This window comes from Chlamydotis macqueenii, chromosome 9 (genome assembly GCF_036417535.1).
Source record: "Chlamydotis macqueenii isolate bChlMac1 chromosome 9, bChlMac1.mat, whole genome shotgun sequence".
NCBI classification, from domain to species: domain Eukaryota; kingdom Metazoa; phylum Chordata; class Aves; order Otidiformes; family Otididae; genus Chlamydotis; species Chlamydotis macqueenii.
In genome coordinates, this window is record NC_141564.1 from 12,507,812 (window position 1) to 12,651,990 (window position 144,179).

Here is a 144,179-nt window from a genome sequence, read left to right on the forward strand (position 1 = left end):
TTTTGGGCTCTCACATCTCCAGCTCAGAGTCAGAGCAGGAGAACACAAAGCACTGGAGGAAGGGAAATCCACTGCCCAGGGGTCCTGCAGGACTGTGAGCAGTTCTTACACACCACTCCTCCACAGAGTGTCAGACAGCCCCCAAAGAGGGGGAGAGGCTTATACGTATGCTCAAAGAGGTCCACGAGCACCACAAGCTTGGTTTCAGGTGGTTTGGGTCTTGTCCTTGGGAAGAGAAGATGGTGCCTGGCAGCTGCAGCACCGCCTGGGGCTGGGTGTGGGCTCTGTGCTGCGGTGCAGAGTTTGGAGCCCCAGAAAAGTCCCTCCCCATCTCACATCAGACAATACACAAATCATGAGAAAGAATGGAGGGATCAGGTTAGAGCAGTGCTAAAAGCAGCATAATCCTTGTGTGCTTAGGAAGCCAGGCTAAAAGAAAAAAAAATAATAATAAATCTCTGGCAGATTAACTTCCCTGTCTGTCCTCATGCCATTGAGCTGAGATGTGTGAGCAGGAGATGTAAGTGATGTTAAACTTTACCTTGGAGGACAACATTACCTGGCTATCACTTTCAGAAACATCTTTCTAAAAGATGAGCCTAAACTCAAAGGCATTTTAACCCGTGACTTCAAAAATTGAAAGGAATTATTCCTCAAAGGAAACCACCCATGTAGTTAATTAGCAGTGAGCCCTACCAGGACTGAGTGCTTTTTCATAGTTTTACTTTCACTGAACTCAAATGAATTGTGTATTAGCTTTTAAAAATGCTTTGAAATGAAGATTTTTGGACTTAATATAAGCAGGCATAAGAGAATGTAAAGGGGGTTAAAAGTTCAGGAAGATACTTGAGACAAATAATTGCATAAAATGTGTCAGTACATTCTTGAGGAGAAGAAAGAAAAAGCAATGGTCTTTTATGAATGTTTAATGATTTTTCTCCAGGATGAGTGAAGTCTTAATCAAAGTGGGATGCATACTTAGCCTGATCAAATAACGCATGAAGATTCAAACATTCTTTCTGAATATTAATGTGGCATTATACTTGGACTTTTAAGTAACCAAGATTTGAAAAATGTCAGAAGACCTCCAGAGCACATGGAAAAAATACATGATTCCATTAAACATTTTGAATTTCATGTCTTAAACATGGATATTATCCTAATTACTGAAATTAAAGTGTCTACTAAACTTTTTTTTTCAAGCAGACTCAGGAATGCTGAATGTCATTTGGCAGAAAGGTATCTGAGTATTCTCTTTAGTGTCTGAAGCTCTTTTGCTTTTTCTTCTCTTCACCAAAGAGTACAGCAGGAAAGAGTAACACATGCATGGAAAAGTTAGGAAACTCCACCCTTCTGTGTTATGGTAAGATTGCTATATTTACCCTACATCCAGCTCTTATCCCCTTAAAATGTTCCTTCAGTTGGAGTGGTTTCTATTTTATTTTTATATGGAATCTGTAATATTTACATATACATACATGTGTAGAGATCTATAGAACAAGTGACAAAACAGGCCCACTAAATCAGATACGTGCCTTTAGGTGTCCATAATATCACAAAACACTGTTTTTTTTCTGTTGAAAAATCCTTCTATCTGAAATTTTGTCTGTTATATTCTGAATAATTGTAATCTGAATTGACACCCCAGGTTTCTCTACTGACACATGCTGTTAAAGCAAAACAATATTTTCAGATGTTGGCTGGTTGGTTTGTTTGTTTTAAGGGGGAGGAAATTTAATATTAAATTTAAAGTTTTCAAAGTTTTGCCATATTGTTTCCCCCAAATGTACATGTGTACAGTATGCAAGTCTGTCCCTTTCCCCTATTCATGCCACAAGGGATGGGGGACACTGAGGCTCCCCTGAGATTTGCCTGTCTCCAACACTATAAGCCTGTATGCAGGCACAGAATAAATGCTAGTAGCTTGTGCTAGCACAAGGATATTGTTTGCTCCAAAAAGGTATGAAAATGGTTAAGTATTTCCTGGGAACAAAAGGAACTGACAGGAGATGTATGCTGCTGTTCTGGTTAGTAAGACTTTAAAAAAAAAATACTTAGTTTACTTTGCTTTCTAATCAATGCTATTTCATCTAACTTCAAATATGACCTAAGAGTTTACTAGGTTTTGTAGTGAGTTCAGGCTACAGCTACAATAAACAAGATTTTGACTTATCTCTGCTAAATTGTTCATTCTCCAAAGATACCTTGCTGTGCGTACTTCTGCACTCCTGGGCTTTGCTTTTATTATTTTCACTGTTATTGCATACTTACATATGTTATCTGAACCTGAAATAGGGATGATCACGAAATCACAGCTAGTAGTAACATCACTCACCCACGATTTGCCAAGCTCCCTGTAGTAGCTCTTCATGTCAGGAGACGGCTTAACAGTGATGGTCAGTGATCACACGTCGAACTTTCTTCCTGTCAAGACACAAGGTCTATACAGAGATTTAACAGCAGGCAATACAGACTACCCAACATATGCATTTGTCTTAATGAGAGAACACCATAGAATGGTTTGAGTTGGAAAGGACCTTAAAGGATCAACTTCTCTGGCCAACCTGTTCCAGTGCCTCACCAGCCTCACAGTAAAGAATTTCTTCCTTATGTCTGATCTAAATCTACCCTCTTCCAGTTTAAAGCCATTACCCTTGTGCTATCACTACGTGCCCTTGTCAAAAGTCAAAAGAAGGGATCGCTCTTAAGCTACGCAATGCAGAAATACTTTTACATATGTACATAATGTACATTTCCCACAAAAGCATTTTTAATATCTATCTAAATTATATATGCAGGAAAAAGCCTAGCATCCCATTATAAAAGAAATAATTGATTGAGCTATGTAATTCTTTTTAATGAGTCGGGCTTGTGCAGTTAACTCTTAGTTGCTGAAGAGCTGGGCGGATAAATTCCTTATGAAAGAGCATAGTGCTCACATGGAAAAGGTAGCAAGCAGAGAGAAAACTCAGTAAAAATATGAAGCCCAACAAGATGCACAGGACAAAAATGTTAATTCTTAAACTTTGGGAAACTGATGTTCATGCCTTGTTTAATTTAATAAAGACTCGGGATTAGTGGTTCCTTCTTGTATACACACTTGTCTTTTAGAAACTTGTCTTTTTGTATACACATAACTTGTCCTTTTAGCAAGAAAATCACTAGGTTCCTGCCACTAACTAAAACTAACATGCAGTACTTTTTGCTGTCTAGTACTACTATGAATTAGGGTTTTTGCCTACATCCAAATATGTGTCATCAGAATTTTAAAATGAATTCTTCTAATGTGCATGTAGAACTCCTAGTAATCCACATACTTTGCTTGTCCTTTTCTAAGGTCTTTTAAAGTGTTCACTGGAAATAATTCCACTGTTACGACAGCCAAAATACCTCTCTGTAACCATTATAGCTGTGAGGTAAAAATCATAAAGTAGCCATACCCAAGAAGAGCTGGATATTCTGACAGTTATGTCGGTGGTATTTCCTTCTACAGTTTGATGGAATTAGTCTTGAAAGTATAAAAATCATCAGCACTCACAGCAAACTCTGGAAAATAGAATATGAGCTGTGTTGTTGCACTCCTGGAGGTGGCCCTTTCAAAACACAGCTGAGCAGCTTTGCCAGTGCTCGGTGCTAGTGCTGGTGTTGCTCATTCTGTGAGCTCATAGTTTCCACAACTGCTGCCATTTGGCAGAATTTTATTTTTAGGAAGAAATGAGAGAGAAATCCTTATTAAGATGGACTATCTGAAAGAGCAGCTTTTCAAACAACAACAACAAAAAAATCTAGCCCAGCTTTCTAATGTCAGATGCTTCTGTTTACAGAGTTCCTAAGGGAAAACAGTCCAGTCCAGTTCAAATCAACAGCATCTGGCCCTTACCAGGTTTTCAAGGATGCTGGGTTTGTGGGTTAGTGGTATTCATTGTATCTAGCCAAAAAGAATAGTACAACTCACAGCCTAATGGATCCCTTATTCAATAAAGGAGTTTGGCACCAAATATTTGGTCCTCCAGTCAAGAACTGATTTCTGGTCACTGCTCCCAGTGGTTGGAGGAATACCCGGGGAGACACAAACACCAGCTCTGAGGCTCAGCTCTTCAAGACAGCATTCGAGTGTCGCTGGATCTAATGGTTCCTGACTCCAGCTTGACAACCCAGAGCACAGATTTCTCTGTACTTGCTGAGCAGATAATTGTTTCTGTCAATTAGATTAACAAATCCTCAAATAATTTAGATAATCTGAAACTATTAAAACAGTAGTTGTTTTACTCTATGGTATTTATTATTTTAAAATCATTGTTTTCCCCCCTAACAATGCGAATATTTTGAACTAATGAAGTAAAGCAAACATATAGGGTCATCTATACGACTGCTTCCTGAAAATAGGAACGTCACATACTCCTTGTAGTTACTGTTTCCAGATAAATTGGCTCCTTGACGGTTCACACTGAAATGTTTTTCTAAGTTGTTTTTTTTTCTCCAGAAGTGACATTTTCAAAATATCAGTAGAAACAGCATAAGAAAAGGTTGGTTTATTATCTATGGCTCTCTATTGGGGGTTTTATTTTCTGTTACTGCACAAATGCTAAGTGGTTAGATTTTAGTATAGGTATCAATTATTAACAAAGGCGATGGAGAAAGAAAGCACAGTTTTTCGTGACAAATTATAACATAAGCAGGGTTCCATAATCCAGCATGCTGCATTTTTATTCTTCAGAGGACAAAGAGAAGAATGACTAATACATCAATTTCAGTTTTGTTCCCTTGCCTTTTTTGAAAAGCACCTTGCTATCTAAGACCACCTTTAATTTACCATCTTTTGAAGACAGAAAATGTAATGAAAACATCCGTCTCTGAGTTCTGCTACCCTGTAATATTAAACATCAAAATAATAGTTATTCTCCGCCCACTCATTAATCACATCCCTACTCCATGCATACTCCTCTGCTCTTCCGACACATTATATAAACTACCTAAAGCAGACACTTCTTCCTCTGCTGAAAGAAATTCCGACTACTGCAGAAGGGAATGAAAATGCTGAACTCTATGCAGTTAAGACATACAGTGCTTCCTCTACACTGATGGCCCAGGGCTTTGGATTTTAATTCCTTAGTGCTGTTAAGGATTTTGGAATACTTGGACCTCAGCTCATCACAACATGCCGAGTACCAAAATCTCACAGCAAGGGATTTGTAGGAAGTACATAGCCTGCCACTTGAGGGAAATCAGGGTGTTTATACCCACCTGAGAGCTTCCCATCCTTTTCTCAGTCAGATAACCAAATTGTCTTTTACCTACCTGAGATGCTCGGAGCCAGCTCAGATTCACTCTGCCTGTGCCCCGGAATGGCAGGACACAAGCCAGCCCTGATCTGAAAGCCATCTGACAGCACGAGCGTGGCACGGAGCCCACGCTAATACACTTGTTTCTCTGCAGGACTTGCTAACTCACAAGCGGTGCCGCAGCTCTCGGCTGGCTCAGAGCACTAGCAGGGTGGGCTGCTTCTGCCACATACCATGTCACACCATCGCCATCCAAGGAGCAGGCTCACTGGTCTGTGAAGCACAGCTGGGTCATGGAAAGATTTATGAGACATAGCTCAACAACGCCTGTCTCTGTGTTGTCAAAAAACAATGGCAATTTCCTTTTCGTTTCGGTAGTAGGGTCTGTGCTTTTCAGCTGCACAAACTCTGCTGGTTAAGCTCACTGCTGCCACAAGGTTCTCTGTGGCCATGATGTGCAGCCTCCTACCAACTAATCTATTGTCCCAAGGCTCCCACAGCCCTGCTTTACAAAGCTCTCTTTGTTTTCCCAGCCCTTCAAAGGTATAGCTGAGGGTTTTGCCTGTAGTCACTCAGCACTGGTCCCAGAACATTTTGTAGAGTCCTTGACTATTCCTCTGCCACAGGAAGTCGCTGCTGGGGCATAAATTTCAGATCACTTATGAATGTTCAAGGGCTAGGAAGTTGGATGACTAAGGGATTACATGTGGAGGGTGCAGTGCATGCTGAGCCCTTAATTTTTATGGAGGACAATTTGTGTATGTGCGTGCGAGTGCAGGTGCGTCTTGAACAAGTTTTCCTGTGAAAGAATTTGGAAACATCTGTTCTTATCTTTTCATCTACTTCATTGACCTAGGCATAGACTCTGCATATCCTGAATAAGACAATCACTACAGCTGTATGGACTTCTGCCACTTCCTTAGTTACTCTTGAAGGTCTCAACAGCAGTGAATCATAGCCTAGTCCTGGCATACATACCAAGGGCCCAGAGGCCAAGGAACTAATTGAAATCAGTGAGTTTATACCCAAACACGCATACATGCATGAAAAAACACATGCTTCACTTTGAAATGCATTACTTTTCAATTGAAAAATCAAACCAAGCCAGAAAGCACTCAAAAGTAGTTGCTAGCTGCCAACTACTGGACTGGATACCATCCTAACTTGTAACTTTGCTGTGTGCAGCTTTGTCCAAGAGGTTGTCATCATTGTTCAATGTTTAAAAAGATGTTATCTGAAGCTATTGATTTATCAAGGCTATGGATTAAGGAACAGAAGTCCTTCATGTTTATGTTGAAACAACACTAACTGGTGTTAAAATGCCCTAGGTTTTGCCATTTAACACTTCTTCGTATAGAAATTTAGGCTATAGCTGGATCTAGTCCAAATACTTCATGTTCTTTGGAGGTAGAAGGGGAGAAAAGGGGTTTTGTTTTGATGGGCAGTGTTTTTACAAATATCTTATTTCCATACTATGTCATCTCACTTGCTATAAAACCAACTGTCAATGAGAATTTAACACTCCAGCTTGACAGGCATCTCTTGCAGCAGCAGTGATGCCTTTAAGATGCTCCTCATCCCACCCCACACACAGCTTCTGCAACTCCTCAGCAGCAAAGGCTCATCTGGCATGGACACAGCAATGCAGCAGTGCAGGGGCATGGTCGCTGACACCAGAAACAGCTTGTGAAATTACTCATTGTCAGGAGGAGTTTGTAGAGTGCTTCAGGAGGAGAAAAGGCAGTTGGAGAACACTAAGGGTGAGGTAACATGGGATTTTCTAGATGGAGAAAGAAATTGAGCAGATTTGTGGAACCTCAGTTTACAGCAAGCAGATTGGATTCATCTGAAATAATGTCTTACCTACTCTTCTTACACTAACCTAGGGTTTCTAGCTGTAAAACAAGGAGTGAAAGGGAAAGATTTGGTAGATCTGGATTGCTGCATCCGTTGTGCAAGCCCTTCGCTGTGATTGCAGACGCAGCTGGCTGAGCACTAGTGGCTTCCCCTGCTGCAGGGACTCCTATGACCAGAGAAGCTGCTATGTTGTGCACAAACCTGAGCCGTTCTTCTCCCCATCCACAGCATCACCACACCTGCATACTTCCATATGTTCACCTGTGTGTGCTTCTTTTATCCCTCTTCTCCCTCTCCTTTTTTTTTTTTTTTTTTTTAAATTTTATATACCTGACTGCTCTTATCTTTATTAGGCAGTTTCTCCCCTGTAAAGGTGCATGGAGCACTTCCTCCCATTGGATTTTGACAAAGCAGTAGGAGGAGGTAAAATGTGAGTGGGACAAACTCCCTGCAACCCGTCCACATAAGCCACCAAAATAAGTCAAATGCACACGTAGAAACTACCATTACTTTTAACAAACTTTCTCTGCTAACCAGCTGGGTTTATTTGTCTGCTTTTTCTTTTAAGTTATTTTATTAGCATAACTGAACTTCACAGAAAAGCACTAAATGTTTTTATTACTCACCTTGAAACAGACCATTCTGATTAATCTCATAGTATCTGTACTTACTCTTTGTTGACAATGAATCGAATAAATGCATCTGAAAACCTACATTTCTAACAGGACAAACAAACAAAACCTTTGTTACAGAGTCCAACAATACAGGACCAACACAGTAGGTTTGAAGGTCAGATCATTTCCAGCCTGTTTTCTTTTTTTTTTTCTTCATTAAACCATAATGCTTTGGAATGGTTTTCAAATGTAAGTTTGACCCGAAAAGGGCATTTGCTGATAAAGAAAGAGTGACACAGACAAGGGTCTGTTGTTCTTCTTTTTTGAGTCTTTGCAAGATTGCTAGTTTCCCAAAATGTCAATCCACAGAGAGTTAATCTTACTGGCTATATGAAACTATATGTCTGCCTCTGGCTAAACTAGAAGTGATACACATCCAAAGAATTACTTTTCTAATAAAATACTAGAAGGTATCCTTTGCACACCAATCCATCATCCATAATGTCCTGTTCAAGCTGTTTCAGTCTATGCCAATATACTCTGGGAGCCCTAGAAAAAAAGGGAAACTAGAAGGGGGCGGAGGGCAGGCCTAGTTCCTTCTTTTCTGCTTTGAACATTAAAAAAGGACTTCAGGTATTCTCCACTTGCAGAACCACGGAACTTGGCACAAAATCCGTGCCTTGTTACAGACTCCTGGCTTTCACTTTCAAAAATACTTTTAGGTTATATGGCTGGCGGGGAGCTTTCAAACTGTAACTTTTGTTTGAATTGGCAACGTGTCTCTATAAAACCGCAAAGAACCTGAATGAAGATATCTTAACAATACCATTAACATCCATGGAATATGGGCATAAAACTTGAAAGCTCCCTCAGCCTGACTGTGGGTCAGTTAGTATAATGAAAGACAGCATTTTACTAAAAAACTTTGCCTTGTTTATCTCTCCAGATCATTCTGGTTAGTAACACTAATGTTATTTGTGCCTGGTACACCACAACCTCCACCTGGGTCTCTCTCCTCCCTTGCAGAGAAGTCACAGATAGCTCCCCTGGGAAAAATAGCTTTGCCAGCCAAACGGATAGAACAGAGGTGAGATTTGAAGAAAGGTTTGTGATGTCCCTGTTGCAATCATGGGCCCTCTCTCTCCCTTCCTTATCTCTGACCACCAGCTCAGTCATCACCCCAAGCTCAGCATCCTCCAGTGGAAACGGGTACCAGACTGTAGAGTAAGCCCCACATATTGTGCCACCTTAGGCATCTCCTTACTAAGTCTTTAGCCATTTATTCTTTACTACTTTTCTCCATTTCATCTACACAAATGGTTTGTGGCAATAATGAGAAAGAGGTTTCTACATGCCCATAAGAAAAAAAAAAGCAAAACCCACCAGTCCTGCTCTCTTCGTCCAGCCTAAGGCCACAGCTCACAGGTTCTGTGCTTGCAGCAGCCTGATTGCCTTGCCCTCCTGAAGGTCTCCACACCCTTTTGTGTATGAGCATGATGCTCAGAGCTCTCATCCCACTTGGTTAGCTCAGGGCTTTGAGACAGGCAAGGTGCTGCACGTGCTGCTTGGGTACTCTGCCGTGCTCCAGCTCTGAGCCTGCTCACCCCTGTGCAGTAACAAAGGCAAAGGTACCAAACACCCGCTTTCACTCCTGCCCTGACATGCCTTTGCTCCTGCTGACTATTTCTAGCATATTCCACTTTATTTTAGTAACTGACTGCAACCTGAAGACATCACATGCCCAGAGTCTCAGAAAGCATGAGTGCCAAACTCCCTCTGATCCAAACTCCCTCTGATTTGACTTCTCAGCTTCTTTGGATCCAGCATATCTACCTCATTTCTCAGCTCCTCCAGGGTCAGACTTCTCAGTCTCCCAAAGCATCCAGCTCCAGACTGTGATCAGAATTCGTGGAGGCAATAGGTTCTTACAAAACAGGAACCCTTTGTGCAGCCACATTTGCTATACTGCTATGACTACTGAAAACCACCTGCATCAAACACTATAGCTGATACATTGCCCAAATAACTGAACTTACCCAAATCATCAGTACCATGCAATTCTCAGCCTGCAACCCTTGTAGCAGAGTACTTAACACACATCTATTCTTCAATAATTCCACAAATCAAAATCATAATCCTCATAGTCCATTTTCCTCAACACAACACTTTACTATGCAATACAGTTTGGGAAGAGAAGCATGAAGAAAAAACAAAACAAACAAACAAAAAAAAACAACACCAGAGCTACCATCTAAGAAACAACTTTACCTTATTTTTCACAACTCGTTCTTGTTCGCCACAGATGGCAAAAGCACTTTAGGACAGTTACAGATTAACCACAAATACAACCAAACACAAAGTCAGAGTGGATGCAGACTGACACACCACTAAATAGCCGTAGTCTATAAGTTAATTAATGACTTGAAGCGAATTAGCTCTTAAATTAGTAAACTGTACACCTGCTTTGGCAAAGCCCGCTAGTTTCAGCTGCAGCTCGCTGTTGCCCTCCTGTGGGCCGAAAAAAGGGATATCTGCTGTGTTCCTTCATGCCTGCGCCGTACGGAGAGAAAACTGGGCACGGCCCGCCCTTCCCGGCTGAGACCAAGCAAGATGAGCCGAGTCCCTCTGAATCATCTAAATATAACATTGTTTTCCAGATTTAATCACTTAATTTAATCACAATAGGGTCTCCAAGTCTTGAGGGTCCCAGGCATAAACCATTTTTTCCTTCCAATTTGATGAATGCCGCTCCCTTACCTAGGCTGCGGTGGATTTGTCTGCAACAGCCTTGTTATAACACAGTTAAGTGTCTGTCACTTGTGTGACACATCCCACATTTTTGTCACCTGCAAACTGTAGGTCCCCATTTCTGTGACAGACTGAATCGGGGACTCATCTGAATTCTGAACTGGGGCTGAATCCATGTGGGGATAGCACACAGTTAGGCTGGCCTCCAGTTAGTTTTCTGCTTTCTAAGGACAGGATAAAGGGGCAAATTCCCTACCAGAAGGAGATAGGAAATGCTCAAAAAAAACAGGAACTTGTGAAATACAGACAGCACTTAAGGACTGGGAAGCTAATAATTCATCTCTTCATGCCTGAAGCAACAGCCAGGAGACAGGATGGGAGTACTGGGGCTATGTAAGAACGGGCCATACTTCTTTTCTTGGGAATGATGCACGAGTAGTGAGAGCTGTGAGGAACACAGGGTAGTAGGGCTATATTTTGTTATTTAAATTGGTAATGAATAATTCCTTCCTGCATCAAAGCCCTTAGAGAATTATTCAGAGCTCTCACAGCTGTCACTCCAGCAAGGTTGACTCCTCAGACTCCTCCCATACCCGCACAGTGCTAATGGAAGGAAAAGGTGTTTGAGGCAGCCACAGGCAGAAACTGAGCTTCAATTCCTCTTATCAGAGCAGCACAGCTCAGGCCTGTGCCATGGTCACTGCAAACCTTAGTGAGAGATGGTCTCACTTACAGCCTGCAAAGTGAGACCATCTTCCTTCCTGAGATGATATTTATGGCACTCTGGAGCAAAAATCAATCAAGCTCAGATTTCCAGGTCATTTATTTTCACTGAAGATGCAAGCTGCCCATAGCATTGTTTCCAATAAAAAAAAAAAAAAAGTTACACTGTTAGCAACAGAGTTTGACTCTACATGTAGTCAACATGAAGCAGTGAGTTGTGTAGTCTTTGATCATTGGTAAAATCCATCTCTGAATTCAGAAATTAACTTTGTGGCTGGGTTTGGCTGTTGCTATAGGCCAAACCAACATCTCAAATCCAAACATAACCTCAAACTGAGGAAGTTGAGGTCAGACAATTGCGGCTTGGGTCCATGTCTAGTTGCTACCAAGTCAAAGGCTTCCCTCTCGAAAACAGACTGCTAATGTTCAAGTGATGATTCAAATGCAAACAAGAACGAAGCACCAAGAAAACATCTGGAAGTAATACTGGTAGGAAAAGAACATGGAGACGTGGCCAAATGCTTCACTGCCAAAGAGGGGGAAAAAAAAAAAAAATGACAAGGGGCTTTTCCCTGCCTGCGTTCAAAGATCATCAACAGAGCATCTGTGTAGAATAAAGGACTAGGAGAGAAAGTACATACGTGGCTAGGGAATAACGAAAGAAGAAACTGCTAGGAAAGCAACACCAGAGTAATTAAGAAAAAGGCAGCTAATTAGCATGCAGTCAGTCAAGATCCACAGAATAAGTAGCATAATCAACATTCATATACATCTGTCCAATAAAGATAGTAAAAGCCACCATTTTCCTTAACAATCACCAAGTTTATATAGGAAATTACCACAGGCTTGCAAACAAAGACAAATTTCAGAAATCTTTCTTGCCACAATCAATCTGTTGATTAAGCATCAGGATAATACAAGTCAAATTAATGAAAGCCACTGGAAACTTTCACATTAATGTTTCAGCTACAGTGGCTGCTGACACAATGAATTTAAATGAATTCCACAGAATAGCTGGCAAAGAAAATATGTTGAAACAGGGTAATTTTTAAAGCAAATCTGTACATTTCCTGAAAAGGTAATTTTGCTGGGGCTTGTTTCTGGGTTTAAAAAAAACAAAAAACAAAACAAAACAAAACAAAAAAAAACAAACAAAAAAAAAAGAAAAAGCAGCTACTTTTCTACAGCAGCTTGAACTTCAACAGAAACATTGCTCCTTATTCCCCAGCCAATTCTTACATATGCATCCCTTCAGGGTAGACTTCCAAATATTACAAGATGGACAGAGATGCAGCATAAATATTTACTCTGTTCTGTGGGGTAGAAAGTGAGAGGCAGCAAAATGCAGGTTTTATGAAAAGAGAGACAGAAATGAACGTTGCCAAGAGCACACATCGCTTGGTTTTCATTCCCAACCTCTGGTAGCACCTCTCTGCAGGAGGCTGAGGCTCGCATCGGGGCAAGGAGAGCCCAGTGCCTGGCTGCAGGCAGGGCTGCTGGTCTGTGTCCTCGGGAAAAGCTTTTCCACATGGCTTCGAGCTGAGCTTCTTTCTCACAGGCTGCAAATGCAGGAGCCAACACCCCTCACAGAGTCAGGACACAGGAAAACCTGCTGTCCGTACAAACTGCTTTTAAAAGAGCTGGCTCTGCAGCTGAAAGCACTTTTAACCTACTATCAAATTATATAATGGAGCAGGGGACAAATTACTGCCTCTTTCGAGCCCTGCTCGAAGAGAGTTTCACAGGCTTTATTCTTCCTCTGAATCACTTCAGCCCTAGCACAGCCTTCCAGGTAAAAAGCCATTTCTGAAAGTGCCTTCATCCAAATGACAATTCAAGTAGAATATACTACATGGAGACATTTATTTGTCCTTAATAGCACCTTCCTTGATGGATATATACCTTCTATACGTCTAGGAAATGAAACCTGACCAGAGATGCGAAGAACACGAGGAGGCGAGATCCGATGAGCAAGCAGCTGCTCTATTAGCAGCCGTACAGCTCGTGATTTAGAGGTTTCATTCACTCCGAGCTGAGGAACATCTCCTGTGTCTGATGCTATAAATGTCAGTCAGGACTGAAAATGGCAACAGGACATTTTAGTTGTTGCTTCCCAGCCATGTCACCCGAGTCCAGGGAAGCTGAACATGTAATATAGAAAGCAGATCCTCTGGCAGCAGCACAGCAGTCCCATCCCTTGCATCTGTGCCTCCTCCTTCACTCCCACAGCATGGACAGCTGTCGAGAGAAAGTAGAACCATGAAAATAAACAGGTCACCCAGCTGCCCCGCACACGCATTGAGCCCACTCTGCATCTCTAAACTTTCCACTGATGTGATGAAAGCCTGATCTCTCCAGAACAGCTTACTTTCAGAAGTCTGGATTGTCAGACCTGTATTCAATCCTGGCCAAGAATGACCTCTTCAGATAAACACAGCATGACTTACCCAGCTGACAGCCCAGCTGTGGTCAGACAGTGCCATGGGATAACCAGGGCGTCTAGTGCAACGCTGGAGAAGACCAGCACCGTAGTATTTGTGAAACAGTGCTGACACGTGGCACAACAGCATCAAAACGTTCTTTAATTTTTCCAGCAATCTGCTTTCTTCTTAAGGAAAGCTGTTCTCCCTGCCTTGCTCCAGAAGTCTGCTTTAACCTGACTCAGTACAAGCAACCACAGAAGTCCCTGGGCAATTAAACAGATACTTGCTACATTTTCTGTTCTTATAGGAAAGAAGGTTCTTAACCCTTTATGGTCCTTTGGTTTTTCAGTGCATTTAGAAGGAGCTGAACCTTAATTAACCACCAAACAAGATAAGATTAATGCAGAAAAAAAAAAATCCTTAAGGCTAGTTTAGGAATTTCTTTATTTTCCAGTTAGTATTTTAAAAACGCTATTCCCATCCAGCTCATCTATAAAGGAAACGCACAGCATGAAAACACTCTATGTGGTTCAAAATTCAACTTTTCAGCTCACACAGAAGAGGGAGGTAATAACCTGATCTAGTTGGGGATGTCCCTGCTCCTTGCAGGGGGGTTGGACTAGATGACCTTTGAAGGTCCCTTCCAACCCTAACCATTCTATGATTCTATGATTCTAATAAGAAAACAATTCTGCAGTTGTATTCTCTGATCTGACACACTCATAAATTCAAACACCAATCCAAAAAACTCAGACTGCCTTTACTCGCTAAGAAATTGCCTCTTCTTCTGGTAATGACTTCCTTTGACAACAAGATTACATTGAAACAACTGAACTTTGCCAACACAGAATTTATGAAATAGAAAGTGAAATCTTTGTGCTATCAGAGCCAGCAGCTCAAGATCTAGTCCAGCGCAGTTAGAGGAAATGGCATTATTATTAGCAATGAATATTCATAAAGCATAATAGCCCAAGCATTTTAGTTTTAAGGTGTAAAATGTAAATAATTTTTTTCCATTTTGTCTTTTCCTCTGCAGCCACAGATGAAAAGACACAAAACCAGTTAATATACTCATTGAAGTATACAGTTTCCATTTAACTTTTTACTTTACTAAAATGAGTATGCAAACCCATCAAATTAGAGCTGATAAAAATGGCTCTATCCATCTACCTCTGTTAAAAGACTTTGAGAAATGGTTCTGTGCAAATATATTTTTTTTAATATTGTTTTAAGTTCTGTATTCTTTTTTTGACCTGGCTTCAACAAGGTACAACCAAAATAAATGTCAGCGGTCACTTGAAATATCTGATGGTGGTTTGGTAAGGACTGGAGATATCAAAACAAAAAAGAAACCAAATAAAAATAAAATCAGCTTCGATCTTTGAAATAGTAAGTGATTTCAAAGAAGTAAGATGAAATTTTACTTCTAATTCTGGAAGATAATGGTTATTTTGTGTTGTCCAAATAGTTAGCACAAAGGCTTCAAAAGGGGTCCCATCTCTCCAAGTACTTCATGCTTACCACGTGCACCATACCAAAACTGCAGATCCAACAAATATCTAGGAAAATAATAAACAAGCTATTTGTTCCACTATGTATTAACACAGCCCCTATATATTAATATTCAAACAACAGCATAAGAGTCTAAATAACATTTCATTAGAATGTAAAATGAGTGCATAAGTGGCAGGTGCAGGAGAGATTGTGTGGAGTGTATGGAGGCAGAGGGCTCCCTGCAGACAAGACGAGGGAAGGGAAGAGATGCTCCCACAGCACTGCATTGGTTGGCGTCGCTCTTGGCTCCTACAGTCCAGGAGATTGTGGTTTCATACCAAAAGACATTTTTAGAAAGGCACAGAATAGAACCAGGGAAGAGGTCCCACACTAGACATCAGCTTCCTGAGAAAGTTTCGTCTTCTTGCTCTGCACATTGAGATGGAAGAGAGCTCTGTCTGGTATTTGAAGCATGTTCCCCCTCGCAGCCCCTCCCATCCTGCTGCCCCCAGACTTGAGTGGGCTGCCAGAAAGGCCGTCAGAGGAATTGTGGATGGTCACCCTGGCTACTGAGTCACTCAGTTGGAAGTCAAAGCCAAGACTGGAAACTGAGACTCTGCAGGCTCTTCCCAGATCTGTTGCCAAACAGTATGAACAAATCAGTTTGTCTGAGCCTCAATTTTCCCATCTACTTACAAAAATACTTTGACACATTTAGATGAAAGGCTATACAAGTACTGCTCTGTTACTACACACTATTACATCCTTTCTCAGGTTATAAATTGCAACTACATACCCAAATACTTGGGTATGCAAGTATTTTTCATGGGGTTTTTTAGGTATACATGTACAACAAATGCACACTACCCAAATGTGAACATATTACTAGACTTGAATTCTAAAACTGTATCTTAAGATTATTACGTTTAAGTATTCTTGCAGTTATTATGTCTATCCTGATTTCTATTATCCAGACTCTATCCTGTCTTTAATAAGCACCTGTAAAATTCGATCTTGGCCACAGGATGGCAGACAGTATAAAGGCACTATTTTATCTTCAACTTCTACTCACCAGGGAAAAAGTATATACTTAAGGCAAAGCATTTTTTTTTTCCCCACTATCTCTGCTCATACTTTTATTAATTAGGTTAAATACCTTGACCTTCCCAGCAAATTATAGAAGAGAGTTTATAGAACAGACACATCATTAAATTAAATTGAGAAATGTAATTTCCAAGAAGCAGCTTAAGTCAGATGTGCACAAATTCAGCAATTTGCAGGCATGGCCCTAAAACAGATTTTACTATTTTATTTTTCATACGTAGTGCTATTTTAATTGTGTTAAAATTACTATTATTTCCTTTTTAGTTAACAGTTTTTAAGATTATTCTTGCAAGCAGCCTTAAGTAACTACCAAGTGAATTGGATTATGTTGTTGTGGTGTATTTACTCAATACAGACCCAAGACAGCAGAATAAATTACCAGAAGCTGAGAAGACAGAAAGTTATTGTGAGACTACACAAGTTTCACTTCTAAATTATGAGCGTTTTCTCTTGCTGTTATTATTCTTGGTTTAAGTTCAGTGCATTCGAGATTTTTTTAATATCCTTCTGCCCCAACTTCTAAAGAAAATGAGCACAGAAAGTACCCTTAAATGTTGCAGAGGGCTTTCTTTGAGCTTCATGTGTTATGATTTAACCAAAGCACAATGCACTGCAGTTTGTTCAGTTCAAATAGTTATAATGCTTCTTCAAATAACTTCCTGAGCAATAAATAAATACAAGACTGACACTGAAGCAAAGCTGTTAGTCTCGTATCTATGCAAGTCTTCACACAGTCCTGATCCAACTGCTATTCTAAAAAGGAAAGGAAAGGAAAGTTTTTCTTTGGCATTTGGTTTGAATATATTTGTTTCTGAACTGAAAGAGGGATGGAGACAAAGAGAGGAACTGAAGCCTGGAGAAGCATACCATGAAGAAACCATGCTCCACATTTAAGTAGCACTTATATTGCCAGTGGTGTTGGCTGTGTTGTTGGAGTGTCTTCTCCTTTCCCACAACACTCTACTACAAAGAAAAACATTCATAAGTCAAAACTTAGGAGACTGGAAAGCTAGCTGAAAGGAATGAATATTCTCTTTATCAAGGTTCATTTTATACAGAGGGCTACCAACATGCTGAACAAAAGCCAGGTGGGAACACAGAGAAGCTCTGTATCTACAACCAATTTCCAGGAATTCGAGAGGAGAAGTGAAATGTTTAATAAAGTGGAAGGAAGGACTGCAGGCATCTCTGTAATTGCTTTACCAGTGGACCACAGGTATTCAGGAAAATAGTAGATCCAAGAAAGAATTTGGCATGAAGTATGGAGAAATGCTATGTCTTAGTACTCTGCTTGTACCATGAGAGATTCCACCAAGCAGTGCACACAGAAGGCAGCACAGTGAAGTCAAGAATAATGACTAAAAGCTGAGGACAAGGCAACAAAGAATAAACCCTGTAAGTTGGGGGTGCAGGGAACCTAAAAGTTCCTATGAGTTGCCTCATGAATAATCCTCAGTGTTTCAGCTAACAAAACGTGACAAATGAGATGTTTGTTTGCAGAGATGTTTGTTTCCCTTAGAGAAGAAAGTAAAAGACAGCTGAGGATTCACTAATTTGTTATACCATCAATGTATTTCACTGTCCATTACAGCTTGGCAACTGGATTAAGAGAAGACACTACACTTAATGCAATTTTTCCTCATGAATGGTAGACCACGATATGCAACATTGTCAATAGCTTACTCAATTTCACTGCCTTGCACTTTTTCCAAACTCATTTCCTATTCATGAAGATTCATAACTTCACTTCGTATACAATCACTTGGCTCCATTATAAAAAAAAAAAATTAAACTAATTCCTTTCCTTCTGAAGAACAGAGCTGAATCCCAAATCAGTTTTCTTCAGCATTTTCTGGATCTGCAAGCTTCATAAGTAAAAGGAAAACATTCTTATGACTAATAAGAATATGACTAATAAACACTCATCTCTTTTTAGATATTTAAAAGAGAAAAGATAAAAACCCAGTGAAGTTTGCTGTAAGTTTTTATAATGAAAAAATACTCTGTGGAAGACACTCAGTCCAAAAAAGCTTCCTTGGCTGTCACTGAAGAAAAGAAGCAGCACTACAATACAGCATGCCGCACATAAAATCTTCAGCTTGAAGATAAGCACATCAAAAACAAAAGAGCAGAAGCAGTATTTATACATATAAGAAAGGTAAAAACCAACCTACATTTATAAAATAAAAGTAACTGTACGGTAGCAGTATTTATGTAGGAGTTACTTACAATAAACGTGAGGGTACCCTTCTCTAAAGTTTCTTTGTGAAGTAAGGAAACATTTTTCAGCTTTATGAGACCAATTCCTTCCACGTCAGAAAATAGCTGCTGTTTTACTTTGTGCATATTTAACTCCACTATCTAAAGAAATCAAATAACTCTGTAGGTCATTTCCAGCAAAAAGAGTAAGCTTTGCTTACTGCAGACATCCTATACTTTGTCAACAGGTTTTTTTTTTATATTTGAACACTCAGATGATGTATTTTATTTACTTCCCTGAAAGAAAGAAGTGTTCACTTCTCACGTGTTAAGACATTTCTATAGTTCATAGAATCATAGAGTCTGCAACTACGAGCTCTTCTCATTTTTTTTAGTATTATTTTTAAAGAAAGTTAAATTTGTATAAAAATAAAAATAGGTCTTCAGGCTGCGGTATTTTGACGACGTTCCTCAAGTGCCTCGTCAGGGTTCTGGTCATAAAGTACTCCATGTAGGGAGTAGTTTTGTTGTCTTAATGGCTGCAAAGTTCTCTCCTCTGCAATACAATCTCAATTTATTTTTATTTTTTTACGAGCTTCTGATTGCCAGCTTTTGAATGGTGCTATAGCTTTATAATGTGCTTTTGTTCCCTTTAGACTAAAGGTAAATAAGAAGAGGAACAACTTGCCAAGAACAGATCCATTTATTTGCTCAAACAACATTTCAAAAACACCTGCACAGCTATTTTGGAAACATACTGGTATGTCCATTCAGCCTTTCATGTCTGTGTTATCCAACTTCAACTAGATTATGTCTAATGCCGAACAACACACAGCATTTCCCATGCCTCTGTGTTCAGCCAAAGAACATCTCATTCTCCTGCTTTTGCTATTTGAACAACTAGTATGAGTTAATTAATTCATGGAAAGTTCATATTCCCTTTGTGTCAGTGATATTTAGAGAAAAATCAAGCCTTGCCTGTGTACTCTTCTGCATGCCATAATTTTCAGAATAAGGTAAACACTTTTTTCAAGTCTAAGCAGCACAATTAAAAAAAAAAATCCTTTTTGTAGAACAAGGCCAAGATACAGCCAAGCTATGGAAAAAGATCAAGCACGGGCTTATGTTTGTACATATACAGGCATACACTGATGGATAACGAGATGAAGACTAAAAAAACCTCACCAAACACACATCATCACAGTGGAACATCACAGTGGTCACCTGCTCCAACAGTCACCAGCAATGCCGCAGGCTGGGATGAAAGGCTTGCCTGTGGGATCTGAGAAACTACACTTGCAGGGGCCCTCTGCATCCAGCTCCTCCCACTGGCTGTATAAAATACAAGAAAAAAGTACGATCGGGAAATATCATCTATGCTTTTCTACAGAGCATATCTCAGTTATACCCTTGATACATAAGACCTCACTAGTTCTGATCCTAAGGCATCTTTCATGACCACAGAAGCAGCAGTTCTAAATTTACACTTCAAGAACACATTAAAATAAAGATCCCTTGTCTCTGCCCTTGTTGCTTCCTGCATTTATGCAAGTCACCAGCCATCCATGCTTTTTTTTTTTTTCCTTTGGTCCCTGCTGGATAGCTGGCATATGGCAAACACATGAGAAGGGCATAATCTGGATGGAAAGTGATGTGCACCTCTCCTATGAGCACAGGCTGAGAGAGTTGGGGCTTTTCAGCCTGGAGAAGAGAAGGCTCCAGGAAGACCTTATAGCAGCCTTCCAGTACCTAAAGGAGGCCTTCAGGAAAGACAGGGAGAAACTCTTCAGCAGTGCCTATTGCGATAGAACAAGGGGTAATGGTTTTAAAATAGAGGGAAGTAAATTCAGATTGGACATAAGGAAAAAAATTTTGAAACACTGGCACAAGGTTGCCCGGAGAGGTGGTAGATGCCCCATCCCTGGAAATATTCAAGGCCAGGTTGGATGGGGCTCTGAGCAACCTGATCTGGTTGGAGACGTCCCTGCTCCTTGCAGGGAGGTTGGACTAGATGGCCTTTAAAGGTCCCTTCCAACCCAAACCATTCTATGATTCTATGTCTGAGCGATGGAGGCATGGGCAAGGTGTCTAAGAGAACAAAAAGTTCATACCTCATATGGGCAAAATGCTCTCACATAGATTAATGCACATGACTGAATTACAAGAACTGAGAATTTTGTCTTTTTGCAAGTAACCTATCAAGATCTCCACTCCACAATTCATGATGGCACAGCGAAGACAAGCTTTAGACAGTCAGATCTGAGGATTTTAAGGCAAAACACTATCTTATATACCAGGACCTGGTACATGTTTTAAAAAATGACCAAACGCTTGAAATAGCTCACTGGTGAATCAGTTTGCAAAAGTGATTCAGTTTCTCTAAATGTGGCTGTGCCAGAAGTTCATTGTTGCATTGTGCATCTGCCCACCTCTTACATTCACCCAATACTTCCAAAGATAAAAACTAGCTTTTAGTAGCTTATACTTAATACTTTCTACCTCAACTCCTCATGCATTGTGTTTACTTCATGCTGGAGAAGTGGCCTTGTGCTTTTGAGACTTGAAACCCATTAAGGGACATCACTTCTTACAGAAATGCCTTCAGTTACCACCATGCTCAATTTAGAAGTCTCTGGGGAAAAAACCAAGTTAAACATCCCAAAATTTTCATCCCCTCTAAGCTCAGAGACTTGCTAGAATTTGGGAGCTAAAATGCCAGAGGAGTTCATCGTTACAAAGCATTCTCTGTTTTCTCCACGCTATTCATACACATCCTAGAGGCAACTAAGTTGGATCCATCTGTAGCAGCAAAACCCAAATTTCTGCATAATCAGTGTACTGAGTGCAACCAGGAACTGGAGCAGGATACAGCTGCCTTTCTCAGGTACCCTCACCAACTCCATCTCCATCCTCACTGCTACCACAGGAGTATGGAGAAAGACCTGTCATTCAAACACTAACAATAGCAGTTGGACACTCCTTCGCCTTGCAGAGGGGTAACAATTGCTATCAGTCACCAAGTTACTTTAAGGAACAAAGACCCGAGCAGCTATTCAGCTAGTTCTGCTGCTATACTACATGGAGAAGATAATTTACTTTATATGCTTGGAAGAATATGGTTTAATTTAACACTGAAAATTACTACTTTCAAAACAAAGTGGAAAACAGTAAGGTTGCAAACCTCCTCTTCAGGCACCACCAGTGAATGAGTGTACACTGTGAGAGATTAGCAAACCAAGTCTGAGAAAGCTTAAAGCCTGAAGTGTTAGTCAAGCCCAGTTTGAAGGGTAGGTCCTGATGTCTTAAGGTATTAAGTATTGTAAATGGGCTCATGTGCTTAAAGTATTGCTCACATTAACTGCCATTCCAACTGAAACTGAAAATACAATGTTTTCATGTCCCATCTGTACTACAGACATTGTAAAGAAGTAGCTTATGCTAAATTTTCTCTACTACCTTCCTCCTCTCTCTGCTCCCCACTCCCAAAAAGCGCAGAAACAAAATGATACAAAGCCGTTAGTAGTTGAGCAACTTCTTTCACAACTATGCAAAATTCTTGGAAGTAGAAGAACTCTGGTTCCAAGCCAAAAGACTAGTTCCTGAATAAGTTTATTTCTATGTGACTATGCACCTCCATTGCTAACTTCAGGCACTCTAAGATATTCAATAACTGTAAACCAGTAAAAAGTGGAGAGGTAAGTGCAGAGGGAACAATATTCAGGACCCAAAGCACAAGCGAGCTTTTTCAAGAAAACAGTTTTCTCAACTACCTAGGTGGCACAGCATCACCCTGCAGCGCTGCCTGCCATATGGCCAATATCCCCCATGCTGGCCAGGCTCTCAGCTCTGCTACTTCTGAAGTTGCATCGATGCCAATAAAGGCTGTAACCACGCTGAGCGAATCCTACTTTTGAACTGTTGCCTTACTCTACTAAATATCTTAAGACGAATATGCTTTTATCAGATATCTCACATTTGATTCTTGTGCAAAATAATCCCAAGGGGCATTGCTTTAAGTGCAGCCAAAAGAGCTTTTCTGAAGTGAAGCTCAATCCATAAAAGTAACTTTCCAAAAAGCAATAAATTACAAGTGAAAAATTATTATCTCTCCATTTAGCAGCCTTAGTATCGCATCAGAATATCAACTGCTTCCCAGACCTCCTCCTGTCAGTTTAGGATCAAGGTGCCCCTGGAACACAGTGCGCGGCTCTGTGCCAAGAGCTGCAGAAGGAAGCAACTCTGTGAGGTGAATTTTGAGCTTTCCTGAGCTTTGGACTCACCCTCTTCATTTCAATCCCCCTGCCCCAAAATGCACTAAAGGATAGCTGTCATCCCATAAGTGGGATATATTTATACAGATCTTAAAAGCTATGTCAAATGGGAAGATAATTGCCAGGGGAGGGGGGAGATACAACTAGCATATAAAATGTTTCACTGAAAATAACAGAAGCATCTCTTTCCAGTTCTTTTTAACTTTTGATTTGTATAGAAGAACAAGGTTCTTCAGTACTGTTGAGCAGGACTATCTGCTTCATCAGATTCCAAGTAACTTGTTCTATTAAGATACAGGAACACTCTGGGAAACCACGTTGGAAAGCCATTTGAAGCGACACTTCCACCTTTTGGGTACAACAAAATCCTGCACCATCAATTCTCATTTCAGGCTTAGTGTTGGCTGGAAACTAACTTTCTGTCAGAGAGTGTCTTTCTTGGCAGTAGCTAGAGGGAAGAAACAGAAGAACTGGGACTTCCTGGCAGTCATAAATTAATTACTTATCCCTAAACTCTACAGTTAACTCTACTATTGCAAATCTCACCTCTAAGAACTGTCAACATCCATTCTACAAATGCACTTTATAAAGGTTCTGCCTTCTAATTCATGCTGTGCTCTGGAATAAAAATATACCATAATTTAAAAAAATTATAAAGTAATTTATCAGACACCTTAATCACAGGGGTCTGCTGAGACAGGTATTGTGTTCCCTTACGCTCACAAAAATAGCAGAGAAATCTACTCTGTCATGCAAGAAGTGAGGATTCAGGGAAGTGAAGATTCAAAAAATACTTATTTCAGAATTGATTCCACTGAAGACCATATCAAATAAATCAGAAGGAAACCGAAATGCATATATTCTTTAAAAGCTCATTGCAGTGGCTGAAAAAAAAAAAATAATCTGAACAAATTATTTCAAGCAGAAAAACAAAAGCAAAACTAGTATGTGCACACGGGAGGAAGGAATGACCAGGGTCTTTTCTAGACTTTTCCATCTCTTTAAATGTCTGTCTCCTTATTCCTTACATGCTACAAAAGAGGAGCTGTTGTGGAAGCCCTGCACTGAATTAACATTCATTCCATGAATACAGCAGATGTGGGGGAAAGATATTACAAAAGAAAAAAGCACAGTCAAATTGATTTCATTATTATCGCCTCACTGAAAATCTATCTTCTTTTGCAGCTTGTCATAGTCTTATTTCTATCAGCTCACAGTAAGAGTGGAACAGCAATCCTTTGGGGGGAAGAAAAAAAAAAAAAAATGAAGTGACAAATACATATTGGAATTACTTGTTGCACGGTGATGTTAAAGAAGATCAAATGTGTAAAACACTACTGAACAACCTGAACATTTTTTAGGAGTATCACAGTCAGAATTTTTTATGAATACAAAATAAAATCAAGCTATACAGTCTCCTTTGAATTAAAAATATTAAGAAATTCTCTTGCCTTTATACTGCTTCCCACCTCTTACCCACACCATAGTCTCAAGTACTTAACAGTGAAAAACAGAGCTAGATGAAAGCAGAATAAATCAAATACTTCACAAATATCTCATCTGTTGCAGAGCACCTTTCTGTCCCTGTACTCCCGAGGTTTCTCATACACCGCTGGAATTAAAGGTTGCTGCTTTCCTCCTGATGCATATTTTCTGTGCCCCAAAACCAAACTCTGTTAGGAGACAAAAGAGTCCGAGTGCTTTTAAAAGTAATCAGAATTAAAAATAATTTCTGTTTAGCCTGTGTGAACTCATGTACACACACACTAACAGTACAGCAAAGCTTTCAGAACTAATTCAGGTGAACTGTTAAGAGCACACTTTTTTCTGGTATCTGTCAGTTCCTAAGAAATTAATGAGGACGCTTCCATATATGTTGCCATCCACCTGAAAGGTGGCAGTTAGCCTTTGCAAATACTTCATAAAAAAAAAAAAAAAAAAAGAAGAATTTTAGCAATGTGAGCACGGTAAACACATTTTTCCTTTCCAACAACTGTACAGCAGAGTAAACATAGCATTAGACGTCACCACATGACAGTAAATTAATAGTTGTAAACACAGAAATTTAGTTGTAAACAGAAATTTAACAGTAAGTAAAGCCCTCATATATGTTAAGGTAAAAATACACATTAAAAAATTCAAACGTCACTGAGAACTAAAAAAAATACATAATTAAAATATAAGTTATGCAAAAAAATTCTGCAAAAGAACTTCCCCTGTGTGTTACAGGCTTGTGGTTTTTTTTTCTCCAAGAAAGCTCCGCATAACAGCAAACTGTCTGTAACTGATCCAGTGGTAAAAATATTATTCTGAGTTAGCCTAAGAGACCACAGGCAAATGCTCAGGCAAAGGTAATTAACAAAGGCTGCTTTCATTTTGAAGGCCTGAAGATTTTCTGATCTGTAAAATTTGCCTAAGCACAGGCTACATATACAGAGAGGCTCTCTAAGGCAGAGGTGTTCCATGTCTGGAAACAATGTCAGGGGATAACAACCTCCAAATACCATCCTGCAATGGAGAAAAGTTGACAGTGAAAATGAAATGAAAAGAAAACAAAAAACTTCCTGTCAAAAACCATTCCTTTTGAAGCCAGTCCACTTTAGTACATTATTGAAGTTACCACATTCTGATATATCTGCTTCAGCATAACTTTATGTACAGTTACAACCCACTCCTCAAAACAGCAGAACAGGGAAATTAGCAGACATGCTCTTTTTCAGTAACAGAATAATCTTCGACTTCCTCTCCCCATCCTTTCAGCTCCAAATATAGCTTCTGTTTAGGAAACGTGAGATAAAGTTTCTTCAAATATCAGCAGGTAAAAAGTGCACTACTGTTTAGAGCATCAAAAAGTCTCTACATACAAAAGGAAGGCTGGTACAGAAAACAAGAAACATCATCCTGCTGGGGTCATTCTGAAAGTGTAATGCACTTTCTGTAATGTAAACAGGCACCAACTCACATGAGAAATATTTTCAATAGTAACAGAGTAAATAAGCTGAAACTGACACTTAAAGAAACCTCCAATCTAAATATATCTACAATTCCTTTAAAAATATTAATAAATAAATAGAATTTCTGTAAGAACAATGGCAACATGCAAAAAAAACCTACCTAATACAGTCAAGCAAAAGTTGTTACATTAATTTAAAGTTACCCTTTATTTTTCACAAGTTTTTCCAACACGTTGTGCATTTTGGCATGGTAGACTTTGAGATAGTTTGCTTCAAGTTTCTTTAAGTTACAAACAGTAGATACAGTAGGAATATTTTAAAATAAACGGCAAGTTAAGACCCTTAGCTTTAAAAGAGAGACTGCCACAATTTCATTTTCCTGATACAAAATTCAAGTAATTTTAAGTAAGAGTAGAAAACTATCTTTATAAAACACCCTATTATTAAAATTTACCAGCATTCTGAAAATAAACATCAACTTTCCAGTATCCATTGGGTGCAATTACACATTTAGAAAAATAACTCATTTTAAATGAAGGTCACTTGGTGAAGAAAAGCAAATTTTCAACAGGATTATCTTTTTTAAAACAAATTATAAACCATTTTTTCTTAGCTAACTTATTTAATCCTTGCTCCACCTCTGCAATTAATTTATTTTTTCTTCAAAATGGATACATTTCAGTATTGAAAATTAACTAAGAAAACAGGCTACTGAGATGTTTTCCCTTCAGCATATACCAGCATATGGAATCATTGCTTATCCCCAACAACTGTATATAAGATTCACTTGATTTTGTTTTTATGCTGTGGTTTTTAGTTCGTTGGTAACAAATATACACATCACAAGAACTTCAGTTGTGTCACTTTACTGAATGAAAACCACAATAAATTTTTCAGATAATTTTGTTTTAGAGTTGTTTGGGTTTTTTCAACAAAGATTCATTATAAAATGCTTTTCCATTTTCCCTCCTTACCTATTCTTTAAGATAGCAGAATGGAAAAGTAAGCAGGACATGTTTACTTTGCAACTCAAGGCTCAGAGCAGATATTGAGAAATCTTCAATAGTTTTAGACCATTTTCTTTTTTTCATTCTTTTAGCCCAAAGGAACTTTGCTGTCTAGGAACAGTAACTTAAAGTTTCTTTTATCACATCTTCCAGAAGAAATCTATAAATAAATGTTTATGTAAAGAATCAAACACTGTTGAAGAAGGGAAAAAAATAAAATTAAGGATCAATAAACGATACTGCAATGTATCTTGTGCCATTCAAGATAGGAAGTCCTTCATGTAAATGAGTAAGTCTTCCTGGGTGCATGAAACTCCATCCTTTCCTGGGAGACTCAATGGAGCAGTTGTACCTAAGAAACTTACATCCACCTCCCTGCAGCAAAAACACAAACAAAACAAAACCCCAGATGTTTACCTTCTGTTTTAATTGAGTAAGTTCCTTTTTATTTATACAAAACTTAAAGTATTTTGCTATTATTACTGGGCTGACACCATATTCAGAGCCATACATAACAGACATGCATTTGCAGTCAGAGATTTCCCCTTGCTTTGCTTTAGAATTCCTTGGATAACAACTCATTCAAGCAGCAAGTCTGACAAACAAATCTTCAGTACTTTTACTGTAGATGATTCCATGATGATAATCATGTTCAGAGGACTGCATCCCTATCCAGGATAGCATTTAAACAAATCTTAAATAAATTAATCAGGCTGCTGCTTTCAAACTAAAGGTGTGTTTTCTAAAGTAATAAGTTTGAGAAACACATATATGGGTGTTAAGTAGGACTGCGAATAATATAGGTTTATAAACAAAACAAGTTAAGTTCCTCTACTAGCCAAAGCTGGATATTATTGCCACAGCCCTGCCTATCTCCATACTCTGGGAACTGTTATTTGATTCAATATCAGAGTACAAAATAATTTAGCGGGGGGGGGGGTGAGGTGGACCCCCCCCCAAAAAAAAAAAAACAACCCCCAAAAACATGACCACAAAAACGGGAACAATAGTTTAAAGTTTTTATTCTATGGCTGATCTAAAAAAGAATCATTAAAAAAGTTGTAAAGAAAAAAAAGCCGTTTGAGTCATCTTGAGACTGAAGTATTTTGAAAAAGTGGTTTTCACTGTAAAGAAATGAAGCATTTCAGAAATGTTAAAAATGAAATGGCTAACATCTCCAAAGCTTTTCTTTAAACTCCTTCTCCCTCACCATCTGAAATCATTTTGACCAATTTCGCCTGACTGCATCAACAGTTCTAGGTCCTGTAATCAAGCAAATTTAGGACTTGTCAAAAAACACCAAGGAATAACATATCTCAATTTGTGAAACACAACTTTTCCTTTTCAACATTGTCTTTTAAGAATATCCCTTTAGGGTCTAGTTTGGAAACAATATTAGACACTCAAAGGACATTTTTTTAAGTCAGTAAGTTGTCAACTTACTTGAAAGTCCTCTCCTACTTTGTTGAGAGCGATGTTGATTGTGAATGTAGAGGAGTCATGATGAGGTCTGAGCGACCGTTGTCTGTCAGGGCTGTATTTTACAACAAAATTCAATAAAGCAAACCCCTGAAACAAAATATACAGTCAGACTTCAACATGTGAATTTCCATGTCACACATAGGGTTCCTGGGAATTTTTTTGTTTAAAGTTGAGTTAATAACAACATTAATCTATAACTACTGCTATATCATGCATAAGCTCCCTAACCAAACCAAATAGGGTATATTAAATAAAATGCTTAGAATTACTCATACCACGCAGTAATTATCTGAAAAAAAAATTAAACACATACCTTGGTATAATAGCCAGCAAACACTTTTAGAGTTACTGGTGCAATGAACTCTCTTATGAAATGCAGCCATTCATTATCCAGCCCAATTTGCTTCATATGAATATCATCCGTTGGGACATTTTCATAACCTCCAGAAATACGGCTGTCCTAACAAAAACACCATAAATAGCCTTGAAATATGGACATGAAACAGTTCTGGCACTTCTACAAATACTTAGTAGAAAATCTGCAGAATCACAAAACTGCAAAAAAGCAATGTTTTAGTGGGCATAAGCAAGTTTGCTGTACAGTAATCTCACAGCTAACTGCTGTGGAAAACTGCTGAGCTATCAGTGAGAAAAAAATGAGAAATTTTTAAAAGACAGTAGGCTAAACTAAGCATTGTATATCGCAAAGCAGATGTCTTGGGTCACTGGCAATTGTTGGAATGTTTGTTTGTTGCAGTACACTGAGTTATTATTATAAAGGTACTTGCTCATTAAGGCCATGTTTATATAGGCTGACACTTACTTGGTGTTTTCCGCCAGACCATTGTCCAAAATGTTCCATTTCTTCTACCAATTCATCACAGGCAGTCTCAGAAAATATGGGAAACCAAAAGACATCTGGACATGGCTACAAAAGAAAAAATAAAACTAAAAAATTAAAGCTTAACTCCCCTGAAGATGAATGTAGTTCTTTAATAGCCATCTTTTATTTTCAATAGATAAAAAGGACATCTTTAATTTTCTTGGTCACTAAAGAATATCAGCCGTTCCAATCTGAGCCGTAATTTAGACACATGTAAAGTTTTGTCTTGATCCACAAGCACGTTCTCACAGAATGAAGCAAAAATTAAGAGCTACCTTGCAAGCCACGACCCAGCATTAACAGCTGTGTCAATGTACCCACGTATTCTGTACCTTCATTGCTCTAAATAGCAACCTTAATCTTCTACATTACAAGCTATTAAGAAAAACAATTTAAAAAACTTATCGTTGTTTGAAACACAAAAACAATTTATCCCAGCTTCTTAAGGAAGCCAAGTTCATCAAATTACCGTCCCTAATTGTTATAGAACTCATCATCTAATACTGGTACAACAATCATCATCTTAGAAGTGCTCTGTCCAGATCAGTTGGATTCATGGCTGTCAGATCTTAGAGAATCCATCGGGAAAGGCATACCTCAAGGAAAGTGTTTAGAAGAGCTTGCCTTTAGTAGATACCAGAAAACAGCAATCGGCAACAGAAATTTTATTAGGCTTTCTGCTAACGTTACTAGCTGGTTCAAATAAATAAGCTAAATACACCTGTATTTTGAAGATGACAATTACTTGGACAACTACAGCATTCTGAGCAATCTAGCAATTATTTTTTGGACTCCTCTCATCTAGCATTCAAAATGGCACAAATTCAATTCTGATCCAAAACATCAAAAAGCTGTTCAGTCACAGAACAAAACAGCCTTTGCATGGAAATAGTTACTATATGCCAACCTCTTATTAGTCACACACACAAATTAGGAAAACTACTTATACCCACCTGCTCTACTATATTATCAGTGAAGATCTTTGAGTAGTTGGGATTTATATAGGTTTCCTTCCAGTCCTAATAAAAAAAAAATGAAACATTAAACTAGAACAAATTAATTTATAAGTGACAAATTAATTTATATCCTATTAATTCACTCGCACTGGAAACAATTAAGCAATTTCTTATACCCATAAACGAAGTGGTTCTCTTCATGTCAAAAATCATTAAACATATTACATCAGGGCCATATCTCCAACTCCTTACTCTGGTCATCAGGTGGCTTGTTGATATGATATAATGTCATTTGCTTAAATGGGTAGTAAACAAGCAATATTTAGTGCACAATAAACAAATGTCCTCCATGTAAAGTCTTTAAATCTCAAGTCCTTTATAACACAAACTTTATAGCTTTTTCAAATAACTGTTTCATCAGTAATTAGATGCATACCACAGGATTTTCAAATATCTGCCAGAGGTCGTTGTTGTAGTGGGAGGTATTGTAATTGGCTGTAGAAAGAAGTCTTCCAAATTCATGTCTGTTGGTAATGTACATGAAAACACCCTATACCAAGCAGAGAAAACCTTATTAGCAGAACTGTCCATCTTAGCAAAAGTGATGTTTTTTAAAAAGTCTGCTTGTCTATGCGAGCACTTTCATAAAATATATTCCACACTTGTACATACATACTATACACGTGCTGTTCATTTAGCAGCTTTAAATTTTGAATGGTTGATTCTAGTGTTCACAGTTTCTTCTCTACAAGCATTTGGTTGAATTTATTTTCTAAATACATTAAATCAAAACACATATTGCTCATAACATAAGCCCACATACAGTTACAGAAAGGAAAAAAACAAAGAAGTGGTTGGTTGATTCTTTTCCAGAAAGCTTAAAGCAGACACACTGGAAGCACCTGTTCTCGAACTGAAAACACTCATACAAGAAAACCAACATCTAGGGTTTAGTTTCTGATTAAAAACTAAAAGAATAAACTAACAATAAAAGGGCTAATGGAAGTCAGAACAAGAAACTTATTTCAGAGTATTCACTACATGATCCTCTGATGAACTGGCCTGAAATAAAAAGATATTGGCAAACACAGCATAAAAGAATATTCAGATCAGGGTACAAAACAGCTGAGCACTGTGAAGTATGTTCACCTAAGCAAATATTGCTAAATATGTGCAAGATATCAAGTGTGGCAAGATACAATTTTATTATCAAGCTATTAACAGAAGATATTAAAAAAACCTCTTGATTAGAAATAGTAGGAGAAAATAGTTCTTTTTACAGAAATTTAGGTTTTCTGGGGTTTTGATCTTAGTTTACTGTTTTTCAGACTAAAACCTCATTTCAGAAGTGTTTGTGACTTTTCAATTTTCAGCAGAGGAAGACATTCTTATTTAGGTATTTTGGTGTTTCTGTCTGAAAAAGAGTTAAACTGTGAGAAAGATAATAATTATGTTAAACGCGTGCCCAGTTTTGGGCACTTACCAAGTCATAAAATAGGTGCAGCAGGAAGAATAAGGAGGGTCTGGGTCAAGAAAAACAGCTTAAAATGACACCAATTTCAAGACCGCCCTGGGTGCTCACCAAGGTGGCCTTGATTGACCTACTAGTGATTTGAGCTTTAGTCCTTCTAGGGGCTGCTAAAACAATTTCAGCTACGGAAGTACAGCTTCAGCACATCTTGACCTCAGAAGCAGTGAGAAACCACCCTGAGGAAACAGCGGGCCTAAGAAGTTTTGAGCTGGTCATGAAGAGCTTGTCCCTGGCAAAAACGTGAACCTTAGAAGACTGAAGAGAAAGCTAGAGCAGTATTTCATGAGAGTAAGTGGACAGAAGAAAAGTGCCTTCCTGTGGCAGAATAATACTGCATGTAATAACAACTAATGAATAAAAAAAATAAAGCAACACCTTTGGGGGTCTGAGCATATGGAATGTTTCCGAAGAAGGGGAGTCTTTTTCCCTTTGTAAAGTCTAAAATGAAGGAGAATCATCACATCAGTTTTCCGATACATAATATCTTTCTCTTTTTTCCAACTACAACTAGGATTCGGGATTCCACAGTTACATTAGGGAAAAAGCAGCCTTTGATCAAAAGCTGATATGCCTTTACAGACAACATGCATCTCCAAGCAAAGCTCGTAATACACATGTCAAAGCTGTTTCCACCAGCCCCTTCTTATCTGCTGCAATACAAAAACAAGCACGTACCAGACCATCTTACAGCACAGACTGAGAAAGAGGAAAAGGGAAAGCAATTTTCTGATGAGCCAGTCAGATTAGTTTAACGAGCGCACGGGCAGCACAGGTTTGCAATAACTGATGCTGAGAAAGTTTGAATACAACAGAATTGGATGGAGATGTTCTGAAGAATCAGTACAAACAAAGGAGATCATGCCTTGTTATGAGGGAATAAAAAAAAATTAATACTTGCCAACTTTTCTTGTTCAATTCAGCAAAATTATTTTTCAATGCTATAGTGTCTGGAAATAGGTCTGGTTTAGGTCTTATTTGTTTCTGTGCTGAAACTAGTGTAAATATCAGTAGAAATGTGGATTTACATATTCATATTTTTACAGTACAAATAAGTTCTCTCTCATTAGTTACAGCTTAATGCAAGTAAAAAATTTCTGATACAAAATTCTGGAAAAATTAATGAGCAATTCATGCTCCTTAAGAAGATTCGTACAATTTCATAAATCCCTTAGGCTTTTTATATCAACACTGCCCATCACTACTTCAAATATGTATCATAAAATACAAAATTGCAAACTATTCCAACTTCGTCTGCTAGAAGTTTCACATTGTATAAAAACATGCATAATAGAGATGCTCTAAATGCATTGATGAGTTTGAAGTCATACACAGCAAAGAAGTTGAGCCCTCTATCACCCTGTTGAGGTTGTGCCAGTGAGAAGGGTATTTTAACCTCAATAGGAATTTTCAGTGCATTTAAATAAAAAATCTCTGTTCTCAAGAATTTAAAGAAATACACCTGAAACCTCCTATGTCACAAAAATTGGCCAGTACTTTGAATTAGAAGTAAAAATATAATATCCAAGACCAATCAAGTGAAGCAGTCAAGTGTAGCAGGACACAAAGAAGTCTGTATGTACTTAAAAGCAAGCTGTTATAGATACACCTTACCATTTCCCTGGCATTCCTGCAGAGAGCCATATCAGGATCCAACTTATCACGCATAAAGTAGTTCTTTTCCTTCATCTCTGATCTGAGAGTTTGTCCCTTAATTAAGTATATATTAGCCATATAAGGAATATTCCATACTCCTCTGTAAAACAAAAAAGCACACATATAGTTTAAAGCCACAAAAACTAATTTGTTGCCTATTCTATCAAATCAGTATCTCTGTATTTGCTGACAAGACTAAGCCAGTTCCAAGGAAACACAGCTGAAAGGTTCCCAAGACATTTGAAAAACTACAGCTGGACATTGTGGACATCTCAAGTGTAGGCGTAGGCAATAATTCAGCTTTTATGAAGTATTGTTATAAAAAAATAGAAAGGTCAAATTCCCTAAAGAGTTTTAACTATAAATGTACTTCATGTTTCCATAGTTAAGGCAATCAGTCAAACTCTTATAATATTTTTCTACACTATCAGATGAAGAAAGTAACTCTAAAAAAGATTTTTAAGTAAGTTTAAAGACTTCACTGGAGCTTCACACAGCTGGTCTGACCTCCTCACACAAATACCCACGGACCACAGCAGGCCATGTATTTATGTCAGTTGAGCCAATATCAACAAAGCAGCATTGCTGTCACAATGCTCGCTCTGCAGATTTCCTCCCTCCCAGTGCCACGAGCACATCTTACAGTGTGATTGAAAACAAGCCAGTCCTATACAAGCAGTCAATCTGTTTCAGGCCTTTTTTTTTTGTTCTTTCAGGGCAATGGAAAAGGCATCATCAAATGGGAAAGTCAAGTTTAGAACAGCTTGCATCACACTTATTTAGAGAAGGACAACCCCAAAAGGCTATGTGACAAAAGTATTTCTAAAGAGCTCCTTAAGATATCTCTGAGATAATATACAGGGAGAAGCACATTAAGATATTATAGTTGTTCAGTTCACTAAACATTTGCCCCAGAGACATGATGAAGAGGCAATTTTATTAATGGAATGATCATTTATTTTGACCGAGGTTCCTGGGATACATAGCTCCGGGCTGGATCTGTGTCTTACCATTTTCTGTATTATGCACTGCTAGAGTAACCAGACACAATCAGACAGGTACTAGTAAAGATTATGGCCCTTACCAATACCAGCTTATCGTGTTAAACACTTTGCTTTTTTAATTCAAGCTGTGAATGGGAAAAAAACAAACAGGAAAACAAATGCATTCCTATTAAACAAAGAAAGCTAAACAATAAAACTAAACTAAGCTCTTCAGGAATACCAGATTGCATGAAAATCTAAGAATGTGTTGCTAATAACCATACTGGGTGCCTTGACTTTAAAAATTAGCTTACAATTACTTACACTCTGTTCCCTTGGACAATATCAACATAATCTTCCGATCGAGCGTAATAGCCATCTGGGCTCAAAGCACCCCAGAAATTGGACCAAAGCTTCCCATGACGAGTTACGAGTGGAGCAATTATCTTTCTGTGAAGTGACATATTAAAGAAAAAAAAAAAACATTAACTGTTATATGTAGACTATATGTCAAAATATACAAGCTTTCCTCAGTTTGGAGTGTAGTGTAGTTGAAACACCAGTGACAGCCAAATCTCAGAACAGCTATTCTGAACTTAAGCTGGAAGTTAACAGCATCCAAGTATCCACTGTCCAGAAAAAACACCAGTGTAATAGAAGCAAAGATTCCTATAAATCAGGGGTGGCTTGTTTTTCAGTCAAGTAAAAAAAAAAAAAATACTGTCCATAGGCATAATGACAAAAAGCATGACAAAGTCAAAAGATAAGAGGGGAAAAAAAAAAAAAAAAAAAAAAAAAGAAAAGAAAAAACCCGACAGTGAAACTTAGCTTACCCAAAATTTAAGAGTCAAAAAGTGAAAATCTAAGTTGACCAGAATAAAAATAATAAAATGGCACTTGGTTTCAGAGGGTACCTACTGGTAGATATATTTTGCAAAGCTTCTATTTCTTCCACCTAGTGTATCTGGCTTTCAGTCTCTTTCTACAACAATTAACATTACAAGGAAAATAATGCAAAGGACCAACAGCCACATCTTTATTTAAGCTCCATCCCCGCTCTCTAGTAGGTCAAACCAGACATGGATAATTTCTCTTTTTATAATACATCAGAGATCCCCAGATTTGTTAGGAAGACACAAACACCACCTAACTAGCTAACATGGGAAGTTACAAATTGGCAGGAGTGAAATGCACAGCATTCACAGCGGGTCCAGTCTGCTGAAAGCTGCTGCTGCTAAAGTCACAGCTTTGTGACTTTATATCATACTAATACAAGGAGAAACTGGTCATTACAGCCACTTCATCTCCAATACCTTTCCACTATTCTATTGCATCTATGATTCTAAAACAAAGTAGTAATACTGCAATATTAGACTAATAAACTCTAGGGATGCTCTGTTTTGGGGGAGGAGGGGCGGATGTTCTTGTTTGTGGTTGGTTGTTTTCTTAAAAAAATTTTGTGTGTGACCAACTTTTAAATCATTAGTCAGTGAAATCTTAATTCCATTTTATAAAATCTGCTTACACCATACCATTCTCTTCAAACAAGCTTCAAAACATTTGAAATTTACACCAGAAATTGTTGCTTGACAGCAACAAAATGCTATGTGAATTGTTGGCCTCCAAGCCTATTATGTATGAACTATGGCAATCAAATACTACAGGTAAACAAAGAGGATCTAACTGTGCAAGAAGAGACAGGATCTTATTTTCTCTGGAATAGAATCCCTTCAAGTTGGAGAAAATTCTGTAAAATCAAGAGATATACTGCACCTGTTCTGTTCTATTAGTATTCTTAAAGTTTTTGGGTTTGTCAGCACAACATCTGCATCTATGCTGAAGTAATAGTCACATGCTTTATCCTGGCGACAAAGGTCCCTAAAAAGATGAAAAGCAATGGTTAGCTCACACATGTCCAGAAAAGATTCACAAACAACATCGCAAAAAAACCCAAACTACAACCAAGTGGTCTACCTATACATTGCATTAAAAGCCCTCTGCAGTGTAATATAGTAAAAGAAAGGTATCTTTATATTACAGTAGTGTAATCAACTAAAAGGAGATTTTAAAACCTGGATCAGATGCCTTATGTTGGATCAGATGCCTTATATTTTTCTTAAAAAAAAAAAAAAAAAACCACCACCAAAAAAAACCCCACACCTAAGTGATCTCTATCCTTTACCAAGTTCAGTAAGAGCTACTATGCAGTGTCCTAATGGAAAATGAGGGGCAAGGAACAAGACATTAATTTATATAGCTGGATATCAATACAGTCACTTAATAGTGAAGTATGAGCTTATTAGCCAAGTTTCTCTTGTAAGTAACTGCATATGGCTGCAACACTGTCTTCAGACAAAGATAATACAGATGGAATCTGCTGATCTGAATAGTAATCAAAACCTTACGGAGAGTGTAAGACAAAAAGTATAAAGAAATATGTATTTAAAGACCTTTTCTTAGTCTTCTTGGGAACTACAAGAATAACAGCTGGTAAAGAGAAATACAAAACAATTGCACAGGCAGTGAATAGAAACTAGAAAAAGGAATTTAATTTGTCCCATAGACTATTTTTATCAGAATAAGTTATTGGCATAGGATTCTCACACCTTCAAGAGAAAGCTTCAACCAAGAAGATGACACATTCTACTATAAAGTAAAATACACAGGCTACATTTCTGTGTTTCTGGCAAGGTACACTGGCTAGGCTAAGATCTGATATAGTGAATACAGCTTTCCTATGCTAAGAGAATAGTAGGAGATTACAATAAATGAAATACACTTTTAGAGGAAGTGAAACAAGCAGTAGCTTTCTATCATGCAGGTGGTGGCATTGATTTTGTCTATTTCCCCCATTATTACCAACAGAAGTTGCATTAATTCCATTGTAATAGCTTGAAACACTAAAGTTATTTTTCTTGCTTGCTTTAAGATGTCTATAAACATTGTTTTAGTCTAGGTTCCACGTGATTTGATTGTTTGCGACTGCTTTCTGCAAAGGACTAGATCTCTGTCACTTCAGAAGATCTGATAAATGGAAGATGTGACAGGCCACATACAAGTCAAGGCAACTGCTGACATGGCTTCCTGCCCACTCCTCCTCTGGTCCCCTCCACTGCCTAATGCAGCACTTCACTCAGCATTTAGTCTGTCTCCCATAAGGATTACTGCTTATCAACACCTTTTGGGTCTTTTTGTTCAAACTTTCTTCTGCTCAAAGGACTTCAGAGGTATGACTTTGTTGGAGTCACAGCAGAAGGTAGACCTTTTTTATTCCATAAATTTAAGCAATCCTTCCTCTTCAAACTTGACCACTAAAGATGTAGTAATGGTTTGAGTCAAATTTTCAAAATACCAAAATGACAGAAGTGGTCTTCTACTACTACTACTGCTGCTGACGTCACTGTGTTTGGACACACACCCATAGTTTAAACCTTTGGTCAGTCGCTGGTCTTGCTTTAACTGGCTGCTCCTTCACTCACAATTTGCTGTCTTATGTATACATGTTTTTATGGCAGCAATTCCTTAATCAGGACTTTCTCACATAATTGTCCCAATTGAAACCAGCAGGTTTTATTTTGGCCATAACAGCTCAGCAATTAAGTCTTTATGGCACTTCCCATTAGTAGTCTATTCTGTTCAAAGCTTTACAGCCGCTGAACACAATTCACATGTAGCTTTATCATTAGCATAGTTACAATTATTAACAGTTACTTGACTTTTCTATTGCACTTGACATTAGATGTTAATTTTTTCTTTTGAAAATATTCAGCTCCTTTATCCTCATTCTACTAATGAGGAAGCTACACCTGAGACCAACAGACTCTATGTCACCCAAAAGCAGCTAAACCTTTTGCTGCTAATAAAAAATATGAATTGAATTAATATTTTTAATTATGAAAATGTGAAAAATCAAATGGAACAGATTTACAGTTAGTTGCAGAAAAACAACTGGAAAATTGATGACATCATTTCAAAACGTATGGTCCTTCAACTTTTGCCTTGTTTTTTTCCCCCTCCCTTTAAATCCAGAGCCAGAGAATTCTATTAAATCTGGTCCAATGTGTTTAGTGTTGAAAATCCTTCTGTTCTTCATCCAAATAGTAATCCAAAACACAAAACAGTAAATTAAAAGTTTTCATATAAGTCAGCCAGCCATTCAGTAATCTATGGAGAACTCTTTGAAAGCATTACTGCCTTAAATAGTCCATAAATTCAGCTGTAGCACCAACACCTACAACGTGAAACTTCTAACTTCAACCACTGTAACCAAGAATATTTAATATGTGTATTTATATTACATATATTTATGTGTGTGTGTGTGTATACATATATATTAAAAGGCTCAAAATCAAGCTCACTATTCTGATCATACTTCGACTCATTTCCCCTCTATTTCTTTCTATAGGGTACTGAAGACTGGATCATCAAATGTCAAAACTTCATGTTCAAAGCATAATTCACCTTGCATTTCCAGATACAAGTCATCATATCAAACATGAAGTATAAGTTTTGCCTTTGCACTTCAAAGTCACTAACAAAAATATCCATAAAACACTTCCAGCTTCTGATACACAGAAAAAGGGCTGTAAAAGTTTCTGTCAAAATTAATAAAGTAAGCCTACTCTTAAGAAATTTAATACATCTTCTCTTTAGGCTTTCAATATTGCCAAGTAGCTTTCCCAAGGAAATTAAAGTAATCCTAGATATTCTCACGCTTTAAAGCATTACCTTCTTACAGTGACTGCTAACCTCTCCAGCTGTAGAAATCCCAGATTATAGGTGAAACCATTTATTATGTATGTCCAGGTTGCAACAAGCGCTTTCTAGCAATACTCATATGCATAATAATATATTTCCTAATCCAAATTCCATGGCTAAAACCTTTAATCTGCTTGCTTTACACTCCACATGCTTATAAACTAAGACCAAATATTGAAAAGGAAGCTATATTTTTGTACATAACTTAAAGCCTACTTCAGTGTAATGATTAAGAAATGTAGAAGGTCAAGATTTTTTTTTTTTGTTGGAAGTGTGAAGTGAAGCTCAGTAGATCAGTACAGTATTTTGCAATCAGAGCAATGTTTAACTTTGCTTATAAACCGCGAGCCCATCTGGAACAGTGACCTCATCTGAAAAGGGAAAGTGTCACTGCTCTTCTCTTCATCAAACTTTCCACTGTGATATTCCAAGACTCAATTACTTTACCATTAAGTTAGTCACTTACATATTTTTTTTTAGGCATAGTTTTAATGTGCATTTAATCAATATATCATTTTTATATGCCTCACAGTTTGGAAATACAATTCCAAATGTGGGCGTAAGCCTAAAGGGAGAGTACTTAAACCGTTACAGACCTCTGAAAGAGAAGTCTGCAATACTCACTGAAAGACTGGGTGACATTGCCTGCCATTCAGGATTACATTTTGCATCTCTCCAGATAGCCACAACAGTATAAAGAAACTCTTTATCACCCACCACTAAAAAACAAACAAATGTGGTCACAAAACAGATACAGCACTAATGTTTAGTTTTGCACCTCAGGCTTAAGTACTGTTTCCACAGTTATCACACCTGGAAGATACTGAAATCAGATATCGGTGCGAAAGTTGTTTTTTCTTCTGCAACACTCTAAGTTCAAAATGTTTCCCACTCCATCTGAGGCTGAAACCCAAAACTGTCATAGTGTACAGGAGAAGCAGCTCCAGAAAATCCAAGTCCCCAAAAGACATCACTTGACATCTGGGAGACACGGATTTAATCCCTGCTCTTCCTTTAACCACAAGCCCTACTTGCAGGACTGACAGGGAGTCCTCCTGCATCCGTGTCACCATTTATCAATACCCACGGGAGTTCAGAGACAGATGACTTATCTTCTGACTTTCAAGAAGCACATGTCAACAAGAAGCAAGAAAGTAAATGCTTCAATTATTCTTTATTATGTGAATGAGAAAAGTAGAGAGGTTTGTTGCACGGCTAGGGGGAGGAACTAAAAAAAAAAAAAAGTTATTTTCTCACAATTTACATTGACATAAGAGCCTCATTTACTGAGAACATCACTGTGATTTATGAGTACTTTTTACTGAGCCAAAAAGTGGAAAAGAAGAGAGATAAGGAGAAAACTGACCCACCACATTATATACTAAAAAGTATTCTACTGAAAAAAAAGACCTTCAAAGCTTAAGTTTGCTCTTTTTTTTTTTTTTTGTTATTCTACTGCTAGGCACTAAACTGTATTAATTGAAGTATGTTCTGCTGCTTCAGATAAATAGGCTTTTTGTGTGAAATGTGCAAGTGAGGAGACCAAATTAATTCTAAATCTACTGGAAATTAACAGAGCGATACTAAAACTATCTAATTTGGAAAAGAAAAAAAGAGAGAAAGCAAGTGTTTAAGGCAGATGGAACAAAACTATCCATCAATAATGCAGACAGAGGCAGAAGAAATTTAATTAGAAGACTCAATATATCAATCTTTAAGTCAAGCCATTAAAAAGGTTTAAAGAATCACTCTTTTCAAATTATTCCCATTGCAGTTCCAGTGAGAAACAAGTGAAGGTTGAAAGCAAATAATTTTTATAGTATCTGCTTTTGCCATAAACATCCTGTACTTCCAAACTATATTTTTTGAGGGAAAGTAAAATGCAGCTGTTCCAGAGAAGTTGGTGATGTTCACAAGGGCAGCAAAGACGACCAGGGGTGCAAAGGAAGCAGCAGATGAACAGAACCTGCTTCAGTCAAACTGAAAGGACCCAACAAATTATACCTACATTGTTCACATAAAAGATCCTACTACTAGCACTCATACTTTCTGGGTGATTCAGTATTTTGGCATGGTCACATTCCACAGGCATTATAAATCATGTTTTCTCTATATGTTATGTATCTCTTAAGGACAGAATCTTTACTAAAGATGCCTTTTTTAAAAGCAGGAGCAACATGGGTCAAATTAGACAACAAATAACACACCACAGGGTAGCATACCCAGGGATATAAATCACAAGCATGATTATCTTCCTGCCTCACATAACAGAATTTGAGGTGATTTTGTGCAAATATACATCCAAATTACTATTTTTTATTCACAGATCAAGCAAAGATCATATATTATATTAAAACCTCTGTCATATTATGTTAATAGGTTCTATCAAAAGATTTCAAGTTTAAAGATCTCTGGGTGAGATTCAGTAACAGTGTAGAAACTGTTTACACTAAAGATTCTGCCTCGTGGTGTCTATAAAACATCAAAGAGGAAAAGGCAACTCCAGAAATTCCACCTCAGCTACACCTAACACATACTACTTCAAGAAGTCTGCAAACACAGTACATTTGCTATAGAGATTATTGGAAATAAAGAAAGGATGATTTAGAAACATGAACATGGCTGCTCACACTGCCACTGGCCATCTGTAGTGTTTCCTAGAAAGGCTACAGGAGCAGCTGGGACCTCAGCCAAAACTCAGTTTCCAAGTGGCTTCAGCCCATAAATAAATAAATAAAGAGGAGGAAGGACTAGGACACCAGAAGTGCAATTGTTAAACGCATATACCATGCAAGAGGTACTTCTATTCTGTTAAATCTCTCTGTAATAAATTAGCTTGAAAAGGTTTTGGATAAAAAAATAAAACCAAATACACAATCAGAATTTCTACTTACATTTGTACGTGCTTCCAGCTTTTTTTTTAAATTACTGCTACATACAATTTTCTGCACAAACTTTAATAAAAGGTTTGTTGTATTGCATAATCTACTTTACTCCAGTAGCACTCTTTTTAAAAACAAATTTAAACTTCACAGTTTATGTGCATTATGTTTTAATATATACCCGTTTGAGACAACCATAACATAAACACAATTTGACACCTCTTATTTCTTTGAGGTCTACTATTGTCTATGCCTTCATTAGGCATAGAAATTGAAGTAGTCCAGACCACAGAGATGTTTTCAGAATGACCAATAGCTTTTTCAATTAGATAGAAACCATAAAGTACTCAACAGTTCATATCTATATCTAGATCTTGTTCTACCACAAAAGCTCCCACTTTTGTATCTTAAGATGTAAAGTTGTTAGTCTCTAAGATGCAAAATAATATACATAAAATACTTTAAAAATGTTAGCATATGCATCATTATAATAGATTTATAAATTAGAATTTACATTCCCATGTTCCGGGCTTCTGCTTGACTCAGATTTTCTTCAGGTCCAACAATTTTTATATTTCTGATAATGTTCTTGGCTTTTTCCCAGAATTTCTTGATGTGCTTTTCATGGTAAACCTCCTGTAATCATGTTAACATTGTTTATAGTGAATGAAAAGTACAAGCTGCTGTGAAATCATAAACAGTGTCCAAGAACACATTGTATTCTATCCTAAACAAACAGATGGCAAACAGTATTTGAAGATATTCCAGTATATTTGTCATTAAAAAATTTCTGTCCAAAATTTTAGCGTAAGAATCCAATACATCAGCAATATAAATCAAAAACGTACCTCCATACCAATGATGCAAGATTCACAAACTATTCATGCAATATTTTTTTCAGGATATTTATTTTACAATCTTCAAAACCCATCCTACAGCCTTACTGGCACACAGGAGTTTTCAATCTCACTCCAGAATGGCTTTAGAGAGGGAGCTGCCACCTGTACCCAGCTGGACAGTCACAGTCATTATTTCTTTAAAATGTAATCACAGTGATTGTTTCTACATTTTCTAATTACTCTACCTCTAATTTAAGAGAGGTCAGCTCCATGCAATGCTTCCACCCCAGTGCCCTCATTTGTAGCTTTTGCGTATTATGGCTAATGCAAGAAAAATTAAAAGGCTGGGTAGGGTTTTCCCCCACTCTATGACAAAAGAAAAGCTATTCAGTCTTTTACATTAATTTCAAATACCATATGACTTCTGGCTGAAGCAATGAAACCTAGCACAGCCTACAACTCCTATGTGCATATCACATTTATACCCTTAACATCCCCTTAGAAAAGTATACTGAAGACTCTAAAGATAAGCTCTACTCAGGCCTTTTGTGCTACAATATCAACACTAATGCACACCAAGTAAAAAAAGGTAGAATTGTATTTTCCTCCCATTTGTCTTCCAGCCCAGCTTTTTCCAAAGACTTACACACACATCACCTCCCTCATGAAAATAGCAATACTGAAGTCACTGGTGAAGTATCAGCAAGACTAAATCATCAGATAATTAGAAAAAAAAAATTAAAAAAAAAAAAAAAAACAATCAAAAAAGCAACTTATCTGAACTGCCATTCAAAATACACCAGTCTTCCCAAGGCACCCAGCAGGAGCACCAAGAGAAACAGAAATGCACAGGGATATCAATACGACGAAAAGCAAATCCAATGTCAACCATTGGATAATAGTTAGTAATAACATGCTTTGACTTTTGGTCAGTCCTGAAGCGGTCAGGCACTTGGCCTAGATGATTGGTGTAGGTCCCTTCCAACTGGAACTATTCTATTCTTATTCTACGCTATTGCTTTATGTCAACCAGTACTTCCCCCAGAAGCATACACTTTAAAATACAATCTTTTTCATTACTAAAAGAGAAAGAATCTAAGCAGTTTCTTTAAATAGACCTCAGTAAACACTGCCACAATTTCATTTGTGTATTTTTTTTCACTTCTGCATACTAAATTCTGAAAGATCATCTCTTCCTATGCAGTTTCACTATGTACATACATAGAACCCATATACTCTTTCACACGCTTTCATTCATATCATTCCCAAAACTGAAACTTTGCACAATAGTAACATCATACTCACATTATTATGAATGAAGATACTGAGTGCCTCCTTTGGGTAGTCCAGAGTCAACAGTCTGTCTAAAAATCTAGGTAGGAAAGGAGTGGGTTGTTCAATGAAAACACCAATTTTTACTCCTGGATATTCCTAAAAGAAAAGAAAAAAAAAAGAAAAAAAGTTAAATTTACAAGAAAATACAAGGAAGACCACTTTTTTTTGAAGTGGTTAAAGAATAAATACCACAAAATATTGTACTCATCTGTACTTTAAGCCAAAGACTACAATACCCTTCCATAGACTAATACGCACCATTTCCTCCGACCATTGTAAGTGGGCTCTGCATTACTTCCCTACTCATTGATTTTATCGAGACCTTTGATGAAATAACTAGAATTTTTCTGCTTGCATCCAAGGACATTGAAGTTTTATCCACTTTATTTAATGCGGATTTGAACAGTGGTATTTAGTACCAATTTCTATGTGCTTGATACAGAGATCATGACCAGTAAAATATCCTAGACAGCATTTCTGCGTACTCCTAAAATATATTAGTACATTATGAAAGAAAATATATTAGTACCTTATGAAAGAAATTTAACCTTCAAAGGCCTTGACTCCTACACAAAGGAACGCACTCATTAAACAAAAATTTTTTCCACCTCTAAAACAGACGGACAGTATAAATGTCTAACCCCCTACAAGGCTCAGAGAGAAACTTTATACAAGTACAGAAAAGGCTGCTAGTTAGCTTTTGTTAAGCAAGCCAACACCCACTTGAAAAGTGTCTGGACAAGCCATCAGCACATGTTGAGATTTCAGTATCACTGTGTACATCGGAAATCCAGAAACATACTGGCAAGCACACCAGATTGGAAATATTAGGCACCAATGCTTACCTCGACTACGTCCTACTCACAGCTTCATCTGCAAACCTAAGACATACTCATGCAGACATCCTAACAGCTTCTAAACAGCTGACGAAGACAAGTACATTGATGTGTCTTGACAAAAGCAACTGTAATATTCTCTGGCAACCACTCCACTGAGGTTGGTGTGATGGCAACGGGTACAATCGATTGCGAGTGATGAGGAAAGCAGTACGTGCCATCGGGCTTGCTAAGCTGAACATGCACATGTGCTACCAATAACAAAACTGCTACAGTAATTTATTTTCCATATTTCTCTAATTCTAAAGGCATTTTCCTCTTGTTCTCCAGGACAAAGACAAGCAGGATCAGGCTGGAACTGCAAAGGTTGTAGGGACAACCAGGAACTACTAACAATCCTTCAATACATCGAAACGTGAACTGGTTTGCTCCTGCGTCAACAGTAAAATCTCAGAAGTGTGACCTAAGCAAAACAGTGTTTAAAAAACTAAGAATAAGAATTCCTGCAAACTGCATCTCCTCAAAGCAGAGAGTTCATCGATTCAGACCCCAGATCACTGTACTGTAAAAAGTTGTCACTGCATAATCTGAGACTAGGTCAGAATTAACAATTTTAATACCCAGCATTTTGAGTGTATCAAGTCTGAAATTTTTGTTCTTCTCAACTACGCCTCAGCAAAAACACTGTGGGAATACTCGGTCTGCACTAGGATGTTAGGTTATCTCTGTCAGATTTTCTCATTTTCACTAAGGTCATCCATTTGCCTTTTAAAGTTTACTTTTTCACAACCAGTAGGTAAGTGTATGACAATTTTTGGAAGAAAATACAGGACAGTGCTCTGTGTAGTCATACTGAGACAAAGTCCAGGATCCCTTGCCACAAGAGGCATCAGTGAAGCAAGAGGATCAGCAAGGTCATCCTTTCCAGTCGCACTGGGAAGTCTCCATGCCAGCAACAAACTTTAGGATTTAAGACATAGCTCTAGGGTGAATAAGATTATTGTCCAATTTAACTTAGGTTTTAGCAAAAAAAAAAAAAATCCACCCCTTAAGAAAAGCAGCAAAAATTTAAACTCATTGAGCTGAGGTGTGTTCTTCAACTTATTTACCAATACATGCTTTGACCTGGGCAGGTAACTTGAGAGTGGCATGGGCTGCTGACATTAACAGAGAAGAAAGCAGTTACTGAGTTTTTCCACACCTCAGCTGTAGTCAGAGCATGGGAGGTCTTGCTCTTGTGAACAGGACAAGGACTGAGAAAAGACTCTGTTTGTGGCTCTCAGCTCCTTCACAAGGAACCCTGAAGCTCAGCTTTTCACAGGCCACACTCCCAACACCTGCTCACACGGACTCAGTATCTTAGGCTCTTCTGCTCATCCATCGCAGAACAACCTGCACAGCTCATTGCAATTCTTCCACCCACCTCCGCCCATGATGGAAAGCAATGTTATTTCAACTCCTTGTTCTACACTGGAGCTTATCTGTTTTGTACTGCTAAAGTCAAGGTCTGTAGGCAAGCCCAATCCGAAACATTGAAACCACAACACCTAAGCACATTGAGTCAAGGACTAGAACTCATCATGTCATCCCAGAATTCATCTAAAGGAACTCAAAGCTCAAAACACAGTTGGTAACTCATTCTCTACTTGATTATGAGAAGAACAAGAAAAATCCTCAGAAGACATGAGTGCATCAATGCAGAAAGTAAAATAAAACAATATGAGAAGAATTATTAGAGGCACAGAGTTGGTATTGCTCTTTGCACTGAAGATTTCTTGCTAAGTAGCAACTGGCGAGGCCAGAACAGAAAGCGTGTTCAGAAAATCAAATACTGCTTATAGTCAGAAATGCCCGAAGTAAACACTTCCACTGAGGCCAAGGAAAAGTCTTGTTATTTCTGCTGGCAGAGTGAGTGAGGTACGAGGTCCAAAGAAAGAATTACTGTAAGGAAGACATGTTCCAAGTAGACATTCATAAACTATAGGAAACTATCCAGTAAATTATTGAAAGTTACTCCCCATTACTGACTTTAAGATTTAACTGCTCTGTAACCACGTTTTAATTGCCAACACCATTAGGAAAAAATTTACACAACTTCTTTTCTTCAGGTAAACTTTAAGTTGAGAGTGCAAACACTATTTCAGTAGAATATCATTCAAATGTTGTATTTTCAAAACAAAATTAAAAGATATTAAAAGAATTTGAAAGTTATTACAATTCCAGCAATGGCTTTTAAAATTTCTATTCTAGTCCATAGGCTACTTATCGTCCAGAAATTCTTTCACTTTCATTACAAATATAACAAGCCTATATACCTCTTTCATTCTACCCTCAACATGACCCTCTAAGAGCTGTTCTCACTCAAATCTTCAATACAGAACAGAAACGAAATAACTGCTGGAAACATCCTGTTAAGAATAATCAGAATGTTCTTTTAAGTACAAGCCTTATATTTCCACATGGTAAAACTTACTATTTATCTGAAGTTTAGTAAGTACAAGCTGAAATAATTGTAAAGATAGGAAAGATGCCATGCTTAGAGCCAAAGAGCCAAAATAAGTTCCCAAATATTTGATACACACACACGTACACGTGTTTGTCCTACAAGAATTCTGAAGACTGAACTGATATCCGATCTCAGTTACATCAGATTTATTCTACAGATACATATTTGCATGTACAATACATACACCTGTATCATCCTTTACAACGTGAAGCAGTTTTGACTATTTCTCTCTCTCAGAAAATAGTAACAGTAACTATGTTACAGTTAACTGTTAACCTCTATTTGTAACAGAAGTTATTAAACTGATGCATATTCAAGTTTTTTGTAGGTCTGCACCTACAAATTTGAAATACCTGAAGAGTTTTTCTACCTCCCCAAAATTCTAATTATTCATTTGAATCTTGCATGATTCAAAAATCATTCATTCACCCTCAGTGAACAGAGGTAAGGATCTAGAGGCTTTGGGGGATGGGATAGTCTTCAGTAATATTGGGGAAATCTATATTAAGACGCATGCGTAAAAACATTTCTAAAAGTATTGATATTTCCAGTAAATTAAAATTCTATCTTTACAGTTTCATATATGAGGAAAAAAAAAAAAAAAAAGAAACCCTGAAGTCTCTACAGAACATAATATGGCATACTGAGCCACTTTGCCTCAGAAATTACTATAGACCTATCAAATACATTCAAAAGGGTTTTGTTCTTCTGAAAAGTATTCTTACCGTTACCGTTGACAGGTCTAATAAGTCTAAATCACAAATACTGCAACCGGTTTCCCGTGTCCAAGCATTGGGGATATAGTTTCCCAAATAATTCAAGTGAATCTGGTAAACAAATGAACAAGTCAGATGAATGAAACATGCATGTAAATGGTGATGTGTACCTTTTAAAGAATTTAAGCTTACTCCTTGAATCCCTTACATCTAAAGGCAATTGACTATTTCTTTTTTATTTAAGATTTAAAAAACCACAAACCCAAGCATACAAAAATAGCTTGCAAAAGCCTTTTCTTCTTTTCATTTACAAACCAGAGATTATGTCCTCCTAGCATCTACATTTATTGCTTCAGTTAAACCAAAAAGTTGTTGCAAGCATAACAACTATTAACTAAATGCTTGTATGACTTCCAAGACACAGACTACAGATCATTCAGCTCTCAAAAGCTGCTAGGCTTTATATTATTATAGTTTCATTCTTTTCCCAAATTTGAGAATCATCAACATTTTACACAAAACACAGAGTAACCATATGAAAAACACACAGAAAATGTAGAAGGTAGGTGCCCAGACAATGTATCTTTGACAATCTATGCCAAGATTCAGAAGCCAGCCAGTGGAATATGTTTTAAAGCAGCATCTAGCTTTTTAACACATTTTGAATTGGCACTTAACAAAACACGTATTTTTTCTATCAATGGGCTGCCTGGGCTGCCCTGTCCTCCTGAATTCCATGGGAAGTTTGTGCAGAACATCACTCCTCTCTACTGCCATTTGCAACGGTTAAATGATCTCTTATGGCAGCGAAAGTCTGCCTGAGAGAAGGCTACGATTCATTCCTGCTCTGCTGCCCTCATCAAAAACTGGAAGGACAGAATATAATTTTGCATAGCAAAGGCACTCCAGCCCAATACTCAATCTGCACTTTATCATATTTTGGACGTTTGTTTATGTATATTGACAATCATTCCAGACAGATTATAAATAGAATTGATTGAACTTAATCTCAGAGATACACAATAAAGTCCACAAAAATTGGTATTTCACAAAAAAAAAACCAAACCATTGCACTTGAGCAAAAAAATAAAAATCACATGTTAGGATGTCAGGATAATTTAGTATCCATTTCAAAGAACTGTCTCTCACTGATGCTATTTACTAAACTAAAAATTTAAGAGATTAAATACAAAACAGGATGTTCTTATAAACAAAAATCTCTTACTATTTGGAGTTAATTCTGGGAATTACTTTCATGACAGTTTATTTACTAACAGCGAAAACTTTTTCCAATCCCATTATATTATTGTTCTCCTGTATTCTATGTTTAAAACACAAGAATCATTGACAAAGTGATATAGAGCAAGAGTTTCCTCTTTTTTTTAAAACTACATGACTACATACAGAGATTGAGTTTTGTTTAACGTAGCATAACTTGTGAACTAGTATAAGGAATTCCAACCTAAAAGTGCTTGCCCGACTGTGAAATGAAGTACCTTTCTTTTCATTGGCACAGTGTTAGCAAAGCCATCGATGGTAGATAGCTTGAGGATTTAATTGAGGCAAAAATAGCTGTAGCAACATTAAGAAATGAGTCATATATTTCACCACTACTGAGTAGTTATAAGCCAAACAGGTAACAGCATCACTATATTCACTAACTCCAAAGATGAAATACAGTGCAAAAACTAAGAAGCAGCAGTCACTGGGATATTAATGAGTTTCAAGCTTTATTACATTCTTTCAGGAGGCTTTTCTGAAAATAAGGAGCTACAGTAAGGAACATATATTGAGGAGAACTTAAAAAGTAGCCATGCCCAATCCTTCAGTCAACAGAGGCTATTAGAAATTATACACCTTCAGGTTTCTTTGCCACGTAGCAAAAAAAAAAATGCAACTGCCATATGATCAAAACAGCCATTTGTGCCAGGTCCTCTGGACCACTGAATCCTTACACATGGAAAAAAAGCTGCCAAAACAGCTACTTCACAGGGCAGACAGTGTTCTACTATGAACCCAAAGCTCATGAGCCATGTGTACGTTGCAGGCAGTGATCAATGACACTGAAGACACAACAACAAAAGCCAGCTGCATGTGTGTATATACGCATCCTTCCACACACACACATATGTATTTTTGCCTATATACATTTTTTTTATTTATATGTGTATACAAACACATACCAAGTTCTGCAGTAGGATCAGATGTGTTACTGTTTTGTAGCCCAGCCTGTGACTCAGACTTTTCTCCCCCTGAAAACCTTTTCTTATGATTACTGTTTAATAACCAGACACTCTTCACTAGCTTCAAGAATTGTTTTGTGATAGTGAACAAATTAACATAAGCTTACTCGCTTCTAATATCCCGTGCTGCAATGAATTCGGGAGCAGAATGAGTTGCTTCAGCAGCAGTATCAAGTTACAGTGATAGCACAGTAACACAGAGAGAGCTATTAGAATGGATTTTTTTACCCTTGCAATTCTTATTAATTGGTAAGGAGCAGTCATGGTGTGCTATGACTGTTTCAGACTCTTCCACTATTGTTTTTGCCTCTATTAAAATTGTAATCTCTGCACAAAAATAAAAACAGCCACTCACTTTAGTTGGACCATTTCCATGAATAGTGACAGGTAATGTGTCATACACTGAATTTCTTGCTCTTACTTTTCCTTCTTCAAATTTCAAAAGGACTTCATCTGAAAATTAACAAAGATCATATAGTAATAACAGTTTATAAATAAAAGCTAAAATTTCATAGTTCTTTAATTTCTTGCTGATACAATATAGCCTACTGTTGCTATCATTGTCAACGTTACTTATTTGGAAGTTTTTGTTCATTTTTTTTTAACTAGTTCTTGAATTTAAGCTCTTCAGACCCCATAAGGTTACATCAAACTTCAGAATTTGCCACCAGCAGCCTTGAATATTTGAATAAAATCTGCTTTAAAAATGAAACTAATTTTGTGCAAATGCTATTTATAGAGAAATCACAGTTAGATACTATCTGAATATAAAAAGTTGCTACATAACTGGAGTGTCTAAGAAAGGGAGTCTGCATTATTTTTCAATTTAAATTCATTTTAATTAAAGGAAATTCCACATTATTCCATATTCCATTTCATTAGGTATAGCCATTTGCTTAAGAACATCTAAAATTCTATTTTAATTACCAATCTTACCCCTGTAACTAATTTTGTGAAAGGCAGATGGAAAAATTCTTAAATTTGTATCTATTGCTAACTTCATTTATTCAAAACTAGTTTTTCTATTTAAAATCAAATATTTTATCAATGGGAGAAATTAATTAATATTAAACCCAAAAGACCTGTAACTAATTTGGTAATCATGTCTACTCATCCAAATATTTCTTCAAAACAAGTGTGTGTTTAGGAAATGATAGTCACAGTCAAGCAAAGAAAGTGTTAATAACAGTTAATAAAACACATAATGTGCAAATCATACACTTACCAACAGCTCCATTTAGAGTCTGGAAAATTGTACATTTGTGGTCCAAAGTAATGTTAATGCGTTCCTGAAACAAAAGTAGCAAAGATGTTGAGGCATTCTAAGAGCCAATGTTTTCACAGTAATGTTACAGTTACACTGCCATGGCAGCAAGTAATCAGCCAAAACTACTCTATGCATTCAGCTCTTAGATATAATTCTTAATTTTATACTGTTCAGTCTTTCTATATTGCTAAGTTGTGCAGCTGTATAGTAATCATTTTCATATATGCAAAAACTTTTTTTTAAACTTGAAGGATAAAGGTCATAACTTGCCAAAGAAACTTCAATTTGGCAGTATAAGCCAAAGAAAATTTGCGTCTTATCTTAAAAAAAAAAAAAAAAAAAAAACCAAAACAAAAACAAAACCCAAAAAAGACTAACAACTCTTGGCCAAGCAACAAAACATATTGTGTTTCACAATCTTGAAAATACAAAAGCCACATCTAAGTATCATACTAGAATAGAAAGTATTGGTTTTAATACTTTCTAGTTTTAAAACATGTTCTTAATACTGTATTACTAATTCTACTTAGATTCTTATTTAAAGTGCTTTGTTTTGAAGTTTTAACATATTGATCGAAGTATATAACCTTCAAAACACACTGAAAAATTCTTACACAGATAACATACTCTGTTTTAGTCTTCCAAGATTTTTTTACATATTCTACAGTATTGGACACCACCATACAGAAGATGAATGCTAATGTATAGTACAGTATCCCCTGCTAAGCGCCACAGAGGCATTCTGAATCACAGTGCAGTAGAGTGCAGCGCAGAGGTACACATTTTTTTTTTGTCTAGAACACAGTCTAAGACAGCTAATTATATTACTTCTGACTTTGGTGCAGACTCAGCCTTAGTATCTCTACACCCCATCCTCTCAATTGCTTATCTAGCATCTGACTTCACTTCCATAAAATCCATTCAAACATTAAGGGCTTGAAGAGATGTCCCATGAGGAGCAGCTAAGGACTCTGGGTTTGTCTGGTTTGGAGCAAAGGAGGCTGAGGGGCAACCTCATTGCTCTCGACAACTTCCTGAAGAGGGGAACTGCTGAGGGACGTGCTGATCTCTTCTCCCTGGGATTCTGTGATAAAATGTGTGGGAATGGTTCAAAGTTGCACCAGTTTAGACTGGACATTAGGAAGCATTTCTTTACTGACAGGCCAGTCAAACACTGGAACAGGCTTCCGGGAGAGACAGTCGATGCCCCAAGTCTGCCAAATGCTTAGAGGTATTTGGACAATGCCCTTAATACCATGCTTTAAATTTTGGTCACCCTGTATTGGTCAGGCGGTTGGACTAGATTATCATTGTAGGTTCCTTCCAACTGAAATATCCTATTCTATTCTATTTCTGTATCTGTATCTAAACATGCCTGACGTTTCAGGCATAACTTAATAGCAAAACATTATGTATTTCAGAAACTTCACATCTGTCTTAAGCACACAAATGCTCAAAATCAACCTCAAAATTCTGCAATATCAGCTTCTAAAAGTCTTCTTGCATCAGTACACTGTTAACTTCACTTAGCTCTCTTTTTCCAGCTCAGGGCTATGCTTCTGACATCTATCATGCTTTAATGCTACTCAGCAGAGAACTTTGTTAAGCTAGGGCACAGAGAGGTCTTCACCAAAAATTTACGATGCAGCTTTATTGAACGTATCTGCACAAAAAGCTGAAGAGTAAGAGGCAGCTGCAGGCAGGATCTGAAATGGCAGCATGCCAAAATATAAAACACTGGATCAGCAAGTACTTCAGTGACACTGGAAAAATGCCACATTCTCTGGCCGTCAAACTGCCAAATACATGGGATCCTTACAGAGATGAATGTGTCCAATCATATATCTCAGAGCTATTATTTCTAACAATGAAGCACAACCTGCCTGGATCTGCAGACAGCCTGAAATGATATATCAAGTCATGACCCTTTGGAAGCCTGTTCATCACTCCAACAGCAGGAACCTCCAGAGAACAAACACAACCATCAACATGGCACTCAAGAATAAAGAGACAGCATTCCTTTTATTTTTATCTCCTCATGTTTTATGAGGAGCAGCATGCTATTTCAAGCAGAAAAAAATGAGAAAGCCAGTCACTACCTACCCTTGCCAATGGGTCAACATAGATTTTGGTGTAAAACAGCTGGTCATCATCATTATCCTGCAGATTCCATTGCTGCACAATACGATTTATATATGGAGCATAACCAATAAATCCTGCAACATCACACACACGTAAGTTATTTCCATAAAAAAGCACTACTCTGCCACTGCTGTCCACCAGTCACGGACTTCATTCTAACTGTTCGGTGCCAGCAAAGGAAGAGCATGAAATTCATACAACATGGCACAAAATCCAGTTTTCTTCCTGTGATACGTACCAGCTGTATTTTAAGGAGTTCATAGTTAAGGGCTATTTTTATACTAATGCAACTTTAAGGGAAAAAAAAATAGGAAACAGATCTATTTAGGATGGTCCTGAGAACTCCAAAGTATGATGTTGGACTATTACTGTTCCCAAGACGACCATCTGTGGAATAAGTTTCATTTTCATCAATCACTTTTTGCTGGCAGACAAGTCTGAATCTAATACTGCCAGAACTACAAAGAGAATTCAACTCAAAACCAACATACGTTATGTTTAAGCCAAAACAAAAGAGATGAGGCAGACAGGTGAGGTAAAAAAGGGAGGGAAAGGAATGGGGACATTCCCAGATCTACATACTGCCCACCACCACGTACCCAGGAGAAGTGACAGCAGCAGTGCATGTATTAATCAACTGCAAAATTATTACCAAAGCTGTCGCTTAAAGGAGGACTCCAGAATTAACACGTTATGAATATTAACAGGAGTAACCCGCACTTCTCTTGGAATGAGCTGTCTAAGCCATACTGATGGGCCAAGGCACAGCTACCAGCACATCTACACTGTATGCAGAGATCCCCAAAAACAAGGTACCCAAGTCGGGAAATTCTGTCACTCTGTGTGAGTGACATTCCTTTGCTCTGTGCAAAGGAATTGTGCCTATAAACAGCATGTGCAGCTTTGACTGGGCTTGTACATTAGATTGAATCTACTTCAGAAATAATCTGTGGCAACCAGGTCATCCTTGCACAGCCTTTCACTGCAAGGCAGAGTTGCTTGCTAGGCTGTTTCTTTACTTACCTGCTTTTTACATGTTATTGCCAACAAATACTACATAAGTTCGAATGAAAACTATTCTCGAGCAGAGAAGAGAAGCTATTCAAGTAGGGAGGGAGAGGGGAAGAGGAGGAGTGCAAATCCAGCCCTTGATTTTATACTTAGGGAATTCAGGAACAGTTCCACGTACAAATAGATAAAACAGATAACAGAAGTGAGTCACGTTCAAGTTCGAGTTTAATATGTTCAAGAATCACACTTGCCTCCTGAGTTCAGAAATCGTTTTCCACTCCGAACAACGGGATACCTGTCAGCTAGCCTTTTATCTGGCCAAATTAGTCCATCAGCTGCAAACACCACTTTATGATTAGTTTCCTGAAATTTCTCTAGCAGTTCTTCAGGGCCCCCGGCAAAGATGACATCATAGCTAAAAATAAAGAGGAGTTATCCATTAGACTAGTTTAATTTTAATGCTTCTGTGTTCAAACCAACAAGTGTTTGGACTATTCAAATTTTAAAAATCACACAGAGTCCTTTTATTCTGAAAAATGACTCATTAAATCATGTTCTACCACCATGTAAAAATCCTATACCACTCTAGAAGAAAAACTTCAATTAATACTATTTATCCAATAGTTTTTCCTTTCTATTTACATTAGTTTTTTTTTTTTTAACTTTCCACGTTTTGGACATTCCTTTTCCTTCAGATTTTTTCTACCTGAAATTGATTTTCACATGTCACATATTTTGAATAAGAAAATATATTTTTCCCCTTTAGAAAACTGTATGTGTTTAAGAACAACAAAAATCAAAACTTAGCAGATGAAAGAGCAGGACTGAAAGATTACTTAGGTGACTCTTACTGGGAAACTCTAGATGATCTTGCTCCAAAACACAACAGCACTGACTTTCTTCTGAGAAGTCTTACCAAGAATGTACTTTGATATTTCTCAATAAAGTCTAGTTGCCCATAAACTTAAACTGTGTTTTATCCTGACAATATAAAGAGGTTGATGGGGGAATCCATAATGTGCTAAAGACTTCAGAAGGCTCTAAACTTCACAATTTCCATTTACCAAAAACTCCACCTGTCTTTATGCAGTCATCAGATTTGACTCCTAACTCCTATTGAGGACAAAGACCTAAAGGTGGAGGGTTGACCCCTAAAAACAGCAGTTACCCTCAGTTGCAAGTCAGCACTACCCCAAAACAGAAAGAAATACGCATGGATTCGGCAGAGGTCATCTAAGAATATAACATCACCAGCCTGGTGGTTTCTTGTTGAACCATAACTAAATCAATGCCTCTGGGGAAACAAAACAACAACAACAAAAAACCCCAGCAAACAAAAAAAAACAAAAACAAAAAAAAAACCACAAACATACCACCACCAACCAAACCCCCAAATTATGTATTAATGATTAAATTATTCAGAGTATACGGTTTCTTTGTTTGCACTTGAGATCTACATATAAAAGCATTAATGTGCAAACCACTTCAAGGTTCAATTTACACAGCACGAAACCATGACACAGTAATATCGGAATCATGTCATAAATTAATCTCTGGCCAAAGAAGCAGAATATTTGGATTTAATGGCAGCATCTCAACCTCATATTTCAACGCAGGTATATTCTTATTCCATACATCTGCCTTAGTAACTGAAAATCATCAGCCCTGACATAGAGCAAAGGAACAGTACAGCTACCAAAAATCAAAAGGTCTAACCTTGACCAAGATTTTGTTCTTGCAAAGTCTTTTAGCTGGGCTAAGAAGAACAGCAGTACCTATAGTACACAGAACTTTTTGCATTGCCATGTGTTACTCAGCAATAATGCCAACAGATCAACCATTACTGACTTCCGGTACTTCTTTATTACAGTTCTGAAATTATTTTAAATGTCCTTTCTTCAAAGGGGATTTCATGCAATTGGCTTAAGAGAACTGAAAAACAGCTGGCTTACAAATGCAAACGAGACAAAGATTTCCACCGCAGAGCAAAGTATGAACCCTGGAAAGGAAGTGTGTTATGTAGTCTATATAAAGTAAGTGGGTTTCCGAAAACTCTCACTGTTTTGTTTTTCTGTAGCTTTGGCAGGAGAATGTATGAAAAATAAATATTGTACATTTTGGAGCTTCCCCAGTTTTTCAAAAATTGCCTGTTTCTGCCCAAATATATAGGAATACGCTTCCCTCCCGTTTCCATTCAATTGGTGCAGCCCGATTCAAAGCCAGAAGGAGCCTGAAGAACAAGCAAGAAACAGGAGACAAGTAGAAGACAGACAAAACCAGAGATTTGTCTGAGGCTTTAACTTAATAGCTTATGGCAGGCTATGCTTCTCCTCTTTGATCAGGTTAGTGCTGCTGCTGCAATGACTTACAGCTGCAGGAAGGAACCAAACACCCTTGGAACACTGCTTCCAAGGACTGTCATTCTGGAAAAGAAAGCCAAAGTTAAGCAACATGCTGGGCTAGCCACAGGCTCTGCTTGTGAAAGGGATATGCTACTTAATACAGCACAGTTTGTAATACAAAGCACAGTATAGAGCTGCTAAACTGCATTACCAGTTATTGTAAGCTTCACGCACTAACGGATATTATGCAGGAGTACGAATCTAGGACGTACTCACATTTTCCACTAATATTCATGGCCCTCTTTTGTCAACAGGTGAGTTACTACCACCATACCTCATCCCTGGCAGGATCTCCACCAGCCTTCCACTCCTTTCTGCCAGTCTCCCCATCAGGGAGGCTCCTGCTCTTCTCTCCAGGCAACAGGAAAACTTCTGGAGTCAAACTAAAACCTAAAAATCCATCACTCACCTTGCTTACCTGCTACGTCAGATTACGTTCAGCCTATCTAACACACAACTCCTGCTGTAAGGGAGGATTCACCTCAGGTCCACACCGCTAGGACCATCACAAAACAAGTCTCAGGACCACACTTGAGAGTTTATACTGTTATGGGTGATGCACAAGACTTACTTTAAACAGGGCTTCAAAATTTGACAAGGGAGAAAAAGTGTGGATATATCCAGGAAAAAGCAGGCTGCCCTGGCAAGCTGGAAAAGCTAAGATTCTCTTTTATTCATTCTTCATAAATCCTTCTGATTAAGTAGACAGTAAGAAGAAAAAAAATACACAAAAAAAAACACCCCAAAAAGTTTCCACAACTCCAATCCCATTTCCTGAAGCTCCACATGGCAGATGCCTGGGGCTGGAATCCACCCATCCCTCCTCCTCTTTTGCTGCAGCAAAGCACCCCGGCTGTGCATCCAGTGCTCCCAGCAACACAGGGAAACTGTGACAGTGGCTCGGGTCCCCTAGAATTGAACAGGCAACTTCTTTGTCCACGATTTTTGTCATAACAAGAACATCTTAATATTTGAGCTGCAGATTAAAAGCTCAAAATACAAACAAGGGAGGGTTTACTAGCAATCAGCATCTCAGGGCCCAAATTTCTGCCTATTTAAGTTACGGTTCAGCCCCACAGCCATTTTGTCGTTTACACTGCGTCCCCACCAGGATCACACTACAACTACTTCGAGATATGTAAAAAAATGTAATTATCCCCCAATTTCTGACCAACGTTTTATTAAGAAAACAAAAACAAACAAAAAAAAAACCAAAAAACCAAAATACCACAACAACAAACTGAAAGGTTTCAAAAGTCTTCCATGATACAAATAGATGTCTGTGGGAGTTCTGCATGAGCAGTCACAGCATCAACCATTTTATCCAGTCTACACTGGCCATTAGCCAGTTCAATCTGAAACGGTCCAAAGTAAACCAGAGGTTAGCTCTCACAAAAACAAGCCCAATTTAAACAGTGTTCCGTCTGCAAGCAAAGCATTTGCTATCTGCACCTAGACACAAGCTGTCCACAGAAGTTGTTCAAAGTATTTCTAGAACTGTGAGCCATATAAAAAAAAACTGCTCAAAAAAAAAAAAAAAGACAAGAAGCTAAGTTTAAATAAACAGTTCACTAGAAGTGATTTGCCTTGTTACAGTAAGTAAACCAGACATTTCCTTTCCCCCACCAAGATTAATATTCAAAATGCTTCACAATGAACACAATGAAAAACACTTGAAAAATAAAGGAAGTTCACTATATTCATCCTTCCCAAACTTACTGATACATTGATTCATATTTAAATTGCAAACCACGATTCCTGGAAACTAAAACCTCATTAGATGTAAAACATTAGGCTAGAATCAGCAAACTGTTTTTTTTTTTTTCTTCTATTTGGAATCAGTTTCATGGGCTTTAAATCAACATGTACTTGGGATTATGGACTTTGAAAACCTGGGAGGCCTTAAATCCTATGATTTTTCATGGCAAGAAAGTTTATGGCATCTCCACTTCAACACACATGGTCTTCTGTACTCTCTCATACATGCCAGCAGACAGCCTGCCCTGAGAGAATAAATTATGTTGGAGAAGAACTTGAATTATACCCAAATCTGATAACAAATTCGCATATTTTACTGCATAAAGAGAAAATAGTGATGAATCAGGATATAAATTTGAAAACAAAGACATTCAATGCAAGTAGCAAATATTTGGGAAACATTTCACTCATTTGAGCATTTAGTAAAGAACAAAATCTTCAAAATTAATTTTAAAACATTGCAGTTATTGCACAATCAGTAGAACACTATGAACAAACATGTAACAAATTCACTTTCAGAAAGATACTTTTTCCAATTACCAAATGCAAAACTGATCAAGTCAATGAGAAAAATTGTGTACTTCCAAACTGTTACTGTCAATTAAGCGTACAAAGAAAATATTCCATGTAATAAGTTTCCCTTATAAAGCTTGTTCATAACTTTGTTAAGATGATTTAGACATTGGCTTTCTATCTCTATCTTCTACTTATCACAAGACGTAAAATTAAAAAAAGAAAACCAAGTAGCATCTTTAAATTTACCACCAGTTTAGCAGGCAACTCCAATGTTCCTAAACTCTTAACTTATGCAAAATAAAGGAACTTTCCAGTAAATACCACTGACAGACCACTTCCTCTCTTGTGATGTCTTCTGTACAAATCCTGCTGAATCTCTAACTTGCAAAAGGGTCCCTAAAATTCTTCAGTTATCAAATTTAAAAAAAAAAAATAAATGAATTTTAAAAGCTGGTTAAAAGAGGAAAGAAAATTCTGGAGTGGACATTCCAACATGGCTCAATAGCAGCAGCATGAACCCATGCACGAACCTCTCCAAGCTTGCACTCAGCTGCCTCCCCACGGCTGCCTGTCTTCAATCAGGGCTTCACGTCCCCGATTTGGGACTTGGTCCTGTACCTTCCTTGCAGGGACTCTTAGAACTGTGAGCCTGCTCTGGTTAATGCTAGCATGGAAGAGCTTGGCAGCTGCCGTGAGCTGGATTCTTAGCTGCTCTCATCATGCTCTTGTCACAGAAGCAAAAGAACAGGAGGAGGGGAAAAAAAAACAAAGGGAAGCAATGGAAAAAAGTGAGATTTGAATATGTCTGAGCTCCCTTTTCTCTGGACAGGGAGAAACCTATCTGGCCTCCAGTGAGGATGTTCAAGCATAGCTGTGCTATGAGCTTACAACCTGGCACCTGCAGCAGCACTGTCTCTCCATCCTTCCATTGCACAGACACCACAGGCATCAGAGCTGTATCTGGCACTAAGCCTCTTGTTTCAGTTCTCCAACACATAAAAGAAGTTCTCCTGTTAAGTGCTTTCCTCAGGGGCCCATTTTCCAGCTTCCTCCATATCACTGTTACTTCATGGAACAAGATCATGCTCTGGTCTCTACTGGCCACTTTATTTCTGGAGCTGCTTTTGCTCTCCCATCATTCCACACTCCCAGCCCACAGCCACGTCCTGCCCTCACCGCAGCTGAACAGGGAGAGAACGAATGCTTGTCTAAAAGCCTGTCAGCTCCCAATAACGTTTTTTTACCCCCTTGAGGCAGCAGAACTATGAACAACTCTTACACCTGTAAATCTGTTTAAAAAGTTACGATTGCTCCAAGAGTAATCTACTATTTTTATGAATGGAGAAAAATGGAAGTAACTCTCCCAAATAAACAGCAAGGGGGAAAAGCAGCATGCAACTTTCAGCATGTCAGAGAGCTACTTTTGCATGTCTACTCAGACTAAAATGTAAAGGCAACAAGCCAGGTTTGCTCACCATTCAACAAACATTACAACCAAGTCCTCCTGATCAGCATAGCGTCCTATGCCTTCCTTCAGCAGTCGAACCTTCTGCCCTCCGCCAATAGAGTTAGGCAGCTCACCACCTTTCCACTCTTCGCCTTTTCCAAGTACCTGGAATAAGAAAAAAAAGCACTTTTTGCTACTACCCAAAACCAAGAGGCTTTTTAAAGCAGACCCTTATTGAAAACAGATGTTAAAGCAGAAGCAACACATTAAAGCATAACAAGCCAGCATTTCCAGCATCATAAGTTTTCCATGTCTGAAGCAGCATTCAGCACAATGACATCACTATAAAAACATGAGACACACATTTCTTAACCAAATAAGAATTGAGCAATTGCCTGCTACCACCATTTATTCAAACATGTCTTCTTCAGGGGGGGGGAAAAAAAAAGCTAATAATTGTTTCAAAATTTGTATTACAAAAACATTCTGAATGAGATCTTTAAAAGTCAATAGAATCACTTTAGGATAAGGAAGCGTGAGAGACCTTGATGGATCACGGTATTATTAATACAAATTGCAAGCTCCAGTCTTTCTGAAATCCCTCCAGAACACTTCCATACAAGGAAAGGACAGGTTCCCGAATACACAGCTGGCCGCTAAAAGCGGCTAAATAAAATCCCTCCCTAGCAAAGTGCTATAGTGACTTACATCTCAAAACCAGAAAAAAAAAAAAAAAAAAAAAAAAACCAAACAAAAACACACTCCTAAACTTTTTGTGGGTTTTGAGCATATCATTTTTGGAACTTCCAAAACCTGGAAGAACTACATGGCACGATGTTTTGGACAAATCTGCAAAGCTGATGGATGCATCTGGAGATCAGGCTTCTTGGGTGCTTTAGCAAAGTATTATCATATTAGGCAAGGTTCTCTCGGTCTTACAAGTTCAGTGACAAAAGTGAAACTTCAGATATCCAAATAATTTCCTATTTATAGTGTAGACACTGTGGTACGTAAGCAGAAAAATTTCATATCACCATCTGAATTCCTGGATTTTTTTCTTGCAGAACCGATTTGTGGGAAAAGTTCAGAAGGTTAGCGCCTTCCCATTTTCCCCAAGGTCACACAGAGGCCAACCTCCATACGTGACATACAGAGATGTGGAACAAGGCAGAAAAGACTGGTGAGAATGATAGAGATGTTTTGTCCTCTCAAAGAATTACAGGTTCTTGGGAAACACAGTGAAACTTTCAGTCGTGACTCTCCCTCCTTCCCCGCAGGGATCCAGCCTTCTTTAAGGAGGAAAGAGACATCCAAAGCTCTCTGAATGCAGTGCAGCTTCCAGAAGTACTCATGCAAACAACATTAGCCATGCTGAAAAGCAAGGCTGTATGATAAACCATGACAGAACCTGTAAGTGACTGGGGTCACTGATCACAATAGCTACTAATCTGCAAAACAGTTCCTAAGGCAGCAGAAGCAGCACTCTCCCGCGGTCATTCAGAGGGGCACCAGCAGGTAAGCAACAGGAACAGCAGCAGGGCCACGTGCAGGTGCCCTGCCTGCCCCCGAGCTCTGTAATTGTTCTACGTCACCCCGGCACTCGAGGAAGCTAGCGCAACTCCAGTTACTATTGCACTGTTTCACCAAAGCTGTATAGTATGAATATTTGGTATCATACAATACCTCCACTGTGTAGTTGAAGTGCTTCGCAGTTTGCATGAAACGGTGAAAGCCATCGGTTTCTTTAGTTGCTACAGTAAAAACTAGTAGTTTACCTGAGGAAGAAAAAGAAGGACTATGTATTGATATGTTTTCAGGCCACAGTTTATAACAAAAAAAATGCACTGAACATTGGATCAGGGGACTTTATGACTTACCTGCATCTCATTCAAAGACAGGAGGCTGTCTGACACTGTCATATTATAGGAGTGAGACATTATCAAACAAGAACTGCTGTGGACTAGGACGCTGTATTTAAAATTATCTCAGGAAGAGGAAGTAAATAGATCTATCTACTCTGTAAACAACTAGCTCAATACATGAAAACAAAGTTAGTATGACTACCAGACAGGAAGGAATCTTCAAAACAAAAATAACTTACTACCTTTCAGTCAGACCTAATCCTGTGACCTCTTATCACAGGACTGGATGCTACTAGAGAACTTCACCCAACCTCAGTAACTCCCCCAAAAGCACATGGCTCATATTCTTCATGAAAACAGGGTGAAAAAACCCAACCATGGAAACCAGTCCCCCAACAGGCAGCATTTAGTCCTTTAAAGTCCTTGAGCAGAGACAAAAGACTAAGGCTTTTTTTTTTTTTTTTTGAGCCTCTACATTACAGCAGTGCTAATTTTGCCCTGTTACTGCATGCAGGCAAACGACCGTGCAACCAATTTCCTTTTCATATCCCAGAGCTTTTGACAGTTCAAGTGAGGCCATGAATTCCCACTAAACAGCTTCCCGACTAAACTACTGAACAACATTCAACACCCTATACAACACGCTGCACAACGAAGCACATAATTCAGAGCTGTGAGAAAGACAGTACCTCTATCCAGCATCAAGTATTTAATCAGACCAGCCTGGATCCCAGAGCCCACTGCAGTTCCCCAATTTGGTCTGAGTTCAAGCAACAGCTGCCCTCTAAACAGAGCTCATGAGATCAATCCTTACAAGACAGTAAAATTAATCACCTCTAATGAGCATTCCAGACACAGTGCCTGTTGTTGCTTCACTTTCCCAAAAAATATCCTCTGGGTTTATCTTTACCAGTACAGTAATATGTGCTGGAAGTGACTGCTGTGAAGAACATTCCCATTAACCCTTCAGCCTTGTCCACCACCACAGATTTAGCAACCCTCAGACACCCAAGATGTCATCCTGAGTGTATTCAAATCAATCACCGCTTGCTATTTCGTTTTATTTTATACCAGCAAAATTAATACACAAGATGATGTAGTGATAGGACAAGGGGAAATGGTTTTAAAATAGAGGGAGGGACATTCAGAGTGGATATAAGAAAGAAATTTTTTACAGTGAGGGTGGTGAAGCACTGGCACAGATTGGCCAGAGAGGTGGTGATGCCCCATCCCTGGAAACATTCAAGGCCAGGCTGGATGAGGCTCTGAGCTACCTGATCTGGTTGGAGATGTCCCTGCTCCTTGCAGGGGGGTTGCACCAGATGGCCTTTAAAGGTCCCTTCCAACCCAAACCATTCTATGATTCTATGATGGTGATCTGCTTCCCACCTTGCAGAAGAAATGCACCTTGCTAGTTTCTCATGCGATGCTCTGCAGCCAGGTACCAGGGTACTTCACATGTACCTCTGCTCAGTCAAGCAAAAATACCTGTAGGAGCACAGACAGAGCAACATAAAAACCAGACGTTCTAATGAAATTTGAGTTTGTCTGAAATAGCCACAGCAGACAAACTATGGAGACTTGTCTCAGGAACCACTGATATTTTTTCCACTGAAATAAGGCTTAGATTCAGCACTAGTCAACAGGTCATTTCCAAGAATATTTCCTACCAAGCCAGACAGTGGTCTGGCTAGTGCATCCTGAACAGCAGCTATAACAGTGTACCTGAGGAAGAGCAAGGATAAGACAAGCATATGTGATGCTTCCTCTGCTTTTTCTACCAGTCTCAGTTTATGGGTTTTCCTGGATGGGGTTTCTGTATATTCCAAAACACTCAGTCCACTTTGTGACCTTGCTCTTACCTAGTCACTCCTTGAACTGATGTAACCTTCAAGCAGTTGACAGGATCACATGCCTGGCACCTACTCCAAAAAAACCCCCACAATTTTCTGTGCCTTGAGCAGGGTTCCTACAGTTTTTATGTGACACAGCCCAAGTTCTTCATCTACAGATAACATCCCTACCTGCCCTTCCCACCATGCACAATTTCACAGATTCCTCCCTCTTTTTGCTCAGCAGTCCTAGCGAAGTTTTTAACTGCTGGCTCTACGGAACCAGACTGACACTTCTGCAATATGTTACACAGCAAAGAACAAACTGAAAATACTTGAAATGCTTCAATCAACTCAACTTGAACACACAAAAATTTGGGGGAAGTCAGTTTTAGAAGATTAACTGCTCCATCTTTTTCTCACTTAAGTGCTAGCAGTCTTTTGTACGCAAGAATCAGAAGAAAATCCTATGAGTACATCTCAGAAGGGCAAGAGAACCTCCACAGAGGATTCCAGTGCAATGCGTTCACAGACACACTGACTCACCGACAGACATAAATACAGCAATAATGGTTCGATACCTTAAAAATCATTTATCCTAAAGGTCATGCAATCTAAAGTAATTATACAGGAGTCACCACAGAATGAATAAAGAACATATCTTAGACTATGACTAAAACAGAACTGAAGATAGTGGATAGGATTTTTTGTCTACGGAACAGATTAAGTTATGAATATTTTTTTTGTTCAAGCCCTGCATTTTCAAATTAGAGGAAACTGGAAAAATCTGATCATACCAAACCTTATCACCAAGCCAAGTGAATTCATTATTTAAAGTTTCCTAGGTGACCAGTCAAGCACTGACTATAACCGTGGAATTTGATTTGGGTTAGACATATTTCACACCTACCCCTTCCTGAGGAATGCCAACAGCATGGATTTCAAAAACCTGTACTTTGACAGCATGATGTAAATGACAAAATGTGGGCTGCATCAGATTCCTCCCATAGTCACTAAGTCAAAGAAAGTATTAAATCAATGTACAAGTACAGTTTGGCAAGCAAAGAACAATCTACATTCTTTATGGGATATTGTTGCTCTCTTAATAGAACTCACAGTAATTCCACCTACGCATTGCTCATGTATTTCAAAATTCAACTATGGAGCCTGCTATGTTACTTGAGTTTTGTGGAACAGGAGGGAAGAGAATTATGTGCTAAATCATACGGGATTTCAACCTGAGCTATATAAAATGGAGAAAGCTGAACAGACAAATAATGCAGTTTTATATTGACATGAAACTACAAGAGAACCTGGATTACACTCAGTGCCAACGAAGCAACCCAGTGTAGGTTGTCTGAGTCAGGTTTGCAAACAACCACAGAACAAACAAGAAGCTATTTTTATAAAGGTATTATTCATTTTGGAAAAGTTTTCTTTTAACATACTTGCCAATGGTCAATTTTTTTTAATTACAGATGAGGAGTTTTAAAAGGCTTTATTTTCATGTCTCTGCTGCACCACAGAATTTTAGGTGCATGTGGTACATACACGACTTTTAAGCGCAGCAGAAATGTAATTATAGCATTTAGAGTCCATTTGGAATTAGAGTTTCTTTATAGACTACTTAGTCTTTGTTGAGGTTTTTTTTTTGGGGGGGGGAGGTGGGTTTTTTTGTTTGTTTGGGTTTGTTTTGTGGAGTTGTTTGTTTTGGTTTTTGGGTTTGGTTTTTGTTTGTTTGTGGTTTTTTGGTCTTTTTGTTTGTTTGGGGGTTTTTTTATTATTTAAGTAATCTGTAATGACCAAAGAGCAGAGAAACACACTTTTATTCTGTCTACAGTGTAAAGCAGATTAATGTAGTTACCTTGGCACATTATAGAGGGTATTGTTCACCAATTTAGGAAAGCGGCACCATCCTCTTCTAGCTAGTAAGGTGTTACAAAAATATTAATGTAATTCCTGTAGGCTCCTGTGACTTTATTTAGATGTAAATGACAACTTACACCAGTTTTACTGGCGGAGTTCCACTAAGCGTGGCATGGATGATATTTGTTTCTTCCTGTGGTAGTGACTGAAGAGAATGCTTCTGACCATCAAATATTTCTGCTAATTTATTTTTAACTTTCTAACTCAATTCACTTTGAAAAATCTATTCCTTGTTTGCTATATTTAGGTACAACAACTCCTTAGAACACCTGTCCCATTTCTGTCTAATTACACAAATCCAAAGTGACTTTCATAAATTCACAAGAGTGTAAGTGTGCAAGTGCACCACAGATCCCAAGGGAGTAGTAAGTTTATCAAAACACCGTTTCCACTTCAGGATGTGCTCAGCTACATCTATTTTAGCTGAAGGCACCCACAGCTTCCCTTCTGCGCGGAGCAGGTTTGGTCCCATGAAGAGCCGTGCCGGTGCTGAGGTTCAGTGCCACACCAGAGCCCTTTCCGCAGGATGAGTCGCGTGCAAACATCGCACTGAGCAGTAGGGTGACTGGCCCAGAGTCCCCAGTAGCATCACTCTGCCAGCTCCAGCTGTGCAATGAAGACCCAGGCGTAGCAGCAGAAAGCTGCCTGCAATTACTCAGACCCCAAGTTACCACTGTGGCCCAGTACATCCCAGCAAGCGAGCCGCAAAAACTTCAGTCTTCGCATAAGCCCCATGATGAATTCTAGCTGCAGCTAAACAGTCTTCCTGCCTCACCATCCACTTTGGCACAAACCCCTGCCGTGCCCTCCGCTCAAGCATCCACCCTAAGGAGCTCTGCTGTATAATCTTACATACGGACTTGAGCTATCCATCTCCTAAGTCTGGCTATCCTTCTCTTACATGAGGGGATGAATATACATATATTTTGCAACGAACAGTAATAGTATCCTCAAAATGCAAACACATATGTTTGAACACAGCTGGTGGTCACAGCCCTCCCCACTTGCAGGGTACTGGGATGCCGCAGAGGGTGCAGGCTGCCTGGCAGGGCTGGGCTTCCCCGGCCTGCAGCCTGCCAGAGGCATCTTGGCAGACACTGGAGGGGATTACCAAGCTTGGCATTTATTTCCACAAAAAGGAAATGCAAACCCTATACTGAAGTTCAACAGGAAGGCATGAGATGAAGGAAAAAAAAAAAAAAAAAAAAACTCTGAAGAGATTCATGCTGGGTGTGAGGGTGCTAAGTTACCAGAGGGCAAGTATTCCAGACAGCTTTCTGATAGTTACATTCACAAAACAGCTGTTCTCTTCTGAAAACAAGCCTCAGAGAGCACGCATTTGGCCAAGAAAAGTATATCCAGTGACAAACAGAATTCATTTTTACATGCAAATTAGGAAACTCTTTAGCAGTCAAGTTGTGAAAGACAACACTGCATACAGAGTACATGCAACATTAGGAAACTCAGTGCAGGTTTATCAAAACATTTCGCTCTTGTACTCAACTTTTTGTGCTGCTACCATCAGGGATCTGACTGCATCATAAATATTTATTTCCAGAAATAAGAACTATAAACCAGAGCCTTTGTCCTCAGCAAATCGCCTGGCAGCTCCTGGCTGAGATCTCACTGTGGCAGGACTGCTTTAGGTAGCAGTGACCCCTCTCCTTGTACCTTGGCAAAGAAGCACGCAAAGAATTGCAGTCATTCCTCACACACCCACATGGCTCTTATTTATCTTGAATGAACACTAACAGAGATTACTACATAATCTCTACCAGGGTTTGTGAGCACTAGCAGAGTAGCTTCAGAACAGCTGAAACTGAGGATACTGCTCACAGCCACACGGGAATTGACATTTGGTCCTTGGATTCAAGTACCATGGACTTCTCTGGAGCAGGAGTGAGCTGTAAGATCAAGGGACGTCTGTGCACAGTATCACATTATGCCATTAAAACTGGTGACTTATAATGTCAAAAACATAAACAAATTATGTTTGATTCCTGGAATATGTTTTTATCCATGTTCTAGTGTCTACAAAAAATACAGCCTACTTTCCTGTTTTCAGATTACATCCCATCCAGAACTGCTCAGAGTAACAACTATGCCTCAACGTCTCCATTAAATCAGCAGAGATGTACAATTGCAAAATAATTCACCAAAGGTCTCCAGCAAGCAAATAAACAATTTGCTAGAGATCACTGAAAAAGCTTGGGAAGTAGAAGCATACTAGGAATACATCCATGGATTAAAAATAAATTAAAAACAAATAAAAATATACACTGCCAAAGAAAGATCAGGTAGTAATCTCAGCAGTGATCTGCATGACATTAATCTAAGGCATAGCCTGGGCAGATACCTGGAAGAGGCACATGGATGCATCCAAGCCCGTTAAATAAGCTATGTAGTTGTGCCTATTATTATGTCTTCTGCATATCTTGAGACGTGGGTAACAAACAGGGTACAATTTCCTGCCAAAATAAAAAAAAAAAATAAAAAATAAAAAAAAAAAACCCACAAAACAACCACCACCCCACCACAAAAAAAAAAAAAAACAAAGAAGAAAAAAAAAAAAGAAACAAATCCCAATCACAGACTGGATTTAGCTTTCCTTTACACAGAGGAGCATGCTTCTCCATCACTGGAGAGATGCACTGACACACAACACAACTGAAAAAGTGTTTTCAGCCTGGATTCCTCCCATCACACTTCAAGAGCACAGTACTGAGAGATGTTCAAAAGGAAGCTGAACTGAGAAGCAGCTGTCAGAGTGACAGGATACAGCCCTGACTAACTGCAGACTTCTGATTATATTTCTGCTATTATTTACTGTTTCCACAAATTAAGTGTTAAAAACAAACAAAGAAAATAAAAGGGAGAAAAAAGCTTGTTTGTTTTTGGATTGGAGTTTTCAGTATGCTTGTTTATTTCCAAGGCAGGCAACCGACCCCATGTATAGTCATCTCAAATTCATGAGTCCCAACTTGGCCATGCCACTTTCCCTTCCAACTTCCATATTCAGCCAGTAACAAGAAGGTGAAATAGAGGAATTGTCCTCAACAAGTTCATAGAATCATAGAATCATAGAATGGTTAGGGGTGGAAGGGACCTTCAAAGGTCATCTAGTCCAACCCCCCTGCAAGGAGCAGGGACATCCCTGACTAGGTCAGGTTGCTCAGAGCCTCATCCAGCCTGGCCTTGAACGTTTCCAGGGATGGGGCCTCCACCACCTTTCTGGGCAACCTGTTCCAGTGTTCTATAACCCGCATCGTAAAAAATTTTTTCCTAATTTCTAATCTATTTTCCTTCCTTACCCACCTCACCTAAAGCACATAATCCATCAGCAAAATCCAGGTTCTGAGTCTCTTACAGAAGTCTGAGTTAGAAACAAAATGTAATTAGCAGTTTCCCTGACCTTCCCATCCACCGTGCTCCCCTAAACAGGGAATATTTCTGTGCCCAGAGGAGAAATCACAGTCCTCAGCTCTGCCCTCGGTGTAGTTGCTTGCACACCAGAAGCTCCTGGTGGGTCCTTTCCAGCACGTTACCAGCCCTGTTAGAAGAACACGCCATTTTAATTTCATTGCCCTGGCAAGTATATTGAGTACAACACGTTCGAGGATAATAGTGCAGGGTTGAGCTGTGCGCGGGTCAGCTTACAGTATGGGAAGGCATGATCCATAACTGAGATTCAAGATCTAGAGTTTCTCATAACTTCACGGTAAAACTGGAAAATTTTGGAAGAATAAAACTTTAAATGTTATTTAGGAATACAGTGTCACTATACAACTAAACGCCTGTAATTTCTCTAACAGATGAGTTACATTTCTGGAAGATATCCTGGAAAATGTAAAATACTCCACAATAACTTCTGAACAAGACTAAACTTACAGAGATCCAGAAAATGGACAATATAAAGCCTGTTGGAAAATCTCATTTATAGGCTCTATTGCTGTTTTCTCCATAAAACTGAATAACGTAACAGTCTTGAGTTCCCAATTAATTGCAAAACTGTGAAAGAACTTTTAAAGAGAATGTAGCACAAGGTTTAAGTCCACAATAGTAAATAAAGCATTCAAAAAAACTGGAACAGATCATTGGGCTACACAATACTGTATGGAGTCAATACAGTCACGATAACTGATTCTCTTCCTGTGCAGCTTTGATTACTTTACTAAAACCAATCTTTCCACACGCTTCCAAGCCATGTTGAAAATCTGCAGACAACTAGAGGGTCACCAATGGTGCCAACAGCAACTTCCTTTCCCTATTTATAGGGACTCAGACCGTATGTTCAAAACTCAGAACTATTAAGCTAACTAAAGAGTTGAAATATTAAAGAGCACTTTCAAAATCCAGATTTTTTTGAGCACAACACAATCTTCTACTTATCACTCAAGAAAGCAATATTAGACTCCTCAAAAGGAAAATGTATATTTTTTTCCCTATATACAGGAGTTAGAGCCCAAACTTAAGATTCTATGTCAAATAAAGCTTTTGAAAATCTGCACACTCTGAAAAGATGTCAAACAGCTGGAGACAGGAGAAACCCATCATATGCAATGTAACCATGATTATAAGTTTTACCTACATACATATACTTGGTTAATGTAATCCAGCAGCAAACAAAGAAGATCTTAAGTACACAACTTGAAAAACACAAACTTTAAACATATGTATCTACCCAGTGTCAGTTTATATGACGTACATATGGTCAAAGAAAGCAGTAAGCCAACAGAAGAATTTCTGGTCAAATAAAACTTTTGGCATAAAGAGGGAAAAGACAGAGCCATCCAACAGCTGTTTATTTTCCCCTAGGATTCCTTAGAAACATGACAATGTGTTGAAATAGCAAACGTGGTCATCTTCTTTTCTCAGGAAAGAAACGTGTATTACACTCCAGGAGGGGGAAAGATGACTGGTGCAAAAGCAACACTACTTCATATCTGGAAGTTCTGGGATTTTTTTTTATCTGACCTTTATATTTTACAGTCAACTTCTGTTCCGCACAGAATGCTTTGCTGCATGCCTCCACTCATCCTACAGCTTAATACTTCCCACAGAGGCAGACTGTTTCCAAAGTCCTGCTAACCATAGCCATGATCACCTTGTAAGATTGGATCCTCCACAATTTAATAGCATGGTTGGATTGCTGTTGAAAAAAATCCTTGGAGAGGAGACAAAATATGGTTGAAAAACTCAAGTTTTTCAAAGTGATAAGATTTAAAATAAAAGATGAAATTAGAATTAACAGAGAGCAAGTTAAGAACAGTCATGGGCTGCCAAACACCTAGCATACATATACTACATACTGATTTCCTATACCAATACACATTTTTGTGTGAGAGAGGCAGGAAGTTTTCAGAAGCCATCTAGGGAAAAAAATACAGAAGGTATAATTTCCCAGCTTCAGTTACTTTTGAACAGCTGGTACTGCTGCAACTTCCTCAGCCACAGTAAGTGTTGCCTGTTACAGGGGTCTCCCTCTTCTCAAGTGTTTTAAAGGAACAAAGAAGCTGGGTTAGCAGAAATTTGTGCTGAACTTTCTTATAATATAGAATTTATGCTAGGCTAGCACTTGCTAACACACAGCCCCTGAACAGGACATTTTTCTAGTAACTGAACCCAAACTCAGTTTTCTAAGAGACTTAGGAAGACACTTATCATTCAGGAGTCCCATGATTGTTAAACACCACCTGCAATCTAAATTCATTTATGAAGAGGTGATCAGTGCTGCAGCAACTGTGCATTTCAGAATCTAAAGTTTGTTATGAAAACACTGAAGATTTCTCATGCAAAGAAATTCTCTTGTGCTTTAGTTCACAGCCCACAGGGCTGCGAACAAGCATTTCCCTTTTCCACGCATACCAACCCAAACGGCAAGCCCGCTGAGCTGCTGCTTACTGCCTGTCTTTTATCACATCATTTCTGATGTCACATAGATACAGCATCTAAAACGTTTACATGAAAGTGATCAACTGTTGAATAGAGCCAGTTCTAAAAAACATAAATAAAAACCTACCACCCACAGAGTATATTTCTGTAATTACTTTTCTGTATGCATATACACTTTCAAACAAAGATTAGCAGTTACTCCTTATATTAACACACAACTGATTTCAGAAAACACTCGAAAGCTAATTCTGTCTCAGCTCTTAATTTTTTTTTTTTTTAATTTAGTAGTATGGAATATACAGTCAACAAGAGCTCATTAAAACCTGTATGTGCACTCGTCAATCACTCGCAGTGCTGACCAGTGCTCAGGCCCGTGCTCATTCTAACACAAGATTTCCTCATCTTGGTAGCTGAACAAAACCAGATACAAGCAGCAGTAGTCAAGAGGTTTTCCATCAGGTTCGGTGGACTTGGATGAGACTGTCTCTGAATCAGTTATCCTGTAGTAAAGCAAAGACAAGACACATTCCTTTGTTCCCAGATAAGAAAAAAATTAAAATCAACTGTTTGTAAATGACATCATTGCCATGCATGAAGCAACTCCTCCAACAAGAGCTAACTTCCTGACAAGTGGGGAACAGACCAGGTTACAGCTGTTTATAAGTGCCCAGATAGCAATCAAACCACAAAAATCTCCTTGGGAGTAGGAGTGGACGGAGTCATGGCACAGGCTGGGTCTTGCCTGAACACGCGGATTGGACGGCCCCGCTATAAACTGTCATCGGGGCTGCAGCTGAGAGCAGGACACAATTAACATCAGCTGGCTAAGTGAGAAAGTTTACTCAGCTTCTGCCTTTTTGTAGCCTTGCCTGTCTCTCTCATAAATATGTATCTCGAGAAGAGCATGCTGCTTCTTAAGCTGCTGTTTAGCAAATCCAGCTGTTTAAACAGAAGTGGTCACACACAGCACCAAGCACTGTTAAAGTTTGTTTTCTGACAGCTAATCAATGCATCAATGAAACTCAGTAGTTAAGATCTGCACCAACAGTTTCTCCTTAGATTAGTCGTCACTTTAAAGAAAAAAAGAGAAATTGGAGCTGGAACTGGAGCCGTCCTGAAGACGCGTAACTGTCCTCCACGCCTGCACCGCGGTTCATGTGGTCAGCGGACGCTACCACCCCCATCAGTCAGTTCATTTGAAAAAGCTGCCCTACAGCTTCACATCTGGGTCTATGTCCAGATACCGGACATGTAAAATTCTCCAAAGAGAAACAATGGCCACACAACCCTGGAAAGGAAAAAAACCATACTTTTCAAAAATCCTTTTTCTGTGTAAACAAGCAACATAAACCCCACACTTGTGAGATACAGGTATTGCCCTGCCTTGAACAACTCGGTCCTTCAAATCATGAGACGGCACCAAAAACTTCTGTCCTACTTCTGACACAAGGCAGACCATGACATGTCCTGTATGACATATACTTAAAGGTGCTTTTAACATCCAACACTTGACCCACGAATTTCAGTTAAGTTTATGGGTCTGGTTCTGATCTAACATGTGTACAATTGCTTTACAGTGACGTAAAATAGAATTAGTAAACTGCTTACAGGGATAGCCTAAGGAAACACTTTGCTGTATTAAAAGTTTCGTGTGAACTTCAAAACTAAAGGTAAACAATCCTCCCCCGCCTCCCCCCCAAAAAAAAAAGTAAAGTAAAAAAACCTACAAAAGCAATTCTATCAGAAACTGCTTATTTTGCAGGGCTGATTTCAGCAAGAACCCCTAATGGGCTCCTTCAGTACATTACCATTTAGACCCACAGCTACAGAGTTAACTCTTAAGGGAATGGCACTTTAAATACTAAACAAAAATAGGTTTGGCATTTTTGTCTTTTCTCCTTACAGTTTGTTTGCTTTTATTACAAATAGTGCATATGTCAGCTTTAAAAACATACCTGCAGTTACATTGTAAGAATCAAAAAGGACCCCTCATCCCCACTCCCCCCCCCCCCCCCCGCCCGTGTCCATTTTCTAAGAAAATCCACACTGGATCAATAGATTTGCAACTTGACCAAGTATTCCAACCCTGGAATACTTTCAAAGCGCAGACCATAAGAGCTTGTGAGCCAACCACTAAAATAAATGGGGTTTCTTCAGAACTATCCTATAAATTTGAATGTCATAAGACAGAGTTCCCCTGTGTACCCTTAAACTATGGAGGAAATTGGTTAGTAATTACTTTGTACTCCATTACAAAAATAGTCATGTGTTTTAAAAGAAATTATATAGTAATCCACAGTATCTTTAATTTTGGTTCAAGCAGAAACAGAATGAAATGATCAAATATGCAAACTGTATAATTTGCCAATAATCTAAATACTTCAACAATTAGTAGGTTCCTAAGTTTCTGCAGTCTCAGGGCTCGGTTGGAATCAGTATCATTAAAATATTACATTAAAAAGGCACACAGGCATGCACACACTGAGAACATGAAAAAGTCAGATTACTCTGATCATCAAAAGATTTACTCTGTTTCTTTAGTGGACCTGTCATTTGTTTGTTTTTCCTGCTACAACAAATTGTAAAAGGAATTCTAGCTCCTGGGGAAAAAAAAAAAAAAAAAAAGATATCTGGATGAAACAGTGATGTTACATATTTAGTCTCTTGCTAACCAGTACAACCCATATTTTAAAAACTGAATTCACCTTAAGGAAACACTGCAGAAGCAGTTCTATTAAACCGCCTAAAGCCACTTGCAGTGTCAGGCTGTGCTTGCAAGCACGTATTTCCTGATGATTAAGTGTCATTTATTCTCTAGAGCTACAACATTCCCACACATACAGAAACATTCCTGATACTGATCTGTTTGGTCAAGTTGTGTTTTATGCTGGAGGGAACCACGCTCTACGTTTAAATTAGGAGGGAATAAAAATATTCTTCACTTTCAAAACGTGTTTGCCTTGCAACTGGTCCCTCAAAAACTATAAAAAACTGACATTGCAAATGAAAACAAAAATGCCCCTACTGCAACCATGTTTACTCTTCATGACAAGGGAATTCACTTGAGCAGCATGTCAAGTAATTTCTATTTTGGACTAGCAGCTCTACACAAATGGAAAGATAGTGCTTTTTCTTACACAGTGTAATAGTGCTAATTCAACAGACAAACTAAACACTTCCCCGCAATGTGAGTCACTTTTGCTTAAGCAGCAGTGAGGGAAAAAGTCAAGAACTTGGACATAAATCATGACTCTCCAGAACACACCACAAGCTTAAAGAAAATTGAGAAATAATGTTAGTTTAGCTTCTCAACAGGAACATTTTTCACACAAAACCTTCCTGGCTCAGATAACCATGGTGGTCATTCCACTGTAATTTATGGTATCAAATGCTGATGATGAAGGTCACAACTGTTTTACTTTTTCTTGTTTTAATTAGAAATGCATTTTACAGTTAAAGCTGCAGTAATCTTATCCAACTCCACTGCATATCACAGAGAGATGCAAAGTCACAGCCACCACTGTGGTCTACATCCACAGCCTAATTATTCCCTCCACCTAAGGAAAGAAAGAAGAATCTGGCCAAAAAAACTTTAATTTTTTTTTATTTATTTATTTTGCAACAGAGACTGGCATTGTGCAGCCTCTAAATCAGGCCACGAAGAACTCAAGACTGCTGGCTTTGGGTGTCTTCAAGGACAAATATTTTCAAGGGGAAAAAATACGCAATGGAAGAATGACTTTGCTGCTTTGCACCTCCGCAGCCACGTTCACTTACTTTTAACTAATTCCCAAACACACATACTCCCCACTACACACTGTTTCATTTGTTATTGACCATTTATTTCAAAGCTGGCACCTAAAGGTATCTACACGAGTGACCATTACCCATCTGAAGTGGTGCACACTGATGCCACAGGCATTCCTAAACACTGCCCAGGGAGTCAGGATGATGGTGCCCCAGGACACAGGTAATCCAAACGCTGTCTCCTGCTGGGTCAGGTCCTGGGTACGTCACTCTCTGCCCTTATCCTTCATCTCTAAGGGGCAGGTGGCAGCTTTTTCTTACAGTCCTCACAAAAAGGGCACGAAACTTCCAAAAGACCTAGAGGAGGTTTTTCCCCAACACAGGTTTACGTAGCAGTTTTACATACTGTGGTGGCATGGTGGGACAAAATTAGCATCAGTTGAGAAGCAAGAAACAGAAAACTGGGTAGAGAGATGAAGGCAGGCATAGCGTGCTGTACTTACAACCTCTCCTCCACCAAGCAGGCCAAGTCTTCCAATACTTCTAATAAGTATTGGAAGATGGTTGTCAAGATGGTTGAATGACCAAATTCCCTTGTTTGTGCACCACAGGTGCTTCAGAGGGAAAGGCCTATCCATCCCTCACAGTGGCCATTTTGGCTGAGCCCAAAAAAGTCAACAGAAATGGCAACAGCGCATGCTGTATCTCCACGTGAGTCCCTGCACAGCTAGACCAGCCAGCAATCACTGCTTGAAGCACTCGTAACCAGCATTTGATGGACGCCGGGGTGGAGGAAAGTCTGCTTGCTCAGAGCACTCCATGGCCCGTCAGGCTGCCCACACCTCCTGTCCGGGCTGGCGCTGGAAGGCCACTCACCCTGCACAGGCCCTTTCTATGACAAGCCCCCCCCGACCCACCCTCTCACCCCTCACATTTGAGGGGTACGCACAGGCAGCAACGAACCACGGGGCCCACCTCAAAACCTGCCCCTTGGCCACCATTACAACCTACAGCCCCAGCACAGCCACGCTCCAGCTGGCCAAGTCCCCGCAGCCGCCCTGGGGAAGGGACTCAAAGGCAGCAAAGCCATTTCCCGTGCAAACAGCTGATTAATAAAACATTTCAGGTGGGAACATAATTTACGTCTGTTGCCAAAAGCGCAGCCTGCTTCTAGTACAACGACAAATGTCTTTTCCACTCGCTCTCCGCACGTCCTGGACTGCATTACATGATAAGCAACATGCATACAGCAAGTACGGTGCAATGGAAATATTTTAACACTGCTTTTAACACAGAAACTTCTGTATCTTCACCATACAGGAATCAGTGTTTCAGAGCTCAACAGTGCTCTTCTCTGTGATGGCTTCAAGCAGAAAGCTGAGGCAAAGGAGCACAGGAGGGATTTCTGCAAACATGGTTTTGCCACGGGGCCACGCTGACTGCTCGGCACTCAAGTAACCACTACTGTGCAACAGGCACTTCTCTTGCTACCATTTTTCCGAGCCTTTCCGAGTAAAGCAGTACAGTCTTGCGAAGAAATAAAGATGTACCTTGGCAGTCGGTTTTAGACACTCTTGTTACAGCTTATTTCTGAAGCAAGAAACACTAACAGACCGCTTCAAAACATGACAGTGTGCCTTTGTGTCCTGCTTTAGACTCAGTTGTACAAAGCATCAAGAGATTAGAAATTAAGAATTGTATTTCTAGAACTGGAGGCACACTAAGGTTGACCCTCTTCAAACAATACTGCACAGACTCGGGGAAAACACTGAAGGTTAAAACTGGAATAAAAACAAGTAACACAGCAGGCAGTGTCTGGGGTCATGAAACTACTCAAGGAGTGGTTTCAAGTCAGCAGAGCCTGCTACAATTCCAGCTACTAATGTTTAAATTAAAAAGAGTTAATATTGTCCCACATGAGTACCTATATATAAAGGTATCAGGGCTTTTTAGCACTGTGATTTGTGTAGCATCATTTTTATTATTTATATAGAAGTAGCAGTCTATTTCTGGTTTGCTGAATCACACAGTGCTGTCTGGACTACGCACTCTTTGCTTTTCACATCTTTGAACACCACCAATATTAAAAAAAAAAATCCTTATCATGCCAGCAATTAGCTTATATCAGCTTGAAATCCCACATCTCAAGTATGTGGTTAAAAAAAAAAGGCATTATTAGAATTAGATAACATCTTAAACTGTGATTGCAATAACTGATTTCCAAAGGACCCTGACTTGCAATCTCACCGGCTCTGATAACACGCATAGGAGCTCAACTTTTTACACAAAACATGCCCCCGTAGGCTGCACCCCCACGGGACAGTGAAGGCTGAACAGTAATGCTCACACATCCCTGACAGATTGTGAACTACTGCGCACACCACAGCCTTCAGAGAAATCCTCTGAACGACTAAGAGCAACAAAGCATCAAGAAAAATGGAAATGAGAAGCTCACTGAGTAGAGTCTGGTATTCATCACCACCTTTTTTCAACACTAGTTATCAACCAAGTCAGCAGTTTTCCTACCAAAATTAGAACTTGTTGACAAAACTTCTAAAAAAAAAAAAGCAGCTTCCTTCTGCACACCAGAAGAAAATTAAGCTAGATATTAAAAATAACTTGATTACACTCTTGAGTATACAAGCCAAGAAATGAAACTATTTTGGATTTCATGTGGTAATAATCTAGTGGAATGAAATACCTTTGTATGCCTAGAATAGCTATCAGAAGTACAGACTCACAGACTCCAGAACAGTATTAGAGCAAGAAATATGTTTTGGCATTCTATGATTCTATGATATAGTTGGACATACATGTGCTTGGACACCTCCCTCTGAGGGAAATTCCTGTAACCATTCTTCTACTTCGCATGCTAAAGATAGAAACGAGTTTTATCTTCTGCCTCTTTGAAGCTAAAGTGGTTACAAAGCAATGATCAAAAAGCAAACAAGCCTCAGCGGGACGGGAAGGGGCACTGAAGCCCACAGTTGACTTGTGCACCAAGTAGGAAACTTCACCACCGGCTGCCAGAGTTTAGAGAAGAAGGGAACGACGCTGAGCTTTTCCCAGCCTTGGAAAAACATGTTCATCGACACCTTGTCTCACGGAAAGGGAAGGAAGGAGGGCGGGGAGTGGGGCAGAGAAGGAGAAAGTCAGGGAAACTCACTTCCCATTAAGGAATCTTTCTCTTTTTACCACGGGCGATGAGCCGCCTCGGCGGCCACAGCGCTTCCAGCCAGGCTGTCCCGCTCAGAACAACCTGGGCAGCCCTGTTCCGGCCGGCGCCACAGCCCCCTCCCCGCCCCGTCGAATGCGCTCCAGCCCCCGGAGCATTTTAAAGTAGGGGGCTGAGGAGGGGGATGAGAGGAAAAAAAAAAAAACCCAAATAAATCGGGAAAGCGGCGTTTCCCAGCCTCCGAGACGGGAGGGTTCTCCCTGCGGATGTTCCCGAGCTGGGAGGCACAAAGAGACCGGTACCGCCCGGCAGCGCATCCCCGCCGCCGCCCTCACCGGGCCCGAGCCCACCTCCACGCCGCGAGGCCCCGCCGTCCCACCCGCTGCCCCGCACCGCCCCGCGCCTCACCTGCGGGACCGGGGCCGGGCCCGGGACGCCGCTCTGCCGCTGCTGGCAGCGCCAGAACCAGCAGCAGCGGCAGGAGGAGACGCGGCGACCGGGCTCTGCTCAACGCCATCTTCCCCCTCCGTACCCGCCGGCCTGCCGCCGCTCCCCGCGCCGCCAACTCCGGAGAGCGGCGGGGGAAAAGGGGGCGGGGTGAGAAAGAAAGAAAAAAAAAAAAAAAAAAAAGAAAAAAAAGAAAAAAAAAAAAACGGTGCCTGGAGAGCCGCCGCGCCCAGCGTTCCGCTCCTCCTCCTCCGCAGGCAGGAGCGAGAGGCGCTGCCGCCCGCCGCCGGCTTTATACGGCGGTGGGAGGACCCGGGGCAGCCGGCGCCGCAACGGGAGCCGCTTGTGGCCGCCGCGCCCGGGTGCACGGTGCCGCCGCCGACATCGGGGGAGGGCCGGGCGGCCAGGCCCCGCCCCCGCCGTAGGTGCGGGGCGCTGCACGCGGCAGCTCGTCGCTGCGGGGAGGGAGCGGGGCCCAGCGGCTACCGCGGGTGGAGCGCGGCTGGGCGCAGCGCTGCGCCTCCGCCCTCGATAGCGGCCGGGGTGCGGGGCCGAGCGGGCGGTAGCGCCTGGAAAGGCTCCCGGCGGTGCTGGCTGCGTGGGGATCAGACCCACCACCCCCTCCAAACGTTTTGTCAGTGGCTTCGTTGGCCGCCATTACGTCCTGATAAACACATTCCTGAAAATTTAATGTTGCTGAGAGATTGTGAGCAACTGAAGCCATTATTCCGTGAGCCAACAAAACCGATCTGACCCTTTCGCGTATAGGGTAGCTCTGCTGGTATCAGGACCGCACCGTGCATCCACTCCACTTGTGAACAACATGCCTGTCAAACACTCCATCATTTTATCATTCAGCTTTCCATAAAGAAACACAGTTCGTTTGCCTAGTTTAACATGCAAAAGCATTATACTTTCATCACTAAAGAAACACCCAGCAAATCACCAAATTACTGAAGGCAAGCCTGGGATCATGAAGGAGATGTACTGGCCCATCTCCACCCTTTTTCCTATTGCGCTATAAAACATATTCAAAAAAATACTGTAAACAATAGCGTAAATGTTGAAAAGTCATGTATAAATTCTAAAAGCAGATGGCAGCCTATTGAAATCAGATTTACACCTTGGAAATATTATTTGAGGACCAAAGGCATAATCTAAATCAAAAATTAGTGCTGAAAGCAGGATTCTTGTATGTGAGATCCACCTCTATAATCGTCAAATAGACACCTCATTTTTTATCCTAAATGTCTCTATGGGCCTAGCAGATGTGCTTTTTGGAGCCATATTGGAAAGAAAAAAGGGGGAAAGAAGGGAAAACTTGACCTTGGCTACTGCCGCCATAAGAAATGCATGTTTTTGTTTGGAAGCCAGAGCAGAAGTCAGAGCCTGCATTATGTGCCCAGATGCTTTTACGGTTAATTGGGAGAGCTCATTCTTTCTTTCCTAGAAGAGAGAAGGCCCAGGAAAGCAGCAATTGGGAAATACTGAAAATGTAATCATGCAGTGATGAAGCTGCAGTTGCTAATTACAGGAGAAACAGAAAAGACCCTCCAGTTCTTGAGCAATTATTCATGACCTACTTTTTCCTGCCACCTCTGCCAGGCACGCAGAGACTCATGAATGAACAAATATCTTCTGAATGCAGACATTATGACCACATTTATGCACACATCCATGAGCGACCTCTGCTCTGTCTTCCAAGAACCAGCACTACTGCTGCTGAGTGACTTACATAGGTGCATAGACTGTGTTAGCTGAAAGTGAGCAGTGCCGTAACTGGCATGATACTGCAAGTACTTCTGTTGTCTTTTTTTAAAAAATGAGTTCAAGGAGAGGGACGTTTGACAAGGGCATGTAGTGATAGGACAAGTGGTAATGGCTTTAAACTGGAAGAGGGTAGATTTAGATCAGATGTAAGGAAAAAATTCTTTACTGTGAGGGTGGTGAGGCACTGGCACAGGTTGCCTAGAGAAGCTGTGGATGCCCCCTCCCCGGAAGTGTTCAAGGCCAGGTTGGATGGGGCTTTGAGCGACCTCATATAGTGGAAGGTGTCCCTGCCCAGGGAAGAGGGGTTGGAACTAGATGCTCTTTAAGGTCCTTTCCAACACAAACCATTCTATGTTTCAATGACTCTATGATGATTTCAAATTAGAAATTGACCTTATGAAAAATGAAGATGGAAAAAAATAGTTACAGATATAGTTTTAAGGTAGAAAACAGGTCAACAAGCATTTCAAAAGAGGGCCTCAGCAAATCAATCCTCACCTCAAATCCAGAACGGCTTAACAGTAACACTTGTACTTGAAGATATAAAGAAAGTGTAATTATAAAGCTGAAAAAAATAAGAATTCATTGAGAAGGAATTAAATCACAAGAGACATGTAGAACACACTTACTACCATCAACCATGAGAGAAATGACAGACTTCTTCAATAAAGTCTGAGGGGAAAAAGACAGGACTGTTGGGCATAATTTCAGAATACCATGGAGATGATGTCATGGCTCCCACGGACAGAACGGGAAGCAGACGAAGAATCTTCAGCCTTGAGAATCAAGAGTAAAATCAGCAGCTAAGCATCATGTACATACAGAGTGCTCTGAGAAATCACAGCCCAGCACCTCACCTCTGTCAGAAGCAGCAGCTAGCTTCACCAGAGACTAACACACAGGTCCAGAAACAGCACTGTTAGGTGGAAAACAACTGGCATAAAGAGGAGGGAGCATTTGAGAGAAATCCTACGAGGCATTTTGTTATCAAAAAGTAGTTGTAAACAGTAGCAGGGAAGAATGAAAAGAATGAAAGAAGGCTGTAAATATGCAATAATGAAAGAAAAGGAAATAGACAGATTTCTAATATACAAGGAAAATGGGTTGAGAGTACTGTGATATAAACACAGCTCATACCTATAAGGGCAAGCCCAAACTGTGACTGGAAATTTTTACATCTCCCTGTCATTTTCTTTGGTCTCTCGAAAGCCAATTTAATTTCTGACTGTTCTTAGGAAATCCAAGCTTTGCCCTCAGAGAGAAAACAGAGCTACCCAAAACACTGCTTTCAAAGTGGCAGATGTGGCCAAAACATCTCCTATCCCAAGAGGCTTCACTCGGACACTGGCTGATGGAAGGGAAAATGCTTGTGAAACTTCAGAACTGAGCTCCGCCAGTTACGCAATGCCCAAGGGCTCTGTCTTGCCCTGCCTCCACAGACACTGGAGTTAGAAATGCTACTTTTGCCCAGAAATACCAACTTCAAGGCCTGAACTGGCAGCTGGTGGTTAGCAGGGTCTTTCAGCTTTCCTGATGCTGCTGCAAGTTGCTTCAGTACTGTATTACTGCCACAGTGTATTCAAGACTTAAATCTTTGAACTGTTAAGTAGGAACATACCCATAAATCAAATTAGTTTTAAAGAATAACATAGACAGTGTGTAACGTAATGTGCATGTATGCACTTTATATTACAGAGGTTAACTCCAGAAACAATTCCTACATGTCCCACTAAACCATCTCACATTTCCTCTGAAACAAAGGCAATTTTTCCATGAGAAATTACTCGTTTTGATAAGTAGGCACAGAGAAAGGAAGAGAGGTAATTACTGTTAACTGTGGGGCTCTGAACATGAGAGCCCAAGGGGTTTCCTTATCCTACAACTCCAACAATGTGAGCAAAACCAGAAAGGGAGCAACTGCAAGCAGTTTTCACTTCAGAAAGGCACTGTGAAAAGGGATTTTCTGTAACCTCACAATCAGCTGCCAAACTAGTTTGGTTTTTATTCAGCCTTAGTGGATTTTCAACAGATCAGCAATAATATCTAGAATTCATCTGGCAAATATGCAGGCAAAATTCTACAGGACCTCTGCAGGAGATAACCGCTTACTAAATTGTTAATAATGTCCATTCCTTCAGTGCCTATCCCTACCTCCTTTTGGCCGTCTCTTTCCTAATTGCCTGTAAGAAATCATCACGGGATTAGCAACTTCCACCCTCCCCAAACCACCAAAAATTTTGTATTTCAAAATGCATATAGCTGGTGCCACGTGGAATGGAAACATGCATCGTTCATTACATCACCAGCTCATCATGGCAGCCAGATGGAGCTAGGTGCAGTCGTAGGAAATTGCCTTCTAAACTACAGAAGCTTTTTATAGAAGACCTTTTTCACATCCTCTAACTACTCTATTTCACAATCTTTAAGAAAAATGCAGTTTGTGCTCCTGCTGTGGTTTGCCTGTCCTTGAACTCTTCTCACCTTGCAAGTGTAGGCCTCAAGCTCTCGTCTTCTGTTCTGGAGCCCCACTAGAACACCTTTTCCACAGATGATAAAATGGAGCAGTGTTGGTCACATGAACTTCATTCCCTAATCTTACAACACTGAAATTGTTCATTATACAGTAATTAAAGAAAAAAAAAAACAAAAAAACAACAAAAAACAACAACAACAACAAAAAAACCAAGACTGCCAAGACTGGTCTGTGGAAAGCCATTGGACAGAAGGAATTGTCAACAATTCACCACCAGCAGTATTCCAAGAAGAAAAAAAAAAAACATCATGCAAGGATCCTAAGTCTCTTACCCTAATAAATATCATAGTTTTCTTGCAGATAATACATTTGACATATAATAGCCAAAAGTCTATTTTATTCCTCATCTATTCCTCATCTATTTTCAATGGCAGCAGTCATTAGTCATTTATTACAAAGAACAAATTAATTTCTCTCTTATTCTATTTGGACTTGTCTCCTCAACTGTCTTTCTAGTTCCATAAAGTTTGTACTCTCTTTGTGTTACAGAGGTGATTTAATAGGCCCGTGATTTCACTGCTTAGCTCAAGAGCATACAAACTATAGAATTAAACAGAAGGTTTTGGCTTTTTTGGTTGTGTCATTGATCTAATTTATTATGTCAAAGTTGTTATCTGAGTTTATCCTTACCTTTGAGTTAGTAAGTCATACCTATTTTCCCAGTTAAATGGTTTACCTTGTGTAATTTCTAAAAAGAAAATACTAGTTTTGAATTATATATTCAGAATGTATCAATGTGGTACTTCAACATGAGTTGAGATAGCTGAAAATAGTAGGTTTTGATTAAAGAATAATACTAGTAGAAATTAATATTCCAAAATAATAGAAAGTTTTAAAATTCGTGTTCAGTCATAGGAAAAAATGCTCTTCAGATATATTTCGTTCAGATGCTTATGGCTGTTTTAATTTGACCACAGGCCAATTAAACACTAGAAATAAACTAGAATGTTAAAAAAGAAATACAGGTTGGTTTTTTTTTTTTTCAAAAATACATCAATATGAATGTAAAGGCCCATCTGGCAATGATATGGCATTAAAATGTGCATCACATTTCTTGACTTTGTATGTGTATGCGAGTCTTTAAGAAAGACCTTTTAAGAACTTCAACTGTAATAAGAAATCTTCCATAAACATTTTATTTCCAAGGAATCAGGCTAAATGTTACCAAAATTCTACTCTTGCTGTCTGAAAATAGTTTCTCTTTGCTTGTGTCCCTTTAATTTATCCTGAACTTCAATAAGAATATTTCTTTGTGTTGCCGCCCCAGTCTTGTTTTTATGGGTGCGATCCAACCCCTTGCCCAGATGCACTGAGCACTCCTCAGGGGTGCTGAGACCCCACCGATTTCCACAGATGCTCAGCACCTTTTGCTCTTGAGCTCTGAGTGAATTGTTTGGGCTATAGTCATAGTTTCTTTCCCAAGCCACCCAATCAGAAATTACTTTGCTTCGTTCACTTGTTTATAATTATAGCTATAAACAGCCCATACGAGCAAAAGATTAATAGCGTTAGTAAGCATTTCCAGGGTATAATCAGCTGTCATCCCATAATTACTCAAAAGATTGAACGAGTGGCTTTGAAATTACAAGGAGAGTTACATTCCTTCACTGAGACTGAGCAGCAAGACGTGAGTGCCCATGAAAAGCTGTGCTAAGTTTTTGTCTGTGGTCCATCCTTTGGCATTTATGGCATGATTGCTCCAGCTTCAAGATTCTGTCCTGCACTGCAGAAGTCAGTGAGCATCATAAGAGAATAAATCCTGCTGATCTGGCCTTAAGCCAGATGCTTTAGACCTCCATCACTGCTTCTGGTGGACACAAAAGTCTGATCTCCATTTTTTGCTTTCATTGCATTCATTTTTACGTGATTTATATAGGCACAAGAAAATGAGAATTAAATCCTGCGGAGTGGATCTTGTAAACCCTGCTGATCAGGGTTGATCTTGTAAAGATTTCAGTCCCATCACCCAATAAACTATAAAATGCTTCCTAGAGCCTCAAATGAGAGGTGTTGAAACGGACAGTTAATCATAATGACTAATTTAAAGTCTTGCTTTTGTTATAGTTTAGGGATGCAGAAAAGAATATAATGGAAAAGGAACTGACATTGAAGAAATCTGGCTGAAAGAAAAATGATTTTAAACATTTACTGTGGGATTAATAGGAACTAGTGGAAAAATGTGTTTATGAAATTGTCTGAAGCTGGGAGCCTATGGGAGTGTTTGTGTCTATGTCAACAAATGATCGTCATGTAAAAAATGTTCCTCTGAAGTAAGCCTGTGGTATTAAACAGACTGAAGTGTGTCACTTGTGTATGACCAGCAGAAGAGGGGAGGTCAGTATGGGTTTTACAATGGTTACCCTAAAGCCTACTTATTTTGTGATTTCAGAAGCCTAGTGGAGACTCCTAGAGTGGCAATTTGGGAAAACCGCTGGAGCAGAGAAGCATGTTCCACAAGTATTCCCCTACGGGAAGACATCAGATTTCATATTCTCTGTTACTGGAATGGTTTTGGTCAAAGTTTCTTTTCCTGCCTCTGTTCTGGGAGTTTTATGACTGTTCTGCCTGTCCCCAATGATCTCATTCTCTCCAGCTGACTCGTATAAGGTAAATAGAAACTGCTGTCAGACAAAACCTAATTTTGACAGGTAGGTCTTTTTAGTAATTTTGTTTGATTTATAACAAAATTGCTATTAAATTAGTCTTATTTCTTACTCCCTGTATGACCTAAATGAGGAATCCCAGATGGCCCCAGAACAACTTTTGGCAGCATTTCTGGAGCACTGGATTCAAGAGAGAAAGAAAGGAGATGGGCTGGCCATTATTTTGCTGCTGCTACAGTCCCCCTGCGCGGGGCCTTCCAGGTTCCACTTCTCAGCAGCATTGTGTGAAAGGGCGACCACAGGAAAGGTGAGGAAAAGCTAAGAGCCACAGATCCTACTTAATTTAGTGCCTCTTGGGTTGGTCAAAATATCATGTGACTTTGCAATACCTAACTATTTTGCCTCTTCACAAGAAAACCTTTTACAGGGAAAAAGAGGTGGCAGCCAATAAAAACAAGGCGTGGAAAGTAAAAATACTCTCGTTAAATGAACAGTGAAATACAGTTACCAGGGAAGCTGAGGTTGTGAGCAGTGTCCCTGACACAAGCAAGAAAGCAAGAAACTATCATGACTGAATCAGTAAAATAATGTGCTTTCGAGCTTAGAAACGTTTAGGAGCTAAACGCTCTCTTTGAGGTTTTTTTTCTCCTCATCCTCTTCTCCATCTTGCGTTGCATGTGCACATAGTTTTATTTGGTAAAAGCGTATATGAAGGGAGGTTACGTTCAGATCACTACTAGAAAACTTTCACTGCAGAGCAGGGGTCACAACTGTTAATCCACACAAGTGTACTTAATCACTTTTCTCAGGAACTGGTAGGGTAAGTGTGACAGCAGAACAGATTCAGACTTTTAACACTAAAATGGCAAGGATTTACTGAAGCAATGAAAAAGTTTTAGGTTTCGGGCTGTGTACTGTGGAAGTGAAATGCATTCAGTCTGGATGCTGCTTCTCGATTGCACTTCTTAGAGCAGTGATCAAAAGCATGCATGCCTTTTTTTCAAGGCTGGGAGCTCAACTGTTCTCAGCTTACACGGCAAAGGGCACAGAGGAGGCAAGCTTTGAACAGCAGCATAGTTTTGATAAACGTGATCTACTCTGCATTCAAGACAACTCACCTATCTGCTGTTCAGGGAATGACTGGAATAAATTGAGAACTTCCAATAGATCCTCAAGAGGACTCTTTTCAAAAGATTTGGAAATTTCATTATTTTTTAGCACAGCACTCAACAGAAGCCAGAAGGATAGCTACTTCGAATCTTTTAAATTATTTCTCAGAGACTGGAGTTCGTGCTTCTTTAGTCTGGATGCTCAGGAAGATGAAGTCTCTAGCTAAGATATTTCAAGGCTGGCAAAACTTTACATTGGCAGTACATCTTGCTTTTGTTCTTGTAGTCTGGGCTTTAGAAGGGTAGTTTCAGAGGTGATCTGGCTGCTTCACTTCCAGATCATCCGAAGCTTGTACTGTTCAAGGCAACATACAGATTGATTCTACATTAGGGACTGTGATTCCTTCCTAATGAGACAAAACTAAACAAACTTAATTTATATATTAGAAGAAGGCAGCAACCTCCTCCAGAATGGGGAGGAGCATCATGATGAATAAATAGCAGGACACACAGGTAGCCCGGTAGTGCTCCAGCACTGTGAATGGCTCTTCATAAAAATCCCAAACAGAATTAAGAAAGTGGCCAAAATTGCACATAGGCTGAGAATCACATGCTGACAAGCCTGGGTCACTGTCCTTCTCGTCTCTCTTCCTCAGTCTTACTCCACTCTATCAAAAGGATATGCGTAGTACATAAGACTGTAGCCAAAATCACTTTTGTAGGGTTTAGAAGAGTTGAAATCACAATACTCAACCTAATAGTGTCCTCAGATAAACTGTGCAGGCAGCCTCTATTCCAGGGTACCTAAAGGAGACAGGAAACTTGGTAGGCACAGAGCACGTATTCCCTAGGACACTCCTAGTAAATGGCCAGGTAAAAGCAATCCTGTTGTTGTAGCAAATAAAAGGGGTAGACACAAGCATCCTTTCCTTGTACCCCTGTACCAATATAAGGATATTCTTGCCTTTGAGATATTTACGCTTCAACAAAGCTCTTTCGTGTAGCCAGAAAGAAATAAGGAAAACCTTATAGCCTCTATATCTGACTCTGGCAAGCAGCTACCTGGCAAATTATCACCTCTGCAAAGCCCTTACTTACAGGAAAGTCTTATTAACATGGCTGTCTCATTGTGCTTATATTCTGCCTGCTAGAATTCAGAATTTTGCTGAAATAAGGCCTGCAGAACTCACTGTGGCTCAGCTGTAATGCTCCCCATATGTAGTGAGGAATATTGATGTTAGTTATCCTTGCATGTGGATTCCCAGAGTGGGATTTGAACATCTCATTGGGGGGAGGGGAATCAGTAATTTTCATATTATTTCCCTGTCATGTATGCTGGTTCTTCACATTTTCTACCAAAGCTATGTTTTCTTTCAAAATACACTCATGCAATGTAGCCAGAGCTGTATTAGTACAGCACTAGCCTAGTCTCAGTATAAATGCCTCTTTCAAAAGCTCTGCAGGTCCATACACACGTCATTCTCTGTGTTTCGTGACAGGGACACATGACTGTCTTTAACTCAGTCTCCATTTTTTGTGTATAATGTTTTGTTCTGCCAGCTCTGCATGGAGATGACTCAACCATCTTGAAGTCTGCCGGTCTGCTCCAACCTGGAACAGTGCTCAGAAACATCATCACTGCTTCTTTACAGCCCTTTGGTAAACGCATTCAGCTATGAGTACAGCATTTCCACTAATGTGGCCTTCATCTTTTTTCCAAGATCCTTTTGAAGTTGTTCGTTCATGAGATGCAAGAATCAGATCCCAAAACTGTGGATCACTTAATCCTCTCACTTTGCATGTGTTTTTAGGGTAGCCACTTGGAGTGTTTTTACCTAAACTGAATGCAGATCGAAGGAGGCCCTTGCAGGTTAGTGCCATCTGAAAGATTTCAAGCTGCTGGATAAGATTAAAGCCGTGGTTTCCAGTTCTCAAAATAATGTCCACAAAAGTAATTTTGAAATTGTACTATGTGCGAGAAACTAGGAACTACTACAAACATTACTAGTTTCTAATCTGAAGGCAAGGTAATTTTGGGGTTTTTTTCAACCTTGCCTTCCTAAATAGCACATCCCTATTATGAACACCTTTGGAAGTTTTTCAGGATAAAAAGTGTTTAGTGAACATCTTTCCTCAAACAGGAACATTGATAATCCCAGTACGTTATTATTAATTTGATTTTATTATTGCTGTTGCTTTGCCAAATTTGGTATTGTTTGACTCCAGAGGAGCATCAGACACATGGTGCACAATGAAGACAAGATAAAGGAAGAAAAAAATTCCCCTCTAAATCACAGAAATTCAAGAAAACTTCTTGGTACCTTCTGTGTCTTTTTCCAAATCAGTGTCAGAGAGGATGAAGATTCTTGTAGTTTTACTACATAGTAAGAGTGGGCCATTTAATCCTGCTCTTCATATCTTCCTTCTGCTGTTCATAATCAGCCCAGCTTGCTGTATATCAATATGCATTTTTTTCTGTTGAAATATTACAAATAATTCTCTAGTTCTCAAACATAATTCTAGTGTTTTATTCCCCTTATGCTCTAGGACTATAACTGAGACTGCTGATGGTGCAGCTGAATATAAGATTCCCTAAACAAACACTGTTGATTTGAACTCAACTGCACGTAAGCCACATCCACACACTTTTTCCACCCTGGCTGTTTCTCCCTGCAGCCAGTTGGGGAAGATGTTTTGGCCATGACTGCACTGTAGCTTACTCCACATCAGACTGATTGAAGTAAGGAAAAAGCCTCAGACATGATACACTCCTGCTGTCTTTTGAAAAGGATTGGCGCTCCCAGGCTGATCTTCAAAGCCAAGTTCTGTTTGTGGGAGTGTGTACTCTTAAACTCTCAGAGAACTTTCTGCAGCACTGGAAATTTTACTGGCTGTGTTTGCTTTTCACATAGTGCAGACGGGATATTAGGCAGAGATTTGTTTTACAATCACCGTTTATATCTACTCTTTTTCTTTTCATCCCAGAGAAAACCGAACCTTTTTCCCATGGAATTTCTCTTAAGTGAGTCACAGAAGTCAACTGCTGCCCAGGCACTTACAGGAAAGATGGATTTACATTTTATGTGCGTTTTTAGGAACACTCTTCTGTCACACCATACATCTCAATGACTAAATTAGGTCATTCCTTTGCTTCTTCCCTCTTTGCATTGTAGAGAAAAACAGACGTGATATTTCAGTCTGTCATTATGGAGGAGGCTTGATTTTGAGTTTGTCCATTCACTTCTAACTCAACACAAACCTCAGTCTGTGATTCCCATCATTTTGGGGCTCCATAACCGGAGAGCATGACTGGGCAGAGAAAGGCTTTGATACTTTGATGATTAAACATTTCAAAAACACCTAATTTAGATGATGGATGGACGACAGCAAGGAAGCAGCATCTCTCTTTGACATGGTTTCCCCCTAACCCACTGAAAAACACTTGGCAGTCAGCAAAGATTCAGAAAACAGGTACTAGCAAATACGCTTTGTTTCTCCATATATGTTGTGCCTGAGATGGCTGTTCAGGACAAGTCACTGGAGGACAGCTTATGTCACTGGCAACAGGACCTGCAGCCACTCTGCACAACGCCTCGGTCCTCCCCAGCTGCTGCCCTATAGCAGTGCTATAGGGAACCCTACGCCTTTTCAGCAGTGATAGAGGAAGTGAATATTGCTTTTAAGGAGATGATTCATGTGAATGCTTTTCAGCCTTCTACAGATTCTAAATTGATGGAATAAATTCTTAATTTTGAACTAAAACACATTCAGGAGTTGCATATGTAAATTTTATAACCAAAGTAACCTTTTGCACTAGTCATCTGCTCCATTATTAGCCAGGAACTGATGGGACTTAGAAGGAACTTAGTTACTGCCCCACAGGCACAGAAATCTCCAATAAACAGGGCACTGTCTAACTAAATCTAATACAAACATTAATTCAAATATCATTATTTAGCAAATTCCATCATATATTAAAATGTAAAAATCTTAAGAACAGAATTGCTTAAGGTTAGATTAACGGGAGCATCTTCATAATTCTACCTGTCTGCTTTTTTCCCTTTCTTTTGGCAGAAAAAAAAATATAGTTCTTATATTTTAATGTGAGAAGATATATTTGATCAGCTGTTCTAACCAGAATGTGACATTCATTGCATTGCTCTTATGTACCCTTGTATTACAGCCAAGAACACGAGTTAGATTAAAACATTTTGGTCCTCAGCAGAGGACCAAAATGACACCTTGCTGAAAGCCTGTTAACAGCAACCAGCTATTAGTGGAATTGCTGTGGGAGTTTGTAGGAAGGCATTTGCAAAAGCTTTATCAATACAGATTTACCTCAGCAGCCAAAAGGACAGACAGCATCAGTTGTGTCCTGGGTGGATATGCCATATTCTTCCTCCCAGACAAAGAAAAAGCACTTGAATTAATATGAATTGCAGGTAGATAGCTCAGGTGGAGTGGAGGGTGATGGTCTCAAGGAACAGATGAAGGTTCAGGAATTGCAACAGTTTTCCATGTACCTGTGTTCAGGCAGCACCTAATCATGTCTCCAAGGAAAGCACTCATCACGCTTTCTTATCCAGGCTGCAGCTTGATTATGCTGAGATTTCAAGCCCTGATATTTTTAACACCCTTCTCTTTCTTTTTTTTCCATTGTCAGCAGGTATATTTGTATTTTTAAATGTCCAAATTCTAATCTTAAATGTACATTAACCAAAAATCCCCTGATCTGTAACTGGATAGAAATACTGGCGTGGCTGGATCTGAGCTGAAAAGTAGTGATTTATCAGTGGGGCTAGGTGCCCTCTGGACCAGGCAGCTAATTGCCTTTCACAATAAGACTTTGAAGTCAAACGTATTTCATAGATTTTTACACCTCATTACATCTTTTTGAAAAGATAAAAACTTGACTAGTGCATATTTCTGTTCACAAATTTGGCCTCAGCTTATCTGATAGTGAAAGCTTTTGCTGAATTTCACTACTTAATTACTGAAGTGCAGATCCCCAAGAAAAACAATTTGCTGTAAAGATTTCACATTTGCAGCTTAAGAGGCGTTGACTAGTTCATGTTTTACTCTGGCACTGCAGTGTAGTGGCTCCCTTAAAAGCATACATAACCACTGACATTTTTATAATTTATTTTTCATTACTTCTTTAATATGCACTTTTGCACAAATATTTCCTTCAACTAAACTTGTTGCTTAGAATGTTGAACACTGTAAATGGAGTACAAACTATGTACATAAATTTAGTTGATTTATTCAACAGAGATTTTACCTTCCTCTCTCTTGCTCTCTTCTCTACCACTGAAATATCAACTATTTGCTATGTCCTTTTTTTTTTCCTTTATTCCCTTTTTTTTTTTTCATGGAAAAATGTGTGCTGCAATGCACAGGTAAGTTCTTGTTCATTTTAATGGCTGGCTTTAATTCCTGGTGTATTTTAATATTAGCTCGCTACCTCTCATGGCCTTTCCCAAATTTGCTCAGTGGAAAAAGAGGACAGGGCACAGTGAGTCCTTGTCTGTGTTGAACAACTTTGCTTGTATTTCTTTTCTGTCCTAATCTGGCAACAAGCAGAATACGGACGTAAACAGACTGCCGGCAAGCTCAGCCTCAGTCCACTGAAAGACCTGTATTTTCCAGGAGCCACAAATTCTGCTCCCTGAGAAATGAGAAGTTTGCTGACACAATAAAGCAGTGTGCCTTGGTTCTGTTGTGTTTATCTCTCAGCCATGCTCAGTGGGATAAAAAAATAGTTTTATATCAGTTAAAAAGCCAGACTGGCTGCAGGAGTAAAAGAAGACAGGATTTAGCTGCTAACATGTAGGTCTCTGGCAAATGTACACAACTCTTGCAGCATTAGGATTAGTTTTGTTCAAATTCCCGAGGCCCAGTGTTCCTCTGCATCACACTGCGCAACTGGAGAGCACCACGGTAACTCCGGGAGACAGACTCTGACCTGCAGAATCACCTGGGGTACCGGGGAAGATCATAAAGAACTGAAGGAACAACTTACTGAATGTAGAGACTGTTGGAGTTAGCGCATCGGTGATGTACACAACTCACTTGTGCAGCGGGGTGTAACTAGAAAGTGGACCAGCACAAAGCAATGCTTGTGCAAGTTCGGAGGCTGTGCTGTTCAAATTGTGCCAAAAAAAAAGTCCCAATGCTCAGGAGGAACTGTACACTTACACAAGAGAGACTGTACTTCAGAGTAGGAACATGCAACCAGGATGTCAGTTACAAAACACTGTGACATTGACATGCTGGTTGTATGTAATACCAGCAGAACGTTGCTGTAAGCCACTAAGTCAAGGCAGCCCGAAGGTCTTTAGTGTCTTCAAGGTCAAAACCTATGACTGGGTCATTTAAATTAGCAGGTTACCTTTTGTTTATACTTTTCTTCTTATGAATAGCTTTAATTATAGCCTTCACCACAAACCTCAGCTTCCCCAGTTTGCACGGGAGTTTCCATGCTGCATTTGCCACCGCAGCACCAGTGCTGTCTCCCAGCTTCATATGCGGTGCTATGACAGCATGGCAACATTTGAGCACTTACCTTTGAAACATGGCTTTGTCCATGCTCCTTGCATCATGACGTAGGGTTGCACGGGAACCTTCCTGTTGCGGGTTGTCTCCGTGTCACTCCCTCTCTGTAGCGCACACAAGGAACAGGAGGCTCCTGGCCAGAATGCCAGGCCAGCGGTCCCCACATTGTACTAGCCCACTCCTCAGTTTGGTTGTTTGGTTTTTTTGGCGTTCATTTGTAATCAGGGACTGAAGCTGGTTGCGCAGGAGGGCCAGGGACACCAGGAGCTGCTGAGGTCCTGGTACACGCGGCACCAGCGCAGGCTCCCCTCTGCGCGTGCTGTCCAGCCTTGTACCCGTTTCTGTTTGCTCATCAGAAAACAGCAATCAGTAAAGGAGAAACACTGACTTCCTCAGCTGCTACCAACTGCCCTGGTTCAATAACTAGGTCAGATAAAGGTTAAACCAGCTGAGGCATGAGCAGCAAGTTTACATTTAAAGAAAAGTAAAAAAAAGAAAAACACAACAGAAGCCTGCGGGGAAGCCTGGAGCAGATTCCCAGGCCTGCCTGGCCACAGCTCACCCATCCCTCGCCCTCTCCACCGCTGCCACGAAGCGCTCATGGTCCCAGGATCCTTAGGTCCATGTCACAGCCACGCATGCTGAAGCCATCTCATGTCTAGGGGGCTAAGTGCACCTCAGGTGTAAATCAGGGAAATTGAACTAGCAATGAAATTTGACTCTTTGCTTTGACATACCCTGCTGTGTTATATTAATAACTTATTGCATTATGTAGTAAATTATGTCAGACATCATGGTCCATTTCCAAATTCTAGCATTTACCAACTCTAATGCAACTTACACAGTATTTGTCTGGAGTTTTTTAAATCAAGCATGGTTTAACATACTTTCACACACATTTTTTAATTTTCCTAGTGACACGTAATTGCATTTGAAGCTTAAGATTTTGCAACTTTGGTGGGAAAGACACATCTAGCTTTCCACACTCATGTAGGGAATACATACTTTGGAGATACTGTAATCTGAAATTCTTCCACTGAGAAAATCAGAAAGACAACTAACAAAACCGCCTGTGAATGTCAGAGGGAGGTTTTGAGCAGAGAAAAAACAAATTCCTGTGCAAATACTGCCACCTATTGCCACCCAAGGAAAAATAGGAGACAGTCATCGTAAATCCCTGCTCTCATCTCTTCTCCCTTTGGTGTTTGTTGCAATGCTTTCATGTGTATTTTCTCCTCACTGCTGTCTTTAAAAACATAGTGTTATCAGGGAAAAAAAGGCAAATAAACCATACCAAGTGATACATCAAATATATCTGCAGAACAGAGGATAAAGTCTCTCCAGAACAAAATCAGCAATGTATGGAAGTCTCCCTGTGAGTGGTGACAGGGAGCTACTAGGACCCTAGACCGATCTGATCCAGTACACAAGCGTGGCATGTGTCAGTGTACATATCATGAAAGCACATACAGAGCTCTCCACTCGCTGGGCTCTTCCCTCCACTCTGGGACAGCTGCACCTTTTTCTTTGTTACTCTCTCCCTCTAATCTCTTGGTATTTTCTGTGGGGTTTTTATACCTTTCTTACCTCTTGTCTAACTAATTTTGAGATCAAATCTTAACACGATTGCTTTTTGCTTGACACGGCTTTTTCATCTCGTGGTGTAGCTGTGGCTTCCCCTCAATGCAACCTGTGTCTCTTTCCTTGCCCTCATCCTGAGAGGTTCCCTTGTCTGCAAGTTCCTCTGATTCCACAACTTCCTCCCTGCATCATCCTTCTACCTTTACCATTTATCAATTTCATAAGTATTCCTGTCACAAATTTTTAGCATTCTTATCATACAATGTCCATTAGTAGTCAAACACTGAAGTCATGCAATTTTACAATATATTCCCTTGAATAAAGATTTTATTTGCATTATAACCCCTACCATTTCCAATAAGTCACCCCTGTGCCTACAGTAAACAGCTGCATTCAGTTTGGGAAAAGCAGTTGCTTTCTCCTTCCCTGACTCACCTTTTACTGCGCAGCTCCTGCTCCCACAGTCAGCTTTTCAACTTTGTTCAAAGTTACTCTCATTAGTAAAACCAAGAAGAGGTACATGAGGGATTGTAAGGGCTGCCCTTGAGTCTACAAAAAGACTCAAGGAGGCTTTTTTATGAACTTTGCTAGTATGAATTTACATGTTTTTAGGAGACAATATTCTTTAAAGACAATATGTTTTAAAAACAATGCTCCTCCTCTTCTCCGATTAGCAAAATTATTCTCTCTCCTCAATTAGCAAAAACCCAATCTTGCTTAAGACTAAGCAAGGCGTAAATGACTTTTTTTTTTAACACTTTTAATTTTGTTTTCTGGAAACTGGAATTAACTGTGTTTTTCTACTGAGAAACAGCATATAAATTATGCCTCTCTGTGCTGTACAGACCCTAGGGTTTCATTAAGTGACTGCATCTCCTGCACAGCTGGAGATGAAAAACTTACAGGGATGATACAGATGGAAAGGTCATTAACAGAACTAGAGAAATCCATCTGCAAATCTCACTCTGTAAAGGTTTTATGTAACAGCTCTATCTAACTGAGATGGTATTGAGTAACAGGCAGTGTGCTGAAAGTCTTCTAATGCTTTCCAAAGCCTGGATTTATGGATAGAAGGATAAATAATTGTATTGCTTGTAGTCTGATGGATGAAGAAGGGAGCGCTCTAGAGTCTGGTGATTTATTAAATATGGATGCTGTTATAGTTTCTTTCAAAATGAAGAAACAGAGCCCAAAGAATGATTTATTCCGCATTTACCAAAATCAGTTTCAGAAATGAGCAAGTGAGTACTGCTGTCTCCAGAAGTTCTTGAAAAATTTAAGGAATAAGCATTTTTCAATTAAATATCATTAGGAAAAAGTGAAAGAGGTTATGAAGATGATAAGATATTGCCTGGTTAACTAAAGAGTTACTCCTTGATAGCTTTAGTTAGGACTTCTAATGCAATATTTTTACCTTCATGAGAGACTGTAAACCATTTCACAAGATAAAAGTTTATGAGCTGTGTGACCAGGATCAGAGCTAGCCAGTTACCCAGCTGATGGGAAGTTTCCCTAATCCAGTGCATTCTCTGACCTTTTATGATCTGAGGTCGTGTAATTTCTTTCCTGTTCTTACAATTCTGGCAAATCTAAGAGACTTAGCTTGAACTTCTTACATCTTACGATGTAGCTGGATTCACATACTGATTCCTTGAGGCTATCTAATTCTTCACCTTACTTACTAATTTTGCTAAGTACATGGTAAAGGAATAAGTGCTAGCAATTAAACCACTAGACTCAAGCAGCACAAAATAAAAAAAAAATCTAAATGAAAATAGCATAACTTTACACAACTTCACTGTTGGGTTTCACTGTATTTGAAAAACCTGTTTGTAAGTAAAGATATCTTTGCTTTGATTACACTTTACAGAATTGTTACTGCCTGGAACTGCAATTCTGCTTAAGATACGAGAGTTGCAACATTTTTTTCCTGCACATGTTGATGCGAAGCTGATCATCCTTCACTGTTTGCATTCTCACATTCTTCCCTTACTGTTCTACAGAGACGTATGTGAATTTTTCAATGTAATTTTGTATGCAAGATTGTTGGGACAATGGTGCTTCCAGGACTTAGAGTGAATACCTAAGCATGACATTTGAACATAAAATTTTGAATCAATTGGAGGAATGCAAATAAAGTCTCCTGGTTATCTCCCATTAGCCCAGGGTTCTAAAACCTTACTTAAATTAGCATTCACTCCCCAATTTATTGTCAAGGGATGAATTTATGATGCAAGATGCTTTTCTGCATAGGGAAAGGTATCACAGTTTTCCTTACTTGCAAAATATTATTCCATCCATTCTTCAAAAAAGCCACAGACCTCACTCTAATGCAAAAAGTAAATTTAAATTCTGTGCAGGACCTGCCATGGAACTAAACAGGTATTTTCAAATATCTCCAAAACAGTGTTTATGGACTATTTGAGTAACTCTGCTCTCTGTTCAAAGTGCAGCTATTGAACGTGCTTCTGCCTGGGACTTCCGAGCTACAGGCAGAACTGAAGCCGTGTGTCATACCTTGCAGGAAAAATACTACTGATGGGCTCAGCCATGTGAATCCCTACAGGACAGGTCTGCTCCCAGGTGCGTTACTTTGGTTTCCACACTTGTAGCTTCTGTTCCTAACTGAGGCAATCAGAAGCTTTTAGCAGATTTTAGCAAGACTGAATTTCCAATATCTCATTAATAGATGGTAAACAAAGCACAAAATATTTGCAACATAACAATAATTTAATTCCCTAAGAACAGTGCTGATTAATAAAAAATGCATTTCCAGAAATCCCTATTATCAAAGACACCATATTCAAGGAATTCTGTCTTTCATAGCAGAAGCTAACTTTAACAAGGCATAACATACAATTATAAAGACTTTCAGAACAGTGTAGATTGTATATACTTGTGATAACAATTAGAACATCAAAGAGAGCTCAGGTACGTAGCAGCAATGGTGCTCCTCTTTTCCTCTGCTTTTTGACTCGCCAGGAGCCATCAATAAACTGAAAATACTGAACAAAAGGAATCCTTAGCAGAATGAGAATACAACTGAGAATACCGGCAAGGACCTCTCACCATAGCTGGATCCCAAGAACCTGTATATGCACATGCTTGTGTGAAGCTGGGGTATGAAATTCCAACTTTAGCCATTGCTTGCACACTTAAATAAAGCTACAAATGCTAAGAAACAGACCTGCCATTTCACACATCTGCTTTTGAAGTGGAATTGTTCTGTTTATTATTCCTGCCCCGTCACACCTACAGACAGACTTACAATCTGTGAACACCATGGACTAAATGAAGAGGAAAGAGGACTGGAGAAACTAAAAAGTAACTTAACTAGTTTTTCCATGCCTCAGGAAAAAAACACATTCATGCACAAAGCAATTACTGAAGGATTATTAAACAGAAGCAACCAGAGGCATTTATATTTCCTGTCCCCTCTAAACTTCTGTTAGTGAAAATCAAAGCCTTAAGTTTCAAAACAAGCCAGATTATGAAACTAAGTTACACTAAAGGAGTCATATTTGACAGCAGACTTATCACTAGATAAATATAATTTTACAGTGATTTCTGATAGTTCTGTTCACTTAGGTTACTTTGTTGTGAACATATATATTTGATAAAATGTTGGAAAAAAAAAGAATGTGAACACCAAGGCAAAGCTACCAAAGAAGGATACACAGGAAAACATCAAGACCTCTTTATTAGGCTCACAGCTTATATTAATATTTAATATAGAAATAGTCCTCTTTTTTAGGAATTAAAGTAACTATAAGTAGTTATTTCACAATTCCAAATTTCTTGGAAAAAAAAAAGTTTGCTACATATTTGTATAAATTACAATATTGATCTGTACAGACAAAGGGTTCTTATATGTATACCACAAATGATTTCATCAGGTTACAAAAAAAAAAAAAGACCATAAAGCTTTTTGTTCATAGAAATATAGCTACAAGCAAAAGATATACATTTCTCACAGTCTTACTGGAGCTCTGCAATCCACTGAAAAGCTGGGAGACGACATGTTCTTCCTTTATGTAAAAGTTCTGTATTTCATTGCCAAACTCCTGCCCGCTGTTTTTTATCACCAGCATGCTCAAAAAACATGAAGTCCTAAGAAGGAAACAAAAAGCAAACAAAACAAATACTTCTTAAATGCAGTTCTTGGTTCAGAGATGGCCTGATTGCTTTGCAAGGTATTCAAAGTAGCTTCCCTCTCAGAAACCTCAAACGATGAGAAGAAGGTAGGGGCACGTCTCTCCACCTCCCCATTACCTGGCTCTCTCAGAGAGAGAAAAAGGTGGTGAAAGACCTGCATGGAAACTTTACATTATCACTAGCCAAAGCTATGCTTCCTTTACTCAGGATTCCTGCCCTGGCTTTGTCTGACCTGACTCAGTCACCTCAATTTTACCCCATGCTGGAGTCTGTCAGAATGGTCACCATCTTTAGTTCACATATGGGGGTCCCATTATCTGTGTCTGGAGTTCTGGGTTGCTCACACTCACTGATGCTGTACATCATGCACGTGGTAGCACATGAACACATACAGCTAAGGAAAACCTGCCTGGTGCACAGGGCTGTTAGAGGCTGGGAAGAATTTTCCAAACTTAAGGTGCTTCACATGCCCCTCTCTGCAGCCCTGCCAGCACAGCAGCAGGGCGCTTGTTGAAATGGTACCTTATGCCGAATCACACAGGTGCGTGTGTCACACGCTCTTTCAGAGACTGAAGTGAGTTGCATTGCAGTGAGCTGCAGACATCACAGAGTCAGAGCACAGCTTAAAACTCCTGTATGGAGTTGGATGTGCTTTGCTTCCACAGAAGTCCCTTCCATTGGAAATTATTGTTCTGAGAGCATTTAATTATGCGCAGCTCAGTGCTTCACACACTTCCAAGAAGGAGAGTTAGGAGGAACTGGCTGCAGCATTCCTCTGTCCAGCTCACCGGCTCAGCAGGCTGCTCTGGCTTTGGATGGGCCTCGTGGCTATCGCTGATCTGCACTTTTCTGGTCTCACCATCCACATAAACACACTTGCCCTCTGCTAATGTGTGTAAGGAGTCTTCCCTTTACAGGGTTTCTCAGTCCCATCACAGTCCCCACACAGAGCTATCTTTAAACAGAGTTAGCACTTCATGTAGTCTAGAATAAGCTTATTATCTGAAATAATTGTGTTGTCCTCTGTGGTTAGTTATACACACAGGAAGTTCACACCAAGTTGTCACCCACTTCAAGGAGCTCAGAGTCAAATCCTTTACCAGCACAATTTAAACATGGAGATGAAAAAGTCAGTTCATATTCAAGTATTAGCGAATGACAGACTTACAATAAGGAAGCAAGCACCGATCATGACAGCTTTCATTTTTACATCAAGGTCCATTGGGAACGTGATTCCAAAGTTATCTGCATCTGTAAAGGCTTCTTTCACAAACCCAGTCCACTGCTTCGAAATCCTCCCGACCGTAGAAGTCTCATCAATAGACTTCACCTAGTTTAATATAAAATCAAAAAGACAACATCAAATCTGTCATTCATAATATCCCCAAGTCCTTTTAATGATAGATCCATTTGAAAGCTTCAGATTGAGTTATTTGAATTAGTGCAGCCATTGAACACAACTGTTTGTACCAAAAGGCAGCCCTGACTACCAGAAAGTCAGTCTTAAGTAGCACAGACATGAACTTAATTCTAAATCTGACTGTGGAGTTCAGTGCGTTAATGGTGTTGAAAGACAGCTACCACACACATATTCTGCTGGAAGTGGTGTCTTTTAGCCAAGAGAGTGAATTAGTTTCTCCTGCCATGTATCAGGAGCTGCTCAAGTGAAAATTAAACACATTACATTCTTCCGTTCCACAGCAGAGAGTAGCCCTTTGTCAACATTATGTTTCCTAAAGTTAAATCCAGTCTTCAGGGTCATGTGAAAGACCAGTCCCCAAAATAAAATGATACTAAATTTGCTTTAGCAAGTCTTTGTTGCTAATATTAAATGATAGACTAGCATATCTACTACTCCATGTGTAAGAAAATAATAATGAATTAATCACTTTTAAGTGAAAGTTGCAACTCTTCAGTCAATCAAATATGTATTTTAGGTCTAAATTATCTTGATTTACTTGGTCATTGAATGATTATTAAATCATTAAATGGGTAGTTGCAGGAAGTCACTTTAATAAGTACTTGATACAGCTAAGAATAACATTTTTTGTTAGGGTCTAACATAGTAGATTCAAAAAGATTTTGCTGCTAAATTTTCAATTGAGGGATTTGTGTGCAACCACAAGGAATCAGTTTCATCGGTCACTGGCGAGTGGCTTTAAGATGTCATTTCTGGAAGTTTGTCTGGCTTATGTAGAGTAATCTGGGTATCTAGAGAAGTGAACTGATTATACTAGCATTAAAAGATTATATACTAATTACTTTATATATACTACGGTTTAGTTGACAGATAATAAGTCAAGCAACAAATTACTATCGAACTACTGTCTGAAAGAAGATACATACAAACAATTTTTAGCATTGCATACCTCAAAGTTAATGTCCTCACAACAGCTGCAGACAACACATGGGCCAGTAATTTTCAGTATATCCATTCTTTTCTCATTTTGAATGGTAAACTTTGGCAGGCAGGGATGCCAGTTCTGGACAACATAACCAACTGGTGTTCCTGGAGGCGAATGAACTTCCAGCTTCACAGGAAAAAGAAAACCTCCACATGAATGTTCATGCTTTGACATGCTTGTTAGACAAAACCCATGCTAGACACAAACCAAACACAACAATTTTTCCACAACAATCTGGTTTTCCAATGCATGAAGCTGCATGGGGTTTTCTGTGAACGTTTTCAGAAAACTGCACACAAATTGAAGACCTCATATGCAACACTGGCTGGATGGCGACACTCAGAGAGTCAACAGCTCAGTGTCCAGGTGGAGACTGGTGACAAGTGGCGTTCCTCAGGGGTCAGTATTGGGCCTGGTCCTGTTTCTTTGTCAGCAACATGGACAGTGGGATAGAGCGCACCCTCAGCAACTTGGACTGAGAGAATAGGCTGGGTGGAGAATGGATTAAGAACAGCCCTGAGGAGAAGTACTTGGGAGTGCTGGTGGATTAGAAGCTCAGCATGAGCCAGCAAAGTGCCCTTGCAGCCCAGAAAGCCAACTGCATCCTGGGCTGCATCAAAAGCAGCATGGTCAGCAGGTCAAGGGAAGCAATTCTGCCTCTCTACTGTGCTCTCGTGAGACCCCACCTGCAGTACTGCGTCCAGCTCTGGAGCCCCCAACATAAGAAGGACATGGACCTGCTGGAGCAGGTCCAGAGGAGGGCCACAAAGGTGATCAGAGGGCTGGAGCACCTCTCCTATGAGGACAGGCTGAGAGAGTTGGGGCTGTTCATCCTGGAGAAGAGAAGGCTCTGGGGAGATCTTGTACTGATCTTCCAGTACCTAAAGGGGGCTTATAGGAATGATGAGGAGAAACTCTTTAGTAGGGCCTATTGCGATAGGACGAGGGGTAATGGTTTTAAAATAGATGGAGGTAGATTCAGACTAGACATCAGGAAAAAAATTTTTACACTGAGGGTGGTGTAACACTGGAACAGGTTTCCCAGAGAGGTGGTGGATGCCCCATCCCTGGTAACATTCAAGGCCAGGTTGAACAGGGCTCTGAGCAATCTGATCTGGTTGGAGATGTCCCTGCTTCTTGCAGGAGGGGCGGACTAGAGGGTCTTTAAAGGTCCCTTTCAACTCAAACTATTCTATGATTTTATGAACTTTTGCCTTCACTGAAAACAATGGGATGTTCCTAAGGCTATATATCTACAGTAGAAAGATCAAAGTCTAGTGAAAGAAGGCTGTGAACATCCTGAAAGCATTCAGTTAAGACATCACAGGATGCAGCTACTACAAATCCCTCAGTAAGAGCTCTGAGTAGGCTCAGATTTGAGGCTTCAGAAGTTGCATCACCTCATAATTATTTTAAAAAGCTCATTATTTAATGTGTTGAATTTCACTACAACTTTCACAACAGTATAGTGAAAAAATCTAGCTGTTATTTTATGAAAGCTGTTGCTGAACTTTTACACCACAAGCCCATCTCCAGTGCAGATTTCAGCACTAGCCACAAGTTCCCTGACATGCTGGTCCATCATTCATTACTGTAATCAGAAGTGGCCAGAGTGAACTTAAGTGTTGCAGCACACTAGCTTATTCCCAGACCAAGGAGACTCCATGCACAAATCCCACAACTTGCAGACAAAACCTTACTTGTTTCACCTCGCCTCCTGATTCAAGACAATCCCATCTTAAAACTGGTGGACCACATCTCACATGAGGGAAGAAAGTGAGAGGGAGCCACTCACCTCCTGTAAGCAGCAGGGAAAGCAGCAGGAAGAACACCGGAGGGGTCTCTGCAGCGTTATCACCTCGTGGCCCAAGTTGTCTATAATCCGGAGGGTGAAGGGTCGTGACGGCCCACAGCAATTCCTCGTACAGCACTCAGTGTCCTCTGCTGCAAAGTACACCCTTTGCCCCAGCGTATTCTTGATTTCATATTTGTTGTTTGTTTCAAAACCAGTCACAACTGAAAAATAGGGACAGAAGTGTTAAACTTCTGAGGTGCATCTGGTCAGAAGAGTCACCATGCAACTCTAAAGCTACCTTTTGGGGAAGCAGGCCTCACTCAAAGTCTGTCAGAGGCAGCTATTGGTGAAGAGAAGCGGTGGGGAAGGAGCCTCGAGCAGAGCAGCCTGACAGAGAGGTTCAGAGAGAAGAAGCCACAGTGAACATGGCAACATGGAAAGAGCATGGAGATGTCCATCAGTCTCCTCCCACCCACACACACCCACTGCCAGGGCAAGCACCATAATTATAAATAACACACCATGGAAGATTCCCAGGGAACAGCTGAAGGGAGGAGAATTAAAGAAACTTCTGCATTTTGAGGGTGAAGCAAGAAAAGGGCTCTAGGGGGCACAAATACATCCAGAATGAGAAGGCCACAAAAAAAAAGCTTCAGGACTCATAACAGCACAAATAGAAAACAACAAGAGTCCGAACATAAATTTTGATTAATTTCTCTAGCAAGTGAAAGTACGTTAAAGCATTATGGAAAGAAAATGCAGCAGCATTAGGTGTCAGCTAAGATGGATGGTCTACTTTATTTCTTCTATTTGAAAGACACTGATAGCATGACTTTGTTTTTCTTAAAGTGAACGGAATGAGGAGAGCAGAAGGAAAGTACTTCAGTTCACTAAAACAGGAGGACTGCCTGGAAATGGGATCGGAGCTGACTGCCAGTCTTTGGAATTAGATGGAATAAGAGAGGACGGAAAAGATCTTTAAGTAGGGAAAAAAGGCAAGTAGAAATCACGTGAATGAATAACACGGGAAATGTGTAACTCCAGCTATAACTAGCTACCAAGACTATTCAGTTGCATTGCTCTGTTTCTTTTAAGATACAGAACCTGCTTAAAATCCTCTGCCCTCCTATTTTCTCCTTCCTCTCCTCCACAGCTTCTGCAGGAATTGAGAGAGATAACAGAGGCAGGAAACAGAAGGGTGGCAATCCACCTTAAATACGTAGTGTCAAAAAAAGTTTAAATTTTACTGTTCTTGGGATTATTAAATTTAAACATTTATCTATTATAAATACTTTTGACTTACTCTCAAGAAGTTCAATTTGCTGATGAATTAATATCTGGTCAATCTGTTAGTGGTTGAAAAATTAAACAGAATAAAACGTTAACAAGTTGTAACTAAGAAAAATCTAGTTTTAAGTTGCATTTCTGTTTCATTTCAGAATGTAGATTCATGGATCAACACATTGTCTAGAGGCAGACCATCTACCCGTAAAGCTGGGGAAGTAGCTCACGTCCCCCTGTCCTGTCCTCTGGCGATTTAGCAAAGCAGTGTTTCAGAGCACTGGAGCAGATGGCAGAAGTTGTACCCAGACTCGCAGGGCTGACGTGCCTGTGCTCCTCTCAGGACTCAGGGTAGCACTGCTACAGAGCCTGACAGAGCCTCTGACACCACCCATCCCACGGGCCTACATCAGGAATCTGCATAGACAAAAGCAAGAAACTGAGAAATTTTAGAGCAGAAGCTCAGCTACTGCTCAGCTCTGAGTGAAACTCAGGAAAAATCAGCCTCTCTTCATCACTGCTTTTTTTTTTTTTTTTTTTTTTGAACAATTTGCAAAACTGGCAACAGTACATCAGCATTAAGCCTTGATATTTGCTCCCAGTGCTGAGATGAACCGTACTTTTACAGTACGAGGACACATTCTGTAATGTGGAAACAATTCTTATTTTGCTACTAGCATTCTCTGCATTGTGAAGTGTGATTACCACCTCTCCTAACAACATTATGAAGAGGTGTGAAGAAAGCATCACACAGAAAATTAAGCACCTCTAATGTGCTACAGTTGCCCACATTATATATATTTATTACATACACCTTGCCCAATTACAGTGCATCTCACAAACAGTAGCTTCAGAAATGGGAAGTTTGTATGACGGCCCTGTGCCCTGGGTCCTTTCACGTCTCACTTGGTAGGAGAGCTCTCCATGAAGTGCTGCAGCGTAACAGGCACCTCCACACTCAAATATGCATCAACCACATTACAAAAGGCTCCACTCAGCAGCCCAAAACAGCAACCTATGCAGCTGCAACAAAGCCAGATGCTTTTTTTTAGCTTTTTCCCAGATGCAGGCTGGTTCTCGGGTGAATACCTGTTCTATGGGGAAGGAGGAAGGGTGCAGGTACCTGTGTGAGGTATTCCAGTCCAGGAGGGCAGTTGGGAAGAGGAGGAGGGACAGGCATCCATATTGTCCCACCCGTCATGACGGGCTGGTTCTGTATGGGCGGAACAGCAAATCCAGCTGGGACTGCCATGGGCTGGCCCTGGAAACCATAGCTCCCCACGCCGGCGACACCTAATGTGGTAGGAGAGATTCAGTTATGAAACTTAGATGTTGGAAAAGAGTTGCCCTATGGATCTTTGAAAGATTAATTTGTTCACTATTTTGAACTATGAAGATCCTTATACATACAATACATTTCAGTTATGAATACTACAGGTTTTGTGAGGGAAGTTACACTGGGTTGGGATGTTCTAATCCCTCCAGACAAAACCAAAATAAATATATACGTCATTCTTGAATATAGCAGAATTTTATTCACATAAAGATGAGCAATTAAAAAATTAGAAATAAATAAATTAAGGTTATTTCTAAGCAGAGAAGACAGAATACCTTAAAATATATTAAAAGTATTGGCATTTACAAGTTGTCAGTTGAGCAAATAAGGAATTTTAAGGCAAAGTTCTCCTTCTGCTTATGTGACAGCAAATGTCCTTTTAGCAAAGTTGATCTGCAGATTTCAAACCAGATGACTAATCTAAAAACTGTTCTTTCCCATTTGTTTAATGGATTCTCTTTCAAAACTCAGGAAATACACAACTCCTTCATGGAGGAAGTGTGCAGCAAAGAAGGCAATAGTTCCACATTTTGTGAGTCTCAAGTCTTGTCCAGCTAGCACTCAAGAGAAAACACAAGCTTTCATGAAGCTTTGCAGGGTCCAAATGCTCAGCACCACACCAGACGGCACAGGCAGTGCTGCTTGGTGCTCACAGCCCATCCACATCCCTGGGCTGCGCACAGAGCCCTGCCCTGCTTCCAGCAACACGGCCTCTGCTACACTGGTGCTTTATGACCTCGAAGCTGAAGCTGCTGAAGTTGCTATTGAAAGTTACAGAACAAGAACTGTAATTTTTTCCCTCATTTAATACTTTCCTGGTAGGCAGACAGGCTTTCAGTCTGATGCAGAGGAATTTTATATCTCGCTCAGAAGCGTGCACAATGCAGAAACCACAAAGAGTATTTTTGTAGAGCTTTACAAAGACAAATAGTTCAAGAGATGCTGACTTGTAGACTTATCTTTAGCCCAAATCAGTTCAGCACCAATGTTTCACATTACATTACAATACATGGACTACACCATGTGAAAGCTCACGCTGTGGCCGTGAGCAGGACAGTACCTCAGGTGATGTGAACAGCCTGTGCCTTAACACTTGTAGGTGGCGGGATCACTCACCCAGACAAGGATCAACCCTTACGGAACACAAAATCACTTTTATGTCTGAGCACAGGCTTTGCACGCAAACTATCTACTGCTATCATGCGTGTGTGCGCATACAACTATTCAAAACGAAAAATGCTCCCCTGACCTTCATAGCCCATGAAGCACGTGCCCATTCCTGTCTGAAGCTAACTGTGCTCACAGATCTCAGATTGCCCTGCCACAAGGCACGCAAGCTTTACCTTAGGAATAGCATGGTAACTTAGGCCAAAGTTTTTGCACTTTATCTATAACCTATTCTTTGAGCCTGATTGTTAGGTATCACTCATTATGTTTGGTTCTTCAGAAAGCAATTAGTTGCCAGAACATGAGAAGCTATTTAGGAGTGCTGCATTTTGAATGTGGAGCAGAAAATGAAATAGAAGAGAGGAAAAGGAAATGAGTGAAAGTGTAAGGTATAACCACATGCAAAGTACAGCAACAGAGCAGGAAACAGGAACAGAACACATGGACCAGCAGAACTGCAAGGGAAAAGCAATTCTTTTCTTCAGTTCTGGACTTCTAGAGAGTAATAAAGTGACAAATTGAAATAATACGTTAATAGAAAAATCTGATCATCAGCAAGAAGCTGCTTCGCATCAGTAACACCTCTCTAACAAATTGCCCACAGTGACCACTGAGGAACATCTAACATTTTTAACTTCTACCAGTGTTGGTGCCGCTTAGCACATGCTAACATGTAGCACCAAGAGGGAAAGAAGATGTCTTTTTAGCAAAACAGAAATTAACAGAAACTCTACAGAATTAACAGCAGAGAAGTCAATCAGAGACGGTTGCCCTTGTGAAACCTCCTATTTCCCATGGTTGCTTCCTAATGATACAGCAGATCTGTAGCCAAGCAACCTACCTTGATAAGCCCCGGGTGCATGCTGAGAGTAGTCATAAGGGACTTGATTTCCTGGTGCATAGTTAGTATTTGAAAATCCAGGTGCAGGTTTATATGCTGGAAGAATGGAACGTACACTTTGAGTATTGCTCATTTCCTCCTACCCTAGGGTGAAATATCCCCAACATTGACCCCTTTTTTTTCAGAGTAGATACATAACAAAATTAAGCAGTTGTTTTCTGCATAGAAAAAAAAAACATGTAAAATAATCTTGTACTTGTGCACAACATGTATATTAAACATCAGTATAACTTAAAGGAGTTCTGATTGTTAAGGTGCAGAGAAAAGGCTGGTATTGCACATGCTGTCATGAAGATGCCACAGAATTGCAGAATCCTTTAGCTGAGAAGGGATCTCTTACGATCACCTAGTCCAGCTCCTGGCTCAAGTAGGGTCAGTCCATTCTCTGTCTGGACCAGAGGTGCCTTTGTTCATTTTTTTTTTTATTATTATTATTATTTTAATGCAAAGAATTGCCAGGGGACTGGCAGGGTGCCCTCCAGTACAGAATAGACTACTAATGAGCCATTCACCATCATATAAAACATTTTCTCCCAAATTCGTCAAGTTAGGACTATACTAATACCTCACCAGTAGACTCAGCGGGTTACAGATTTAAGAAGATTTACCAAGGTCAATTTGTAATCAGAAACAACTTGAATTTCAAGATGATTTATTTATTTTATTTGAATTCAGAAATCAGGATCTGAAAATGTAAGCTGCAGGTTTGTAAATGATTCCATTTTAAAATTAAATAATATCAATATAAAACATTAATACATTTTTCATAAAATTAGAAGGTAAACTTATAACTAAGCTAATATTGCTTGAATACCTCTGAAGGACCCATGTTATTTTTGCTATTAACAAATTACAACACTTTGTTTATATTTTACTCACCTTGCATTGCCGTGGGTCTGCTTATAATTGTTCTGCAAAACAACATTTTTATTACATTAGGTTTTTTAATATATAATTTCCACACAAGAATTATTCAGAATTTTCTATTAGTGACAAAAGATATTTGCCTGTCTAAACCATAATGGAAAGCTGAATTACAAATAGAAGCTAAAATAACTTCAAATGTCTCAGCTTCCTTCTAGCCTTCTGTCTCCCCACAACATTATCTATGCCTTCATTCATGCTTTAAGTATGCTGAAATCATTCTCAAATCAGCAGAAAGCATCGGGATGTGCAGTTATTTCATTACAGTGCAGGAGTCCATTGTGCAACCAATTCAGAAAGATCATGCAATTCACATGAACAAATTACTGCAGGAATCTCAGAGCAACTGGTTTAGTGTATTGATGTTGACTACAAAACCTGCTTGGGTAAATCCTGGAGCCACCGTGATGCCATGCTACCACCTATTCAGTTCTTTATGCTATTCCACTTCTGAAGTGGTACTGCTAAATATCAGGTATGCAATTTTTGTCTCCACTCAATAATAAAAGGTGGGCTTGCACAGGCGAGTGGGCTTCCACAGCAGAATATCATGAGGGAACGGGCCAACTGGTCATCTTCTCTTTCTACTCTTCCCGAGTTGCCAAAAGGAGTTTTAAAAAGCCAAACATTTACTGATGCCAGCATCAACCTTGAGAGATACTCCTTTCAGTCTTTGGAGTAACATGAGAAGCAAGGCAATGGCAGCAACTTCTACTAAAGACAGAAGTCCAAAATAGCCAGGAGATCCCAAGTGGAAGAATAAAAAAGAATTGTATAGGAGCTCAATTTTATAGGATCAAAAGCTTTAAAATAAAGAGTAAATCTAGATATTCTCAGTTCAAGTTAAACTAGCAATATATTTTATCTATTACAGTTCTTTCAACTAATTCAGTTCAATGAAGATGGTCATTGAAAGCTGGGAATTAAGTTGAAGCTGAAAGCAGTTCCTTCCTGCTTCACTCCAAAATCAGATGTCACGCAGATGTCACACGATGATGTTTAATAGTTCTGGGATGACATGGCATCTAGCTCACTTCCCAACTCATACACTACATCCTCTTTGTTTAGTAAATTGATCTTAAAAGTGTTCCTTTTAAAATATATATATATATTTTGTCTTCTACTTCACTAACTTTACTAACACCCTCCTGTTTTATGTATTTTAACTGGATTCTAGTCTTCATATGAATACAGGTTTAAAAAAAGTAATAGAAAATAAGTTAAAATTATACATCTAATTTAAAAATATGAAAGAACATATTCAAACTATGTAACTTCAGCATTGTTCTCACAGCTGATAATATAGAGTGACAAGTTTAATATGTGACCATATTAAAACATGTTGACAAAACTACCAGCTTGTAGGAATAGCACAAATTAAGGATTAATAGAAAAAAAAGTTATTTAAACTAGCAAAAGAACAGTTTATCAGTTTATACTATGAGATGTTCTACCTACCTGAACTTCAAAGAAATACTGAGAATTACAACTGAACCCTTTGGTAAAGGGAGAGTAGAGACAGAACCGTATGATTTATGTAAAAGAAAGGCTTTATAGTTGCCTATAGTATTTTTTTCTCCCTACAACCACACATATATGTCACTGTGCAATCCAGGATTTAGAAAATGTTGATATGCTCTATAGCTAGAAAAGCAACAAAGATTTTACTCAACTCCCATTTCATCAGACATGATGCTAAATAGTTAAGATTATTTTTTATTTAAATTGTCTCTTTTCTTCTATTGCTTTTATCTAGACTCCTTCTACCGCCTCCAATTCAGTCACCAAGATTAACACATTGTCAGTCATGCCCTGCTTTTCAACTGAGTAACTTATAAAGATTGTGAAATAACATAAAATTCTGAAATACCAAAGGAATGAGGAACAAAACCTGACTTTTTTCAGCCTTTATATTGCACAATGTATTGCTCAGCTGCGTTGTTACACACGGGGAAATTCCCACCTGGTTAATCTCAGTCAAGGAACTGGAGTAATGGGCAGAACAGTCACTTCAAAATGCGTTGGTTCCAGCTGTCTGGGTTAGACAAAGCAATGATTTTAAGCCTACATTGTCAATTCAGTTTAATAAAATGAGGCTTTACATACTGCTAGGTGTTACTGGTTCTAGCAACAGTTTTAAAATAAATACAGGGAACAATCATTGAAATGTTACTTAGCACAGAAAAGTAAAGGTATTTGCATTTAGCTCCCACTAATACAAAGCAGGGAGAATGCTGTTTCTTTGTAATGGAGTTAAAATTCCACAGAATTCAAGAGAACAAGAAAGAAAATGCTTCAGCAAGTAGAAGTCCATCACTGAATTAATTTTGGTTCAACAAAAACAGTCGCTGCGTGAGTCCCTTATGCTACGCTGGCCACGTGCTGCAGCCTGACCCCACCACACAACCTGAGAGCAGGTCGTGCTGCAGCGAATGAGCGAGCTGCCCGCCGCGGTCCCGAAGCGGCAGCTCTGTACCTTTGCGTATGTCTTACAGAAAGCCCTACAAGACCCTGAGCAATCTGATCTAGATCTGAATTTCATCTGGCTTTAAGCAGAGGAACAGACCAAATGGCCTCTAAAGGTTATCCTTTCCAACCTAAGTTATGCTAGGATTTTAAGGGCCCTTCACATTTTAACTCATTACCCGAGGTGTTTGCAAAACCCCAGCTGGAGTACTGAAGGGCAAGAGGAGGGTGCAGGCCAGGCCCTGCCAGCACCTGACCCCTGACTGGGGCTATTTTGGGTCAGGGCTATGCAGGGGAGCATGTGCTGGGAACAGCCGCCAAGTTTTGCCCTTTCCCGACAGATTCCCGTAGTAACTCACAGCTCTGGGTCCACTCTCCCAAAGGGAGCACAGCTGAGATATAAATATCCTCTCTTCTCAGGAGGAGGGGACGTACCTGGGGTGAGCTTTACACAGGGGAAAGCAGAAGCGATTTTGCCAGCAGGAAGGAAGCGCTGGGGTAACTGGGTACACTTCATGCAAAGCAGCTGTGTGGTAACGAGTGACCTTTATGAAATGCAGTCTCTGGATGGTCTGAGGTGCCCTCAATGTGCCTACGCACTGGGAGTGGGAACAGCAGGGGCTGCCCGCCCTGCACACAGCCAGCCGCCTGCCCAAAAAACAGAACTTTAACCCTGCAGCACGGCTCCCAGCATCAATCACCACAACAGAGAGGAAATGAAAGGCGAAAGAACCGGCACACACAACGGTTCTTCGACTGGCAACAGCAGCCGTTAAGCTGCGGGTTAGCAAGCCAACAGCAGACCCCCACACCTCGTTTGCTGTACTGCTCACGAGAAAAAGGAACTTGCATCAAAAAGTCTCATTCTTCATACCCTGTCCCTATATGTTCTACTATCTAGAACCCACATCGGCAGCCTTGCTTGTCCATAGGAGCTCCCAGATTTTTTCGCTTTGCTCTCAGACGTAGCAATCAACTGCAGTAGCTTAAACCCTCTCACCCAGCACCAGCACACCCAGCCAGGTCCTCACTTTCTCCTTAACTTTCTTCAATGATTAGTCAAATGGGTACATGTAAACAGCCCTCAGAGGCATCCAGGTGCCCAGGCAGTGTTTTCCCCCCTCCAGGAGTTTTGAGCCAGGGCAGTAAAGGACAGCCAAAAACTTTCGGAAAGGAAATTGAGGCAATACTGGTTCCAAAGGAAGTCAGAACAAAACTCTTCTACTTCAGATAACAGTAAGGAAGTAACATCCCTAGATTGTTCCTTTTTAAGGATCAGCAGAATGCTCACGTTTCTTTTCAGTCTCTTTCTCTTTTTCAGAACTGCTTTATGCAGACAGATCTCCCTTACGCTGGTGCATGTCAGTAGATAATGCTGCAACTGATGTAGAGAAGTCTTAATTCAGTTAACTATAGAGAGCTTCTGGTTTTCATCAGAAAAAAAAAAAAATAAAAACAGTACACTAGCAGGACAATCAGTTTCATTTCCTATCCAGCTCACTAAAACACTGCCAAGAGCATATTTACATAAGCCCACTAGCAAAAACGTCACGCATGGTGCCATTTAAATACCAAGCCAGGCCCTTTCCAGGAAGGCTTATGATTCAAAAAACAGACCTAGAAAGCCAAACGGCTGTGAAGCGTGCATTAGTTCACCCTAGCTAGCTTTGTAGCACTTCTTTTCATCATCACATTAGATTAGACTATTCAGACACAGGATTTTAACCTTGACTGCTGGAGAAACAGTATACTTAAAAATAATTTAGTTGATCTAATTAAACGGGTTATTTTCTGCTAAAGTTAGCAGAGAAGCCTTCAGAAAAAGGAATGAAATGAGCTGTAAGTTGACATAAAATTATTTTGGTTTGATGCAGTAAGGTACTCCCTCCCTCCCTGACATAGGCACGCCTCCTGAAACCTGGGAGTCCCAACACCTGAGAGTCAAAAAAATATCCGGTGACACTCCGGGCACTCAGCCTTGCCGAGGCGAGGGCCCATCTCTCACGCAGTCCGCTGCGCTGTCGGGTGCCGGGACCACCGCTGCCCAAACCGGGCCGGTTGCCGACAGCTCTCCAGGGCCCCGCCTGCAAGACCTTTCCCTAAACCAGTCTTTGCGAGTGAGCTACGTTGCTAAAGAGAGACGTTTTCTATCTCAATAAGCAATTCCAAACTGGAAAACTTGGCTTTTCTAACCATTAAGCACCTCTGTGATGGAAAGAAAAAAAAAAAAAAAACCAAAACCATAAATACCCGAGAGGATCACCTAGAAGATCATGCAGTAGACACTTATATCCACAGGAAAGAAGAAGAAAAAAAAATACCCGTTCCCAAAGCCGAGGAGCCGCTCCGCGCCGTCCCGCACCGAGCCCCGCATCCAGCGGCGCGGGACCCCACCGGCGGAAAAACCCCGCGCCGCAGGGCGGGAGCTGCCCGGGGCCGCCCCCGGGGAGGCCGGGCCGGGCCGGGCCAGGGAGGGAGGGCGGAGTCGGGTGCAGAGAGAAATCGCGTTTGTGAGTCAGTCGTACCGAAAAACGGGGCTCGACCGTGCCGCAGCCCTCCGCGGGGACAGGGCGTGCGGGAGCGCGGTGCGCGCCTTGGGCCGCCTCCTGGTGCGGCAGTGGAACGGGTCAAACTCTTGCTTAAGATGAAGTGAACTAGCACTTCTAGAAAGTTTTGTTGCAAAGCCAGAAACTGCAGGCAGTAATGTCTCTCTCTACAACTTCTACAGCTAAAATAACACCGCTGTTCTGTCATTAAGGAGGTAGAGCACTTCATACTTGCCCATGTAACTATCGTCTTTTATATATTATTCACAGTAAAGTACAATCCTAATTAAAAAAAAAAATCCTATAATCTTTATACTATCACCTTCTCCTGTCTGAAAAAGTTTCCACTGTAGGAAAGTTTCCACTGTAACCTAAATTTTCACCACAGACAGCTGGTTTCTGTGAAGTATCTGTCAACGGAAAAAAAAAGAAAATAACACCAAAGCCAAACCTTTGATTGGTGCTTACACTGACACACTAGCTCTGAAAGATTTACTGAAAACACAGGTGATTTGAGAAAACAATTACCTTCTTTTTGGTTCATTCCAATGTCTGGTACTACATTGATAGTTATCAGTATGATACTATTTGGAGAAATACAGACAGTGCGGTGCACTCATGTTGCTTGAGGAAACACTTTTTAAGTCTGAGAACATCCAAAGTTTCTAAAAGTTTCCTATAACTTTCCAAGTTTGTTTTTTCTTTTTCAAAAACATTTGTCTCTAGATAGCTACCCCAAAAATGAGCCTTACCAAAGGAGACAGTTTCCTGATGCACAGTCCAGACATACGTGATTGTGAGAACTGGGATAAGGGATGGAGGCATCAATTAATTTCTTTACTCTTTTGGTAACAATTTTAACCGTACAAGGTGAAGCCCAACTAGGACACACAATACCTTAATTTCAAATCTGACTGGATACAAATACATCTTGTCCCAAGTTTGTTGTACTTTCCTGGTTCCATGTAGGCTCTGTGGAGCCACTCACCATCCTTGATCCATTAGCAGCCCTTTAGTGACAAAGAATTAGAAGGCCCAAAAAGCGAGGACACCAGGACAGCTGCTGAAGGTCTCTCACATAAAAGCAGCCGGAGTTTTGGACCCAGATGATCACTCCAAAACAAAGGCTCGTCAAGGTTTCTGTTAAATAAGGTTTACCACAAACTTATTTAAAAAAAAAAAAAAAAGACATACTGTTATATCTCAAAATGCCCCATTTGTTGGTGGATTTGTTGCTGGATCACATGAAACTAAAGGAAATGTTAAATCTCTGACTTAACAGCTCGGGTTTTTATGAAAGAAGCTACTTTATTAAAAACTGGTTTATATTCCAATTATTTTCAGGTTAAAGATGATAAAAAGATACAGTTAACATCAACGTTACGTAGATAACCCATGAATATGTTGAACGGAAATGCTTCATTTTACAAGGGTCATCGTCAGTTTACACAATGCTTGTTAACGATCATCATAAAACATTTCAGGGTTACAGAGAAACCGATAAAATGTATTGCAGAGGATTGGCTTGCGGAGATGTTTCTTTAAATGTCACTGTTATAATTCACATGAAAGTCATATTATCTATAAACATGTAGTCTATATTTTTGCTGTAATAGATTGTCATTTACGTATTAATTAATATTTAATCTTTAGATTGTATAAAAACAATTACATTCTAGATTTTTTTTAACACATTACACTGAATAACAAAATATTTTCTTCAGTTTTAAGTCTAAGACTGATAGCTTCTTCAGTTTTTTTTGTTTTCAGATCATTCAATAAAAATGATAAATTGAGCTTTAGAAAAAAAAACAAAAAAGTGTTAGGGTTTTTCAAACTTCTGTTCATATTGTTGAAAGCCATGTCCTTCATTCTTCAGAAGCCTTTGGATATTATTACATGTACAATGCGTACCAGTGCAGATAAAACGTAATGAGATGCAATATGCAAGCTTTATTTTTCAGGATAGAAGAATTATAAAACAAAGCAAAGAACAGATCTGTTCTGTCAAAGGGCCTAAATAATGGATCTATGGCAGCAAAATGCACTTTTGATATTTCCATCTCCAGGCTGCTGCTATCCTTTTCTTTCATTATCCATTCCTACTCCTCAAGGCTTAGGAGTCTTCCAGACAAGTACTAGTTACTTATGAAGAAGATAATGCTGTTTGATAGATGAGTAGAAACAAAAATGTGTGATATTTTCACAAGATGGGAAAGTGACAGTCTGCTCCTTCTGTGTTAGGGCCTAGCTAGCTAATTCTTAAAAATCAATTGATGCAGTGTCAAAGGGGCTATAATAAATAGCTACGTTCTGAAGTATAAAATATTTCAGATGGCATCAAATACAAGGCCGTTGCCCAGACAGCACAACAAATAGAGTTACCTCTTCGCCAGATCCCACAGCGCTGAATACCTTTGCAGCAAGGTATTAACTGCGGTTCATGGATCGCATGTTCTCTATCTGTACCTTGAAGTGACAGATGAAGAATTCAATGCTCAGAGGTCGTAAAGCCCAAATTAGAGACTTACAGTAAGAAAGTCAACACCAGTCTTGACAGCTTCTCTAGGAATACCAGGGGCACAGAGAGCTCCTGATGGATAACACAGAAAGACGAAATTACCTTGTCTTCAGGAAAGAATGGTTCTGAAAATTAAATATGAATCTCACCCCACTTCGAGATAGGATGCTGGAAAACGGCATGAAATCCTGCCCCAACTATCATCTCTTACTACTTACCAGATTAATATCCCAGTTTTCATGGCCCTTAGTCTGACCAGGATTGCATTCGGCTGCACTGAGGGCTGAAAGTTTGACAAATTGCTTCCTGAGTGTGGGGTTTTGAACTTCCAAGACATAGCTGAGAACAGCCTCGGCCAGAAATAAAGTCAAATTGTTGAGGGGTTCGATGACCACAGCAGAGGTCCACTGCAGTCCCAAACTAGTGTTGTATCAGATGAAATCATCCCAACTGCGGCACTGACTGGGCTGCTTGGTGTGCTGCCTGCATCGCAAAGCCTCCCAGCTTCCAGCAGGGAGCTGGCCCGTGGTGCCGGTACTGGTGTTTGAAAACTTGTATACATCTGGAAAAGCTGTAACAGCTTTTCTGGATTGCCGTAAAGTCAACTTTATAATAAAATTAAGCAGAAAAGAGTAGTACCCATGCAGTCTGCAGTCTCCCCTTGCTGGCAGCCAGCCGGCCTCCTCTCCCAGCTCTGCCTCCCGGAGCTGGAGCCGTACGGTTCAAATGGCTCCAGGGCAGGAACAGCACTCGGCTGGGTTTCAGCTTCTTCCTGTAGCGAAATCAAGCCCTCGTTATCATAGAATCTTTAAGGTTGGAAAAGACCTCCAAGATCATCAAGTCCAACCATCAACCTAACGCCACCATGTCCACTAAACCATGTCGCGAAGTGCCACGTCTACATGTTTTTTTAACACCTCCAGGGATGGTGACTCCAGGACTTCCCCGGGCAGCCTGTTCTAGTGCCGGACCACTCTTTCAGTAAAGAAATTTTTCCTAATATCCAACCTAAATCTCCCCCGATGCAACTTGAGGCCATTTCCTCTTGTCCTATCACTAGTTACTTGGGAGAAGAGACCAACACCTACCTCCGTACAACCTCTTTTCAGGTAGTTGTAGAGAGTGATGAGGTCTATCAGAGCAATATTATGTTGTTGATACTGAAGTTCATGCTGTTTACAGATCTCCATGTTTAATAGCCACGCAAAAAAAAAAAAACAAACCAAAAAAATTTAAAAACCAACACCAAATCCAAAACTCTGTGAACTGTATTACTCTCTTTCAATGCAAAAAACCCCAACCCAAAGCTAACGAACACTTTCTCTTTCAGGGCCCTTTTTTTTCCCCCACACACAGAGTGAAAGGGCAGAAAGGGCATGGTGTATCTATTGTAAAATGCAAAAAAACCCCTGAAGATTACTTAGCTTTACTTAGCTTTTCTCCTTATATTTATGTTTTCCATCTCCAGACTTAGAATACAATATAATATATATTATATACACAGAAGAGAATAGAATAGAATGTGCTTCCCCCTCCATCCATCAAAAGATTTTGGTTACACAAAATTCAAGCAGTATGATAACTGCTTAAATCGTGACATGAAGTATTCAAGGCTTTTTCAGTAATCAAACTTCTAGCAAGACATTAATTTTTAATTGTTATTCATGGAATATACTGGTGATACTTCCAAGCTGTATGTCCACCTTAGCTTGAAAGGGGTATAGATGATATTTGAAACAATTTTCTCTTCCTTATAAGGCACCACCTCAGGAAAAAAAAATATATATATTCATGTGGACTCCATAGTTATAAAAACAAGAACAAACTAATACTGAATTGTTTGGGAAAGAAAGCACTTGGAGCAACTTGGCACGTGTCCTGATTAACAGTGATGGTGAACTAACATTCTGTGTCCTTTTCTATACATTCCCATAGTCCATACTGGAGCTGCTGGTGTGTGTGTATGTCTCTGCAAAGTAAATTTAATCTGAACCAGACAAAGATGATCACAGTATTTTGTGTATGCATGAATCCCAAGACCAAGAATTAAATCTGAATCCTTAATAAAGAAAACAGAAATGAGTAGGTTTATACTTTGTAGGTTTACACACTCTTTAGCCTTTCTTTTCTAACTCCCCAAATAAGGTCTCAATTTCAATGTTCAACTTGCCATAAACAAACAAACAAACAAACAAATCTATTATTCTAGTTGTGCGCTGAACTTCACCTAGACACCGGATATGACAAGGATTTGGGGATTTTATTTTGCTAGTTTCCTCAGGTGCATAAGAATCTAATCTAAAGCTGACTAGCATTTTTCCACATATCTGCATTGAATCCACTAAGAGGATTAATACCAGATACCAAGAAATAGGTTTTAAATATTTTTTAAGAAATAGGTATGGAGTTATTTTGACATGGTTGGGAAATCAGAAATACATGGTGATATTTGCTGCCACCTCTACCTTTTAACTGGAATGAAACAGTTATATTTAGCACAGTTCAGACTTATGTCCAGAAATTTAAATTCTATTGCCCAGAAAACATGACTTTTTGACAGAAGGATGAATGTTATTTCTTACAGGAGGATATCTTCATGTTATCAAAGAGAAATTAGATAGCAGCATATCTTTTCCTCTTCCGTTCAGGCATATGTTAGTGGGAAAAAACCTATACATCTGCAGTGGCAGAAAAAAAAAAGATGCCATGATTCACACGATACAAAGTTATTGGTCTTTGCCATATCAAATAATGGTCTACTTCTTTTCTTATCCAACTAGGATCACTGATGTTATGACTGACAGTCAGTGCTCTTCTGTTAGATCAGTGGGTTGAAATGTTCAATACGTTTTTATTTTCCCCAGTGAGTAAATTTTATCAGTGCTGCAGGGGAATCCCTTAAACATTTGTAAGAGAAGTTGGAATTGCTTCAAGAGAAGCGAGAAAGGGGTCACACTCCCAGTATTTTTTTTCTTTAGGTTTAGCATGCTTAACTGAAAAGAAACATTATTTGTAGATTGTCATCCCCGTTTTCTAGGTGTATTGCTTATGGTCTGCATATTCAGGATATTACTTACTACTGCTTCAGCTTCTGATGCCCCCGACTCTGGCACCTCGTCTGATCCTGTGGTACCCAGCACCAGAAGTGGGATCAGTTCCTCCACCAGCTTCTGACACAGAGGTCTCAGTAACCTGATTTGCTGGATGACATTGCGTTGACCAAAGCTGCTGTTGTCTTTCCTCCTGCTATCACCTAAACAGCTCTGTTTCCCTCTGCGCTCTGGCAGTATGTTTTGTGTGACGGAACATGGCAGGAAATTCCCTCATGGCTGTACTCAAGAAGCAGGTAGCTTTTGTGCAGCTCGGACTGTGTAGAACTGCATTTAACCTCAAGAAAGGCATTGTTTGCACACCACAGGAAATATCAGTGATTACAGGCAGGATTGCCTTTTGTGTCTGCGCACCTAATTCAGCAGAAGCCGCAAACTCACTTCTCTGGCGTTTGTGAGCTGGAAAGCAAACCCAGAACAGCAAGCAGCCCTGGCAGATACAGAGAAAGATTAGCTGTGAGTAGTTGTTGTTGTTGTCTTAAATACAGAAAGGACAGAGAATGTTAGGTTTGAGGCGCAAAATTGAAGGTGGTGCAAGGAAATAAAGCAAAAGGAAAAGGAGGGGGAAAAAAAAGAAAAGAAAAAGATGCTCCTCTCCCAGAGGCAGACCAAAAAGGCTCCAGAGCTGCACTGGCAGCAGCCCCAGCCAAGGATTACACTTTTTTTTTCCTCCTATCTCCCTCACTTGTGCACTGCTCTGAAAGGCTGGTGTCACTCAAACTGTGTACGCAGAGGTAAGGTACTGACCGAGCCCAGGACCTTCAGTTTCTGACCTAAGATTTAGGGCCTGCCAAGCAGTGTTTGGACATCTGCATTGTAAAATCCTTCCATCCCTCTGAGAGGAAACTGCCGCAGGGCTAAAGCAGGATGGAGTAAATTGGAGTCAGTGTTATCATCTGGGGATGTTAGGGCAAAAGTAAAACTGAATATCAAATGCAGGAAACATTTCAGTGAATAGAGGAGGAATGGTACACCCTGACTGTACCAGAGATCACAATATTGGCTGCTCTGCACTGCACAGGATTTGCTGGCAAAGGCCACACAATTTACAGTCACACAAAATGCACTTTTAAGTGATAGGATTTTCACAATACTTAGAACTTGCTGGGAGAGTTTGGGTTTTAAAAGGCTAACCCTAGCTCCTGCCCTCCCTGCCCCTCCCAGTTACTCGTATTTGAGAAATCTTATCCATAATCAATAAATTATCTTCCTTTTTGCATTTATTCTACTTGTATCCATACGAGTGGCAATTTTGAAAGCAGATAGGCAAATAATGAAATGTTCCAATGTGAAAATCTTCATTTTGATAAAACGTGACAAGTCTAATGTCAGACAACCACCAGTGTGTCAGGCATGATGTACATGTAGTAAAAGGCAGTTTAAATCCAAACATTTTTAAAAGTGGATAAATTGCTATTTTTCTTTGATGTGAAACTGGGATAAATGGATTCCATCACGCTCACAGCTGACAGGCATCTGATGTCTCCCAAGTCCCACTATAGCTTTTTAGTTTGGTAATTAGGCCTTCACTAAGATAATAAAAAATGTATTAATGAAATCAGAAGAGGCAGCTAACGCATTATCTCTGTATTAAAGATTTGTAACTGTGGTAACAGGACTGTTAGCTTATTTGATTTCATTTAACAATGTCATGTCTATCATCAAGCCTGCAGTCTAACAAATGAGTTCTAGGTTCTCCTTTGAGAGGGAAACTGGGTGAAAATGGTCTTAGTATTGTAATATTTTGTTAATTCAGCATCCAGATAGCAGGACTGTACAGTTAAAAAGTCCAGACTCCATGAAGCAGCAGACCTTATATTTTTACATGTACTGACCAGCAACTTGTCCCCTCAGGCTATCCCTAACTGTGATAATCATTTAAACAGGAAAAGCAGTTGCCACAGTGAACTGTCAGCAGCCATCATCAGTCTTTCCTCAAGATATTTGAACACAAGGGAGAAACAACAACTAAAGAATAGGAACAATACAACATGTTTGGATTTGCTACTAAATGCTTTTGTGCCAAACCAATTCCTTTCTTAGACTGAGAAGGAAGCTAAATAATGTTCTACTGCTGCCAGTCATACACGTTTTTGAATGTCAGCACTGCAGATGAACCAGCATAAGCTGCTTTACAGTCGGAAACCAGGCTATAGGGAGGAAAAGGACAACTCAATGTAGAGAAATAGGCCATTACAGTTTACAGCATTTAGGATTAACTGTGATACCAAGAGTTTAAAATGCAGCTTGTGTAAATCCTGTTTTCTGCTAAAGGGATACTGATACTGCAAATAGATATTTATAGCCAACATTTTCCTAGGCAAGATTTTCTTCCTGAAAAGCATAATGTAATAATAATAATACCAGCTGAATTAATACAATACAACAGGAAGGCCAACCCAGGCCAATTCCATACACCCCATCCTGCAGGCGTGCAGCTCCGCGTGTCAAAGTTGGGACTCTGGATTTCCAGGCTCCTTAGAGTTATCTGTGTTTGGGTTTGGGGAGGTTTTGTTTGTTTGAGGTTTTAAAAAGTTTTTTGTAAAGCCAAGTTCTTTCATTTAAGCATTGTTGCAGGCAACATTAGCTCATACAGCAGCAATTAAGCGTTAGCCGTCCTTGAACACTCCCCTCTCTCCAGTACATTTCCTGGACAAGAGAAGAATGTGCGTGGGTGGGATTCACTGGCCAAATTCCTTTAGAGCTGACGTTGCTGCACTGCCACAAAACTGGAATCACATAAAATGGTTATGTTAGGACACCTGGGGCCTTGAATTGACACCTCCCCTCCTAGAAGGTACATGAAATAAAAAAGCCAGTAAGCAGCAGCCTATTGCCGTGATGCACAGGGCATCTTTGGCTCGAGGGGACAAGTCCCCTCCGCTCCCTTTGTCCATCGTCCAGAGTCCCCGCTCCCCAGCCCCACCTCTGTCCTAGCACAGCAGAGAATATCCAACAGCACCTCCAGGCCCACATCTGCTTTCGTTTATAGTATTTCAGGATTTTTGATTCAGTCATTGGGTTTGAATTCAGTGTTACAAAAACATAATGCCTTTTAACTGTACTGTTCTTGATCAGGCACCCTAGGCTTGTCAGGTTGCTGCTGATAAAGGAGAAGCTGTAAATGGGGTTGTTTCTGATTGTGTGTGGTGTACACTGGCACTTCTTTTACCACACCCTGAGGACAAATAGTGCAATATCTAAACATATAACCAGGCTGAGAAGAGAATGTTATTAAAATCAATAAAGTCTGAGATAATGTGTTTCATAATGGACTTGTCTGATAAAATTGTACTGGGGACATTGAGGCTTTCATTAATTAAGAAGATAGTTAAGAAGTTGTAAAGGTAGAAGGGCCTCTAGACCTGCAGGTGTTTATGAGGTGAATTTACAGGTCAATTAAGAATGAGAATCAAGGAAACCCAGCATCAGGCACTGCTGCTCACACAAAGTCTTGTGGGATTTTAGGAGGTTTGGAAGCTGGGAAAGGGAAAACATAGGAAAAGGAAAACAGAAGATTTACATCAGATATAAATGCTATTTGCTATTAAGACTTAGCCACCAAGGTCAGGTGCAGTGAACTTATCTCTACAGATTACCTTGGATGTGGAATAATTACACAGGAAGAAATTGCTCATCAAAGCAGTGACCTTGCACTCAAGTCAGGACCATTCCTTAGAAATCTTGAGAACAGCTTTCAGGAGATGCACATTTAGTCCTATTAGTTCTTAAATCCAGTTTGTCACATTTGTTACTCACAGCCAAGGAGATATTTTTCTCTGGTTGCTGTATCATGTGATATTATGAGTTGTGTCTGCTATCCAATCCTTGATTCAATTGTTTAACATAATTGAACTGCAGGTTGTCACTCATCAAGGAGATGCCCTCTCCCATTCTCTTAACCGCGTCTCACTGCTGACAAGGTGAAAGCAGGATACAGCCACCGTGCCTGCGCAAGGACAGGTCCTGGTGGGAGCTCCTGGCCAAAGATTGACATTTCTCTTCCCTCTGTGACAGGTTTGCAGCGTGCTGCTGGAGGACACTGCCCCAGTGGAGATGTGCACCAGGAGCCAGCCGTGCCAAGACACGCGCTTGCTCCTCCTGTGTTGCGGCAGGAGGAGGCTTAGTGCTCCCAGCCCCCTGATCCTAGCAAATGGCCACTCTCTCCTGCTGGAGACAGGAGCTTCTGCAAGCTGGATGGGATGTAGTGGCCTAAAAGTCTACATAGGTAGGCTTTGAGGGTTTCTAGAACCAATAAGCTCTTTATGCAGGTCTCCAAAATTGAGGTAAAAGCCTTTTTCACACTGATATTTACAGTTACTCTATACAGTTCTTCTTTAATGACCTTGCCCAGAATTTCAAAGAACATTATTTCTGCCTAAGTGGATCTATATTAGCCTTTTTCAGTATTTTCTATGGCTTTAGAACCAGAACACGTTTTACACTATTTACTAGTTATTTTCTCTGAGTTAGGAGTATAAAATACTTGCTGGTACAATTACTCTGGACTCATCTGACAAAAGGCCTTAATGACCTGATCCAAAGGCTAACCTTTATTTAATTGGGCTTTGAATGAAGCCCCATGGTTTTAATGCTTCACTGTAACATTGAAATTCTAAACTCTTCTACGTCAACCAAAACTGCAGTTAGGATGATGATGCTTTATAAACAACAGACCGAACAAAGCTATTTACAAAATTTAATTTCCGGGACAGCATTGGAGAACAGAGGAGTCTGATCTCTTTTAGACAGGTTAGTTTAGTTTTTTTTTTTACTTCATCTGCTATGATATATCACCTTCAGGAAAGGCTTCTATTTTAGTTTTTTTACAGTTAGGTGATTTAGAGTAAGTAGTTCACCAAAAAAGCTAACACATATTTGAAGTAATAAATATATGTGGTGCCAAACACATCAATGCTGCATGATGTATTTTACATCTCTGCAGATTTTCTTAAAACATTTTTCCTTCTTAATTGCCTTCTATTAGTGATATTCCTGAAGTGCAAGATAAAGAGAGCGTGATAGCTTGAACAGATCAGCAGTGCATTAGGTAACTGTGACTTCACCAAGTAGATTTATCAGATTTATCCATCATACTTTTTCCACCAAACACACATTTGTAAAGACCATAGTAGGTTTCACAGCTAGTTGAAAGCATTCATTTACTTTTGATAGAAATATTTTGTTCTCCTTGTGTCCTCCTCTGCCCCCTGCTCATTTTGTTCTCATGACACCCTTGCTCTTTCCTTCAGGTCAAGCTACTCTGTAGTTTTGCAGGGTAACTTTTTCCTGTTCCCAAACTCTGCAATCATTTAACCTTTCCCTGATGTCAGGGCCAAGGGCCTTACCCAGGGCAGTGACAGTTCAGCTATAACACCATGTTCTCCGAAATGTGTCAAATGCGCTACTGCCAAGAGAGGACTGAGCCAAAGACGGAAAGAATGGAGAGATGAGAAGGTTTGTACAAATGGGTTTGTCTGTGAGGTCACACATATGGTGATAAAACCACACCCCTCTACGATAACGCTCTCCCAGCTGGTGCGCACATGAAGTCACATGCATATATACTCATTGGAGAAGATAAGATTTTCTGTTGGAAAAAAAAAAAACAAAAATCAAGACCAAATGCCTAGTCTCACTGGTTCCGACCACCACAGAAAAAAAAGTGAGCGGTTTTAGCTTACAGAAGTTTTTTGGATCACATGCACAGGCTTTATTTAGGCCTCACGCTCACCCGCCTGGCCTGTTTGATGTTGGTGTATCAGCCCGCGTTTCTCTACTCTTGCCAAACAAAGCCTTTCCCAAAGACACACCCTGTCTGTTTACACAGGTGCTTCTCTCTACAGTCCTCCCAAGCCCTAGCTTTTGTGTCTCTTGTCCCTACCTTATGCCCTGAAACTTTCAGATTATTTCCTCATGCGCTGCTTGCAGTTATTCAGCAAAGTAAGAGGAAAACGCACCCGTTCAAGCTTTCTTCAGGGGCAAGCACAGTACCGCTTCATATTGCCTGTATTTTTAACAATGTGAGTGCTGGTCTGGTATCACAATGATGAACACCGTTTGAGCATCCGGGTGGATGAAGGACATCAGTAATGACACATCTTGCTTAATTTTCTATTAGGCTCCATTAGGAAAGGAAAGGAATCAAACTGGGGGGTGTGTTGACTTTTCTGGGACAATGCACTGTGTGAAGGAGGATGAAGTACGTTGTACACTACTATTTCTCATTGGGGTTTTACATTTCTGGGAGTTTGTAGGAGATGCCAGCGTTTTCTATCAGGCCCTTGATAGTCTGCACCAATAAAGGCAGAGATAAAACTGTTCCACATAGGGAACCATTTAATTTATTTATTTACTAAATTGTTAATATATGCAATAACCTGCTTGTCCTGGGTTCCACTAGACTTGTTTTTATCTGAGGTGTTGCATTTTCAGAGCATTGGTGTGATGCTGCTCTCATATGGTAGGCTCAGTTAAGTGAAAATGCTTCAGAACCAAATATTTATCAAATCAAAACTGTTCCAAACTCTAAGGAGTTTAAAATGCATATCTAGGTCTTGATTTAAATGCTGACATTTTAAAAAGAATCACAAACAGTAAGGACTTTGCTAACCCTGGCCTTATTCTCAAGGGAAATTTACAATTCCAGGTGCTGGGCAATGCTGAAGGATAGAGAAAGCATCACTTATGGCTCTTACTTAGTTCCCCGGTGCTCTGAGCCTTAATCTACAACTACATAAAACCAGAGATAGGAGAGAATATAAAATAAACAAATAAATAAATAAATTAAATAATCTTTTTCACTCCTATCGTATTCAGTCAGCTAACTATCCTGTGTAATGGCCAAAATATCTCCCCTGAAATTGTGAAGCAAATAGGATTTTTCATTATAAAATAAAACAATGTTCTAACACTTTGGGTTCTTCATGAAACTCAGAAGCAATTTTAAAAAATGCTTAAAACTTTCATTTGAATTCCAGAAAAGTGTGAAGCATACAAGGTATTTCTAGTAGCAATTCTTATTTTGATCCCAGGCTACATTTCTTATTTCAGCGCTGGCTGGTTTGTAGGGGTGTTATTAAAGATAGCTACCCAAAATGCTACCTGATGGCAAAATATAATTCTTCATGGGTCTAGAAATAACACATGGATAGACTCATAAAAGTTATTAGCCTTGTCTAAAAATTCACCAAATTTCTGCAAGCAATCCATAAATGACTAAAGAAAAGACTTACAAATCAATACTGAACCTTGACACCTGCACTGTGACATTTTCTTTCTCTAAATGTGCTCATCTGATACAAAAACAACAACAACAAAATTGTCCAGGGTCAATTTCTAGCTAGAAACAAGTATTTCTAGAGGCAGCAGTGGCTGCCAACAGTAGCTTGTAGGTTTCGTTGTCATATGTTGGGTTTTTTTTTTAATTAAAAAAAAATCTGTAATGTAAATAAAGCACTTACCTGATGTGGTTGTCACAGGGCAAAAAAAGTTCCTCAAATTAATATCTTAAAGTGGAAAAGCACGTGAAGCTAATGAGTCATGTTGAAATTACTTACAGGAAGAATTTTACCTCAATACTCACACAGTTGCCAGAATAAAAATATTATTAGATATACTATGACTGGCCTGTAGAAACCTAAAGATGGAAAATGAGGGGTGTGCGCTTCCCTGTTTTCCAGCCACACATATCCAAAGTGCAACTTTCCCTGTACGTGACCGAGGAGAGGATGCCTCGGCTCTGGGATGGCTGCGAGGCAGCGCGGCTCTCACTGTGCCACCCTGTGATCTTTTCCATAACACTATTTTATTTTATTGCAGGCTAAGACTAATCTATCAGCCTTCTCTCCTACTTTAAATAAACAAGCAGAGTTAAAGAGGTCACTCAAGTAAGAAAGGACTTTGCTCCCAATTAGGATTTTATGTGAGAACTCAGGAGTTCTTGTCAACATTTATCACATAGTTATTTCAGGATTAAACCTGGGAGGTGCTGAGTGCTTTCGAAATAAGAGCACACAAAGTGCTCACGTATCTTTAAGCATTTGAGTAGCCTCCATGCTTATCTGCTTGCCAATATGCAGATTTTAGGAGCTGTTCTGTGCCAGAGTCCATGGAATAAGTACACAGAGCTGAATCTGCTGCCTATGAGAGCACTGAATTTTGGTCTGTATAAGACTGCCTAACTTATTCCTCATGAATGAGGATATTAAATGGAGGAGATAAATTTAATCTATGCGATACAGTCAAGTAAATTTATTTCAAAACCAAGACTGCAAACCAGCCATGTAAGTAGTGGTGCTGCATGGCCTCACAGCTGGCCCCAGGACTGCGTACTGGAAACATCAACATTAACTTCACTGCGTGCCTTCTCAATAACCAGTGGGACCTGGTTATTGAATAGTCCTGTGTACATTGAATAGTCCTGTGTACATTAATACAGAAGGTTTAATATGAAATCTTTAGCTTTCAAGTAGGTCTGCTGGGTACCAAGGCAGATGAGATTAGGACTCAGATTCCCACAGCAATGCCATAATAACAATGTTTGTACTCCTTTGCTGGAAGAAAATGAAAGTGAGAATAGGGGTGAGAAGTCTGTATTGTTTTTTGCAAAGAGAGGCTTGAGAATAAGACCTAAATGTGATGAATTTTCAATGGCAATCTAGGAGATACACAACAATGCAAGGTCACCTGCAGGTCTGCTTCTCAGAGTGGCAGGAATTCGCTGTCCTTTAGGAGTGAAGGAATAAAATGCTGACAAGTCCTGAACGAACTGTTGTCTCATGGCAGGTGCTAATAGAGTATTTTCATAATGATTTGGCCTTAAGGAAGCTCTTCCTAAGAGCAATTGAGTTTAGAAAAACATGTAGGATTCCAGGGAAAAAAAATAACAAATCTCCTTTCACAGAATATGGGGTAATTTTTCTTAAGGAACTAAAGTATTTTTTCCCCCCTAAGGGAGACATTTTTAGGGAAGAAAAAAAGCACATTTAAAACCTAAAGCTGACCTTTCAATTAAACTAGTATGTATCATTCTAACAAAGAACATACCATTCTAATTGAAAAGAAATTAATACAACTAAGAAGAGAGTCAGGAGGAGGAAATTGCATATATTTTTTTTCCAAACAGGTACCACTTAGACAACTCCCTTAGAAAATTATTATTTTGGATCATTTCTAGGTTTGTCTTATCCTAAAACAAATAATCCAATTGAAATAAATAACCCAATTGAAATAAAAAGATATTATTTTCAATACACATCAAAGTCTACAAGGAGAAGTACTTCTGCATCCACCAAATTATTAGATGACCGGAAGATCTTAGGACTTACAGAGATGCTGTGTGGCCACTCTCTTACAATAAGTGCTTGACCTTCCCATGGAAAAACCAGCTCCTTCCCAGGTAGTGTTGTCATCTGGGTTTGGGCACTACAAGGCGTTTCCATCTCTCTACCTCAGGACAGCACAGAGTGATGGACCATGATGACATGACATGGAGGCAAAGTTATTTTACTCATAGAAACCTTCCACATTTCTAGGGACCCCACCACAAAAAAATCTCCTTTACACACAGCACTTTCTGTTTCTGCAGAAGGTGGTGAATGTCCTGGGGCTGGGCCTTCTCCTCTGTCCACCTGTGGAAGCTGGAGAGATGCTCCAGGTTCAAGAAAAAAAATAGGTTTTTGGCCAACCAGAAGAGCTCACTTCATGATAGACTGGATTCTGCCCATGCATCTAACAGATCTCATAAAATATTAGTCACCAAATTTCAGCTGTAAGTTGCAGGTGATTAAGATAACACAGCATCATGTGACAGAGATTTAACATCAGGCAAAGAAAATAAAATCCTCCAGTTAAGAGTAGAAATCAATTAGAGGTTAAAGGTGTGTTGATCTTTAATCAGCATCCTGTGTACAGCTTGTGATCTGTGGAAAGGTGAATATTGTAATAATGAACTGTTGCTGCCATCTACTGAACACAAGAATTATGTACTACACAGCTTTACAATTTGGCTAGTGACCAAGTGTGAAACTATTTGCTTGGCTGGATTAAGTAAAATTTCTGTTTCATTAGAACAACATGTTGTTTTTTTTCTAGAAGTAGCTTCAGAGAATCTTTAGAGAATATTTGTCCCCCTTTGGGGAATACTGAGTTCTCCTTTGGAGAGCTGCTCCTAGCCTGTAGGGGAATCGTGAAAGGTGAGATTTGTAAAGAGCACACATAGCTCCCATAATGTGAAACACATGGCTGTTAATAAGAAAGAGTTACTAGTTACTACGGGTTTTTTAAATTTTAGTACACATTAGCTTTTCTTTAGTAATATTACGCAGAACTCCATCATCTTTGCTGAGGATAAATACCCGCCCTCATATGGCAGCTGTGGTTTAGACAGAGAAGCTTCCAGTTGAAAACTGCTGGCATTGATGCTGAATTCCTACCAGGATGCAGAAGGGTGAGACCAAGGTGAAGCAGGCTGCTGAGGAAGTTCTAGCCAGCAAGAGCTATCCCAGCCCCAGTGCTTTGTTTTATCCAGGGACTGAACCTGCTCCTATGTGTGCCAGCAGCTGCTGCTGGGTATAAACAGAGGCATTCAAACACACTCGTACACATATGCAAGCATTACACTTAACAACAACAAAAAAAGTTTTACTAACACACTAAACAGCAACAAAGTCACTAAGTGCAAGAAATACAGTGCTGACATCTCGTTGCAATATATAAAAAAATTATGTATGTGTATATTGCTTACCTATGAGATATACATGTGGACACTCACAGCCAAATTCAGCCCTGCAGGTAAATGAGACCTTATTTTGTATTGACTTCAACTGTGGTCGGATACACTTGCTTCAAAGATGTCTTTGGCTTGTTACAGGTCGTAAGGAGGCTGGGAAGCACAGGGGAGGGGTGGCAGAGAGCAGGGGAGCCCATGGACCTCACCGAGCACCGTGTTCCACCGGGCATTCAGGTGGACACAACTCAACAACAGCGCAGGAACGTGTTTTTTTGTGAGATGATACAATAGTCACTGCTGTCTAAGATGGCAAAGGGATAAATTAATATAGAACCTGGCGCTCTTTCTCTGCATTAGAGTAAGCCAGGAGTGAAAGGACTGAATTTAGCACTCTGACACCGACGTGAAAACAGTGAGAACAGCAAATTGGCATCTGTATTCTTCTGCAAAACTATAAATTTCCACACGAGGGAGCCTCTTGCCCACGAAGCCGGCAGCTGCAGCGCAGGGCGCTTCCTCCCGGGAAAGGCGGCAGCGGTTCCCGGCGGATCGATGATGGCACTGCCACCGGCCGCGGTGGGGACCAGTCGTGAAACAGTTAACAGATAATGATGATTGTCAGAGCTTGTTAACTACAATTATTTTCAAGACATATGTAAATCTGTATAAATACCCAAATGTGGTATATAATCTAAACCACACTGTTTAAATCTATAAGCATTCCTGAGATAATTTCGCTATAGGAGCATTAGTTGCAACTTCCTGACTTCACTGTGTTTGAATTCATATCCATGAACATTAATTTAAAATTAGTCTAAATATTTGTTGAGAATTAATCACCTGATAAATTTAGCTCTTTTTCATTTTTATGAATTATTCATCATCTCCTCTCCTTTCCGTTGATGTGTTGGTTATTTGCAAGAATTGAATTACTAGCTCATGCTAAAAAAATCCAGCATTCACAGTGATTTGTAAGATGTTCCCCTTAGAAACCTGACCGGTGGCTATGATAGCATTTGTTTTTACCACCAATATCATATGGTACTGGCTTGCTTCTTGAGGACTCGTTGGGGTTGTTAAGAAAGGCATAAGCAAGTTCATACAACAAATGTTTTGCAACAAAAATTTTTCTGTTTGTCTTGCATATATATCATGGAAGCTTCAAAGGAAGCTTCTGTTAGTAAAAGCCCATTGATGGGAATATTTGGGAATGTTATGATGAGGTGTGACTGCAGGAACAAACAGCTACATAAAACTGCTATCTAAAATAAAAAAAAAAAGCTCCATTCCACAGTCCTGTCATAGAAAATACCTGAGCTCACCAAAGGAAAAGAATAATTCTGTTCTAGGGTGGCCCCAAGCAAGGCTGAATGAAAAGTTATCAACCATCAGATATTATTAAGAGGAACAAATATTTTAAGGAAAGTCTTGAGTGGATGGGAGCAAGAATCCTTAACACTAGACATTTCAAATGTGAAGTGATTTGTGTGCCTCCAGCACATAGAGGACCACCTCTCAAACCTTATGGACTGCATTCAATAAAAGCAGTGAAAGACTAGATTTTCTGAATAGAGTTTACATTCCCAAGTCTTGTACTGGAAGCCTAATTTGCAGCTGCCACTTACTGAACAAATCTTTGCCGTAAAATTAATTTACTAGCAAACATAACTTCCCTTCTTTTCAACTCACTGAAACAGATAACATCTTTAACTTCCCATCGGGTGATGTCTTTATATTTGTTACTTTCAATCTCAGTTTGTTACTATTAATTAAATAACAAATCAGAAAATTACTTCTAAAATTACAAAAAAGCAAAACCCCCAGAACACACCCTCATGTGGTTAGTAACTGGTACCAGCACTTGCAAAACATCAAAGGCTTCTCCAAACATACACTTTCATCAATGACACTGCAAGCCTTCATCTAATCTTTCATGATTTCCCATGTAGGAACATCAAAAGAGAAAGAAGAGAATAGCACTGTTCCAAAGCAACAGTGCTCTGTGTGAAAAGTATGTGTTTAGCTGCAATGCATATAAAATGTAAGTGGGAAATTATTATTTACATGAAACATATTTTAATAAACATCATCATTAGCCCCTTTTCTTTTCCTGTAAAGAACAAGGATTTGTGCAGTTCAAAATCATGTCCAAAGCTCAAGGGATTTCTGGAAGAAAATGAAAAAGAATTAGAAAGTATCTAACATACAAGTCTTCAAAGCAAGGAGATTCATTTATTTTCATTTTTACTTACTGAAACACATTCTGCATATTTTATTGTTTCTGTCATCTTGTTATAATCCATCCAAAGAGTTTTCAAAGAACATTAAGTCCTACAAATAAGCAAACTATTAATGGTAAGGAAGGTACAAAAATGCAACAATTACTATCAAAAGTCTTACTTGTAGCTTTTTAAACATAAAATAATTAGATTAGTCAATCATTTTCTATTAGTCTGCCACTGAGCTACAGGAGTTTTGGAGGGGACAATCCCAAAATCTGAAATGTCATGAAAGTTACATTTCTAACCTAATAAAAGCAAAATATCTGGATTATTGTTGCTATTTTATGGCAAACACTTTCCAGTGAATAATTAAAATAGTTTTGTCCTTTTGTTTTGTATTCTCTGATGCAAGTATCACAGATGGTTTTGAAACCATTGCATGTTAATATTAACACATTAGAGTTTGCAAAAGAGGTACACAACAAATATCAATCTATAATTCTATAAAATACACATCTTAACTTCATCCTTACCCCTAGCAGTGAGTATTCTCCATTTCATGCAATTCTTCTCTTACAATTATCTTCACAAGGGAATTTTTATAGGAAATTTCATATGACCGGAAGGTCTTACATGCAGCACTTAACTATTGAAGTGGCACTCATCATTTGAAGTTACCATTAGAAATACATAATTTTTGTTTTGATTCATACACCTGTTCAAACACAACACATAAGGGAGTTGGGGGAGTTTGGTGGGCTTGACATGTATGTTAATATTTCATCCTGTCATGCAAGATACTGAACTACATGTGGAATACTATTTAAACAGTTTAATAACAAAAATTTAGGAACCTAAAGATGCTCAGCAAATAAGGAAAAAAAAAAACCCAAAAGCAGCCATAAAAATTGAAATGTTTTCAGCTAACTTTATCTTTTAGGTAGCGGAATTGTTTTTTCACTGCACTTGTGCCTTTGTAGGGTCCCAGCTGATAGCAAATGCCCCTTTGGTCCCAGTCTGCCCACCTCTATAGGTCTGCCTGGTGGTTTTGCATACTTACAATGAGGAAACAAGCACCAATTATTACTGCCTTGATTCTCACATCAAGATCTACAGGGACCTGGATGCCAAAGTTGGCGGTGTTGGTAAAGACATTGTTTACAAATCCAGACCAGTACTTGGAAATTTTGCCAATCGTTGACATCTCATTGAGAGCTTTTAGCTGCACAAATAAAAAATGGGAATACACTTAAATGTAAAGAAGTCAAATACACACTGATTATGTCTCCACAGAATTAATGACTCTGCCCTAACACACAGAGTATGCTACAGTTGTCAGGCTTTTCTTTTATTCTTGTCATTGAGAAGCTCTATTAGTGTCAGATTTGCCTTCTGGAGTGGCAAACAAGAAAGAGTCTCAAGTTTGGAAACATCAGCAACTTTTGAGCTGACAGAAAAGTGGAGGAAAGCAATTGTGGAGCAATTCTGTGAGCTGACAGAAAAGTGGAGGAAAGCAACCACTTTTGCTCTTCTTTCACAGTGGTTGTTTTTTTCCTCTCGTGTTTCTGATATGCTCCAAGTCACAGCAGTACCATTGCTGTGGACCACTGTCCCCTGCAACTGACAGATACGCTCTCAATTATGTAGTTCTCGGCATGTTTCCCACATTATACTGAAATTTCAAACAGTACTTGGTGATTTGGCTAACGAGTTGATCAACACAGAAGCTCTTTTATGATTCCTTAACAAAGGCAAAGCGCTTTGTTCACATCACAAAACTCTGTCCAGAGTTTCTTCAAGCATCTCTCATTCTCCCTGTCATCCCTTAAATATCTCAATGGTTCCCTCAGGATTATTTTTCTCCTGAAGAATGTTGTCAAATGGATGCGGATATATTGGACAGTAATCCTGCCTATGGTTTTCAGTCTGAGAGAAATGAAGGCAGCAGACTGAATGCCACAGGCTTCAAGGGACTATGTGCCAGGTGACAGTGAATGCATGTGGGATGAAACCCTGAGCCTATCAAAATCAATGGTTGAGTGCTCATGAACTGCAGAGGACCAGGACTTCACTTAGCAACATGTTTATTTCCTTTAAGGAATTGTCACTCCTGGCCAGAAAACATCTGTAGGAATCTGAGTGTACGAGTCAGAAACTATAATGGACATTGTTGTACTTCTGTTCCTAATTATAGCAATGTACATAATATTTTTAAGGGTAGAATAACAGGATTTTGAGTGAGAAATTTATTTAAAGTAGTAAAACTTTAAAATTCTTAACACTCATAAGAAACATACCTCGAAGTCAACATCTTCAAAACAGCCACAAGTTGCATATGGGCCAATTATTTTTAGTACATCTTCTTTACTTTCATTCTGTATAGTAAACTTCGGCAGAAACGGGTCCCAGTTCTGTACAACGTACCCAGCTATTGTACCTGGTGGGGACTGGACTTCTAACTAGCAAACAAAAGAAAACAAAAAAATCTTGTAAACTAATTTCATATTAGTGTATTTGTCCATAATAACATAATGTTTATATAATGACAAAATATTTAATTATTGAATATAATTATATATCATTTTACCAAACTGTGAACTGGATATTACAAGGTTGTCTAATGCCTTTTTTAAATGTAGTGGATAGTACAAAGCTCAAAAGCTGTGCCAGAAGCTGACGCCTTACATATAAGATTTGATAAAAGCTATATGCTGTTAAAAGTTTGTGTTATTATAATTAGTGAGCATCCTATAAGCTTTATTATGCAGTAGCTATGCTAGCAAAGGATCTTTTTTAAAGAAAATGCTGATGAAATACTGAGAAAGTAGGTAGATGAGTGAACCTATAAAACCTTTTCATAAAAAAGGAAGCTGTCTGAATAAAGAAGAGTCAAAAACAAGGAGAAAAGATCTGATACTCTATAGGATCTACATTTTTCACTCAAAGCAACTTATTTCCCAGTTCTGCAATTTCCCAGAGATACATGGCCTTGACAAGGCAGAGCCACAGAGCGAAGCACCAGCCTCCACGGCGAGCTGCTTCCCCCTCCTACCCACGCACACCAACAGCCTCCAGGGATTTTCCGTCCCTCACACTCTGGGAGTACAGTGAGTGTGCGATTCCCATCTGTAGCACTAACAGACGTCAGATTGTGTCAGGGCAAGCAGTGTTTGGGAGTGTTACCTGACTGGAGAGACATCTGTACCATCAGGTACAAAAGCTTTATTTTATTTTATTTGTCCCGAAAGTAAAGGTCCCATGAGAGGGATGAGTCATACTGGGAACATAACTCATAAAAGGGCCTCGTTTATCAATAGTTACTTCTAAGCAAAGGCCTCCACACGGTCCCCCAGTCTGAGAGGTGGGTGTGAATTCCTTCCTGCCACCTCTCAGAGATTGTGTGAGACTTCATTAATGCTGGGCACGTACAGAGATGCTCGGACAAAAGGCAATTAGGATCCACTCACCTCTTGCAGGAAACAGGGGAACCAGCAGCTGTTGCATCTCAAGGGTCTGTTCACTGTAATCACTTCTCGGCCCATGTTATCAGCAATCCTTATGGTGAAAGACCTTATAGGTGAACACAAGTTACGGTTGAAGCAATCATTTTCTTCTACTGCAAAGTAAACTCTTTGTCCCAAATGGTTTTTTATCTCGTATTTGCTGGAGGTCTCTGTGCCAAGTATGGCTAATAAAGCAAAACAAGCAGAACATTACCTTAGTATAATGTTAGTATACATATATTAGTATATATTCTAAAAATCGATGGAACAGAGACTGTTTAAAAATAATGACACAAAGAAAAAACACAATTATAAGGAAATAATAATGTCAAGTCTGTATTTTGAAGGAACATTTAGTTCAAAGACTTTGATTTGCTGTACACTAAAGTACTTCTCACAAAACAGAATTCAAGTCCTGGGTTGTGGTTTGGGCTTTTTCTGACTTTATCATCTGCAAAAAGTAAACAACATGAGGTTGTCCCACTTCAGTGACAAAACTTTCACCCAGCAAGGTATCCAAGAATTAGGCCAAAAACGTTTTGAATGGGAGAAATATGTTTAAAAAGGTTTCACTTGCAGAACTTAATATCTGTTCAGTACTTTGAAATTCTAAGAAACTCTGTAAATAGAAACTCTTATGCTTCAATTTTTGTCTTCTGACCTTCCTTTTTTTTATTTGCTTTGTTTCTCATAGCATGTTAATTATTGTTAAAGACAATACATTTTTCCATGGATTGGAAAGATGGTTAAACTTTAATAACTTTGAGAGAGAAGTGTCTAAGGGAGAGAATTTAAGACTGGTGTAGAGATTACTCACTGAAGTCTTTCTCTTCTCATCAGTTTGCTCCAGAGCAGGCATAAAGAAGGTTAACTTTCACCACACTAACACTACATTACAGGCCTGACGCAAGGCCGGCAGGAGGTTTTGCAATGGCTTCAATGAGTTGGGGGCAAGACTTGGAAGCCTTTTGGAGACATCTGTGTACCAGCACAGTTAAAGGGTGACAAGGATTGCACCATACCTTCAAGAAGCTCCACTTGCTGATGAATAATTATCTGGTCCAGCTGTTTAAAAAAAAAAAAAAAAAGATGATGGTGGGTGTTGGAAAGGTCTGGGCCTGCCAGTGATCACCTGTGTATTTTCATTGCTCATCTCCTTGTCATCAGGATTTCTTTCCTTCCAGAGGTGCACGAGCTGGGTGCCTGATGCCTACCTCAAGTCATACTTAGACATTTGTCTGAAATGATGACCGAAGACTGTGACATTGAGTGCTCTGATTACGCAATTCACCTGTATGTTTGAACAAAAATAATCTTCGTTGGGGGAACGGGAAGACAACAGCAATGGAAAGATGTATGTAAGAAGCAGGACCCACTTCTTACTCCTGTTCCTCCCTTCTGAGAGCTATCAGGTGATGCCAACGATGGCACACACAAGCTTTAACACTCTGATTTCAGGCACTGGAAGTTCTGTACCCTAAATCTGGCAAATGATCACACCAGGGTGCCAGAATGAGCAAAACAACAGCTCCCCAGAGAAACCCCCGGCTGGCTGAAACTGTCTTCCCCTGTGAGCTGCTTACAAACGCAGAAGAAAAACTGTTTGTCATGACACCGAGCTTGGCTGTGCTTATCGTCCCTCCGACATTATTCTTTTTTAGAGAACAGTAATTAGTATTATAAAACAAGCAAGACTTAATTTTGGTCTACCTTTCAGTTTTATGTGACTTTGTATGCCTGTTTTATGTGATAGTTTAAGCTTTGCTAATCTCTTTTCCTTAAATTCCTGATGGGCAAATGCTTGGCACAGGATTTTGCTATTACTCACAGCTGCAGGCAGAAAGCACATAGCGACCTTCTGAGACCAGCATGTCACAGCTCTCCAGCACCTGTATATTTTACAACTGATAAATCTTTCCTGCTATGTATTCAAACTGTTGCAGCCATTTGTCATTTCTAGTCATCTCCTGCAGCTAGTTCAGGCTGCAGAGAAAAGCTGGCAAAAGAGAAACTTCTTTATCCCTTTCATGAATCTCTGAAATGCGCGTGCCAGTGATTCAAATAATAAAAAATACTTGGACTTAAAAATTTTCTCCCAAGAATCTTTGCTGTTTAGGTTTCATGAGTGATGTGAACTCTTGAAACTCATGTGAAGTTCTCTGCTTATGAAAAAAAGAATGAACAAGTTAAAGACAATAGAGCTATTTTAATATTTTCGTATAGATTTTAATATGGATTTATTTGCCCTATGCAGACTTGCACAAGGAAAAGAAAATTAGTGAGCCTGAACTGTTAAAAGCTTTCAGTGATTTTGGTCTGTGTATTGGTTTATGGTGAACAAAGTATAACCGATGTTGAGAAAACTCAGCAGTACCGCTTGCTAGGCTTGTTTTGCCTTCCACTGAATGCTGCAAGGAAGCTGTTCTGATGCATCTTTTATTGGGGCACTTATGGATAAAGGGAATTCTGCACTTGCGTTTGAAAGCATCTAAAGCCCTTTTGTTTACAAGAGTCTGAGTCCTCTTGAGCTCAGATATGTTAAAATTCTCAGTGTTCAGTTTTGTGGGCATTAAATTTACATCTGATCAGTCTAAGCTAAGAAGCTTTTTATAAAATTGGTTAAGCCTAAATGATGGCATAACATGCTGTTTAGCTATTTGGAAAACTGTTCTCTGAGTTCTCATCTGTCTATTCCTGCTATGGGAAAAGGTTCCCTCAATTTTTGTGATGAACGCTGGACAATTTCTCAAACAATGGCTGTGATCTGGAAGATAATAATGAGCTTTGGGTAATTTTTTTTTGTAGAAAATTGTTTAAAGAGTGTCAGCTCCAGTGATAGTTATAGAAAGCATGTTATCCGTTTGCCAAGGCAGAAGCAGTTTGTTGCCCTTCTCTGCTGCACCTTGAACACATGAGGGGATCGCTCCTCAGCCGGACAGAGTCTGGATGTGTACTGCAGAGTGAAATATTGCTGTCTGGACTTAGCATACAGGACAGGGATTTTATTTTCCTCCAACACTACATGCTGTGTCCTTGAGTTGCTGGTGAAAATAAGACTCTGGGAATCTCTCTGACATTCGCTACATTTGGATCCTTGTTTCAGAGTCAAACATGTCATGGTCTTATTAAGAAATATATTTGGTTTTCTCATATCTATCCAGCTGTCTTCCCCACTCCTGATGGAGATAATCTGAGAACCTTGATTCTATTTGTTATCTTTTATTTATTCACAACCACTTTCTACATAATCTTTCTTCCAGTCATATAATTCTATATATTAAATGTCTCTCTCTCTTACAGGTTGTTTATTCTTCTAGGTACTCTGTCATGGTACCCTCCCTGGTAGTGTTTTTTTTAGTCTAAAGATGAAATAATTGCAGTTTTGTTTTAAAGCAGGTTCTCTGTTCCCCACGTCCTTCCAGAAGCACCCATCTGTGCCTGTTACAATTTGAACCCACCTTTCCCTAGTACGCACACAATCAGAAGGATATACAGTATTCCAGTCTTCCCAAAGGCATAAAAAATTCCCAGTTCTGGTAGAAACATCTTCCTTCATTTGAGAATTTCATTACATGAAAATCTCTTAGTCCGTCAGGATCAATCCCAAGGGATCACCCTGGCAGCAGTGAACCGGTCCCAAGGGATCGCCCTGGCAGCAGTGAACTGCACATTCATTCTGCAGGTAGCCCTCTCCCTGCTGGTGGCATCTCCTTTCTGCTGCAGTCCTTCCTGTATGAGCTCATTTCTTTAGTCACACAGCCAGTATGATTTCAGCATCACATACCAAAACGTTCCGCAACGCATGGGAAATCTAGCTGTGGGTATATGCCAATAATCAGCATTGCACACATGCTTTCCACTTTTCAGGCTGCAGAGAAAATTGAGAATAATTAGCGAGGGCTGCGCACAGACACATGGTTTTTCGGCTGCAAACAACCATGAATAAGATCTTGAGTTCTCGTTCTGACAGCAACTTGCTCTTTTGTCTTTATGTTAGATGTAAATCTTCTGTACAATGGACTAATAGAATTTGCTTGCCCACATTGTATGGGGAAATCTGAGGTGTAATTCATGTTCATACAGGAGACTGAATATGTGACCTGCCAAGTATTTACTATCACAGTCATTTTTAGACTAAAAAATGTAGCTGCTGCAGCCTGTGAGCAAGTGCTGATGTAATTGACAACCCATATTGTTTTATGCGTGGGCACCATGAAATGAAAAACCTAACGACACATGAAAGATTGTTCCTGAGGGGTCTCCTAGTTTCCTTAGCTGTCTAGGTAACTTAGCTCCAAATTCTGCTTCTGTACCAAACTACCAGAAATGTATATCTGAAATACAGATCTTGAGTGAAATAGACATTTCCCAGCACCACCAAAACACAAACAGCAGAAACACGTGTGTCAGAATCACAGCCTGGCTACACTGGGGGCCTGATTCTGTCCCTGCCCACGTCGGGCAGGGTGCGTGAAGTGTTACTCAGCCTCTGTAAGAGTGGCAGAATCCAGCCACAGGTGAAATGCAAACAGTGTTAAAGCAGTAGCAGGGAGTGACCTTCCCAGTAAAGGGGAGGAAGAGGAGTTATTTTCCTACACTACTTATTTCCTAGTAATATCAAACCACAAAAAAAAACTTCTCAATCTCCTCCTGCCGATCCCCCAAGGAAAAAACCCAAACAACCGCATCCCCCAAGGTATCAAAGAAGTCTACAAGGAAACAAAAGAATTCTAAACTTGGAAAGATTCAGGACCTGGTTCAGGTACTCCAGACCAGGCGGCAAGTTATGAGTGTGTGATGTTTGCTTCCAGGGACTTGTTGATTCAACAGGCTTATTCTGTTCAAGGAGGTCAGAAGAACCAGGGAGGTAATCCTTAAAGATTGAGTTGGTTTGTCCCTGAGATTCTGCAGGAAAAGAAGAAAAAAAAGAAATCAGAAATGAGCAGGGTCAAATAGCAGCTAGCTGCTTGGATCAAAACTGGAACAGTAGTGTCACATTCTGCCTGTGACTGTCAGCATTTTAGTTCAGCTCAGGAGTGAGGATCTGAAATTAATTTCCTGATATTCCCACACCTCACCCACTCTGATTCACTTTATAAAGCATTCTTAGCATATGCAAAGTGGGATCACTGTAGTTGAAGCTAAACCAGGAGCTGTGGTCTTGGAGAGCACCTAATCCACTCTGACATCTTGCAAGCACTCCGGCTGCGCAACAAGGCTGGAGCCGGTCCAGATTCACACATGGGGTGGCCACAAGGTCCCGAGCACAGGCTTCTCAGCCCTGCTCCCCAGGAGATGCCCTGCATGCCCACACACATTGAGCTGCTGAGGGCTTGCTTCTAGCAAGACGCTTTCTAGCGTCTTGAGGGCATGCATATTTTCTCTTAATTAGAGATAACCTGTCCAGGGATCTCAGATTCCCCAAGCCGGATGTTACAACCCTGGTATCAGTGTCTACACAGCCTCTTTCAGTGTATCATTCATTATTATCTTAGTGAAAAGATCACATATTGTTAAGTTGTGTTTTCTGGTTTGCTATTGCAAACACATCCTTTAGGACACAGTGATGGCTACCTTGGGTAGTGCTGTGGGGGTAATCAGAGTATTTACTGCTACAGGCACCAGTGTGACCACAGCCCGTCCTACACACAGGCACCACTTCCCACCATGTGATGGCCACATTACCCATCTGATTCTCAACAAAGTCCTACTGGTTTTACTACGAGCATCCTTCCACATCTTTCAGTAACACTGGCTCTGCCGGAAGAAGAAAGAGTGAGCTGAAGCTCTCTGCATATAAATAGCAAATCCTCGTATTAAGCTGAGCCCCTGCACTTTGGCAGCAAATCAGTCCCCAAACTGACAATACTTAGGCACAATGGGGTTTGAGGTCCAGAAGGAATTTTGACTTTAAGTCTAAAGCTCTCTTTTGCTGTTGTGGGTTTAAATTAGTTCCTTTAGCATTATTTGAACTCGCTGTGGCTGATTCATCGTTTAATCATATTTTGATCTTAATTTGTCTTTGCAGCCACTGCTTTCTTTCAAAGTCTGAGACCACAGGAAGAAGAAGTAACCCCTTTGAATTTGTAGCTGGCTTTTAAAAATGTATAACTGGGTAATAAATATTTTATATGCTCTTCTGCATCATTTTACTTCACAGGGTTCTGTTACTGCCGTAACTCTTGTTGTTACATGAAATGCCATGAAGTGGCCGAATGTTAGTGTTATTCTCGAATAATAAAGAGAAAAAAAAGACAACAAATTGCCGTTCTACCTGTCAAATTTTAAGCTGTATAAAAATCAAACAGTAAATATATTAAATATTGATGACAATCTGAGCTACTCTGACACTTTGTCTATTTTTGTGGATATTTCCCATCTCATTTATGGTATGGGAAAACTTAAAAGTTACTGTATGATACAGTGAGCATTCTGTACAAACATAATTTGTACAGTTACTTGTTCCTAAAAGAAGTATATTATCAAGTACCTTCATTATGAAGACCATAGTATACAACATGACTCTTCTACTGCTTCTGTTTTAATATGCATTAAAAAAATACAAAAGCAGGTCTCTTTTACATGGTTAAAGGCAAGTAAAATTTGAAAAAGTATATTGCAAGAGTACCACAAAATCTGCTTGCTGCTGTGTACATTTTAGTGCTGTAAATGCAGAATGTCTTGAGTATTTGGGGGGCAACAAAGGGGGGTAAACATTTAGCAAACATAAATAGGCACTGCTGAAACTCCCTGGGCCAACATCTGCCCCTGTATGTCACAACAGGGTGACCTCTGTGGAGCTGCATTCATGTTAAGAAAAAACAGATTTGTGTCCTTCTACTTAGTTTAAGTATTTGAAAACATGGAGAAAATTAATTTAGAAGGTTGGTTAGGTCAGCATGCTGCAATGTTTGCCTACAGCCCTGAGTACCCAGCCAGCTGCTGCTAAAAGACAGTATGTGACAAAGATGAACCCAGATAGGATAATCTGATTAAATTCAGTTATTCTTCAGATATTTATTTTCCCTACGTGGTTATCGAGACTCCATCCAGTTTTGAAAAGTGAAAAGAATTTGCTGATTTGTTATTTTCAAAGCAGAATAGGAAAGAAGGATGCAGAAATAGTGGTACCCTTGGCTCAGTACCTGCCCTTCCCATGCATTCTGTACTGACAGGTTTAAGCCAAAGATACAAATACTACATTCTCTGATTGAATGCAGATGCTAACATTTTGTAACTTATTTTATTCAAATAACGTTCT

General features: G+C 39.6%; 3 protein-coding genes across 6 annotated transcripts in view; all 3 read right to left on the reverse strand.

Moving 5' to 3' along the window:
- Nucleotides 1-25,857: 25,857 nt before the first annotated feature.
- On the reverse strand, nucleotides 25,858-80,070 carry PLOD2 (procollagen-lysine,2-oxoglutarate 5-dioxygenase 2). Of its 2 annotated transcripts, XM_086754920.1 has the most exons (20): nucleotides 79,665-80,069; nucleotides 62,506-62,597; nucleotides 60,851-60,987; nucleotides 54,951-55,114; nucleotides 53,650-53,762; nucleotides 51,505-51,568; nucleotides 50,635-50,732; nucleotides 48,046-48,147; nucleotides 43,949-44,074; nucleotides 42,319-42,440; nucleotides 35,938-36,042; nucleotides 34,489-34,614; nucleotides 33,140-33,281; nucleotides 31,904-31,966; nucleotides 30,434-30,547; nucleotides 29,995-30,060; nucleotides 28,982-29,086; nucleotides 28,472-28,618; nucleotides 28,120-28,245; nucleotides 25,858-27,051 (listed from the first exon to the last, which is right to left on the reverse strand). In XM_086754920.1, the coding sequence occupies exons 1-20, from the start codon at nucleotides 79,771-79,773 to the stop codon at nucleotides 26,896-26,898; spliced, it is 2,277 nt and encodes a 758-aa protein (XP_086611046.1). In that variant the 5' UTR covers nucleotides 79,774-80,069; the 3' UTR covers nucleotides 25,858-26,895. The 2 variants fall into 2 exon arrangements, with proteins under 2 accessions (XP_086611046.1, XP_086611047.1); XM_086754921.1 differs by lacking the exon at nucleotides 31,904-31,966 and having other exon boundaries at nucleotides 79,665-80,070.
- Nucleotides 80,071-99,527: 19,457 nt separating this feature from the next.
- PLSCR1 (phospholipid scramblase 1) lies at nucleotides 99,528-114,708 on the reverse strand. The gene is made up of 9 exons (XM_086754963.1): nucleotides 114,606-114,708; nucleotides 109,774-109,805; nucleotides 108,835-108,930; nucleotides 106,614-106,783; nucleotides 105,513-105,555; nucleotides 104,210-104,430; nucleotides 102,379-102,540; nucleotides 101,178-101,339; nucleotides 99,528-99,964 (listed from the first exon to the last, which is right to left on the reverse strand). The coding sequence occupies exons 1-9, from the start codon at nucleotides 114,656-114,658 to the stop codon at nucleotides 99,905-99,907; spliced, it is 999 nt and encodes a 332-aa protein (XP_086611089.1). The 5' UTR covers nucleotides 114,659-114,708; the 3' UTR covers nucleotides 99,528-99,904.
- An 18,397-nt stretch (nucleotides 114,709-133,105) lies between these two features.
- LOC104486722 (phospholipid scramblase family member 5) overlaps nucleotides 133,106-144,179 on the reverse strand; it is a 14,360-nt gene continuing 3,286 nt past the window's right edge. For 2 of the 3 annotated variants that reach the window (XM_086754520.1, XM_086754519.1), the window contains exons 4-11: nucleotides 141,672-141,823; nucleotides 137,941-137,983; nucleotides 136,883-137,103; nucleotides 135,713-135,874; nucleotides 134,934-135,029; nucleotides 134,476-134,637; nucleotides 133,446-133,524; nucleotides 133,106-133,359 (exon numbers count right to left, since the gene is read on the reverse strand). In XM_086754520.1, coding sequence (XP_086610646.1) covers nucleotides 133,486-133,524; nucleotides 134,476-134,637; nucleotides 134,934-135,029; nucleotides 135,713-135,874; nucleotides 136,883-137,103; nucleotides 137,941-137,983; nucleotides 141,672-141,823 — 875 coding nt within the window. In that variant the 3' untranslated portion in view covers nucleotides 133,106-133,359; nucleotides 133,446-133,485. The remainder of the gene's footprint in view (nucleotides 133,360-133,445; nucleotides 133,525-134,475; nucleotides 134,638-134,933; nucleotides 135,030-135,712; nucleotides 135,875-136,882; nucleotides 137,104-137,940; nucleotides 137,984-141,671; nucleotides 141,824-144,179) is intronic. The other variant, XM_010129480.2, reaches the window with a different exon arrangement.

Excerpts from the sequence above, each read along its gene's own strand:
- PLSCR1 (XM_086754963.1), bottom strand. The coding sequence starts at position 114,658 with ATGCGGGGCTCGGTGCGGGACGGCGCGGAGCGGCTCCTCGGCTTTGGG. Across the intron at positions 108,931-109,773 it reads CAGACCCACGGCAATGCAAG|CATATAAACCTGCACCTGGA; the intron begins GTGAGTAAAATA and ends CCATTCTTCCAG. Across the intron at positions 104,431-105,512 it reads GCAAATTGAACTTCTTGAGA|TTGTGACTGGTTTTGAAACA; the intron begins GTAAGTCAAAAG and ends CCTATTTTTCAG.
- PLOD2 (XM_086754920.1), bottom strand. The coding sequence starts at position 79,773 with ATGGCGTTGAGCAGAGCCCGGTCGCCGCGTCTCCTCCTGCCGCTGCTG. Across the intron at positions 62,598-79,664 it reads GCCCGGCCCCGGTCCCGCAG|GTAAACTACTAGTTTTTACT; the intron begins GTGAGGCGCGGG and ends TTTCTTCCTCAG. Across the intron at positions 30,061-30,433 it reads AGATATTTGAAAATCCTGTG|GACTGGAAGGAAACCTATAT; the intron begins GTATGCATCTAA and ends TTTTTTTATTAG.